General features: G+C 40.4%; 5 protein-coding genes across 5 annotated transcripts in view; 4 read left to right on the top strand and 1 right to left on the bottom strand.

Annotated features, from left to right (window-relative positions):
• ankrd50l (ankyrin repeat domain 50-like) overlaps positions 1–9,606 on the top strand; it is an 18,008-nt gene extending 8,402 nt beyond the window's left edge. Inside the window, exons 3-4 of the mRNA XM_075479108.1 lie at positions 3,817–4,034; positions 5,234–9,606. Of these exons, the coding sequence (XP_075335223.1) occupies positions 3,817–4,034; positions 5,234–8,733 (3,718 nt within the window). The 3' untranslated portion in view covers positions 8,734–9,606. The remainder of the gene's footprint in view (positions 1–3,816; positions 4,035–5,233) is intronic.
• Positions 9,607–30,804: 21,198 nt separating this feature from the next.
• Positions 30,805–58,576, bottom strand: fhip1b (FHF complex subunit HOOK interacting protein 1B). Its single transcript, XM_075479107.1, has 12 exons — positions 58,245–58,576; positions 52,259–52,731; positions 49,049–49,453; positions 47,259–47,489; positions 44,381–44,626; positions 42,963–43,130; positions 42,428–42,507; positions 42,104–42,273; positions 39,336–40,727; positions 38,436–38,614; positions 36,547–36,709; positions 30,805–34,674 (listed from the first exon to the last, which is right to left on the bottom strand). The coding sequence occupies exons 2-12, from the start codon at positions 52,385–52,387 to the stop codon at positions 34,376–34,378; spliced, it is 3,462 nt and encodes a 1,153-aa protein (XP_075335222.1). The 5' UTR covers positions 52,388–52,731; positions 58,245–58,576; the 3' UTR covers positions 30,805–34,375.
• Positions 58,577–64,851: 6,275 nt separating this feature from the next.
• On the top strand, positions 64,852–71,983 carry cnga4 (cyclic nucleotide gated channel subunit alpha 4). Its single transcript, XM_075478496.1, has 6 exons — positions 64,852–64,946; positions 65,056–65,162; positions 68,648–69,231; positions 69,338–69,583; positions 70,263–70,428; positions 71,232–71,983. The coding sequence occupies exons 1-6, from the start codon at positions 64,900–64,902 to the stop codon at positions 71,981–71,983; spliced, it is 1,902 nt and encodes a 633-aa protein (XP_075334611.1). The 5' UTR covers positions 64,852–64,899.
• A 2,448-nt stretch (positions 71,984–74,431) lies between these two features.
• On the top strand, positions 74,432–115,062 carry trappc10 (trafficking protein particle complex subunit 10). Its single transcript, XM_075479106.1, has 23 exons — positions 74,432–74,603; positions 79,732–79,813; positions 83,350–83,485; positions 91,221–91,420; positions 91,807–92,002; positions 92,462–92,573; positions 92,713–92,960; positions 93,055–93,201; positions 93,571–93,685; positions 95,285–95,361; positions 95,539–95,630; positions 96,046–96,186; positions 97,144–97,253; positions 97,868–98,400; positions 98,575–98,716; positions 99,879–100,037; positions 100,314–100,543; positions 102,364–102,464; positions 102,783–102,906; positions 103,811–103,975; positions 104,197–104,377; positions 109,391–109,585; positions 112,754–115,062. The coding sequence occupies exons 1-23, from the start codon at positions 74,543–74,545 to the stop codon at positions 112,999–113,001; spliced, it is 3,795 nt and encodes a 1,264-aa protein (XP_075335221.1). The 5' UTR covers positions 74,432–74,542; the 3' UTR covers positions 113,002–115,062.
• Positions 115,063–121,480: 6,418 nt separating this feature from the next.
• gdf3 (growth differentiation factor 3) lies at positions 121,481–124,615 on the top strand. Its single transcript, XM_075478638.1, has 2 exons — positions 121,481–121,751; positions 123,777–124,615. The coding sequence occupies exons 1-2, from the start codon at positions 121,481–121,483 to the stop codon at positions 124,613–124,615; spliced, it is 1,110 nt and encodes a 369-aa protein (XP_075334753.1).
• Positions 124,616–144,179: the final 19,564 nt, after the last annotated feature.

The following is a 144,179-nucleotide window of genomic DNA, read 5'->3' as shown; positions in this document are numbered from 1 at the left end:
GAGTTTAATCTATTTGGGTTGTTGAACAATTAGCATCCATGTGTACTGAAAGCTGATTAATTGTAGTAGTTGTATTAGTTCAAATGTTCAAATAAAACAGAACTAAGGCCACAGTACAGTACATCTGATAGAATATTTTGCAGTATGGTCCTTTGAAAACTGAAACATCAACCTAACTACAGCTTGAAGGGATAGTTTGCCTCTTTTGACGTGAAGCTGCATGACATCCCATATAAGCAATATAATTTATTAAATTATATATTGACCTTCGTCAACGCCAAAACGAGGCCGGAACTCGGCTCACAGGACGCAGCAGGGGGTAAGTCAAATTTAATAAATGATATTGCTAATATGGGATGTCATACAGCTTCATGTCAAAAGAGGCGAACTATCCCTTTAAAGGCATAGACCACATCAAAATCAAACTTTGTAAGCTGTTTTCTGACGTTGAAAATGGTCTAATGGAAAAATGATGTTAGGGGAGGAGCAGACTGGATCCAGAAGCGAACAAGAGAGTTGGTCTCGTGTCATGGGGATTTCCGTGCGAGGGCTCGTGAGGTGAGGCTCGAAGGTGGGCTGCTGGCTTGTTCAGTGGAAGACTGGGCGGAACACTGATCGCTGGCTGTGCACTAGAGCAGGCATACGTATACACTGAGAAAGACAATCATCTGGCACAGGAGCACAGGAGAGAGCAGGCTATAACCGGTGCCAGATTAATAATCAGCCACAGGTGAGGATGGTGAGAGAGCGCTCCTCCAAGCCGCTCCGCCCAGCCTTAAACAAACAAAGAACACCAGCCAGTGCCCAGGACCAATAAAATATATAAATGCATAAAACAATAATAATCACCACAAATAAATCCTTATTCTACAGGATCCATATGTTTATCACTCCTGAATTAGTTGAAAATATAAGAATCACTGAGTCTATAGATTATTGGGTCAGGTACAGGTCCACACTAGCATGTATGCTAACACATTTGCCTTCCTCTTTTGCATGTTAAGAGTGTGTTTGGTTATGGTTCAGTATTGTGTAGATCTGCATTTGAGCAATGTGTGTGTGTGTGTCTGATTTGCTGGCAGTTTGGGTCTACAATACTTTGTTGGTGACTGCTGACTGCAAAAGTTTATGTGGTACATTATGTGCCCAATTAACCATAAAATGGTGTAAAATTTGGTTTGTCATCATCTACAGACTGCAGACATTTAGTTGAACGAGCAAGATACTGTAAGGATTGTAAGACTTCTGATAACTGAAGCAAGCGCATGAGCTGCACTGGGTTCCCTTTACACCCTGGAGAAAATGTTGACGCCCCCCAATTATCACTGTATAATTCACACACTGGTGTCCAACACAGTGTAATCTAAAAGAGGCGGCAAATCACAAGTGAAAATAAAAGGTACACTGCACTTCCTCCTCTGTAAGTGTATGTGTGCACACTGAGGGAGAGTTTCTTTCATCACATGACAAAAGCACACGACAGTATAAAACGCTTTTCCCAATGCAGAAGTCACCTCGGGCAGGGTTTATAATATTTAGGTTTGTGTGCTCGAGTGGCTTTTACTTGAAACAATCTTGTCAGGAAACAGGGTAGAGTCCTTTCAGGAAAAATACAGATTTTACAACTTTTAGACACTCAATTTCTGGTTAAGCCCTAATTTTTCTCAAGAAAACCCATCCACTTTTTTTTTAGGTTTTGTTTGCTCTGGTGACTTTTACTACAAAAATCTTGTCAGGAAACAGGGTACAGAGAGAGAGAGAGGGGAGGAGATGCAGCAGAGGGCAACAGGTTGGACTCAAACCTGGACAGTTGCAATGGGGCAAAGAGCCTCTGTACAAGTGCGGCCTGCCCATCCCAGTAGGCTAAACAGCTGCCAATGAATGTACTTTTGACTTCAGGATGTGAGCAATAATAAATGTCCTAGGCTGTAATGAGTAATAAGGTAATGAGTCGCACATTATGAGTCTGTAAATATGTTAAGGAGCTTGATGTGAAATGTGTTGCTTGTTAATCGAAAGAACTTTGATTTTGACTAATCAAAATTGTTCAAATAACTTTCATTAACAATTTTGATAAGTTGTATGAGGTCAAATCAAGCAAAAATGTCAAACATTAGGCATGTTTACGTAACACATGGAACACACAAATTATTGTGTTTGTGTTGTGTAAAAAATATCTAGGTCAGCGCGAGCTTAACACTGGACTTCTATACAAACATTTACATTACAGCAATACTGGTAGCAAATACAGAGTTCCTTTAAATAATTTGTTGGAGTCAGAAAATCAGCCAAAAAAGACATTGGGGAAAGTCAAAAATCTAATGCGGTATTGTCCTTTCTGGAAAAAGACAGATTTTACAGACACATTGTACAGCTTTTATACACTCAATTTCTGGTTAACCTTGCAGCACCCACAGTTGCGGATATGCAACAAGCTTTTTATTTATTTACATTATTTATTTACATTATATTTTTATTTATGTTGTTTTACATTACATTTTATGTGCCAACAGTTGTCACGGCAATCATTTTCTTGGCTCAGTGAATTACACTCTGCTTTGCGGTGGTCTGTTCTAGTTCGTTCTGGTCTCGTTTGGTGTGGTCTGCTTTGTCCACCTTTCACAGCGATAATGGGAGGTCAGGTCTCCAAATTGTATTATTACAAAATTAACCTGGAAAGCCCACAGTTGCAAATATGCAACATTGCCTAAAATGATCAAAAATAGCCCAATCCCAAAAATTCCAAAAATATTGGTTTATTCCCACCCAAAAAGATGCAAGAAGAGCCAAAATGATTTTTTTTCAATGATTATTCATATGCTTGGGTGCTACAAGGATAAGCTCTGATTTTTCTTAAGAAAACCCTCTCTTTCAATTAAATTATACTGAATACTTCTCCCTTATTGGTTTGGCATTTGGCCAGCATCTCAAATGCCTTCTGCCAGAGGTACTGGTGTCACAGGCCTGGCCAAACCAGTTCCAACCTGTACCAGGCAGTTCTAAACTGTTCTCAATCTTATTTTTCACCATTTTTTGGCTAAATCCTACTGCATTTTTTAAAACTTTACTTCTTGTATGTTGGTATATATTTTCATAATCCACTCAGTGTAGTACATTTTCATAATACGTGTGAGTTAGTGCTTTACTTTATAATAATAAAAGGAGCAACTTACTTCAAAATGTTGTGGGGTATAGAATGTCTACTAACTTCAGACTAATATATAGCACACACTATAATGAGCTCTAATATTCTCTCTATAGTAGTCCGGCCAAAACTCGACTTTCAAATGCATCTCAAAACTGGAGTAAAACACCCAGATAATGTAGTTTGAGATCAAATCCCTCCAGCATCCACACATAAGTGTATATTAATACAGTTCAGTGCCTAATAAAGCCTATCTCATTCACATATATATTTGTTTCTTTTGTCAGACAGCTAAACATGTCAGAAAATCAGCTCATTAAGACTATGTGTAACCCCAGCATTATCTAACAAAATCATCATTCAAGTAACTTAAAGAAAACTTTTGTGCAGGGAACCAGCTACATTGACATGTTTTTCGGACGTACTTCAGTCAATAACTCAATTTTGCTTCTACTTATCCCAACAACTTGTCCCTACAAGTTGCCAAGGCCCAGTTGAATAGCCAAGTTGATGTGTAACCATATCTCAACTTAACTGTGCTGAGTCAAAACCCTCACATCGTTGCTCCTCCTTTCAAATTCCTCATTCACCCACAATTTCTGCTGTATTTACATTGTTCTTAAGTGTGATCTCTTCCTCTCTGTGTCTTCTTCTTTCCCACGTGTCCTTAGAGCAGTGTTGGAACCCCTGCTGGACATCCCTCCTCCTGCCCAGACTCTGATGGTGGTCGTAGATGCCCCAGACGTTGACTGTGGGCCAGGTGAAGGAGTTGGAAAGAGTGGCTCCATTGCCGAACTCTTGGCTGCCAATCAACACCTGCTGCCTGGCTGGTTGCTACTTGTCTGCTCCGTCCGCCGCCATAACAAAGCTGTGTGCAAGATGTTCTCAGGTATGTATATACATTTTGAAATTTGTGCCAGAAAACATTGTTATGTTGTAAATTTGTGGGCCCAGACAAACTATTGAGCAGCAGCTGGCATAACACAGTGAAATATTTCATTAAAAAAATACATGAAGATCTATGATCAAATTATTTTAATAAGCAGTGACTGATGCACAGTAAACATTCTTAAAACTCAGCTACAGAGTTTCTAAAAAATATGTTTGTTAGTTTTTTTTCTTTCATTGTCCAATGTTTAACTTTGACCTTTAGTGAGTCATCCTGACAAAACTAGTTTGGCATCTTTACTTTCACATTAGCCACATCTCCAGAGGATGACAATCACCAGAATAAAATATAATTATCTACCAAGACTTCATATCATATGATATTGAACAACATTATATTTCTTACGTGACTATGACGTGTCTATATGAACTTTATGAATGTAGTTTATTTACCCTTATAAAGGAGGTATTTTTTTGTCAAAGTTATGACCAATTTGTACAGTACTGGAGAAAAGTGTGTGTCTCCTTTTCTTAGAGATGTTTAACTAAGGAAGAAGCTGCAATTTTGATATGCAAATAACGAAAAAAAAATAGTGCGTCACACAAAACAAAAACAAAAACCCATTCAACACAGTCTTGGATGGATAAAGTCTGTTAAGATGTATGCAGAAATTGAGCATAGTCTTCCTACAGGCCACACAATTAAGATCTGCTCTGCTCAAGTGTTTATTATATTCTACACATTCAGCTGGCAAATCTCATACAAAGTGCTCTACTTACGTTGCCTTTGCCTCCCCACCTTTGCTCTATCCTTTGCAGGACATGTTGTGTCCCATTTCCACACCAGCCCTTTGTTTTCAAATTGTGTCCAAATAAATTAGCCTCATGTCTGTCATTTAAACCATTGTGTTCTGTCTTTGATGCTGCTGTTTTTCTTTCAGTAATTTCTTCTTTAGAAAGGAAATACTGGCAGGAATTTCCTAGAACAGGCCCATACCACTTAATATGAGCAAATAGGAATAGCTAAAATAAATGTAGATTGTGATAATAAAGAAAAACTTTTTTCTTCAGTTGTCTTGACAAGCCAATATATTACATTACATTACAGTCATTTTGCAGACGCTTTTATCCAAATCGACGTACAATAAGTGTGTTCCACATCGGTAGGATTGAAGCAAAACACTATACTACTTTTTTCAGGTTTTCGCAAGCTTTGTCTGGATGATCTGAGGAAGCCGCCAGCAGTCCACGACGTGCAACAGTACATCCTTTGTCGGCTGGATGAGGAAGCAGCACTGCGCCGTCAGCTCACCCCCGACACAGCTGATATGCTGAATCTGCTGCACATCAAGAGTGGCGGCTGCATTCTCGTTCTCGAGCGTGTGCTTGATGGCGTGGCGGCAGCTCTTGTGGGTCTGCGGGAGATCCGGGACATCCCTGGGACTCTCAATGGTCTCTACCTGTGGCTTTGCCAGAGACTATTCCCCCGGGAGCTATTCCTCTACATCAGGCCTCTCCTCAATGTCTTCGTGGCTGCTCCAAGGCCCCTCACACCCCAGCAGCTATACACAGCAGCCTGGACTCAAGACACCTCGCTCAACCTCCAGGACTTCCAGAATAAACTCCGAGCACTGTCCCCTCTCCTGACTGAAGGCCCTGGGGGCACCAAACTACTTTTTCATGCCAGTTTCACAGAATGGCTTACTGACATTAAATACTGCACTCAGAAGTACCTGTGTAGTAGGACTGAGGGTCACAGCATGCTTGCCATGTCTCTGACTCTACAGGGACCCCACCTAGACATTGAGGGCACTTGTCAGCTAGCCACACACTTAGTTTGCTCAGGTCACCATAAAGAAAAACCCTCATTATTGGCATTATGGATGCTGTGGGCAGACGTATCTGCTCTTACTCCCAGCTGCAGTCAAGCCCTTACCATCTACTTACGTCAACTTCCTCCGCTGGTCAGTCAGGATGTCCTTCAGCTGTTGATAAGAAGTGGACTCATCTCGGATGGTTGTCTTTCAAATGCAGAGTCAAGTGTTACAATGCATTCTGTTAGTGAAGAAAAAGATGTTTCACAACAGGTTTTTGAGAGGGAGCTGTCTTTAAAAACGTTGCTAGATAGTGGGGTATCCGTGAATCAGCCTGGTTTTACAGATGGACAGACTTTGCTTGCTAGGGCAGCTCATGATGGTTCTGCAAATGTAGCTAAACTTCTCCTGACACATGGGTCTGATCCGTTGATCAGTGATCATCAGGGTCAAACACCACTGATTTTGACTTCCAGGCATGGTTATGTCAAAGTGCTGTCCCTCCTCCTTCAGTGGGCCACAAGTCAGGACCCAGAGACTAAAGTACAGATGATGGAGCATGTGGACAACGAAGGTTGGACAGCACTGCGCTCTGCAGCTTGGGGAGGACACAGAGAGGTTGTCCGCCTACTTCTGGATGCAGGAGCAGATGTAAATGGATGTGACAGTGAAGGCCGGACTGCCCTCCGAGCTGCTGCATGGGGGGGACATGAGGAAATTGTCCTCACACTGCTGGACTACGGGGCGCAAGTTGACACAGCAGATGGCAAGGGCCGCACACCACTCATTGCTGCTGCATACATGGGACATCATGAAACTGTGGAGATATTGCTGGACCATAACGCACAAGTTGACCTAGCTGATGGAGATGGACGCACTGCTCTATCAGTCACTGCCCTTTGTGTCCCTACAGCTGCAGGAATCAAAGGTTTTGGAGAGGTAGCAAGTCTGTTACTTGACCATGGAGCAAATCCGGGACACAGAGACCACGATGGAATGACACCACTGCTTCTTGCAGCCTACGAAGGCCATGAAGATGTAGTTGAGCTTTTGTTAGAGGCTGGTGCTGATGTGGATGAAACCGCTGGCCCTGAAGGGAATGTCGCAGCTGGTGTCACTCCTCTGCTGGCAGCTGCAGCAATGGGTCGCATAAAGATAGTGTCACAGCTTCTTTTCTGGAGTGCAGCTGTGGATGTAATTGATTCTGAAGGCAGAACAGCACTCTGCTTGGCAGCAGGAAGAGGTAGCTTAGAGGTTGTTCGTACCTTGCTGGACCGAGGTCTGGATGAGAACCATAAAGACGACCTGGGCTGGACTCCACTTCATGCTGCTGCCTGTGAAGGTCACCGTGCTGTTTGTGCTGCTTTGAGAGAGCAAGGCAGTATGGCCCGAGTTGGAGAAATGGACAATGAAGGACGCACTCCTCTTATACTGGCTGCCCAAGAAGGTCATTGGAGCACTGTCAAACTACTGCTCGACAGAAGTTCTCCTATTGACCACAGGGCATACAATGGACATTCTGCACTGAGTGCAGCCTTCCTGGAGGGCCATGCTGATGTTGCAGAGCTGCTCATGAAGCGAGGTGCTGATACTGATGTCCGGGATGCAGAGGGACGGCCTCTGCTCTACCTCCTAGTGTTGGAGGCTCGTCTTGATATGGCCTCTCTCCTTATAGAGAAAGGAGGTGTACCGCTGGAGTCGCAAGACTCTGTGGGCCGCACATCCCTTCATGTAGCTGTATGGCATGGATATGTGGAGATTGTATACTTACTTTTAAAACATGGGGCAAACCCCAATGCACAAGATACGGCGGGGAGACCACCAATGCATTCAGTGGCTTGGATGGGACATACTAAAGTAGGACACTGTCTCCTTGAAACCAATGAGGTAAATGTACACCTAGCTTGCCATCAGGGGGCAACAGCTCTGAGCATCGCAGCCCAAGAGGGACATGCTAATATTGTGATTATGCTTCTAGAAAGAGGTGCAAATCCCAATCACATGGATAAATATGGCCGTAGTCCAGTCAAAGTGGCTGGGAAACATGGACATTTTCACATTGTCACGCTCTTGGAGAGCTATGGAGCCAAGCCATACCTAGGCATGTCACCTATCTCTAGTTCTGTATCCCCTGCAAAACACAACAAGATCCTCACCCCAGGCATATCAGAGAGTAATGAAGTTGAAGTAACGGCTGCTACATCTTCCTCTTCAGTATCTTCTCCTGGTTCTACCGCAGAACAATTCCACTCAATGCAGAGCTCCCAAACCTCTTCTACCTGCTCACTTGCGACAGTGCAGACAGTGCCAGCTGACAGTCTAAGCTTTGTCCAGCAGATCCAACAACATTCACTGCCCCGGAGCCGGCCCTCTATCCTCCCTCCATCAGGGAGCTCAGTCATAGGCAGCCTCCACGGAAGTAGCAAAAGGCATCCCAAAAACAGCCCCCCTTCTACTGTTCACTCAGTTAGAGCCATGGTGCACAACTGTGAACGGCCTCAGAAAGACTTGTCGTCTGGACTTGAATATCATAACAAAATGAATAAAACAAGCTTAAAATCAGACAGAAATAAGTACTGTGGAGGTAAATGGCACTCAGTCATGGCTTCTCTTGGAATAATGCCGGGTCAAGACAGCCCCCTAGGAGCTAAAATCAGAGAAAACCCTCCCTTGGACTACCCAAGGGAAACTTGGGGTTCTCTGACCCAGAAGAATATTTTGTCACCTGTTTGTTATAGTTTTACTCCTGCTCCATCTTGTAGTGCCTTGCAAGGGGATGTTACTATGACGACCATAGACCCACAACTTAATCTCAAACAGGCCATCAAACTGCAGTTTGAGGGCCCCACCAGTGCAGCCTTATACAAAAGAGAGACACCCCTGTGACTGGCACTCCAGTAAGCTTCGTCTTCATGAACATTTTTCTTTTACTTTGTATAGAGTATGTGCGTAACCTATTCATTTTGGATAATTGTAACATATACATTTTTGATTCAGGTGGATATATTTGTTGTTCAAGGAGAACATGATCTTTTTCTCCACCCTAACAGAATACCAGTGGAAAACACAACTAAATAACATTTAAACATACATTACTGCCTCTCTGTTGCCTGCTGTGTGTGTTAACCAAAGCTCTTGTGCTCTTGGCTCATTCATTCAAAGTGTAAAGTAGAACCAAGTTCAATTCTTTGACCATATTTTGCCATTGTACACAGTTTTAAAAAGGGTATTTTATAAAAATATTTTGTTTATTTTAATTTATTTGACCCTGAAGAGCTGAGTTTTGGAGCTGCAATGTCTTTGTGCTTACTAAAAATGTTTTGTTAGATTTGGACTTGTTTTTTTCAAATAAAAGTCTATCTAAAATCATTTTTGAAATAACAGTGTGGCTTTAAACCTCTAGTCATTATCTTTATTTGGATCTTTTTGTATTTGTTAGAAATTAGCCTACACCATAACTGGTAGATAGCTTGCATCAAAAAAAGTTATGCTTATACCAAAATCTTACTGCTGCTGGTTTATAATACAGAACAAACTACTGACAACTGCCCACCTTACTGAGGGAAAACTCAACTTGTTCCATTAAACTGAGAGCAGATGTGGCGGGTTTGTTAATTTTGTAAACATGTGTGCTGTCAAAAGAAATTTATACATCTATGTAATTATTCATTGCATTAATATTTATTTGCATTCATTAATTAAAATGGCAAACGGTGCTGTAAAATTGTTGACCTCAGCATGGTTATTTTTCAGTGTGTTTGTAAGTATGTACTGTTATTGCATTTGATTTAAAAAATAATTGTCATGGGCAACTTCTGAAGTGGTGCATCATACAGATATGAAGGTCTGGCAGAAGGCAGGTAGCAGCCATCTGTGATAATAAAACCAAATCCTTTGGACCGTTTTAAAGCTTGAGAGGGCTCTGCAGACGCCTCCAATGGGGATCCTTCTCTGTCTTGTTTAAAAGTTGTATCTGTGAGATTTTTTTGGAACCACATTTCTGAACTGTGTTTCCCAGTGTTCCTTTGATACATAAAAGTCTTGCACTAATATTTAATGTTTGCATTGGACTCAAGTGTCCATATGTGGCAGGTTGTCCCCTTCCTGCCCACCTGCAGCACTGTCCCAATTTGATGTACACCCTAATTAAGGGGTGGCGCAGGTGCCTGCACCTATATATATGGGAGTGACTGCACCGGTGTGTCTCTCTCTGGCTGCACTTCCGTCTCCGCCGTTGATTGTTTGCGTGTCTGTGTGTAGAGCTTTCTTCATGCAGAGGAGCATTACCAGAAGCCTTTCCTGGGTGCTCCGCCTGGATTTCCAATGAAGTAGCCTAACATGCGGCACTCAGCATTTTAATCTGCCTTGCAGAGGAGCGTTACCAGAAGCCTTTCCTGGGTGTTCCGCCCAGATTTCCAATGAAAGGAGCGTTAGCTGAAGCTTTTCCTGGGTGCTCCGCCTGGATTTCCAATGAAAGGAGCGTTACCAGAAGCCTTTCCTGGGTGCTCCGCCTGACTTTCCAAAGAAGTAACAAGTGGTGCTCAGCATTTTAATCCATCCGCAGCCTTTTAACCGGCCAGTGTCTTGTCCCCTCCAGTGCTCCGACGTACTGCTGTTTTGGTTCTTCGTTTCTTTTCCCACACACAATTTATCATTTCAGACTCGCACAGTGCGACATTGTCACGGCTCGCCATCAGAACAATATCAATGAAGTTTTGATACTCTGTCGCAACTGTTGATTTTAATCATTGTTTTATATCCATGTGTTATGTGACGTCATGTATTTCAGAATGTTTGTTTAACTTTTGTTGTTTTGGTTTGTTGAACAGGTGCTGTGGGCCTCCGGCGGCAGTCCCGTCCTGGTGGTGGTTTTATCTCGCCGTGTGAGTGTGGAAGTGTGAGTGCTGTGGCACGGGTGTTTTCTTTGAACTTTGTCGTTTGGTTTTCCCCTGCCACCTGGTAAGCTCCAGCTCTGTTTGCATTTATTTTGTCTTTCTGACTATTTTTCTTAAAGGTTTTGGTACATTAAGTTATTTTCCTTTTTCTTTGTTTTCCTTTAATAAATTGTAATTTTTATACACCAACTGTCTCTTGCCCTGCGGGATTTATTTGGAGCCTGTATGTCTGTTGTGTGTTACTTTCCACATTCATTTCCTGGAGGGTGAAACTCCCCCAGGTGGCGTTGTCGATTGATCTCCCTCCCCGTAACCGCATGGTGATTCCGCCACACATAATATTCTGTTTCTTTATTCATGACTGCTTTTGGGATTCTTGCACTGTGTTCTAAAGACAATCCACAGCTCATGGTGCCATTTTTACAGTGAATTGCACATATGACATGAGCAGATACTAATTTGGATGACATTCAGGGTAAACCTTTTCTGTTAGCCTTATGATGACTTATTTTGTGTTTTGGTATAAAATCTTAGGACTAAACATTTCATGCTGAAGATCTTATAATCTGTACCATGTGTATGATTTGTCGCAGCATGTCTCCAGATAGTCAAATCCAGATGTGGGGACTTTACAGCCAAACACAAAATAAACGTATTCTTGTTGGGATCCATCTTAAACTCAAACCATCTTAGGGGCGGCCGTGGCTCAGTGGTTAGAGTAGGTCATCCAATAACCGGAATGTTATTCCCACTCTCACCACTCAAAAAGATTTGGGAAACTGACAGCTGGAGGGGTGTCAGTCCGCCTCCATGCCACGGCCGAGGTGCCCTTGAGCAAAGGCACCGTACCCACATGCTCCCTGGGCGCTGTGATTGGCTCCAGTGTATGGCCTCTGTCTCTGAGTGTGTGACCCTGTGCATGTGTGTTCAACAGGTGCCAACCTGGATGGGTTAGAAGTGGAGGACAAATTTCGTGTATGCCTGTGCATGACAATAAATCTAATCTTAATCTTAAACAACTGTAATATAATTTCCTCTAGTCTGTTTATATTTTCCCACAAACTTTTCAGTGGTGGGAAAATGTCAACTTTAGTGAAAGTTATACTTAAAAATCACACATTGATCCACATGCAAAATTTATTTTTGTGACATCACACAGTTACCAAGATTTTTGACAATAAGATTTTAATGCTGTGTTTAAGCAAAGGCAAGTCCACACAGTTTCAATATGTGCTGACTGCTGTGTTGCTGTTCCTCCATAGATGAGCTGGAAAGGTCAGCATTATCTTTTAACAACACTGCTTCTTCACAAGTATTTAACGCAAGATCAGTACAAAAAGCAAACTTGTTTAAAAATGTGTTTGCAAAGTGGATCAAATGCACTCCTTGCAAGACAGGACTTCAAAGTAAACAGGTGCATGCAGGTGAAAAAAGACTCAAGCTTCATGAGGGTGTCCCATTGGTAGTTTAGATTTATCATTTTTTATTATTTACGTTATATATCATTGTTTATTTCATTGTTACATAAAGTTAGTACAGTGAGGAATTTTTTGGATCAAAACAGACTTAAGTTCAGATCTTTATTTGCCATTTGGACACATACACTCGGTCTGGATACATAGGAATTCTTGTGCAGAGCTTAGAGTTAATGTCAAAATCATAGGGCCAGACAAGACCACCCCAAAAGCTGTCGCTTTACAAATATAAAATAAAGTGTACACTAAGATTTAAAAAAACAAGACAATAATTCACAGGTTGTTTATTTTGTGCTACTCATGGTATAAGTGCTTAAATGACTATAATATGGCCTACACAGTAAAGTGGTGGTTAGCACCATCACCTGACACCAAGATGGTTTCTGGTTCAAATCCCAGCTGGGGCCTTTCTGTGTGGAGTTTCCAGGTTCTCCGTGTGTTTGTTTGTGTGACTTCTCTCTGGATACTCAAGCTTCCATGCATGTTAGGTTAATTGGTGATTCTAAATGGACCCTAGGAGTGAGTGTGGATGGTTGTTTGTCTCGTTTGTCTCTGTGTGTGTGGTCCTGTGATGGACTGGCGACCTGTCAGTTCAGGAGTTAATAGTTCCCACTGTGACTAAGCTGGTCTTTAGCTGTTTGGTGTAAGTGGGTTTTAGTAGGATTGCCAAGTTGTCAGATTTTCCAAAATGGGGTTTGGACTCAGCGGTGTATGTATTCCTGATGTTACTGTAGCAGTGGTCCAGTGTATTGTTTCCCCTAGTTGTAAAATGTACAAACTTATACAGTTTTGCCATGTTTTTTCAGAGACTACAATTATTAAAATCTGCTAGGATAATGAGAGCAGTCTGTATATATGCTTTCATGCTCATTGATCTTGTGTAATTCGTTCAGTGCAGGCTCCTGCAGGGGCAATGTACACAATACTTTTCTTTGGGTAAAAAACTAACTCTAAGTTAGTTAAACCCTAATGCTACTTTGGGGTAAGGTATGTAAGAGAAGAAGATGTGATAATACACTAATGTAGATGTTCCCTTGACACTATAAGAAAAGATGCAATTAGCTGTTTATACTTTACAAATGGGTAAGGTTATCTTGATGTCTTCTGAGTAGGAACCGCCTCATTTCCAGAATCACTCCCCTGCTCGAGTGAATATTAAAGGAGTTGCAAAAGTAGATACAAAAAACTCAGGGTTATGTTATTTTATAAATGTCGTTCAAGAGTTTATCAATGTGTATAGTTCAAATATTTGCTTTTACAATTATAAAGATTTTTACTCCTTTTCCATGTCTCAGGGATAAACAGCCATGCTCCTAGAACAAAAAATAGAAGAGGGTAAGGAAAAGGGTTGAGCCAAGCATGGAACTAGAAAGCTGGATGGCTGGATGACAGGATGGCCAACTGGAAAGCAATCAATGAGGCTAGCGACTGGAGAACAATGGAGAAACAAAAATAGTTTGTAGCTAGGAAACACCTGATGGGAAACAGTTGGAGCTGCAGAGGGGGAAACAGGAAGACTTATTCTACAGAAAAGAAGATGCAGCTCACAGAGAGAAATGTAGAAATAGTCTCTCTGCAAACAGCCTAAGCTTTGCTTTGAAAGTTCAGCTGGTAAGATATGTCCCTTGAGTAACATCTAGTGGCTGTGGCAGGAAAACGCGATACTGTATCTTTTCTCCTCAAAAACTCCAACAAAGTAAATCTAAACATCAAGGGTTTAACCTCTATTGTTGCTAGTGATGTATTCACACTGGGGCCCAAGGTGGTTTGGGATCCACTCAAGTGGAACTGTTTCTATCAACTAAACATTTCTTGCTACTAAATTTATGCACAGATCTGCCATAACATTGACAGGTTACTGATTGTTGCAACAGTTCCCAACATTAGGTGTCAAGAAGTTTTAACATATTGTGTTTGTATGTATGAATTCCGTCTTTCCTGCTTCAAATTACGACTTGCCCATCCACCAAACAGAAAGAGTCATTCAAGGGTGTGAGGTGCCTAGTAATCGTAGCCTATCCCAGCTGCCATTGGGCGAGAGGCAGGGTAAACTCAGTCCATCACAGGACCATAGAGACAAACAAGACACACAACCATGCACGCTCACACTCACTCCTAGTGACAATTTAGAATCACCAATTAACCTAAAATGCATATTTTTGGACAGTGGGAGGAAGCCAGAGTGCCCAGAGAACCCACGCATACACAAGGACCATTCAAGAACCATTCAAACTCCAAACCGAAGGGCCCCAGCTGGGCATTAAACATGGAACCCTCTTGCTGTGAGGCGACAGTGCTAGCCACCATACCACCATGCAGCCTAATTTTCAATTTGACATCTCGAATGTATTTTAAAATGTTTGGACCGGGACATGTTTATCACAGTGTTGCATCATGTGTTTTAACACTTTAAGAGACCAAATGCTGTAGTTGTGAAAGGAAGGTTTTTTCTGTCCAAAAACATGCGTGTTAGGTTAATTGGTTTCTCTAAAAAATTGTCCTTAGGAGTGAGTGTGTGGTTGTTTGTCTCGTTTGTCTCTGTGTGGCCCTGTGATGGACTGGCGGCCTGTCCAGGGTGTACCCGGCCTCTCGCCCGATGACCGCTCCGATCTGACCGACGGATTCAGCGGATATAGAAAATGGATGGATGGATAATATGACCTGTGGCCACTACTGTTTTAACACATGGCTTTACTTACAAACTCTACATATTTGTCAATTGCACACCAACAGAATATTTTACACTGAAATAACTTCAGCTCAACTGGTATGTAAAATAAATGTGTGCTCTGCTGTAAACATAACAGTGTGTCCTTAAAGGTAGATTTAGTAGTTGTAGTCTTCAAAAACTATCACCACAAGGGGTGACCTCTTGCTGTGAGGCGACAGTGCAAACCACCACACCAACGTGCAGCCCTACATACAATAAATAACCATAAGGGATAATGTGTATTATATTGTAAAAACAGTAAAGTGCAAGTGTATATTAATACAGACAAATTCCCAGCTAAGCTGCCCTCATTCACATATTTTTCTATTTTTTTTTTTGTTGGATGGCTATACACATCAGATATTATGAAAAATCCGCTTATTAAGACTACTTGTAAACTTATGGTCGCTTAAACCATTTCCAGTCTATCCCTCTGTTCGAATAAAATTCAGATTCATTATAGGTCATTAGACAATTGTATTAAAGGGGAACTGTGGTATTTTCAACATTAAGCCTCTTTTCTGAGTCGTCTGCAATGTTTTAGAACCCCCCTCACCGCTTTTTTGAATTTTACTGCTGTCTCCGGTATTTGCCTAATTTAGACTCTTCTTAACCTGCTTCAGAATGGCAAGTCATGTGCATGTCCTAAAAGGTCCGTAAAAGCACCATAAACGTCCGTTTTCAAAATCATCAACTCACCGGAGTGGTTACTGGTGTGCACTGGTAATCCATATCAAATTTCGTTGCGAAAAGTTGCTTCTGTCGTGTTTTATTTGGCAGCTCGTTCATGCTCGCACTATTTTCTTAGCCACTTCACAGCCGTGGATAAACTTCCGCTCAGCAGTTGAATCTGACTTGCTATACTCCACACCACTTGATGGCAGAGTAATATCAACGAACATCCAGTCTTCCATAGAACTCAGTAGGATTCACAAAATGTCAAATAAAACACGACAGAAGCAACTTTTCTTCGGCCTCTGAAGAATTAACCAGAAACAGAAAATTTTAAAAAATCACCTAATATGTTAAACCTACAGTATCTATGTATTTATATTATTGTAAAATTGTGTAAAAATAAGAACTATGTTTTTTTATACCCTAAAAGGAGCTTTACATCTTCAGACAGATTTCTGATGAGCTCTGTTGACTCTCAGGCAAACTAGTTTCTTGAGGTCTCACAGGTTAAACGAAGGGTAGGAGGCAGCTGTGGCATTCTTGGGACATTGCCATATGAAGAGTCCTTGAAGGTGGAATATAGCTGTTATCCCGATTCTTTTATTGGAAGCCCAAGAACAAGCCGGAGAAATCTTAAAAGTAAACAAAGTATTTTTTATTGGTCGCAAGTATGGCAGCTCTGGACTCTGATTGACAGAGCTCTCGCAGGAAATCTATTAGCCCAAGCCCTGATATCCAGAAATAGTTCATATTTATCTTCTTTACACTTATGTCACAGAGGTTGTACTTACATGCGACTAAGTATAATTGACCAGTTATTAGTGACATGACCAGGCCAAACACCGTCCACGTCATTTTCTTTGGATGTGATCAACGTGTACGATTTTCCGTTTCACCTCAGCCCTGGTTCCAAGCGGGCCGAAGCGTTACTAAAACGTGACGTCAGCCGACTGCCTTCCACTGATTGGGCGATGAGTGTCGTCACTGGAAGCGCCATAACGCGGATAATAAAAGCTAGCGTTAGCAACCGTTAGCTTACCTCCAAACGTTGTCTTTTTGAAGCTCGTAACAAAACTCTCCGGTACTTTTCAATACTGTTTTGTCTGGCGGCCAGGAGTCTTCTCTGGCTCTCTTCTCTTGCCTTCTGTGCGACAAAAAGCCACAGGGTGAGCAGCAACACGCGCAGCCGTGTTACGACGACCCCGCCCACGTCCAGGAGGCACAAAGTATACTCGTTTGTAATGGAAACACAACCAAACCGAGCCGTGTCGAGCTGTGCCGAGCTACTGAAAAAGCGCCATAACAGACCTATCTGGCAAGATAGAGAAGCTTCATCTGACCCAGTTATTTAGTCCAGTTAGGCTATCTTATAGTCTTGGACCATTAAAGGACATACATTGCATAGTATGAGCAGAGTGGAAAAGTACAAAATAGGAACATATATTATTTAAAAAAAATACAGAATATGAATACATAAGGCCTAAGAACAAAGCCAATTATAACATAGTCATAGAGCTCAGAGTAGGCATGTACAGTGTAATTACAAAGCTGGGTAAGATCACAAGGTGTTCCTAGAGAAGGAAGAAGAATGAGTCAAGAGAATGGAACCTTGTGGGTTTATCATGGCACAGCCCGCTACTCACATCGAGGCTTTAAAAATTCAATGTTTGCTTCAGCTTTACTGTGCATCTCTGTCATCAGTCTTTCAACGTAATGATGATGCAGTTTTCCAATTTTTTAGTGTTTTTGCATCATCACAAAAAACAGGTTCCCCTGAAAATGATTTTCACTCTGTGCAAAATGTGTTGTAGCAGAGAGTGGGTGTTGTGTCCTAATTAATATTCATGACACATTCTCAAGCAGTGAGAGGAGAGTGTTGAACTGTTGATTAACAGCTGGCAGGGAATTGGGGGGGTTGAACTGTGGATATGTTGGCGTGATTCTCTCAGATGTGCTGGAAATTTACTTAAATGCAAACAAAGCTCTTATGTTATACTCCCCTAAGCAACAGATACAAACAAGTGGGTGTTAGACCAAAAGCATTTCTCCTTCACGACCAGGAAATAGCCTGGCTGACGCGTCCACATCTCGATGAGATGGTGGTCTGGGAACTAGGTGTGCATTTTCTCGTATTTGAGGCGTGGTTTACGAATGCCTAGAGCCGTTTATTGGGCGCTACGAATGTCTATCAAATGGCGTCTGGTTCTTCCCATGCTGCTTTGCGCGCGATTCAAAGCCAATTGTATCACTTATACCAGATGACGTATGTAGAGCGACAGAAATTCGACGAGGAAGAAGAAGACGCGTTGCTCTTTTTTAGAAGTAAACTTGCGCTCTAAGCTACTTAAAACACTTTCTAAGGCTGCATCGAACGGTAACGTTGTGTCCGCTGCCATGTTGGATTAACACTCTACAAGCTTCGGTGTTGCGCATAGACGTCGTCATTGTCTTGCTGCCCCCCCCCCCTCGTTCTGTGATTGGTTCCCTAACTCAGGCAAAAAAAAGGGCGGTGGTTTCCAGGCAGCCTTTGCCGTGTGAATGAAATTGCGCGCAAAGCAGCATGGGAATTCCCAGGCTAACCAGGAAAGGGAGTTTGAGGCTTAATGAAAAATTATGTCATTTTTTGAGGAACAGGATTACAAAAACATTACTAGTCAAACAGTATACAAAAGCCAAACACTTGAGCGAACAAACTTTATTAGGAAAAAAAAATCAAACTTTCAAACAGAAAAATGGCTGAGTTCTATTTGTGACAGCATTTCGTCATTTATAGGCTACAATGTCCAATATGCCAAGCTTTTTATATTGATAGGACTAAATGACATTTACAAGACAGAGTAGCGGAGCATATATATGCAGTTTGTACAGATAGTGTTAACTATCCTATGGCCAGAAACTTCTAAGATCACTGTAACACTGATACATCTATATTACAAGCCTTTGGGATTGATCATATTCTCCTTTTCATTTGAGAAAGTAACCGGCAGAGAAAAACTCATCCAAAAGGAGACTTTCTGGGATATTTTAATCACAGGCCACAAAATATACAGACCCGAATGAGAAATACTGCTTTTTTGTGAAAACTATTATATATTTTTTGTCATTCGTCTTATTGTACATTGTGATAGTTTTCTTTTTACCACTGTAAGTGGCAACAATTTGGCCGCCTCCTGCTGTAATTGTATTCATGTAGTCACAAAAGATAATAAATAGAACTTATAAAACAAAATGATAATAATGGACTGGTGACGTGTCCAGGGTGTACCCCGCCTCTGACCGCTGGGATAGGCTCCAGTCCCCCGCAACCCGACCGATGGATTAAGCGGGTATAGAAAATGGATGGATGGATGGATGGATGGAAAATTACAATAATAATGACAATATCACTGATGTCTGATATTGAGGATTTTACACTTTCATATCAGTTTTTAAGTGGGTATAGAAAATGGGAACTCTACGGGAGTTACATTCTCCCGTAGATTTTTGAAAACAGCTTAATCAATAATAATTTTAATTTCTAACACTTTAAGAGACAATTGGATCATTGAAGTTGAAACGAGAAAAAAATTTTCAAACCAACTTCTGCTGCATAAAAACAACTTCTTTAGACAGCCAAAATCTTAAATCCCTATCTTGCCTGATCACCAATTAGCAATGGGGATTTCTTCCTGATAAAACATCTGCTCTGAATAATACATACTGGAACAGGTAGTCTAGTTCCAATGCTGGTTCCTTCATTGCAGATTCACCAGTGTATGTTAAACACAGAAGCCATCAAAAAGTGGAGTATATACATGAGAGGCCATGTTGGTGAAAGAAGGGAGTGGAAGAAGTAAAAACAGCCACTAGGATGAGCTATTGTCTTAAAGATAGACACATGATTCTGGCAGTACAGCTGGTCCATTTATTTATAAATATTCAAAAGTCTGCTGTATCAGCTGAGGAGCTTAACCTTTATGTAGTTGGATTTTAGCAGTAAATTTTGGTAACAGATTTCTTTAGACACCTTTGGATGTCAGCTAACTCTTTCTAGTCCTGGGGTGTTTTGTACTGGTATATCTTAATGCAATGGTGCATGCTATCTGAGACAGCTAATTGGCCCCCAGGTAGCAAGGTCAGACCACGTGGACTACTCAAGCCCTGATTTACTAAGGGCCACCCCACTCCTTGAACAGAGTATAGCACAATTGTGTGCTGCTCCCCCCAGTCTGCAACTAGGACATTACCATCTCCATCTATACAGATACCCCAGGGGCAGGCCAAGACTGGTCCCATACCGGCACATACACCTAGAACCTTCACCGTGTTCCAGCCTGGCTCCAGCACTTTGATGCAAGGAATGTGTCCCGTTTCATTGCCCCTTTCAGACACAGCTACCATACCTGAGCTCAAGCAAGCTGCCACTAAGTAGGGCCTGTGAAATCCCGTCACCACTGTGCGCTCAAGCCTGGAGCCCGTTTTAGGGTCAAGCTTCAAAGCAATGAGGGTACCTTTCCTGATATCAGCTACCAAGAACTCATCTAGTCTGGTTACAGTCACACCCCTTGGAGCTTCCAGTTCATCTTTTGAGCCCAACCCAGTCCTTCCAAAGGTCTGAAGAAGGCGGCCATGCCGGCTGAACACCAGCAGAGCTCTTTCTGCTGCACAGCTTAATGCAATTAGACCCTTTGCATTGACAGCAATGTCAAAGTAGTTCCGGAATCGTCTGGCAGAGCCATCAGTATTTGAAGTCACTTGCTGGATGACACTGCCCCGAGGGTCAGTTACCTGTTTAAAATTTCAAATTTAGTTTGAAACTTCAACATCATTTTATATAGTACACACTACAAAGTTCAGACATTAAAGAAAATACATACCTGGACACGTGCATTTCCACAGTCCACTATAAAGAGTTGGCCCTGTGGTGTGGCATGGATACCACTTGGCAGGGTAAGGTCAGCCCGACCTGAACCCTGCTTCCCAAATTGTGCAATGAGATGGACACTCCTGGGGCCGAATACTGAAAAGCTTGGGTCACCTTCCTTCTCTAACTCTTTTAGGGCTGTCTCTCCTCTCTCTCTTCTGCCCCTTTTTAGCTCTTGAGGGAAACCATCTATGACTGACATGGATAAAGACCTAGCCACACAGGGCTGCTTTGATCCAGCTACTGTGGCTTTTTTCTGTGGCTGTGGCAAAATACTATGACCTCTACAGGCGGCATATGAGAGGTTCCGTTCCCTGTCATAGACCACAGATCCTCTATTGAGAGCTGACAAATCAGTAGGGGAGCTCAACATAGAGTTGAAGTTGCTACACTTAACCTTCCACAATCCTTGCTCATTTGTCTCACTGCCAGTCAACGGGCATGTCTTGTGTGTCAAGTCCACAGCAGACTTCGACAAGCGGCAACTGTAGTTCAAAGAAGCTCTGTTTATGTTGTGGTCATGAGATGGGCTAACAACAAAAGTATAGCTGGAGTCAAGGCTGTCTGTTGGAGATGGTGCACGATCAGAGTCAACGAGTGTCCCTAGAGTGTGTTCATCAGAGGACTGGCTGGCATGAGAGTGAGGCCAGCTTCTTGAGGTGAGGTCTAGGCAGCTTTGGCTGGCAAGAGCCTCCCTTGGAGTCATCCTGGGAGATGTTAGGGAACTGTTGCCATATCTTACAATTCTATTATTTGAATCTTGACTCACTATTCCTTTATCCTGGCTTAAGCAGTGACTCAATTTAGCATGCTCCCATCTTTGTTCAGGTGAGAGGGGTGGCTTTCTACTAGAAGACACAGAAAGCAATTTCCTCTGATTCCTGGGGGAGCACTGTTTTCCATTACTGTTCATATTGTACACCTGATATTTACCTTCCGTATCCATATTTTTAAGTACTGTGGGAACATCCAAAAATATGTCCTCCTCTTGTGGCTGGAAGGAACCACATTCCACTTTACCATCTTGGGACGACTCCAAGTCAGATTGTTCACATTTAGGAAGCCACTGACATATCTTTGCAGAAGAGAGCTTCTGTTTATCCTCTGCTTCTAAATGACTCCAGTTTGAGAGGCTGATCTTTCTGACAACCCTGCCTGTTGGTGAGGTCCAACCCTGTCCTTGTGGGCTCTTCTCTCCTCTAGAACTTTGATGGTTTATGTCTTCCAACTTAATCTCTTGCGAATGAAGAGCACACGGCTGTCCATGCGGCCCACAGCTGCCAACATCCAAGCACAAGCTTTGCTCTTGCACACGAATGTCTCCAAAGGTGACAGCATTAGGTTGGGAGCTTGGTTTGAAGTTCACTTTCTTGAAAGAAACAGAGATTTCCCAGGGTTGTAGTAACTCTGCAATCTCCCTTAGCAGGTGGTTATGGTTTGGCCCACTCACATTCAGAACTGACAGACCCACTTCCTGAATCTGCTGCTGAAGCTGAGACAGTCTACAGAGTCTTTGTGCCAACAGGGATTGGCTGACCGATGCTGCTGCCATGTTCTCCCTCTGAACCTGCTCCAGACGCTGCTGAGTATCCCGGTGGTCCTGCTGTACCCTCTCGAGCAGGCGCTGCTCCTCTCTTCGTGCTCCCAGGATAGCTCGCTCTACACCCCGATTCACCGTTTCGGTTTCAATCGCATGACGCTCTTGTATCTGTCGCAATTCTGCCTCAGCCTTAGCAAGGTCACACTGTGCCTGTGTTGCCAAGCATGGAGGTGTCTGAGGTGGGAGAGCAGGGGAAAGACTATCTGAGTGACAGCCCGGACTTGGGCTGTTGATTGGGATAGGAGAAGTTGGATTGCTATCAAAGAGGGTTCCCATAAACATCATGAAAAGATGGGTCATTACTTGTCTAATATTCAGTCTGAGTGTCTGCAAAAAGACATAAATCAAGGGGAAAGGTGGATAAATGTAAACAGAAATTACAAAATCATGAGCATAAATACTTTTTTGAGGAATGGCATGAATCAGTGACAAGATAAATTAAATGTGCTTTGGATTTGGATTCTTGAAATCTCTGGCATGAAACACCATTCTTCAAATATACACTTAAAGTGATAGTTCGGAGTAGATTCACCCTAGGGTCATTTGAACCGTGACATCCAGCCAAGTAGCCCACCCGAAGTTTTTTCGATCTTGGCTGAACATCAGCTGAGTTACCGAGTTATCCCGAATAGCTTAGTACAAGCGCTAACGGACCCTGGCAGTATCTCCAAAATTACCACACTAAAATCACATGCCATGACACCAAACTTCTACAGTAGTACAAATATGGTCTGTACTCACAAAGCGATGCATTTGGAAGTTTGTACATAGTCCAGGAGTTTATTATTATCAACACAAGCCTAATAGCTTCTCTGCTGCTAAAGCTGCGTCGACGTCACTTCCTTGATCTGGGAGCTTCAATGTAAGATGAGGGTTAATCTACTACTGTAGACAACAAAGTATATGCTATATTCTACGTGATTTTTTATGAATTTTTATGTTGTAGAGTTGTGAATTTATTTTATCATTGGAGAAATTGAGCAGCCTTGCTTTGTTGTCTACAGTAGTAGATCAACCCTCATCTTACATTGAAGCTCCCAGATCAAGGAAGTGACGTCGACGCAGCTTTAGCAGCAGAGAAGCTATCAGGCTTGTGTTGATAATAATAAACTCCTGGACTATGTACAAACTTCCAAATGCATCGTTTTGTGAGTACAGACCGTATTTGTACTACTGTAGAAGTTTGGTGTCATGGCATGTGATTTTAGTGTGGTAATTTTGGAGATACTGCCAGGTTCCATTAGCGCTTGTACTAAGCTATTTTGGAAAACTCAGTAACTCGGCTGATGTTCAGCCAATATCGAAAAAACTTCGGGTGGGCTACTTGGCTGGATGTCACGGTTCAAATGACCCTAGGGTGAATCTACTCCGAACTATCACTTTAATGACTGACAAATTCCAGAATTGTGTACGCTTCAATTCAGCCTGGCTGAGTAACCTCTCTTAACAATTGGCTCTGGAATGGTCTTTCACATGCTGTCAAGTGAACAGTTGCTTATTGAAAAATAGTAGTCTTGACAGGATGTCATAAGAGAGAAGGCTGTGGGCTGAAAGAACAAATACAGACCACAAAGAAATTTTTTAGTTTTGCACTGAGAACTGTACTAGTGTTTCGAACAGTGATAGGCAACTAGAAGTATCTAGAACGAGGACAAGAATGGAAGGTACAGACTCAAGTGTCAGCGAAGCAATACTTCTAAACTCTCCAGTTGTGTAACTAGACCCCCTTTGATATTTTATTCATGAACTGAACAGTCATGTAGAGAAACACTGGTAACAGATCCCTCTTTCATCAGATAACAACAAAGTAGTATTTCTACTAAGCAAACACTAAACACTTCAGATATTATTTCTGATGTAGTAATGAGTAAATGTTTAGCATGAATATTATCTTTATCATCCATTACTATCTATTCATTATTTTTGAAACATTATAAATGGGAATTAAGTACAGCTTCAAGATTGATCAAATTTAAAAAAAAGAAAATATGTATTTTAAACAAGCAGATCATTATTGAACATTCAGTGCCAACTTTTTACCAAAACTACCATGATCAGAACTATATGAATGAATATTATATATGTGAACATATGAGGAAATTAATAATTGAATTTTTACATTTTACATTTATGTATTATTTTTTCCTTACTTTATATTTCTTTCCATTTATTTTTATTTTCACATTTATTTATCTATCAATTTCCATATGTATTAATTCATTTATTTTCACTTTTCCACATTATTACTTTTATCATCCAGGACAGCTAAGCGGCGTCTTCCAGTTTCCTATCAGCTGCCGTAGCTACCAGCAACCACCGACACTTTGAGCTGAAGGTCGCCATTTAACGTTGACGTATGTTAAACTGTAACATCGCCTGTCCCAAAAATATATGCAGACTTATTCAAACAATGAGCCACTTCCTTCAAATTTTGGAACAAAAAAGGGTCAACTTTTGTGTGTGCAGCTAACATAATCATTCTGTCCGAAACAATAGTCAACAGGGACCATTATTTTGAGCTAAGTCAGCAATTTGCTTTAGTTCGTCAGCAATCTCCTGGTGGGAGGCCATTATCTCTCACAAGAAAGTAGGACAGGGCCATTTGGTTTCCTGTGGATTTATTGAGAGCTGATTGGTTGACACTGTTTCTCGTTAATGACCAATCATACTTTAGATCAAAGTTACTAACGCCCACCTTATTACCATACATAAGAAAAGTATATAATGTGGAAAAGTGGTAATGTAAATGTGTGTAGATTAGGAAAAATGTGGAAAAGTGAAAATCCATTCATTTATACATGCGGAAATTAATACATATATACATTTGGAAATAAAAAAATAAACATGGAAATACAAATAAATGGAAAAATAACACATTTGTATGAGGGGTATGAATGGTTCTTAAATTTAAGTAGCCAAGTGTAAGTGTATTTGTAGCCGTGTAAGTCTCTTACCACATAGATAATTAATCATTCTGAAAGCAACAAAATGAATGAATTCTTTGTCGTTCTGATACCTCAGACAACTGCTATTGAAACAGAATAACTGTTACCCAAGTTTGACTTCAGTATCTTTGGTGTAGCTATTTGTATTCAAGGAAAAGTTTTCATAAGCTTCTTTTATCAGCAGAACAATTTAGGTTATTTATGTTAGAGTGTGACAGATGTATCTGAGGCACTGGGTCAGTCCCAGCTCTTGGTGTTCCAGTCTCTACTCGCATTACCAAACTACATTATAGATGAGGGAGGTCTAGTTGCTCATCTTGAGAGTTCAATTTGGCAAAGTAAATAGGAAACTCAGTGTTGCTAGTAGAAATGGAAGACTTTAGATGTAATCAAAAGACTTAACAAACTGTGACTAAACAATGTAAATAATGATTAAAAATTACTTGTCAAGTACATTTGAAATAAATAAATAAAATATCACTAAACGAAAGAACAATCGGATTTTGATTAGCAACACAACAACAACAACAACAAAAAAAAATTAAACAGCAGGATAACAAGCATGGACCCATCACTGTGTCTTACCTGTGTTCAGGTAACGGTGCTGCTGTGACCTCATGCTCTTCTTTACTACATCCCTCCACTTCTTCACTTTTACCACCACCCATCTCTCTGCAGTTTCCCTTGTTGTTGGCTGTTGCTAGGATACAGCCAAGGCGACTCCAGTTTCCTCCGTGTGCAAACTCAGGAGTGTTTGTCTTGTTAGTTTTTGTTTAAAAGTGTACTTTGTGCTTTACTCCGACTCATGTTGTATATTTTAGAGTCAATAATAACAATCCATAACAGCTGTTGTTTTAAGGACAGTCATGTCTTTATGTGATGCAAGCATGCTGCATTGTGAAATTTAATCAGTGTTACTTTTATGGATGATTTTAGAGATTTACTTTTCCAGCCTCCACAAAACATAGATTTCTACTGTCAGTAATGCATTCTCTTGGTTTGTGACACTTCTTTCAGCATGAACAGAAAATGCCTCGCTTTTTGTTATGCACTGGTGGCTGCAAACACTTATTTTTTGTCAGTTTATCAATCAACTGTTTGTCTGAAATGCAAAACACAAAATGTGGCAATCATAGGTTTTCAGACTGTGTGGCGTTGTTACCAAATATCTTATCCGAGACCATGGTCCTCGGCCAGAAAAGGGTGGAATGCTCTCTCCGGGTCGGGAATGAGATCCTTCCTCAAGTGGAGGAGTTCAAGTATCTCGGGGTCTTGTTCACGAGTGAGGGACGAATGGAGCAGGAGATTGACAGACGGATCGGTGCGGCGTCTGCAGTGATGCGGGCTCTGCACCGGCCCGTCGTGGTGAAGAAGGAGCTGAGCCAGAAGGCGAAGCTCTAGATTTACCGGTCAATCTATGTTCCTACCCTCACCTATGGTCACGAGCTGTGGGTAGTGACCGAAAGAACGAGATCGCCAATACAAGCGGCCGAAATGAGTTTCCTCCGCAGGGTGTCTGGGCTCTCCCTTATGGCGCTTTTCCACTAGCTCGCTTCGGCTCGGCAAGCCGTATCTGCAACCGGGACGATTTTCCGTATCACCTCAGCCCTGGTTCCAAGCAGGCCGAAGCGTTACTAAAACGTGACGTCAGCCGACTGCCTTCCACTGATTGGGCGATGAGTGTCGTCACTGGAAGCGTCATAACGCGGATAATAAAAGCTAGCGTTAGCAACCGTTAGCTTACCTCCAAACGTCGTCTTTTTGAAGCTCGTAACAAAACTCTCCGGTACTTTTCAATACTGTTTTGTCTGGCGGCCAGGAGTCTTCTCTGGCTCCCTTCTCTTGCCTTCTGTGCGACAAAAAACCACAGGGTGAGCAGCAACACGCGCAGCCGTCACGAAGTATACTCGTTTGTAATGGAAACAACCAAACACAACCGTGGCGAGCCGTGCCGAGCTAGTGGAAAAGCGCCATTAGAGATAGGGTGAGAAGCTCGGTCATCCGGGAGGGGCTCGGAGTAGAACCGCTGCTCCTCCGCATCGAGAGGAGTCAGATGAGGTGGCTCGGGCATCTGGTTAGGATGCCTCCTGGATGCCTCCTGGTGAGGTGTTCCGGGCCCGTCCCACTGGGAGGAGGCCCCGGGGAAGACCCAGGACACGTTGGACTATGTCTCTCGGTTGGCCTGGGAACGCCTCGGGGTCCCCCCAGAAGAGCTGGAGGAAGTGGCCGGGGACAGGGACGTCTGGGTCTCTCTGCTCAAGCTGCTGCCCCCGCGACCCGATCCCCGGACCAGCGGACAATGATGGATGGCATTGCACCACTTTGCGCTGCTTTTATATCCACTCGTGTAATTGCAGACACATGGGTGTGTTAATTGTTTTTCAGTACTTAATTGTTCATGTATCTCACATGTGCACATCACCGTCTGAGGACTAATTGTGTTCACATTTATTTATTATAACAGTTTCCCAACGTCACCTTAGGTGTCGCCAAAGAATCAACAGCTGCAGAAAAGTGCGTACGCCAGCCCTGAAGTTGAATTTCCACGTTTTTTTCGCTCTTGATACATCTGATCGTTGACGTTAATAAGTGCGTACGCCACTATTTTGTGCGTACGCACCCTTTGTACATGAGGCCCTTGGTGTTTACCTGCCAAAATCGAACACGAACAAGTCTTGCAAGTCTCGTGCCAAGGCGACAAGTCAAAACACCTTCCATGGATTGTAGACTTCAGCCTGTCCTTGCCTGAAGTAGTAACTTAAGTATCATGGTGTTTTTGCCCCTTTCTTTCTCGGCTTTGTCGTTTCTGGTGTTTACTCGATACTTTAAATTTAATGATTTGTAAGGGAACTCACATTCGGTCTAAGTGGTCAAAATTCAACACACTGAGGCATACACCACCTGTTGAGAGCACTCACAAGAAGACATTACATATTCCACAAAAAGCCAAAAAGTTTATTATGTCCCCAAAACTGCTTGTAGAGTGCTAAAAGCATACAAATACTTGTCTCCTGTGAAAACAGAAGCTGTTGAGGCCAACCCCCTCCTCCCCGATTTGAATCAGCTCTGCTCAAATTAAAACAATTTGGGGGCAATTACTTGGACAAAAATTTAGATAAATACTTTTTTTTGTAATTGTTGGACTAGATACTGATGTTTAGCTACAGTCTCAGACATAAAATTTGATTTAATTAGAACTCTAATACCAGTGTCTGACTCAATAAAAATGTTTTGATAAATTTTTTTCAAAATCATGTTTTTGAAAAGGTGCCGGGACTAGTTGTTTCTTCCTTACTTCTTGTCTTTGTAACAAAGTGGACAGTGCAAAGTTAACCTGTGATCGATAGAGCAACAACATGGAGCTAAATCAGTTTCAATATTCACAAGCCCCTTTCACACTGCGACCCGCTATCTTAGCGGGTCCAAATTGCACCTTCGACCCGCGTCGAGCAATGTGAACGCTTGGCGTGTTGGTGACCCGTGTCGCCTGAAGCCGAGTTCAGGGGGCGTTGCCTAGTGGCAGAGCGTCACACGAAACACATAAAATGCTGGGGGTGTACAATGACGTAGGCACAAGCCATGCGTCGGAGGTAGGGTTAAATACACCTGTCTGCATCAAATTTTTCAAACAAACGATGGCGGGACACCTTGAAAACTCATCTTTGCAATGCAGTTCATGGAGATGTTACTTTATGGTGCGTCTTGCTGCGTGGGAAACCGCGCTCTCCCATCTTTCTCGCCAGCCCTTCCAGCAGAGGTCCATCTTTCACCGTCCCCGAAATGTGGCGGTAAATAACGTCCTCTGCTCGGAGGATGAGGAGCTCGCGGACCTCCTTGTCTCCCCAGTTGGCCATATTAAAAAATATCTCCAACTTGATGTAGGCTAAAACAGAGTAAAACTTGTCCTCACCTGTCGCTGTTGTTCTGAATCAGCTGTCCATTCTGTCTTTTAAACTCCTCACGTCACGCCCACGTCCGACCCGCGTCGATTGTGTTCACATCAAACTCTGCTCGGCAAAAAGACTAGGGTCCGACGCGGGTCGAAAGGCGAGTCGAGTTGACGCGGCAGCCCGGGTCGGCAGTGTGAACACAACAGCGGACACGCTAAATTCGCGTATTAAACGCAGGTTATTCGGCAGTGTGAAAGGGGCTACAGATACGCAGGACAAGATTCACCAATGTATTTCTGATGCACACACAAATATAACTTGATTTACAAACTGCTTCTGGTCTGCGGACTTCGCTGCATTTGTGTGTGGACTTGCGTCAACCCACAAATGTCTTTTATTTTAACACGGAATGATCTGCAACCAATCAGATATCTTCCTTGTTTCAGCCAATCATAAGAACGCACCTAACGTGGGAGATGATTTACTCAGAAGCCAATCACATTAAGCCATTCAAACTGCGCTATATGATGTAGCCGGCGTGCCTTTAGCTGTACATTTTTCCTCTGTTGTGTTGTGCGGGAATGAAAAACAGGGACTCGGATCCAATTCAACAGTTTTACTGTCAACGGAAATAAAAAGAATGAGCTCCGTGTGTGGGTGTGCGGCTCAATATCAGACACTCCGGTCGGCAGAAATGGCAATGAGCGAAGCATGCATGCGCCGCCCTACAGGATTCACACATACACAGTACTACGTTATGAACAGGCAGGGAAGAACAACCCAATAAAAATAATACAAGCTGGGCGTTTTGGTGAAAGGAATATAAACGTTTATTCTTTTAGTTTTTTTTGTTGTTTTTTTTTAAACAAACTGCTACGTATGCATGTGAATTTCAGTCAGTTCAACATGGCTTCCAGCAACGACAGCGGAGCGGTAAGTGAAACATCTCATTTAAAATGTTTGGCTACTTAATCCCCTTGTTATGAGAAGTTGTTTAGTTATTAATCTTAATCGCTTTAAATGTGCAACTATCAATACAAGCCAGCCAGCCAGCTAAGCGAGTGAGCTTTGCTGGCGCTTCTGCATGCCAAGAGGTTCAGGCTAATATCTTTCCAGGAAGTTGAATTTCTTGTGAACAAAGTGACTGTTTGAAAGGGTCCGTGAGCAGTCAGAGGCTTAATCAGAACTGCTGTAACACAGACCGCTACAGGAGACCCTTCCTTCATTTGTAATAAAAACATGGATTACAAGGGACTAAAATATAGTCTACAATGGCACTGCCTTCAGCCATGACTGCTGCATACTCTCTTGGTGTGCTTGGGACACACCCGGGCCAATAACTGCACAAAAGCTGCTACAATAGATGTTTCACTTACCGCTCTGCTGCTGGAAGCCATGTTGAACTGACTGAAATTCACATGCATATAGCGCAGTTTGAATGTGATTGGCTTATGAGTAAATCGTCTCCCACGTTGGGTGCGTTCTTATGATTGGCTGAAACAAGGAAGATATCCGATTGGTTGCAGATCATTCCGTGTTAAAAAAAAAAAAAAAAAAAAAAAGTCATTTATGGGTTGACGCAAGTCAGGGGAGTCTCAAAATCTACACACAAATGCAGCGAAGTCCACAGAGCAGAAGCAGTTTGTAAATCAAGTTATATTTGTGTGTGCATCAGAAATACATTGGTGAATCTTCTCCTGCACATTTGTAAATCCTGTCCTGCGCATTTGTAAATAGTCTCGCGCATTTGTGAATATTGAGACCGATTTAGCTCCATACAACAACATGTGAAACATGGCTATTTGAATTCAACTCTAATTCAGTTCTTTTAAAAGAGAACAAAAAAAGGACACCAAGACAAATGTAATATTGCTAAGCAAAGAATTTATAAATTAATAAAAACATTCCCTTTGTAGTTTTGTGACAGCTTTTCTCGCACTGTGTTTTTGTCTGTTTCTTTTTTTCTAATGACTTGAAAATATAGAAAAATATTTTTGACAACATTCATTGTTACATCATCTGAACAGGATTTTCACTATTCTGTTGGTTATTTCCTACACCTCTGCATTCTGACCCATTGATCTTTATTATTTGTTTTACAGTATTTACACGATAAATCAATCCACATCATCCTTCAACTTCAAAGGGGGAACAATGGAGCATGTTTTGCATAGATCACAGGGGAGAAATGTCAGAGGTGAAAAGTGAAACCTTTTGAAAGAAAGGACATTACAAACACTGAACAACCCTGGATGAGTGTTGCAAATAAACACATGGAAAACCAATGTCAAAACATGGCACAATATAAACATATGTTAAAAAAAATAAACATGACGTTGCAGGTGCAATATTCAATCATCAGATTCCTTCAGAAATGAACCATCTAACCATATGCACAATGAAAAGGGAAGCCTCAGCTGCTGTGGTGTGTTTGTAGGGGTGTTTGATATACACAGAAATGAAAATGATAAAAAAAAAAAAATTCAGTCAGTTGTAGTGTTTAAGTGGGTGTGATAAACAGGCAACGAAAAACAAACAAACTACGTTACACATAATGTACTGAGGCTTAGCTTCGGGTTTACAACTAATCACCATTTTTGTCAGTTAAAAATCAACATGTGATCAAATAAGACAGCTGCTGAGATGCCCAAGACACCATTAATCAGCCAAGACATTTACGACATAAAAATTCAAACAACTTTTAAAATGTTTTAAGTCCCAATTAGAAACTGTCTGAACAGTGACCACAAAGAACTAATTAGATTAAAATCTGCTTACAATGTGGGAAGAAGTCACTGTTGGGAAAAAAAAAAATCCCTCATAAAATGCGTCTTTAGAAATCTTTTCACATCTGTCTCTTTGTATCTGTATAAATAAAATACAAGGTAGAACTTTAAAACGGCATACAGGTGGAAATGAGCTAAAAATCCCAAAACAAATAAACCAATTCAATACCAACCATTTAAGTTCTTACTGTGCACTTCCCTTTTTAAAACTTGGGCCTTAATAATAAAACTGGCGCTTTAAAATGGAGTTATAAAAAAAATACATTCTCCCAAAGACATGCAGCATGGACAGGCCTTCTTACAGTGATCCTATGATGTACCATTTACCTGCAATTGCTAGAAAAGACATTTACATGTTTCAGGAGACGGTATTTAGTGTCCATGAATATATCACAGACAAACAAGAACGCTCATGTCAACAATGAGTCTGATTCAAGTGATACTATTGAGAAGCTCAACATTTATCATCATGCTCATAATCTGATCTATCAGCAAAACGACCATTTATGAAAAGTCCATATTGAGTGTAAAAGTGTTCGAACCTGTTGAGCACTGAGAATGAGGCCCTCTGACCACAAAGACCTATAGAGGACTGGGACAGACGGTGGAGGTTAAAATACAGGAGCAATTTCTGGACTAATTTAATCAGACGAGAGCAAACACTCACTGAAACCTGGTCTTGTTGCCACCTCTTTTTCCACCTACAACGGGACAACAGTGGCTCACTAAAACCTATAGCATGAAGCTAATTCAAGCTCAGCACTACTGATAAAACTGAATATTATCCAACTGTTATTCTATTATAAACCTTATCTTAAATGGCATGCAGAGGCCTTTAATTGTCACTATTTAAAAAAAAAAAAAAAAAAAAAAAAAAAAAAATGGAGTCGTTACGAAATGCGTCAATAAAAAATAAAAACAATTCTGTAAAAAACTGACATGAAGACGTACCACATGTATAAATGGAACAACAGTGGCTATGGCTTTGACAGGCTGAAGATTTTACCGGATGTCAGGCAGTCTCACTGCTAATAAGAATCATGGGAGAATGGATAGTATGTGCAAATAAAAGAAAAGAAAAGAAAAATAAAGTTATTTGTTAAAAGCTTTGTCACAGGTAGATGGTTTTATAATGTTCTTTAGAAGTTCTCAAATTCCTGACAAATCAACAGAAAATATTAGAAATGTTTTAAAGAAATTACAACAGTAAAATTAAGAACGAACATTTCCTTTTCGTTGAAACAAATTGAAAAAGATGTCAAACTTTAACGGTGAACATTTTCTCTTGGCAAAAAGCTTTTAACACTGACAGGTTACAGCTTTATTCAACTTCAGAAGATAAAAATAAAAAAACAATAAAATCAAATGCTGATCACAACTGACATATCCTCCACATCCTTGTGTGCAAATTTATACTTGGTACCCAACAATGAAATAAAATGGGCGTTAGTGTTAAGAAAATAGCAGCATGTTAACCTCTAAAATAAAAAACCTTGTTCAGTTTGGCCAGTCTTACCCAGTGAACCAAAAAAAAAAAATGAAAGAAATAAAAATCAATTGAGATGGCTTTTTACAAGCTTCGTCTTCAGCTCAAAAACTAAATTCTGAAATAAAAAGAAGACAGTGAATGAGATTCTTTTATAACAAAGTCAAATTATTGGAAATAATTTCAATGCTTATTATTACCAATTTTTGGAGACTCTCCAGTCTTTGATAAAGACCAAAAGACGCACACACTAAAAAGGTAAGAATTATACAGTGCTGCCTTTTCAGTCCCGGCCTGTTTTATGGCCACAGGACGACTGACTTATGGCCTTCAGAATTGGCATAACCTTTAGGAAAGGAGTCATTCATTTACAGCAAACTCACGTACACAATGACACACGTGCCGACTCCCACATGCTGCTGATATGTCAAGGAAATGGTGCAAATTCAAAAAACAAACATTTAAAATGTTAAAACGGCATCAACTACCCAATATTTCTCAGTAAATCTGTGGTGATAACTCCCACACCTGTTTTCCAGTTTTTCCTTCATTCGCAGATTAAATTAACCGTTTCAATTTCAGCTTTCTGATGATGAGACACTCGGATGAAAGCTGTGATTAGCTTGTTGTACAGAGATAGCCAAGGTAATTGGAACACTTTGGATATCGTTGACTCTCCCATACTTTCAAGGTTTCCTGCTAAACGACATTTGGAGTTTGTCCTAATTTTGTTGTCACACCTTAAAGCATCCCCACCAACGAGGACAAAGAGAATCATCTAGAACCAATATGTGCACCAACTTGTTTCATGTGTGACTTTTACCGTCAAATTATACCATGACATAGTATGTGTATATACAAGCTCCCAAATCTCAAATGTTTACTGAGATTTTCTGTGTATAGAATGTAAATATAATACATGATATGCTCAATATCTTAAGTTTACAGATAAGGAAAAGTCTTCTAGTTCTATAAGTAATTTTGGTACAAAAAATGCAATCGTTTTCCTCCAATTATAATTTTCTGCATAATTGCAGACGATCAATTTCAGTGACAGAAAAGTCTCAGTGCCGTTTGTCTACTGGTGGAATCCAAAAAATGTACAGTTTGAACCAAAAGCGACGGAGGCTTAGAAATACGCTTGAAGAGTCTGTGTTTACCGTCTACTCTTCTGCCTCCTGGCTCTGAGGGAAAGGCAGAGTGACAGCGTGCTCTTGAGCGAGGGCAGCCAGCTCCTTGAGGAACTCGCAGAAGATAACGGCACAGTAGACGGCATTCTTCACCCGCAGTGCCTCCGCTTGCTTCTCGATGCCGGGCGTGCCGCTGCGGAACAGAGCACTGTGCAGTGACTGACCGCCATCCCGTACGTGTGCGAGTGCCAGCTGAGCGGCGTGTCGAGCGCGGGTCGGGCTGTTAGTGTGACGAAGGATCAGGTCTCCCAGAGATGGCTTACGACTCTTCACTGGAAGTTCAAAATATCAAAAGATACGCAACTGGAAATTAATCTAAAGAAAATAACAACTTAGTCTTTTTTTCCAGAACCTGAAACTTGATAAAAAAAAAAAAAAGGTGCTCAGTGAGTTCAGTTTTGAGAGATGAATTTCATCATCTATTATTTAAAATGAGGGATGTCCCGATCCGATCATGTGATCGGAAATCAGGGCCGATCGCGTTTCATCCCGATCAGATACATAGTCTATCTATATATGCATATTTATTTTCATTATTTATTTATTTATTTATTTTTTTAAAATCAGAACTATAATATTTCAAAACAAATGGGAAAAAATAACAGCTTAGTATTTAGTGTTATGTGGTGGTACCGTTAGACTGTCTCAACCAACCATAATATACGTAGACGCCTCAGACTGACGCCGCCTATTGGAGCTGACGTATCAGCGCGGCCGCCATCTTGGATGGGTCTCCAATGCCTCAGCATTGCATTTCGACTGAGGAAGGTGTATATCCCCAACTACAATAATCAAAACTCCCTGATTTTTTTTATATCTATGGTCTCAACGACACACAGAAACACTGCATGCGGCATGACGTCACTTTGCTGCCGTAAAGCGAAGCAGAACACGCCAGCAGCTTGAAGCTGGGGGCACGAATGTCTGCAGTGTGGAGGTATTTTAAAGTGGATGACAAAAACGTTGCGATTGCAAACTGTGAGATATGCAAACTTGGGATTTGAAGAGGTGGCGAGGACATGGCTAACATCCTTGATGAGAACAGGAACAGGCTCAAACCCGACAAGTTAGAGATGTTGGTCTTCATTAAGACAAAAAATATACATTTTCTCCTGTGAAGCCAGAGGAGGGGAGTAAGAACTAGGAGTGCAGTCCCTAAAAGCACATTACTGGCCTTACTTTAGAACACTGTGGCACTTTTATTTGCTTATTTGTTTACATGCCTGCCAGGTATTTCAAGGTGAGCTGCTGCTCCTTATGTTAGACATTATTGCACTAAACTACAATGTGAAGAATTTGTTTATTACTTGATTACTTTTTTTGTTCAAGCTACCTCACAGAAGTGCTCTGTTTATAACTGTTAAATGATAAAAATAGCCTAAGGGAATAAAATAAAATTTAAAAAAAAGGGACATCCTGGATCTGTTTTTTCGCCGTTCTTCATTTTTAGACGTATCGGAATTCGTATCGGCTGATACTCAAAATTAAATGACTCAGACTCGGGGTGGGAGGGGGGGGGGGCAAAAAAACCTGATCGGGACATCCCTATTTAAAATAGAATAAATCATAAAGAATTTTGTTGAAGTTCCCATGAGACGGCTACAGGATGGTTACTTGCTCCCAGATATCTAATTGTCTCCCATAAACAAAGATGCTAAGAATGATGTTCACTAAGACATACTGATCTCCTGACTGGTGAATTCAACTGGCCGGAATAGGCACCGCCCAATTCTGTGCCCATTTCACCCAGTATAAGTACACACCCTGTGTGGGATGGGTTAACATCTACCATTTCAGGAGAAATGATAAAAATACCAATTCCAATACCTACAAAATGACCCTTTGATCATTGTTAGATCAGCTGCTTGTGTATAAATGACAAAGTGCAATGCATAAAACTAATTATTGAAATTTTTAAATAATCTTGCCAAAGTGTCTTTGCCAAATATTTATTTAATAGCCCTACAAAGAATTTTAGAACAAGATGTTAAACCAAACATATAAAAAGCTAAAACATATTTTTAAAAGGTAGAATTGAAATAAAAACAGTATTAAACGATTGCATCATTTAGCCTTGATAACCAAAGAAACAAATGTCAACAGAAAAGTTACGTTATAACACGGCTCTCATCTTTGATACCCACCTAGTGAATCTGAGCGCCGCAGCGGAGGAACTGCGGCAGGCGAGTCCGTCCAGTCCACTTTGCCTCGAGCCACCAGGTATTGCTGGGCTTTCTTTAGCATTGCAGGGAAGTCCTCGTGAGAGGCTGCAAACGCCTCGATGCGGTTCTTCACAGAACCTAAAACCTAAATAAGAATCAGGGAAAGAGGTATTTGGATTTTGATTAATCTTCAAAGTAAAAAAGAAATAAATGATCATTTAAAAAAAAGTTGCTATGATAGTTGCTATAACAACAACACATCATCATCACATCTCCACTTAAACTGCACATTTGTAAGTACACGGGCACCAAACACAGGTTGTAGGGCTGCACGATAATGGCCAAAATGATTATCACGATTATTTTGAGCAATATTGATATCACGATTAATTATCACGATTATTTCTTGATTTTAATGAAATGCGACTTCATTCGTTATTTCACGGTGTCTTTGGGAGGTGGTTGGGTGTGGTGATGCGCTAAAGAGGCTCGCTTCGATAGATGCCTGAGTTGATGTTGTGGGATGATTAGTTTTTGCAACGCATTTCTTGGTCCTCATACATTCATCGTATTGAACTTTATGGTGTGTTTTCAAGTGGCTAAAGAGGTTCGTTGTGTTGCTTTGTGGCGCCAACACAACCGTACGGCACTCTTTGCACATCACCTTTTTTTGTGTTGTGTCACTCGCCTTGAACCCAAAATGCTTCCACACAATGGATGACGATCCGGTTCTCGGGACAAGCTCCTCGGCCTCGCCCTCTGCCACTTTAGACATTTTTTGTTTTCTCTGTTAAGATTGTTTATAGCTTATAAGACCGACTGCTACCTGTTGTGGTATGTTCGCCACGTTACTTTGTCCTCTGTAACTAGTGTCTACATCTAGAAACTAAACTGTGCGGTACAGGGAGCAACTCTGATTGGCTCGTGGAGGCATGTGATCAGACAGTGGTTTACAGAGCACGAGAGTGGCTTTTAAAAAAAAACACCAGAGAGGGTTAAAGCGGAGGATCTTTGAAAACACCTTTAATATGGAGCGTTCTATGGACGGAATGACGCATTTTAAATATCGCACGCGAATTTGACCGCGGGAAGCCAATATCGTTATCGTGATTAAAATTCGATATATTGTGCAGCCCTAATAGGGTGCTTGTCCTCATATTTCCCACGTATAGCTGTATGTAATACAGAAAAGGTCTGTGTATGACATAATCTATCAGACAGATGTACAGTGATTATAAAATCGCCTGTGTGTGCTCTGAAAAGTATGTTTCAGTTCTATCCAAAGCACATTATTGATACCATTACCAGCAACATTTCGTTTCCGGTCAATCCGCTCCAAAGAAGGGAAGGTTTTTCTGTCTTTGCTCTTATCATGTCTAAATGTCATACAGTGGATAGACACAGCGAGAGAACAGTTATTTTCTTTCCTCATTACCAGGGTGGCCATTTCTGCTCATATGATTGGAGACCTGAGCACGACGAGACCAGTGTCTTTCTGAAAAGCTCTGGGATTTCAAACTTCTTGTGCTTAGAGCAGCCGCATAAAATAGGCAAAGTTTTTAAAAAAAAGACCATAGATCCAGAGCTTTTTGTCAAGGCAGCCGCATATGCTCTCTCCTAATTGTGAACAATTAAAAACAAGTGGCTGGCACTCAGAAAATGCACAATGAGGGCATGGGCCCCCACCTTCTTGTGAATGCGTTTATTGTTTTAGCACTTAGTCAAACATAAGTCCAAGAATGGGAACCTAAAATCTGTTTCAACCACATATATAGAAACTCTTGCAGAACAGTAGTGGACTGCAGTGCAAGGAAAAGCTCCGAGGGCCTTAATGAGCCATTTTATATCAGGTTTTGTAGGATACTATGTACCTGGATGAGTGACTTGACGCTGGGCTGGAAGACCATGTTGGTGTTCAGCAGGAAGGAGCGAAGGAGGGGCTGAGGATAGCAGGCCAGCTGGGCTATGATGCCAGTGAGCAGGATGTTGACGTACAGCGAGTTTTGGAGCATGTTCTCCAGTTTGGCAAACAGAACTACCATGAATGGACCTGCACATAGAAGAACTGATGGATTACCAAAAAGAAACATGAACTGTGTAACTTTAAAAACAAGCTTAAGTCCGTTCAGCTGAATAATTAAGTTTACATGTCGGCTGTCTCACAGAGGACGAAACACTGTGCCTTGTAAGCTTGGAAATAAATGGATTTAAAAAAATGCCTTTATTTTAGTAGTTGTTGCCACAGTGTAAAATCCTCAATCAGTAAATTAAGGACTTTACAAAGAAAATGTTAAACAACAGGAGAAATACTCTCAGGTTCTGTGTCAGGTCTTTGCTTTCCTTTTTTTTCCTGTTTTTAAAGGACACTACTTTCATATAACTTTTTCATTTCTCTTCCAACCTTCCTGTTTTGTTTTTTTTTAACGGTCACAATGCTGAAATATGCCACGGCCATTTAAATATTGAAAATGCAGCCAATGTCTAAAGACAAACTCAAAGCATCTTCAGGAAGCCTGTAGAATTATTACTTAAAACCACTTTAAAGATTAGTCTGGCTGATTGGAAGCACAATATAAAGCATTTTCACAAGAGAAGAAAAAAACAAAAAAAAAAAACTCTTGTCATTACAGCCAAACAGTTCTAAAATATTCTAGGATTACCACTTCGGAAAATTCACTAAATAACAAATGAAAACACTACCCAAGTATAACCCTTAAAAACAGTGCTTATCATCAAATATAAAGTACACTTCACAAAGATGACACTCTCACCTGTGTATGGCTGGGAGACAGGCTGGTTAAGAAGCCTTGCAGGACTACAGATGCCCATGAAAGACCCATCCCCCTTGACTTCACCCGTCACTTTCACTTCCTGAGCTGTGGAGACGTGGTCTTCTTCCTGCTGCTCAGTGGACAGAGAGTCTACGGTCGTTTCCTCCTGCTGGCAGGCGGCTCGGCTGCGCTCCTTCACCCGGTCCTCCAGCTCCCTCAGCTCCTGAGTGAAGGCCTCAATGCTGATGCCCTGACCATTGGTGTCTCCAGGCAGCTGCGGGTCCCCTGGTGCCTGCTCCAGAAGCTCTTCAATGAGACTCTCCACAGATTGCTGCATTTGGTTCGTTTCAGGAAGATCTGAGGCTGTGCTGTGTGGCTTTGAGGTGTCACTGGTCAGCGGTTTGGTATCGTGTGCTGGCTTGGTAACGGAGCTCTGAGAGGGAATCTGGTTCGAGCAAAGAGATCTCGCATCACCGATGTCACTGCTACTGAAAACAGATTGCGGGAGAGTGGCACAGCTTTGGGAGGGGCAGGAGACAAGAGATCCATTTTGATTTGCATTCTCATCCAAATACTGCTGCTCTCCCAAGTCTCTCTTAACTTTTTTAACCTCTAGTCCTCTGTCTCGACTGTCTGAGCACCCGTCCCCCTGCCCGACTGTGCCATTATACATGGCCTGGTAGCTCACAGTGATGGCAGAGGTGGGAACGTGTGGACCTGGGGATGAGGTGGAGTGGGAAGTTGATAAAGAGGTGGCTGACAAAGAGGAGGGGATGAGAGGAGGCACAGGTTTGGGGAGGAGCTCCTCTCTTTGCAGGCTGCGTTTCTTGGAGCGCGGCGTGAGGCTGATGCAGTTATTTTTGCCGATCGTAACATCCCACTCTCCGCTGTCCCGCTCAGAACTGCTCCATTCAGACCGTGCTGCCGTCACGATGGCCGCCCTCTGCGTTCCTTGAGGGGTGTTACTGCTACCTCCCTGCTGGAAAGAGAAGTGCTCAGGGAACATAGCCATGGAGACATTTGACGTAGGGGGAGGTGGTGGTGCAGGGGATGTGTTTGGGGAGGGGTTTTCTCCATCATAGGGCGCCGACCAATCACGGCACGCCCAGGAACAAAGCTCAATGCCCCAACGGGCATCCTTGAGGTACTCCAGGTAACCTGTATCCCAGTCGAGACAATCTGAGTGGGTCTGCTGCTGGTGCATTGGGCTGTCAGGGGTCAGAGGGTGGGAGCTGGATGGACCTGAATGAAGCTGCTCCATGCTGGTGGGGGTAGAGGCCCCACCTCCGCCTGATCCACCTCCACTGCTCTGTTGACGGATGAAGAAAGACAAGCGGGACGGAGTGCTGGGTCGGGGCGGAGCTGGAGACTCTGTGCTAGGACTGTTCAGTACTTTTAGATGACCATATAAAGACACAAATGGTAAAACCACCAGTTAGTTAACAATAGACAAACTCTAATATGAACAGTAAAGGACACAGAACACAATTAACTTTAACCCTAATCCCTGATAGGGGACATTTTTGTCCACTTGGGGTGTACTTTCTCTTCTAATTTCACACTGTAGATAGTGATACTCATCATATTTGGTCCAGTTGTGCATTTTTGACTATTTTTTCGAATTTCAAACACACATCATATACAATGCAATTTGTCATTGTGTAGAAAAAAAACTCCTTAATTTCTGAAAAGGGACATTTTTGTCCAAAAAAAAAAAAAGGGGGGACAAAAATGGCCCTTTTCAGAAATTAAGGAGTTTTTTTTTTTTTATAAATCAGGCTTAACAAAAAAATTTAAAATCCCTAAAAATCAATGTTGTTGCAGATCATTGACATATCCCAGACCATAATTATCCCAGCTCAACAATTCCACTTTGCATTCTGAACATTGAAAACATAGCAGTCTTTGTGTTGTTTTTTTTTTTTTTTTTTACAGAAATTGGCGTTTACATCATATAAACCAGTATTTAAAGGGTTAATTTTTTGAAAATAATTGAAAACTTGGTAGTTATGATCAGAACTGAGGTGGAATAAAAGATCTACAGAAAAAAAAAGCGGAAAAAAATATTAACATATGATGTTTTTAGGTCATTTTAAAAGGGGACAAAAACGTCCCTTTTCAGAAATTAAGTTGTGTTTTAAATCAGGTATGGGGGTTAAAGGCCTTGTATGGTAAAAATGTGTTTGTATAGTGTCTTATTGTTTTGATACCAATGTAAAACACAAGCTATAAAACTGGAATTTTTTTTTTAGGCTATTCTGCTTGTTCTCCATCAACTTCTTTGCAAACCAACAGGAATTGTTTCAACTGTGTAACCAACAGGGAAATGACTAAAGAATTCACAATCCCTGCCCCTCAGTGACAATAAATGAGACAATAGAAAATTCTCATCGGCGGTTCACTTAAGCAAGACTAAAATGAGAGGATAATGTTCTGTCAGGTCTTTGTTCAACATTTTATATCCAAACAAAAATAATAAGGCCTCTTACTTTGGTCAAAAGTAGCTCATACAAGCATTTTTTTCTCTACATTAGCCCCTAAACTTACACAAAACCCAGAGGACTTATACTAAGTATTATTGACAACATCTTTTTCCTCAAAGATTTCTTTAAACTGTTCAGGCAATTATTATTATTCTTTTTCAAATAAATTTGCATCCATATAGCCAATACAGATGAAACAATGCAAAATGTATTACTGTTCATGTTCAATTCTTTTCTTACAACCACAATATGAGGTTCCCCTTTTCTATAGCCATCTGTGCTCACCTTTTCCCCAGAACGGATTGTCATCATCCCGCTCAGCAGAGGCCGCCATGCTCAGCCGGCAACACTCCGGGATCAGCGACAGGAACTTGTCTGCCGACTTTCCGTACAGGTCAGTCTCCCTGATAGCACGACGCTGACTCAGCATTACATGAGTACAGGGCAGCAGATACCTGGCAACCAAATCACAAGCAAGCTCATTTATATACACACATGGAATCATGGAAATCTTAGCCTGTAAGTTTTGTTGAAGTCAATATAACTTCAGACATTTCCATATTTTTTTGCACACTTAATGAGCCAATTACAAATGTGAAAAAAGCATACCTGAGAATGAGCTGCAGCATGACATCTTCACAGTTCAGGGACAGGAGAGTCCTGAACAAACTCAGTGACACCATGCACAGCTGCAGCACACAAAGAGAAGGACGTTAGTCATGCCGATTTGCACAAAATATCACCAAGGCCCTCATTTTTCCAACAAGCCACATATAATCTAAATCTATACATTTAATGTGTTCTGCTTTTTCAGGTGTCTTCCAGTAAAGGAATGAACTTTTCCAGCGAACCAAAACCCTGTAATTAGTTATACACCTGTGTTTAATTATTTTGAGATACCACAGTTAAAACAAAAACACAGCAGTCAATAATTTCCACAAAAATTTTTTAAAAGATATCGTCACTTTTTTACTGAGAATTTATTACTGGCTGTACGCAAGTTTCCAAGTTGTTTTCCAATAACCCAAAGACTTCTGTATTCTGCTTCGAGCTTTTGCTCTTAGCCCACTCACTTCCCACACAGCTGAGTTAACGGGGCCCTCAAGGCGCTTTCACAAACCCAAACATATACATATAAGCAGACCCTTGAGTTGCTGCTGATGCGTGTGAGCAGGGTGTCCAGGATGGTGTCATTGTCATGGCGATGCAGCAGGATGAAGCGTAGGAAGGTTTTGAGGAGGGAGGTTTCCGTTACACAGCGCAAGAAAAGATCTAGGTAGGCAGTGCTGGCGATCATCTCGTCCACCGACGACTACAAATATACACACACATGCAAACAAAGAAATAAGTAGAAAATCTGCCAAAATAAACAACCTGAAAAACCTTAGTTAAAAATCAAGATAAAGAGCAACATTGGGAAATCATTTTGATTATGAGAAATCTATAAATGAACAAAGCAAATTAAATCCTCAATGTTCCATGTCTTAGCTTGAACACAAGAAAGAATGGCATCGCATAACCAAAGGTGAGCTCGAACTAACTGGCCGGATTCTGGACCACTTCTTCACAGTTTAAAGGTAGGGTAGGAGATCCTGGATTTTGAGTCCAGCGAAGCTGCATTTTGAAAATACACAGGTCAAAAGTCCCAACCCTTTTCTTCAGATTCCCTCCGAAGCCACGCCTCTAGAGTACATGAACGCGCAATGCTTGTTCACGAGCACGAAGGTGCACGAGCGCTGTTCTGACAGCAAGCATCGATCGTTGCCGTATTTAGTATTTAGTTTATGCTAACTATACGTTTAACAATGCTAGGTGCTAGCCAAGCTGGCTCTAGTTTAGCTTCCTGCCAAGCTTCTGGACGCGTAATTTGTTCACGGAGCAGGGTACGCGCACAGGGGGAAGGAGGGGGAGGGAGGAGCAGATTGCAGTTTGATAGACGCATCAGAATCCAATCATTGTGAACGGTCCGTTCAGTATGATTGGATACCGTTTTTCCTGGATTGTTCGTTCTAGAGGCCACTAAAACTTTTCATTTTTGTGTCAAAACTTTTAATTAATTGGTTGCAATGGGGGTGTGAAGAGTATTTCAAGCAATATGTAAAAAAACGTTCCAGAAAAAGATCCCCTACCCCACCTTTAAGTGTGACAATCCCACATACTGTTAACGTTATGCTCCTTTGTCAACAATTTAGTTTAGTTTATTCCAAGCAAAAATAATATACAGAACAAGCGGCTAAGTACATTACAATTTTTGTACAATACACAAACTGAACTTATTCGTAGTATTTTAGAAGTACATTTATACAACTTAGATTCAAATAAGCTTGGAAAGGAGTGGGACGAATACAAGCTTATAGATTCCCACCCCCATTCAGTTCTTAATAAATAATAAGGCCGCCGGTTCTCCATCAAATGTGTGTACATAGTACAGTTGCAATAAAGTAAAAAAAAAAAAAAAAAAAAAAAAATTTGTGGTCATTCTATTACAGAACCCTGAGCCATTTCCAACAAAAGACGGTTTCAGGTTAAAACTTGTCCGTCTGCGACTCATCCTGTTCCTACCTTGTGCAGGGCGGGACCCATGACTGGTACGAGGAAGCCATTGTGAAGGTAGTCCAACAGCTGAGAGCGGACCATAGGATGCGCGACCTGAACCACAGCGTTGCAGAACTCGAGGGAGTTCATGAAGAGCACAAGTGAAGACACGCCCATCCAGTCCTCACGCCGCAGGGCATGCCAGTCGTCCCCTCGAACTTCGATCTTCCTGGGCAGAGAGGAGTAGAGGGCGCTGAGGCCCGTTGCCAACACCTGAGGAGAGACACAGAGGCTTCAGAGACCGAACATTTCTAACAGGTCAGCAGCTGATTCACATGTGACAGCTCTCGTGGACAACCGCATAAATCGAAGAATTTTTAATTATTTTCAACAGATACAAAAATGTTTGATATATTTGATATTTGAGTTTTTTCATCAATAATTTTAGATAGAAAATATATTCATTCATCCAACCAAGGATGAATATCATATCTTGGAAGAATATCATCCAAGATATATATATATTCCCTTACATATTCACACACACACACACACAGATAATATACACATTTAAAGTTATTTTTTTTCTTTTGTTTGGTCTTTTTATACATAAAATTCAGCAATTTTTATGTTGCCATACCAACGAAAATCCTGACCCTTTCACCCTAATTGTTAAATAATACAATGTCGGACAATCCAACAATTCCAAAATACATGTAATACAATACAATATACCTTCCTTCAAACAGCTCCCTTATCTATTGCTATCTTAAGAAGAGGTTTGTACAAGCAAAATGACTTTTCAACCAGTGAAAATGTCAAATGGAGAAACAATGATCCGTTAAACCAAAAGAAGAAATATGAAGGATTCAAAGTTGATCAGAAATTGAGAGACAGGATTAAAGAGATGTGAAAGATATACACTGCTTACACACAGAGACTACAATCTACAGCAGAATCCAAAAAACGTCAGGCAAAACTGACAAATGTATGAGAATGCACAGAAAATAGCCCAGCCAGGCAGAGAAGAGTATTTGGTCTGCGATGCCACCTCCACTGCACTTCTTTCAGCGGTAAATAGGTCAGACTGAAGCGACTGGAAGGAAGATGAGCAGAAAATAGCTGAGCCATAAGCCAACACCAGAGTGTACAGAGAAGGTAAAAGGCCGCTTCATTAAACTGACACTGACACACACACACACACACACAAAGCATGCAATGCCGTTTCCTTTATTAGTGCAGTATGAAACCTAAAATATTTCTTAGTAACTATAATTCAAAACAACTGACTAGACTTTCAAAAGTATGAACACACATGCAGGAAGTCATTATCCACATGAAATAGTGATACTTACCATCTCAATTTATTTTTAAATTAAGCTCTTTATTTACATCTAGTGGCAGCTGTGGGGAACTACAACAACGCAAGCTGCTGGCTTGCGCGTCTCTTTTCACAAAGTTACTTTTCCTTTCGTCCGAAGTCGTGACAGTCTCTCATTTAAAACATCATTGCAACCTGATAAAAGAGCCTTTTACCCTTTATCTACGGTGCTACTTTTAGGTCTCCTGCCACATGAAAACATGTTGCTTGGTTTCAGTTGAATTTTTTTTCATGAGCCAGTTTAACAGTTTGAGCATTACTGCTGCAGCCAACTCTCCTGTTGAGGTTCTGTACTAACATAGGTAGGTTTCTGAAATGAGGAAGATACATCAAAACCCCTGGCACAGACAAGCATGTATTGTAAATGCACCCACAGGTTGATACCAAATAGGATACTTCTTTTCTTAACTTTTACAGCATGTCTGGCGATGACCATTTAAAGGAGACTCCTTGAACCCACTTTATTCTTTCTTAAACATGTCAACGTTTTCTTGGGTGACGTGGTTCTTTTTTTGAGATGTTCTTAAGAAGCCTTGAGTTGTGACAGATCTGACAGGATGTACATAAGGATGAATAGCATGTCAGAGTGCGCAATTTCCTTCCCCTGTTGTTATCACACAGCAACACTAATGAAGAATTAGACAGAATGCACGTACACATCCCCTCTTTCTTAAGAGAAGGCTCCACTTTCACAATAAATATACAGTGAGGTGTGAAAGTTTGGGCAGCCTTGTTAATTTTGATGTTTTGTAAAGAAGAATGGTCTAAAATACCTTCAGCCACAATCGGGACTCTCATTAGAAGCTATAGGAAGCGTTTAGAGGCTGTTATTTCTGCAAAAGGAGGATCTACTAAATATTGAGTTAAGGTTTTTTTTTTTGGTGCCCCAATTTATGCACCTGGCTAATTTTGTTTAGACAATTATTGCACACTTTCTGGAATTCATATAAACTTCATTTCACTTCTCAAATATCACTGTTTTTGTCCCCTATATGATATATTTAACGAAATGTTTTTATCCAAACAATCAATGCTTTATAAAAGGTAAATCAGGAAAATTAAAAAGGCTGCCCAAACTTTCGCACCCCACTTTATATCACATTGATTTAAGACCCAAAACTGGCTATAAGATGGAGTAGGGGAACTATTCATCTTAAAAGGAAGCTCAGTAGTATTTACCCTTAAGATGGAAACATGAAAAAAAAAAAAATGATGTGAAACAGTGAAACTCAAATGACTACATTTTCAGTTTACCATCCGTGTGGCTTTTTCTTTAGGACTGGTTAAAATCATGACTTTTTGATGATGAAGTTAGAAATTCAGCCTTAGTTTTCTCAGTAGTTTTGAACAGAATCAGGTTTTGATTGGTTATGATTGAAATTACACCCCCCCCCCCCCCCAAAAAAAAAAACCCCACAACAAATAAATCATAACATAACAACTGGCTTGAAAGTAAAACGTTTTTGTTTTGCTTAATATATTCATTAATTCAAGTCTATCATCTTCCTTAGCTGCACCACTCACTGGGCAGAAGTAAGAGTTCTCCGCGATGTATCGTGCCACAGCCTCATGGCTGGCTGATGCTGCCATTACAAGCAGCAGCGCGTCCCTGGCCTGCTGTCCGATGGCGCCGTCCCGGTGGATGAATGGCACGAGGAGGGAGAAGATCAGCAGGTTGGTAGAGCCCTGTTGGGCTGGTGCAGCCCGGAACAACATCTCCAAAACCACAGGCTGCCGAGCCATGGACACACACACCTGATGGGAATTTAAAGGGTCTCAATAAAAGATAAAATACAACTATAGACCAACATACTGTAGACACAGGGAAAATCATCCATCATTTATACAAGGTACTATTTCAACTTGAAAATCTAAAAATAATAGGGCTGGGCGAGTTAACTCAGTCATTATAGCGTTAACGAGTTAATTATTTAACACCGATAATTATTTTATAGCGCATTAACGCAGGTTTTATTATTTATTTTATTATTGTAAAAGTCTGTTGCTCAGAGGCTTTTATTTTGTAAAGGTCTGTTGCCGTCTGCTGCGGAAGCGGAAAAGAAAGTAATTGGCGGATCCACCAAACCTGGAGAAGGTTTTACTCGGCCATTTTCATTTTAAAGTTCTTCCAGACGGCGCGGAGTCGACAGAACCAAAGTCATCTGTAAACTCTGCCAAGTTGAATTGTCTTCTCACCGTAGTAGTTCCAGTCTAAAATATCACTTAAAGGCAAAACACACAACTGATAGCAGCAAGTCATTCAAGGAAACAGACAGTGGAGCGAGGCTTCTACATAAAAATGCTAATGTTAAAAGTGTGTTTGCACAACAAATGTTATGGCACTTTCATTCATATGGCAGCACATTTAAAATAAAGCTATATGCTAAAGGCGTACAAATGCGATTAATCAGGGAAATCATGTGATTAATTAGATTAGAGATTTTAATCGTTGCCCAGCCCTAAAAAAAAAATAATGGTAAACTGTCAAAGACTAAACTCCAAATGACAAAAAACATTACATCAAATTCAAACAACAAATTAAAAATAAATAAGGATCCAAAGTGGCCCACATTTCAGAGGTCAAGAGATCATTTTTCTACAAAGACCATAATGTTTTTTTTATTTGATTGTGATTGTAGAGGTAAAAAGCATGAGATATAGGAAGTTGAAATGAGTGACCCCGAACATTTTCTAAGTGGAAATGCTACTATTCGGTCTGTCTGAACCACTCAGCCACTAAATGTGCTGGCATTTCACAAGCACTTACCCAATGCTTTCAACAGCTATACTGCTAATGATATTCACATTTTATCCCCGACTAAATCAGATTTCTGTGGATAACACTGTTGGCACTTTGAGGGAAAGCCATTCACTGAGCAAACGCAACATTATGAGCTTCATCATAAAAAGAATGAAAGCTTCACGTCAAAATTCACTTTGAGTCAGTCGATTTCTTTGTTTGGGAGTTTCTTTGTTTGGGAGTTTCTTTGTTTATTGTTAAACCTTCTCATTTGCTTGTTGCGGGGAATTCTCATACAATGATATCAATACAAGGTTTCTAGGACAGGAAATGGAACTGTTAATATCTCCTTGTGGAAGAAACTGCCTGAAGACAACATGCAAGCAGCAAAATCACGGTGTGCCGTAAATTAAAACGGATATAATTTACTTTGGCAGATTTCAGTAGAGAGCAGCAGCTCACCCTTCACTCCATCATTAATACTCTGCGCTTTCATTCAAGATTATTTATTCCTTTTCAACCATCGAAAAAAATCAAATTAAAAATGTGCAGAGAGCTGTTGGATTTTGTGTACCTGGTTAAGCAGCAGCACTAGGCTGTTCTCCAGGGCCGGGGGACAGCCAAGTTCTGGGCTGGCGCATGCTCCCAGTAGCCTCATAAGGGGATGGAGGATGGCTGTGTGCTGCAGCAAAGGCTGCTGGGATTGGCCAATGAGCATCTCAAACAGCTTGAGCAGAGCCCCCTGGCTGTCTTGGTCCAGGCCACGATGGAGGTGCCACTGAACCAGCCGCTCCAGAATGTTCTCCGTCACCACCAGCTCCAGAATAGGGCCCATGGGTGCCACGCCAGGGTCCCCCTCTGGGCATTCTGCAGGGCGCTCTTCAGCCAGTAGGCATAACATTTGGTCAGTGTTGTTTCTCACTGCCGTCAGGTCATCACTGGACGATGAAGTCTCATGCTGCTCCAACACCCAAGAGACCTGAGTGAAGAAGCACAAGGGAGGGGAGGATTTAGTGCGATGCTCCTTATGAGACACAAAAAGAGCACAGATGTGACCGAGATTTATCATCCCCCAACACAGGTCTCTGATTTTAATATAGTTCTGAGCAAGTTTTGAATTCAATGCACAACAGTGGTGTTATCAGTCAGACAGAGGGTTTATTTTTTTGTTTACCTGTCATAATATCTGACCACAATCCATTATCCAAAATAAAATAAAACTTTGTTCAACTATAATTTAAACCCGCAGACACAATTTGTTACTTTTACTGTTTAGCAAAACATTTTCAAATGACAGTTAAACAATAAATATAAGCTTCAAGTGCAGACTCTTCTTTAATTTCACAGACTTCCAATCCAGACCACAGAAAGGCTTTTGTAGATGTAGAAACTATCTTTTCAAGGACCAAATGTAAGTGATGTAAAGATGTGGGCTTCTTTCTTTTTTTTTCTTCAAACAGTCAATCAGTTTACACATTTCTAAAAGCTGAGAAAGAGATTATAAATATAATGGGCACTTCAACACAATTATTCTTAATGATACATATTAATACAGAAAAAAAAGCTGTATGAAAAGAATAAAATCTATCATAAGAGAAAAAGTTTGACATCTTTTAAGAAGTCCGCAAGTCAGCATCACTATATCAATGATGAGTTTGCAGTTGTGGCAGCAGCTTGTAAAGAAAATAGATGTTTTGGTGACTAAAAATGAGAAGTCAATGTGTGAGCTGGCTTACACCCAATAACAACAACACCGCAGGAAGCAATTTGGTTAACGTCTTAGAATACAAAAACGTTTTTGTTGCACAAACATGTTCTCTTTCACAAAACCATTAGTTTTATTTTCACTCTTTACATTTAATTATTCTACCTGCATGAAATTGGATCATTTATAATAAATCATAAAATAAATTATCTAATAAATACATTTTCAAATCAACTTTATGTGGCACCAGGAGTCTATCCCAGCTATGATTGTCGTTAGGCAGGGTTGCTAGTCTATCACAGGGCCACACAGATACAAACAATCATGCAAAATCAGCATCACTCCTAGGGTCAATTTAGAATCAACAATTAACATGTTTTAGAGTGGTGGGAGGAAGCCAGAGTACCTTAAGAGAACAAATGTACACATGGGGAGAACATGCAAATTTCCCTCGTGAGGCAACGGTGCTAATTACCGTGCCAGCCTGCAGCCCTATGCAGCCAGTCTGAATGGGTTTAGCTGAGCTGTCAGCAGCCTGAGATATTATATTTGCTGTAAAAACAGTCCCGGTTAACATCTAAGATGAAGGAAATGAGAGAATATCGTTTTCATTTAAGTCTTCTTAGTCATAAATTATGTGCCAAGCACGGTGCTGATGTTATTATGACTCAGGATATTCACAGTCAGTTATGGATGGTCAGTTCGGTTGATAAACAGAAGCAGTAGCTATTTAGTTTGAAATACACAGAGCATACACACACAACACTTCTGGAAGTGAAAGTGTAAAAAGGTGTTTCAACATGGTGCCAATAAAATAATACTTGATCAAAATAAAGCCACACTTTAGACCACTTCTTCCTCTGCCATGATCTTTTACAAGTCATGGGAAATTATTTTCAGCTAGTTATTAGTGCATTAATATCACCACAAGACGCCAGTATACATTGAGCTGTTTGCCAACCCCCACAAAAAAAAAAAAAAAAAAAAAAACAAGAGCACATCACCACTCCCAGGCTTTGGTACTAATCAGGCACTATGAGCCTGATTAGTACCGCTATTTTTGCCTCCCTTCATATCAATGCGTCCAGCCACCTAGCGATAGCCGCACCTGTTACGGTGTTTACTGCTCGGTCTGCTCTTAGGTCTGCACAGTTTACACAGCTCGTAGTGATACAAAGGGAGAGAGAAATAGCGCCAACCGATGTGAGGTCTGACTTTTTCTAGAGGGACGATTTTGTGATGCAAATGTATTACTCTTTTGAACGCATATTGTTTTGAGAAGCAAGACGCTTAATTTTTAACAGCCCAGCCAACTAGCCGGACTACCTTCGTCAACGCCAAAACTCGGCTGGAACTCGGCTCACAGGACGCAGCAGGGGGTAAGAAGATGTTTATAAATGATATTGCTAATATGGGATGTCATACAGCTTCATGTCAAAAGAGGCGAACTATCCCTTTAACAATATGTGCAGTAACTCATCTTCAAAAATGACACCAAGCAATAATCTTTTCTTTATTTTCATAAATGTTGTTGCTTATATCAAATTAGTTTTGGGTGTCACAGCCGCAGCTTTGACTGCTGACCCTCCATGCCAAGCAGCTGAGCCTTCACCTTACACAGCAACTCTGCCTCACTTCAAACCTCCAACAGTGCGCTTTACTGTCACTCACTTTATCTATAGGTCTAAGAGACTTCATTTGACATAATATTTCACATAAATATAGAAATGAGTGCCATCTTGGAATGTATAACTATAGAATTACAACAAAACAGGTCTGTAATACAAATAGGTTAGTTATAGATAGGTAAGTTACTCAAAACTCATTTCAATTATATAACAACAATATGTATTGAAGTCAAACACAAGTGATCATTCCATGTTTCATACACACATTCTAATTTCAAACAAGTAATTTCTTAACTGTTCAAGAAATGTCCACCTGTGTGGCTATCCTGCACACTTAACATTCTCCAGCAAAGCTTACTTTCAGGTTGTTAAAAAAGAAGAAAGAAAAAAAAAAAAAAAAAAGGGTACACTGAGCATCAAACCTCAGTGAGCAGGTTTGTCTCCACCTCACCTGTCTCCAGTGGTTCTCAAACACCATGAGGCAGGTCTCTGGGTCAGCAGTGCACGGACTGGAGGGGGCGGCACTCCGGCTAGACCGACTCCCTGGACCCCGCGGGTTCAGCCTGCTCAGCCAACTCATACTGAACCCGGTGGGAGGCAGGTGACAGGGCTCACAAAGTCAAAGACCAAAGGAGAAAGTAAGTCTGAGTAGAGAGGTTAACAGACAAAGAGGGAAATTAAGAAGGAAAAAGTAGAAGACGTGGAATGGAAGAGGACAGGATTGGGAGAACGGGGGAGGGAAAGTGTAGAAGGAAAAGAAGGTTGGATGGAGAGGGTGTCAAAGCCAGTCAGAATAAGTTGGGGAGAAGCGCCCGGCTGATTGAGAAACTGTGTGACCCCGTCCTCCCTATGGACCCTGTCATCCAGTCTGAAGCCAACACCACTCCATAGCCAGCGTGGACTCAGTGTGACAGGCACTCTGCTCTGTGAAGACAAACAAACAGGACATAAACATTAAACCTGAAAACAAAATTAGAAATGATTTGTGCCGAATAGCTCTAATGTTTCTCCGCTCAACAAATATAAATAAGGCTCCACAGTACCAGGGAAACCCTTTAGTCCTGTGGAAAACTACACATAGTCCACTTTCCTTTAACAATGTAAGCTAATGCCTTTTATAAATGTAAATAAAGAGCTGTTTAAGAGCTGCTTTAAATGGCTAAGTTTATTAGAAATTTTTAAATCCTTTATAATTGCTCGCTTTTCAAAAATAATCATCAGTTAAATGTATTCTTACATTGACAGTCAATTATTGAATCAAAATAGTGTTCCTGACACTGGCTGCTTCTGTGCATTTAAAAAAATAAAACATAAAATTCTAATGAGTGCATCTTACTAGCTTCGATACATCTCAATTGCCAAAAAATTTTTTTATAAGTTTTGCTAATATGGTTATTAAACCATTTTCTTTAAGGTTACTGTTACTTCAATTCTGCAGCTTTAAAACATGCACACAAATGACAAATATCTAGGCCATATACAATATTAAAAAATGTTTTGTTTTTTTTTGGTGTTCCAGCTTTTCTATGACGCACATAGTGCCAGCTCCGTCACAAAAGAACACAGCAAATACCATTAAAATGTCACATGGAAAAAAGAAAAAAAAAAAAAGAAAAAACACAAATAAAAGAAAAAAGATCCATAAAAATAAATAAATAAAAAAAAAAAAAAAATCAAGTCTTCTAAAATGAACACAATTCTTGTTCATAAAATTACTTTTTTTGTATTATCAATCTGTAAATAATAATCTAAATTATTACAATTGCAAAAATATACAATAATTTAGATATTATGTAGAGTTTTTATGCATTAAGCCCTCTGGATTGCTTTCATTTTGTTTACAGAAATTGTTTTGTTGTCATGGCAGGGTCTTTCCAAGTCTTTCTGAATAATTAACCTTTAATTATCAGTGTCTTAAAGTGTTCTATCCCTCTCCTCGTTGATCTAATAGAAACACCACAATATGAATGTCCATGCAGCCAAGTAATCAGGTTACTTTTGACTTGTGCTGTAACTCGATTTTTTTTTTTTTTTTTATAATTTCTTCAACTGGGAAAAAAATGAATAAAAACAAATGAGCTGCTGCTCCAAAGTATCAAAGCCTATTCAGTTTAACATTCAATGCATTTTCACAACATGCACAGTTATGTTCTTCCTTAACATTTTAGCTCCAAAATAGCAGGATTAGAATATTTAGTTAATTAGTGTGACGAGTAAGAAATAATTGTAGATTTTCTTAAAAAACTATTTGAATATAAACCAATGTAAATGACAACTGCATAAGGGAACGGGCAATTTTTCAGAGCCATATTTTAAGCCAAAAGACATTTTTGATGAAAAGGGTGGCATAGCATGCTCCTTTAATATGTTAGGTACAACCTAGTTTCTCTAAAATGCATAAGGCTCAAAGTTAATGTAAATTAAACTGTTTATTGAGCTTGAAATCTACAGTATGATCTCACTTCCAAGTGCTTGAATAGAAGATCATTCATCGGATTGTCTCCAGTGAGTCCAGCGGGGTTGGGTAAGTTAAGAGATGTGAGATAAGTAAATAGTTAAGTATGTTGACCAACATTGCAAGATTTACATTTAGGTCAGATGCAATAAACGGGGCTCAACTTTCTTCAATCAATTAATCCCCAATGTCTTTATTCTCAATCTGAAACTGTACATAATGAAAACGACAGGCTAACGCTGTACACTTCAACCTTAATTGACATGATTGCTGCTCACAGAAAATTCTTCATCTGTAACTTTGAAAGAAGCTCCACTTGTAAAGAGTTCATAAAGAAATATAAAGCTAAATTAAAATAGAATCACTGAAAATGCAGTTTTCTTAAGAGTCACAGTTAATGCAATTACTGCAGGTCAGCCAGCTGTGAGCTTCAATACATACGGAAATTCAGAGTCTGTTTGACTTTCAGGTCACACACACAGCATCATAAAAACCCATAAAGGGATTTCAAAGTTCAACTACAGATTCCATAAAAGGGGGCTGACTGTGTAAAGACGTGGTAATCAGTCACACCACACCTCAGTCTTGACTGTTACAATCTAAGGCAACAGTCTAAAGGTCAAACACTGAAGACGGACTGAACGTAGGAGAAAGCTCATTTCCAAAGTTCCAGTGATTCTCTATGACAGGTAAAATGACATCTGTCACACCAGCTTTAACTTGAGTATCAGAGCTCATCATTAACATTACTTAAATCTCCACTTGCATCTCACTCTGCTTTTAGATCTTGAATATTAAATATGTCAAAATGTTTGTGGAGACGCCTTTACTTCCTTTATGTAACCGCTAACTTCTTTATGAAACAGCTACTTCCCAATGAGAACCACCTTCTCAAACCACCTTCAGTGCTCGTTTCCATTTCGTAAAAAAGGCATTAAAGGCGTAAAACAATGGACAATGTTGCCCCTCAAGAAGAAGTTAAAGGATAACTGCGGTATTTTCAACATTAAGCCTCTTTTATGAGTCGTCTGCAATGTTTTAGAACCCCCCTCACCGCTTTTTTGAATTTTACTGCTGTCTCCGGTATTTGCCTAATTTTGATTCTTCTCAACCTGCTTCAGAATGGCAAGTCATGTGCATGTCCAAAAAAGGTCCGTAAAAGCACCATTAACGTCCGTTTTCAAAATCATCAACTCACCGTAGTGGTTACTGGTGTGCACTGGTAATCCGTATCAAATTTCGTGGCGAAAAGTTGCTTCTGTCGTGTTTTATTTGGCAGCTCGTTCATGCTCGCACTATTTTCTTAGCGGTGGCGGAGTAATATCAACGAACATCCAGTACAAAATGTCAAATAAAACACGACAGAAGCAACTTTTCGCAACGAAATTTGATACGGATTACCAGTGCACACCAGTAACCACTCCGGTGAGTTGATGATTTTGAAAACGGACGTTTATGGTGCTTTTACATGACTTGCCATTCTGAAGCAGGTTGAGATTAATCAAAATTAGGCAAATACCAGAGACAGCAGTAAAATTAAAAAAAGCGGTGAGGGGGGTTCTAAAACATTGCAGACGACTCATAAAAGAGGCTTAATGTGGAAAATACCGCAGTTCCCCTTTAATTGGTCAGAAGAGGTTGGCTCCTTTATTTAATTCACAGCTGGTGTGCTTAAAAGCAGACTGCAAAAAACGTTGGAAAGAAAATGTTGTTCCACTAATTTAAGAATAATCTGAACTAGTCTGGAAAGATAGTTTAATAACATATAAGAAAGCTCTTTGCAAAGCTAGAGCTGCTTACTATTAATCATTTATAGAGAATAAGAACAATCCCAGGTTTCTTTTCACTGTAACCAGGCTGACTAAGAGTCCGGGCTTTTTTGAGCCATTTATTCCTTTAACCCTCAGTAGTGATGGCTTCTTCACCAATAAAATTGTCTCTTTCAGGGAGAAAATTCATGGAATCCTTCCTAATATTGTGATTGATTATCGAGTATAGCACCTTTAAAAGTATCCAAAGAACCTGATTTGTATTTAGACTGTTTCTGTCCAGTTGAGCTCTCCAAGCTAACAACAATCATTTCTTCTAAACCCTTAACTTGGTTCCAGAAATAAACCTCTACTTAAAAAAAACCTACTCTTGATCCAGGACTGTTAGCTAATTATAAAGATATATCCAATCTCTTCCGTCCAATCCCTTCTATTTTTAAAATTCTTGGGGGAAAAAAAAAAAAAAAAAAAAAAAAGAGGTTCTGTTAGGATTCAGAGTGCATCATAGCACAGAAACAGCACTTTTGTTTCATCACCCTGCTCTCTTTTACTCTCCACGTACATGACATTTATTGTGACATCAGCCTATATTTCTCTTTCTCAGCAAGTATCCCTGGCTTGGTGTGATGATGCTTGGTGTCCTCTCAACCCCCAAGTGGTGGAGCCAGATGGCCGCCCCTTTTTGAGTTTGCTTCTGCCAGAGGTTTCTTCCTTTTAAAAAGGAGTTTTTCCCTTCCACCATCGCCTCGTGCATGCTCAGAACGGGACATTGGATCGAAGACTTTCCATGAAATCTGTTGATTTACTTTAGGGCAACTTTTTTGTTTTGTATGAATTGGACTCATTTTAAATTGAATTGGAATTGATTGTATTATGACTGTATCGCAATGAATTGGATTGTAATTGGCTTGAATTTACCTGCATCTTTGAAATGCCTTGAGGTGACATTTGCTGTGATTTGGCTCTATAATCAATAAAACTCAATTGAACTACTAGAGCAAATGGGAACTGGTGAGGCAGTTGAACACTGCAACAAATACCTTTTTAGGATTATTAAGAGCAAAAGCTTAATCAGTTTGTCTTAACGCAAAGCATTTACATCAGGACTAAAAAAAAAAAAAAAAAAGCTGAAAAGCTGGTTGAAAAGCTCTACAGCTAATTAATGCAATTTGACGTTGGTCCCTTTTGATCAATATGTAATAATTTGGTCTGAAAAGCACTGAAAAACAATAACCATATTTTCCTACATTTAACTGCTGATTTTACTTTAGTCCGAAAGCAGCCCATTACCGACACAAATATGGGTCAAAAATGAACATCTAACATCTTTGAGTCTGTCATTTTTGAATGGGATTTCACCAACAATTAACTAACCAACAGATTATAAAATTTGTTGCAAATTCACTATGCAAAAAAACAGAATTCAATGAATAACATATTTTACCTTAAAGACAAAGCTGATGAAAGGCTGTGTCGATTTAAAACGTAATCAGAGGTAGACAGAGTTAGGTTCGTGAAAAGGGAAACTAGAAGTCTGTTTGAGCATTTGTTGCACTCCATACATGAGCTTTCAAATCTTAAAAATATTTCAGTGGACATTCAAAAAGCATTAATATCTAAGGCAAATCACTTCTCACTACACAAATCACTGTGTAAATTCTTGTCTGCCACAATATAATACAGCAAAGCACAAAGTCTACCTTTGATGAAGGGGATTTATCCACTTTCTTCTGTATGAAGATTGCAGATATTTGAGTAAGTAAATACTTTGGCCAAAAAGTTTAGAGATAACAGCTAGAGGGATGTCTGTATTTTTGGATCAACAATGAAACTGGACGCTAAAGTTTCCAGCTTGCATGCCCATTGCGGTCTTAGGGTCACGTGTCAGATAGTTTGCACACCTGAGTGCCTCCGTCCAACCGTGCGATCTCACCATATAATAGTGCATCTTACTAGTAGCTACATTTCGCCTACGTTATCCCTGGTCTTTCAGTCATCGTTGAGCATAACATCTCACTATGGCAAGGCGAGGCGGCTTGCTGGGATTCGTCGGAAAACAACAATCAATGCATTTCAATGACGAAATGATGTAGATAGCTAGTTGGTACAGCAAAAATAATTAGCTAGTTTAGAAATGTCAGCCAGGAATACAGTTAGCTTATTTAGCTTGTAAACTGTGCATTTTAATATGATACAATGCCGATGTTACATACCTTAAATATTTACAGGAATCTCAACAGTTGTTGGGTAGGTGCAGGTTTCCTCAAATAGCTCCTGCTAGCTAGCAGGTAGCTAATAAGTTAGCGACAGTATATTGCTAACGACTAGCTACTGATTAACTCCACAATGTCAGAGCAGCAAACGGTTGGGAGGCACAAATATAACGTAGAGACAATTGGTGAGCCACACCACACCGACCCAGACCAGCTAACACATTAACCACTCCTTCGTCGGGGCATATATTCATCCTGTTAGCGACAGATAAACATCCTATTTGATAATTTCTCGGACCCTCTTCCCTGTTCCGCAGCCATCTTACTTTAACTCCTCCCACACGACTTCTGTGACTCACAGCGACGCTGCGCCTGCGCACCGCTGCATAAAGCCTTTAAAGGGGAAGTGTAAAAGTAAAGATTTTTTTTTTTTTAACCTGGACTTTACTTCTGGCATAAAATACGTTCATCTACTCACCGATAACAGTTTAGATATTTAGATAATGCTGTCCAATTTAATCCAATCCAAATCCACTTCAATACAGTCCAGTTCACCCCAGCTCTAGTTCTCTTCAATGCAAATTATTGCACTTTCATTATTTAAATCCAATTATAACCCAAAAATAATCATATTAAATTATTTTGGGCTTTCTGTTTCCAACAATCATGCATGCCTCTTTGGAGGTATTGGATTCAGTTATAGATGGATCCTCTTAGATAATCATCTGCTCTCTTTGCTGATTACAACTCTAGTAAACTGTCATAATTGAATTACGCTAATGATAATGGCTTATTGTTAAAACATATTTGTCTTGTCTACAACAAATGAGATGACTCTAAATCATCTCATTTGACTCTATATGTTTTTTTCATTAATATGATTGTGCACCTGAGTACAAGTACTAGTCAGAGTTGCAAAACTGCCCTGTAAATATGTACCATCAGGACAACACCTTCATGACAGATTTTAATGTACAAGGTAGACCTTTAGTGGGGTTTTTTTATTCAGAAATATTTCTGTAAACATCTCTCAGTAGATGTCCTCACCCAGAAAGGGGCAGATGTGAACCAGTATTGTGCATGTAAAAAGTATATATAAATGTTAAAGGACTTCCTGACACCCACAGGTTTCTAACCAATCATCAGCTAACCTGGGGTTAGGGGACTCGAATGGTATTTACTCAATGCAGACTCAGACTCAATAAAACTTTAAACTTAGTCTTGGGTTTTCTGCATTTTGCTAATTTTACCTGTTGATGTTTTGTCTTTAATGATGTTTTGTGTTAAACCATTACAATCTACTTCATCTGGTCCCATCTTGGTATGGTTACATAGCTGATGTTGCTCCTCCTGTAACTACTTTCAGAAGCTGCAAAAAATAACCTAAAAATGATTTCCAAGAACTGCGATCATTCTCAGCTCCTGCGATACAAAAGGGGGTACTGCCTTGAAAATGTCATGTTTCTATCAGCGTTAGTCAGAGCTGGAGCTGATCAATGCTTGTTCATTCTGCAGGGTCATTTTAAATTAATGCATTTTACCCTGTACTTTGAGAATATAGGCTTGATTAATAGGTGTTGGCTTTTTGTCGTGTATAAGAGGAGCTCCACGTAGCTCATTGCACACCATCTTGAGAAAGCATATGTAATTTCACAAAACACATGCAAGCAAATCAAGAAAATATCTTTACTGCCATGACAACACAGGTGTGTACGGAGCCCCTAAAGGGATATGGAGGGATTCTTTTTTGCGAGACCTCGCAAAAAGTATTGCGGGATCTCGCAAAAAGTTTTTTTCCCACGTCAGTGAACCGGAAGTAAAACAGACACAGCGATGGAGGAGCCTACCCATCATCCGTGGGAGAAGTTTATTGATTTCTATTTTAGTATTGGCCTAACGTAGACATGGCTACGTGCAAGAACGTAGCCATGTTCGCCCCGAGTATTCTTTTCAGATGTCTCTAACTTATGTCAAAGCCATGTCTACGTGCAAGAATGGATTTGATGTCTTTAAATGTTAGGCCAATACTAAAATAGAAATCAATAAACCAATGAGATCCTTCCCCAAGTGGAGGAGTTCAAGTATCTTCTTGTTCACGAGTGAGGGACGAATGGAGCAGGAGATTGACAGACGGATCGGTGCGGCGTCTGCAGTGATGCGGGCTCTGCACCGGCCCGTCGTGGTGAAGAAGGAGCTGAGCCAGAAGGCGAAGCTCTCGATTTACCGGTCAATCTATGTTCCTACCCTCACCTACGGTCACGAGCTGTGGGTAGTGACCGAAAGAACGAGATCGCGAATACAAGCGGCCGAAATGAGTTTCCTCTGCAGGGTGTCTGGGCTCTCCCTTAGAGATAGGGTGAGAAGCTTGGTCATCCGGGAGGGGCTCGGAGTAGAACTGCTGCTCCTCCGCATCCAGAGGAGTCAGATGAGGTGGCTCGGGCATCTGGTGAGAATGCCTCCTGGACGCCTCCCCGGTGAGGTGTTCCGGGCCCGTCCCACTGGGAGGAGGCCCCGGGGAAGACCCAGGACACGTTGGAGAGACTATGTCTCTCGGCTGGCCTGGGAACGCCTCGGGGTCCCCCCAGAAGAGCTGGAGGAAGTGGCCGGGGACAGGGACGTCTGGGTCTCTTTGCTCAAGCTCCTGCCCCCGCGACCCGATCCCCGGACCAGCAGAAGATAATGGATGGATGGATGGAAATCAATAAACTTCTCCTACGGATGATGGGTAGGCTCCTCCATCTCTGTGTCTGTTTTACTTCCGGTTCACTGATGTGGGAAAAAAACTTTTGCGAGATCTTGCAAAAAAAAAAAAAAAAATCCCTCCATGTCCCTTTAGGGGCTCCGTAGGGTGCCAATAAAGAGAACACAAACAGAAATTATGCTATTAGCATACATAGCTATGAAGATATTTTCACTGAGCACTTTAAGGGGCACTGTTTTCATCAGTTTCCTCTGTGATTGTGAGGATGCACATGTAAACCTGACCTCAGTAGATGCTAAGATACGACTTCAAGCCTGGTTCAAGGCACTGAAATAGGAAAAAGCTACACTTACAGTAACATGAAAAGACATGAATGCTGGTCAAACCGAATTTGTGAAGACACACAAATTGTGATCCAAAAGTAAATATATACATCATGAGAAAATTGTCCAAAATATTTTCTACACACATGTAAGTCATTGCCATGTGAATCTGACACAAAAATATCAGAATATGTATTCCACATTATTCCTGTAGCAACCCTTGGATTCCAAAAGAGAGTCTCGACAGATGCTCAAGGTGTCTTTTATTTTTGTTGCAGCAGAATCATCAGGTTCACCTTAGCACCGTGAAAACTGTGTGTTGGGGTATACAAACAAAACATCAAATCACCATACAGTCTTCACAGTACAATTGTCATATTTTGTTCATCAATATTAAAAACATCAAAGGCATTAATTTACTCTAAAGTCATTTAGGCCTAGTCAAATACATACACACCGATACAAAGTTACATACAGATACAATGTTTCAATGAAAGCAAACAAACATACCTCACTGCGCTCACCAAGGATGCTTAATAATCTTTTCTTCCGTTGTTTAAAACAGGCGTCAAAAGTCCCTTTTTGTGTGTGCAAATGAAGAAAGTTAAGCTGGAGCCTGGAGATCAAACTTTGTGGCTCAGGCTCAAACAAAGCAAAGGAGCTCCCTCGTTACCTACACCTGTTTGGCTACCTTTACAGATCTCCCTCTTGTGGATCTACGGTGTCAGGCAAACGACAAAATTCAATCTCCAAAATACATTCAAGATTCACTCATAACTTCACACACCAGTCATTTTAAAGCACATACAAAAATAGAAATATTTTGATTAAGCGTTATATTTGTAGAAAAATATGGAATGTAAACAAACACATTTAGGTAGTTTTACTCAGACAAACAAACACATACAAGGACTAGTGTGGTCCTTTACAATTCCATTTTACTATTTTTCCCATTTCCAACTCCCCATTTCCATCCACCAGTTTGTAATGCAGGTGTGATACAATCCCAACCTGAGATTTCCTGGTTAGTACTCTGGATGATGAGCATCAGCTAATTCAGCTTCATGTCATGTGATGGAGGGTTCGTTTTTTTTTTTTTTTATGGCGTCAAGGTTTTTCTCCGGTCAGGGAGTAAATCATAACAGCAAATTTGTCAACTGATATGAAAAGTGATGTGCTGGTAAGTTCTGGTAAACAGCAAGCTATGTTGGGAAATTACTGTAAATACTGAAAATACTAGTTAAAATACTGTAAAATGTTTCTTACCAATCCATAAAGCTCCATTCTATCCAATCAGTAAGACTGATCTGGTTTTAAATTTAATTAGAAGTGCATTTTGTCATGATTATACCTGGCTGAGGTTTTCTGATGGTTTCTGAGTCATAGGTTGGGCTGAGCAGGCTGCAGAGCTTCCTCCTCGGCGGGATCTGGCTGGTCCAGCTACCACACCTTTGTTCCATCTAGCCTCATCAGTAGCCCCTCATAAGGATCTGCAGGAGCAGCCACTCTTTTCAAGATTGTCTATCTCCTCTGTAAGGTAATCAGGTCAACTTATGAAAGATTCTGATTTATGTTTAAGAGTATTCTTACCGGCGTCTCCTTCTCCTGCTTCTTAGTTTTCTCTGGGTTTCTTGGAAGCAAGTATCTGTATTGTGTTCCTGCTCAATTTCCCTCGTGGTAGTTCCTGTGGACAATCTCCTGTGGATAATTCATCTCAGCTACCTAGCTGCCTGCTCACCCTCCTATGGCTCCAGTGTCAGCTGTAATGAGAAACACTTTTAACCCCTTAACGCCTATTGTCGCATATATGCTACAAAGCTTTTGACTCAATCAACCAGCTGAGATAGCATCTTTATTCCCCCAATACCAAAAATTCTATGTATTTTTTTTGTGCAAAAGTGAAATTAAAAATCTCAGCATTATTTGCCATCTACTTGAAGGCTAAAACACACACAAAACATTTTTTTATATACAGCTAAATAAATTCAGGCGTTAAGGGGTAAATATCTTGCCACATTGGATAATTCTCTGGATTCCCCTATAAACACCAAACAGGAAATAACTCACCTCTCCTCTCTCTTTCCTCTTGCCCTCCCTGATCCTCAGCCTCACCTTAAACCATAATTTGAAATAAACAAATTTTTACACAAATATGCTTCCTTGGTGTTCTGCTTCAGTCTTCTTGTGGCTTTACAAGCCCGTGAGATCGGGGCAGCTGTATCTCAAGGGTAGGAGCAGTTATATACCAATCGGACAGCTGCATTTCGGAGTGTCCTTGGACAAGACACTGAACCCCATGTTGCCTACCAAGTGCATCGAATAAAAGATCTGGCTGAGTCGTGCTGTGTGGGTGAATGTGGCATGTAGAGTTAAAGCGCCATACAAGTCGTTACAATTGCCTAAATTAAGACTAAAGGAAACAATGAGCAATGTGGAAAAAAAAAAGTTTTATCAACCTTTTAACCTGAATTTCAACATTCATTTGAGTTTTTTTTTTTTTTTTATTCATCCAGAGACAAATGGAAAACTAATTGTAATTCATTTAACTTAAATATACTTTGCAGACCGTAACACACCTACTGTTGTTGATACCTCAATACTCCAGTCAAGGTTTGCTGTGTCTCAGCATCTCGAAAGGACAGAGACAGACCTCTCTGGTTTTCTAGGGGAGGCAAGAATTCCCAGAGCACTCATGACAGCTGTTATTTCTTTCCATAGAGACCAAGATCACTAGGCAGTGCTCAGGTAGACCTGGTTTGTTATGAGGCAGACTATACATTTGCACGTAGTGAAAAGTGCACCTTTCAGCCACAGAGAAACACTTGACCATGCTTGCTTCGACATCACTTTAGCCTAAGACTTTCAGGAATGGATAAACAGGGTAATGGTTTTGTCAGAAGTAACCAGTGGCTTAGATTCCTCAGATGTTATGAGCAGAAAATGAATGAGGAAGGAGAAGATAATGTCACGGAGGGAGGGAAGCATAACTACCTGGACCTGAAGTTGAACATCAAGTAAGTAATGATTGGACTCGAAATTTTTGCAAGTGGAAAAGTGCATTTGTGATGACTGTGGAGGCTCCATCAGATGTCTGATAGTGGTACCATAAGGAGTGTAAAAATATCTATACATATATAAAAGAAATGTATCAAAAACTCTACAATGAAAGAATGTCTAAATTACAGACAGTATACTGTGTTCAAAAGGTTTTTTTTGCATAATGAGAATTTTTACAGTTATTATTTACACGTACACTTCTGTTTTAAATTATGTCTGCATTATCACAGTACATTTCAATACTGACAAACAATCAACAGCGGGTAACAGCATGAATACTATTACCTGATCTGGCAATGAAATTACCTTATTGGTGTATTATGTGAGTTCTTTGAGTAAAGACAGATTTTACATATGTATATAAAATCTGTCTTTACTGAAATAGTATAGATATATGATGTTATACTGTAACAGAATTTGGTACAGTATCATGAAGAATATCAGCAATTTAGATGTGGAAACCATGTCTGCATGACTCTATTCATCTTTAATGTTCTCTTTTCTTCATTTCTCTCAAAGCTGGAGAGAGTGGGTAGTTGATCCAGCAGAGCAGTTCTATTACATCTGGCTACAGATGATGATAGTTCCCATTGTTTACAACTGGGTGATAATCATTTTGAGGTAAATGATTGCAGTATGACGAATATCAAATAGTAATTATATCTAACCTTAAAACGTGTGATGATGGAACATCCTCTTAAACCCAATCTTACTGGTTATATTTTGCCAGGACATGCTTCACTGCAATTGGACAGAGCTACCTCCCTGTGTGGCTTACACTGGACTATCTGTCAGACCTAATGTATGCTGTTGACATGATAATCACTCTTCATTCTGGTAAATACCTTTTATTTGTCTTGATTATGACTGTATCTCCAATAGGGATGGGAATTGATAAGATTTTTACGATTCCAATTCCATTTTCGATTCTGCTTTACGATTCGGTTCTTTGTCGGTTCCCTTATCGATTCTCATTTGGGGGAAAAAACGGTCGATTAGCATCAACTTTGTTTAGTTTAGAAGTAACACGAGTCATGACCTTACAAACCCAACAATGGTGAGGTCTACATTGGTCTATCATGGCCTGGGTAATTTAACTCTTCCCTGCTCTGGTGAAAGGAGAAGCTGGAGGTAGACGTGAACTGGGGGTAGTACCACCAGCCTCTGGCACTGAGCTAGTCAGGCTCTGTCTCTCATGAGTTCATCTAAATGTAATGCCTGAGAAGGCGTTCATTTAACCTTAACCGTTACTAATAGCAGGTTTTACAATGAGGCAAATGGCGCTAACATGATAGGCAGTGTTTGTTAGTTAGTTAGTGACCTGCAGTGTTAGCCGAGGACATGCTAACGTTGCTAACGATGCTGGGTTCAGATTCACTAACGTTAGTCCGGAGCAGATTGAAAACGCGACATTCATTCATAGTTATTGCATTTTGGTAGTATTTCCTCCCTTTGGTGAAATATTTCCTTTGCAAGTTGCCCTGTTGTCGTCTTTTTTAGGGAAGTGTAATCAAACTTTCGAGCGTTTGTACCCCTTGGGCGCCATGTTTACTGTTGACTGCTGGCTGCACTGGACTTGCCACGCAACGTTGCGTGGTGACGTCATTCGCGCCCACTGGAATCGATAAGGGAATCGTTTGCAAAATCGCCAAACGATTCCAAGGAATTGAAAAACAGGGAACCGGTTCTCAACAAGAACCGGTTCCCATCCCTAGTCTCCAAATTCAAATACTACAAAAGAGAATAATGAGGAAGCACTGGAACACAATGTAATATACTTCTAGCATTGTGGTCAAACTTCACAGATCAAATTCTTATACCGTTTTACAACATTATGTTTTATAAGAACAGAATAGCAAACAAAGCCTTTTTAACATTAGGACATCGAGTGCTGTTTTTTTGACAGAGCCTTTTTGATGGCGGTAGAAAGTGGCTTTCCCCTGAAGAGTCCAAAATGCTCTGTGGGGGGTTCGCTGGCAGGGCCCTGCTGGCCGAGCTTTGGCCCCTTGAATTTGGTCGGGCTGAGCCCGAAGAAGAATTGGAATGCCACCTCCATGTGGGCCAACCACTTGCGTGGGAGGATTAAAGTTTAAAACGTTGATTGTACTATATTGTTGTAGTTGACTCAACTTTTTTTTTTGAAGTTGTCAAAGTTGATTTAACTTTTTATCACTTGTCTGTCTCAACTTGAAACTTTGAGTTCAAACAAAAATCATTACATATTATCAGTGTAGGGCTCAGCCTTAGAGATAGGGTGAGGAGCTAGGCTATCCGGAGGGAACTCAGAGTCACTCTCCTCTGCATGAAAAGGAGCCTGAGGTGGTTCGATCATCTGGTTAGGGTGCCTCCTGGTCGCCCAGGGCAGACCCAAGTTTCGCTGGAGGGATTATTTTCTGGTCTGGGAACGCCTCGGAATCCCCCGGGAGGAGCTGGGGAGAGGGATATCTGGGTTTCTCTCCTGGACCTGTTGCCTCTGCGATCTGGCCTCGGATAAGTGGATGAAAATGGATGGATGGATGGATGATCTTTTCTAGCATGAACAGACGGTAGTTTTAGAATACTTGCACTGATGTCAGTATCTAATTGTAAATCCTCCCATGCATCTGGACTTGAATTTAAAAAAAAGGTATCGGAGAAGCTGTTTCAACATTTTCCAACTGAACAAGTCACACAGTTCAACTTCAAATCAGCAACATAGCTGTTACGCTGCAAACAAGTGGAACAAACTGCCGGTGGAGATTAAACTTTCACCAAATGTAGACATTTTTAAATCCATGTTAAAAACATTTATTTTCTCATGTGTCTATGCATGAAATCTGCACGCTATCTTTTAACTTAACTAGAATGTTGCTTGTTTTGTTAATCATTCTAATTCATTTTAATTATTTTATTTGTTTCTCTTTATGTTCTTTTATGTATTTGTAATGCTTCTTACACTCCCGCTGCAATGCTTTTATTTTATGTAAAGCACTTTGAATTGTTTTGTACATGAAATGTCTGTGCTATACAGATAAATTTGACTTGACTTGACATTTATATAACCAACATCACCTCTAAGTGTCGCCTGAAGAATCTACAGCTATAGAAATGTGCGTACGCCAGCCCTGAAGTTGGCGTGAAGCACCACACATTTCCACGATCATTTCGCTCTTGATACATCTGATCGTTGACGTGAAAAAGTGTGAATGCCACTTTTTTGTCACTTAGATCTACAGTGTTTAAAACAATTACTCATTGAAGGAGGGGATAAATGGAGGAGATGCAAAAAAACTGACCCCTAGAGTGATAAGCAGGGATCCTCTGACCAGTCCTTAACATGCACAGTCTGTATATTGCCCCTCCTAAGGACAGTGCAATATGTGGGAATTAGATACACACAATTGTGATCAGATTAGATTAGAGAGGAATGGATTCGTATGTGTCTTTAACTGAGCAATAGTGCAGGTCCTAAGTTTTACTGTGCTTGGCGGAGCATGTGACGTACTGATTATGTATTTATGTCACCAAGAATGATGATCGAGGAGTCGGGAGATCATGTTTGAAGCTTTTGAGTTCCTTGACAAAATGACTTCACAGCCATTGTTGCTATTCACAATGTGAACACAGAGCTCAGACTGTGACAAGAAAACAGTTAAGGAAGTGCAATTAAAACAATAATCTTTGATTGTTTCACAACAATTATGCTCTAAGGAGCCTAATACCCTGGAGAAATCTGAAAAATTGACAGATTTTAAGTGAATATACTGCTAGCTTAAGAGGACTTCCTGGTTTTACTGTAGGCTCAGTGTTGCAGTGCTGGGACTCTGGCAAGCACTGGTAGAGTTAAAGATGTTTTCTGGTGCATTTTTTATCATATTGTCTGAAAACCTCCTCACAACCCCATTGCACCCACTAAAATAGAATGTTTGGAAAAAAAAAATCTTTTAGTCCATTGTAGAGGGTGTAGCAAGAGGAAATGTCTGACCAATAGAAGTCAGCCCCCCTCCCCCCTGCGCATTCACAGACTCGTGACTCGTTCATGTGTTTTGAAGGCGTGGTTTCGAGGGGTGGGCTGAAGGGAGAGTCAAGGTTGTGTATTTTCAAAAATATAGCTTGCAGGAACCGTTTTTCCAAGATCTCATACCCCACCTTTAAGTGACACAATTTAGTTGTCTTAATTAGCCTCATCTACCCTGAACCTCAGACTTTAGTGGAAATGCAACAGACCTATGATAATCTTTCAGCTCTGGTTCATTTAAGTTCTGGGTGCCGTCAACATGCATATTTAGACAGCTGTGTCTGAAATCCTTGGGCTTTATTCATCCTTTTTTATCCTCCCTCAGGTTCCATGGATCAAGGCATCCTGATTACAGACCTGACTCGTTTGAGGAAGCGCTACCTGGGCTCTAAACATTTCCTATGGGACCTAGCTTCCCTGTTGCCAACGGACTTTCTCTACTTTGCCTTTAGCATTGAAACTCCTCTGGTGAGGATAAACCGCCTTCTACGCATCCCACGACTGAACGAGGCCTTGGATCGTATGGAGACGAGAACTTCCTACCCAAACACTTTCCGCATCACAAAGCTCATGATCTACATCTTTGTGCTGATCCATTGGAATGCCTGTCTTTACTTTGCATTGTCCAGTTACATTGGCTTTGGGAGTGATTATTGGGTCTATCCCAACATCACTAACTCAGAGTTTGCCTCCATGCGGCGTCAGTACTTTTACTGCTTCTGGTTCTCTGCCCAGATTTTCACCACGGTTGGAGACACCCCCCTGCCTAGTAGGGAAGAGGAGTACTTATTTATGATTGCAGACTTGCTCATTGCTGTGCTGGTGTTTGCATCAATTGTTGGCAATGTTGGCAACGTCATCACCAGCCTGAGGGACCGTGACAACGTCTTCTTCCCGAACCATGAGCTGGTAAGTTGTAAGATTGTAAGGAAGAACAAAATGGAATGCAGGATCTTTTGTCGAACAACATTATTTGGCCTTATCTGATTGAAAATAAAGCTCTTTTTTCTTTCAGGTTAAAGCATACCTGCGTAGCCACCACATTAGCAAAGAGCTTCGGCAGCGCATTGACAACTGGTATCAGCATCTTCACATCAACAAGAAGATGATGCGAGAGAGCGAAATCCTAGAGCAGCTTCCTATACACATGAGGACGGAGATTGCTGTCAGTGTTCACCTTCCCACGCTCTCCAAAGTCACCATCTTCCAGAACTGTGACAAAAGTCTGCTGGAGGAACTGGTTCTTAAGCTAACGCCTCAGGTCAGGAAGAAAAAGATGGCAGTCAGGAGCAACAGTACTTTCGTTGAGCCATGTTGTTAGTACTATGTTAAAAAATGCAGAGGACAGGGGTGGTCGGTGGCGTAGTGGGTTAAGCAGCCGCCCCATGTACAGAGGCTACAGTCCTCGCTACAGCTGGCCCCAGTTCGAGTCCCGCACCGGACGGCCCTTTGCTGCATGTCTTCCCCCTCTCTCTGCCCCCTACTTCCTGTCTCTCCCAACTGTCCTATCCATTAAAGGCATAAAAAAGCCCCAAAAAATATTTAAAAAAAATAAAAATGCAGAGGACTGCATTAGCGGACTGTAGTCATATAGCAACAAGTATTTCATAGAAAATTAGGTGCGATTTACAAAGTGATGAACTCATCTGCAGATCAGTAAAACATAAAGCTTTTCAACTATAAATTCCATAGTCTTGTGTCCTCTTGTAGAGGGGAACTGAGCATACTAGGACCTATGTAAAGTAAAACAGATGTGTTTATATTTTTGTTCTTAATTTTTAGAGCAAAATAGCAACAATGCACCCGCTACTTTTGGGTGCAACACAGTGGTTGATGGCTCAGTGGAATATTTTTATCTTCTAGATTTATAATAATGATGATATAATGATAATAAGGATGTTGCTTTGTGGAGTAGGTTTCAAATGCCTCTTATCTTGCAGGTGTTCAGCCCAGGAGAGTATGTATGCAGGAAAGGAGACGTGGGTCATGAAATGTACATCATCAGAGAGGGAAAACTTGCAGTTGTTGCAGATGATGGGGTAACAGAATTTGCTGTGCTGAGTTCAGGGAATTTCTTTGGAGAAATAAGTATCCTCAACATCAAAGGTAAGGCATGTTCTTATAACAATTTATTAAAACAGCCAAGTGACAAAGAGGCTCATGGTAATGATATAGTCCAATTGCTGCTTAAATAGTTCAAACAGTTGTACGTCACTTTGTTTTCCTTATAAAAACAGATCTGGCAAAGAGAGTATGATTGAATGAAACAAAAATATAAAAAGTAGTATTACTGTAGAATTGCAGCAAGCAGATACAACAAAAATATTTTTGTATAAATGGAAGAGACTTCTTTCTGTGGGATTTTTACATTTGATTGTAAATATCAAGTGAAATGTTAAACACTATAACCAGTAAACTGTGTTAAGTTTTCAAGAGTGGAAAAACTTTGTAGTGTGCCCTTTTAGGAAAGCCAAAGTTAAGATATGTGAGAATATCCTGTATATCTTCTTCTTCTGTTTTCGGCCTCTTCCTTTATTTGGGGTCACCACAGCGAGTCGATCTCTCATTATCGATTTTGGCACGTTTTATGCCGGATGCCCTTCCTGATTCAACCCTCACCATTTGAGAATATACTGTATATGAAGTTCATGAAAGCTAATTGCTAGTTTGCTGAGATGGATCAGTAAAGCACAAAAGTCAGAATGGGGAGGGACTGTAGATTTCTTTTTTTTTTAGATGTAATACTTGAATATTGATGCCTAAAATATAATTACTCTACATATTGATTTATGAATTGCTTATTTCAGACAGCAACAAGGATATTTACTTTTTTCTAAAATGGGCTTGTGCTGAATATAAAGATTAGTTGGTAATATCATATCCTCAATATTCATATCGTTTCCCTTAAGGTAACAAGTCAGGCAATCGGCGCACTGCCAACATCCGAAGCATCGGCTACTCTGACCTCTTCAGCTTGTCTAAAGAGGACCTGACAGATGTGCTGTCTGAGTTTCCTGCAGCCAAACGTCACTTGGAGGAAAAAGGCCGACAGATCCTCACAAAGATGGGCATGCTGGAGGAGAATGTGGATGCAAAGGAGGGAAAAGCAGAGAAGGTTGAAACCAAGATAAAAAGGCTGGAGAGCAACTTGGAAGTCCTGCAAACAAAACTAGCACGACTCATGGTGGAATTAGAGTCGAGTAACTGCAAGATGCAGGTCAGGATGGAGCGGCTGGAGCTGGAGATAGCAGCCCAGGAGTCTAAGCTGCTCCGTGATGGACGAGTGGGAGAAGGGGCACTGGGGAGAGGGGAGGGCGTGGGCGGGGAGGTTGGATGGGAGCGAGAAGAGGCAGAGGGAGAGGAAGAGGACCTTTCAGATATGAAGGTGAAAAAACCGGGACAGAGAGAAGATGGTGATGTGACTAAAGAGGGGGATGGTGAGAGCACTAAAAGTACAAAGGAAGAGATGGAAAGGATGGTGGAGGGAGATAAATCTGTTCTGAAGGAGTCAGATAATCAGGGAGAGAATAAAAAAGGCAATGGTGGGGAGAAGAGTGGACAGAAAGGAGATGAAAGACCTGGGAAAGGTGATGGAGCTGAGATTGAGCCTGGAAACAGAAAAGAAGGTAAAAGTGGGGATAGGAAATCTGAGGAGGGGTGAGGGAGACTTGTGGGATAAACGGCAGAAAAGTTTATGAAAAATCTAAACAGCTGGATGGAGAAGAGAGTGAACCTGAACAAAATATGTATTTTTGTATGTACTTATTTGTTTCTTGCATGATAAATAAATTAAAAACATTTTTTTTAAAACAATGTTTAAGTTTTTTTTTAAACTTAAACATTGTATAGACTCCAATACAATGCTGACATACTTTCTGCAATACAACTAAATGTCCCTTGATGGCAGCATTGAGTCCCTGACCTTAGATAAATTCATCACCCAAAGCAGAACTGGGTGTTGAGAATATTAGTGTATAGTGTATAGTGTATTTGTTTGTACTTAGTTTTTTTTCGGCAATCAATAAAATTTTTATCAGAAATTTAGTAGGTTGAAGGCTTATGAACTGTTGCCTTTTAAATGCTTTTAATTTACTGTTACATTAAAGGCATGGTTGGTAATCCTGTTCAGAAACACATTTTGTAATACTGGGTGAAATGGTCCGTCTGTCCTGAGAGAAATCTATACAAGATGTATTTAGAAAAAGGGACGAAAATAATCAGACCTCTGTGGCAGCTGCAGGACTGAGAAAAAGCTGACCAATCCGAGATCAGCGGGACGCTGATCTCGGATTGGAGCGCCTACAAAAACCAATCAGATGCCTCTGCTTTCTGCCTACGCCCCCCTCTGTCGGCTCCCTGCTCCGTGTGCGCATGCGGTTCTACCGGCTTTGGATGAAGCACTGACGGAATGGGGAGGGGGGGGTGGAGCTTAGAGGAGGGGACACTTTCGAATCTTGCTAGCTCTCTTGCTAGCTCTCTAGGATTACCTACCATAGCTTTAAAGGTGGGGTAGGGGATCTTTTTCTGGAACATTTTTTTACATATTGCTTGAAATACTCTTCACACCCCCATTGCAACCAATTAAATAAAAGTTTTGACACAAATATGAAAAGTTTTAGTGGCCTCTAGAACGTACAATCTAGGAAAAACACTATCTGATACTGATGCCGTCTATCAAACTGCAATCTGCTCCTCCCTCCCCCCCTTCCCCCTGTGCGCGTACCCGTGAACGTTCAGAAGCTTGGCAGGAAGCTAAACTAGAGCTAGCTTGGCTAGCACCTAGCATTATTAAACGTATAGTTATCATATACTAAATACTAAATACGGCAACGATCGTGCACCTTCGTGCTCGTGCGCGTTCATGTACTCTAGAGGCGTGCCTTCGGGGGAAAGTGAAGAAAAGGGTTGGGACTTTTTACCGGTGTATTTTCAAAATGCAGCTTAGCTGGACTCAAAATCCAGGATCTCCTACCCTACCTTTTAAAGCAATACTTTGTAACATTTCTACCTTAAAATAACAACTTGAAAAAAATTGTGCGGCTAGAATGAATTTTAATATTACGATTGGCCTGTCTCCTATGCCCTTCGGGGGTCTGAGTTGGAAAAACTGCGCTATGTAACTTTGCTGGACCGGCCCGGGAGCTGAGCGGAAGTACTTCGACTTGCTTTCTGGCACACCTACCGCAAATACAAATAGACCCCTCTCACGCTCCCAGGTACATTTGATTACTCCTACCTTCTCGGTCGACATAGCTTGCACCTTCTGACTCCTCGCCGGTTCGTCAACAAACGTGAAACGTGAAAGGGAAAGGGTGTTGTATTTACGACAGTGTAACTGTTTAGTACCTCCAAGCCTGTAGGGGGAGCTCCATAGTGGGCTTTTTGAGAAGTTACATTGTATTTCTTTAACATATATAGATTGCGTTCATTATTTTAGTTTGTTGCTTTAGGGGCTGATCAAAATTTAACATAAAACAAGATCTTGACAGCAGATCATAATATTTTGAATAAATAAGTATAAATGAAAATAAATAATAATAAACAATTAATAAGCAACGATGTGTATGGATAATTGAATTGCAAGAATACCAGACAATAACAAAAAGTGTTTTCCTTTGCATTTCTCAAAAAAGATATTTGTGGCTATTGCAGCCACAAAATTATATCATATTATTTCTTGTTATGTTTATTTTTTTTTCTGTCTCTCTCTTGGTTTACAGTGAATTTCAATTTCTTTTATCTTAAAAAAGTATGTTTCAAGGAAAATCTACAAAAGGTCATATCTGAAAATAAAGGTAGACGTTAGAATTCTTCACCGCATCCATGAACTGTACTTCTACACTTTTAGTCAAATAATCTCCTATTCATTTTAGAACTGAATCATTTATTTTTCAGTTCTGTTCAATTTAATCAATTGAAATTCAATTCTATAATATTCTATTAATCTTCGAACGGAAACGATATAGTTGCAAATAAGTTATTGATATAGATAGCAATCTTAAAAGTGCTATTGCTTAATTTACTTAGAAGTGCTTTAGTGGAATTCTCGCCTCTCATAAAAATCACAGGTTAGCCCTTTAATGACGCACTATACGCATTTCCCGGAAGTGCAGTGGGGGACACAGGCCCCATCGATTTAACACAACTGCATACATAAGCACTTACTAATAATAAAGCCCTGTTTGTATGTAAGTTTCATGGAGTACCACTGTTAACGCATATGGAGTGTCAAGAGGAAAGACCAATCATCTATACCATGGAAAACAAGCCGATTGTAACATGTAAGTGTTTAAAAGAGACGTTCTGTCTGATTTTTTTTTCTGGTCTTGACAGTTAGCCTGCTAGCTGTGTTCATTAGCTCATTTTTAGCTAAGCAGCTGTCATCCTCATATTAGGCAGCTTGGAGACACTGCTTGTGTGTTTAGTGAATTGTAATCTCATTGTACTTGTTCAGTTGTAACGTTTTTATTGGCCCGTGCTAACTACGTTGCTATCTGTGCTAAACTGTTATTGAAAACGGCATCTTGCTCAACTAGCTAGAAGCTTCACTGATTAACAGGCCGAGCTAACGATATAACGTCACTGGTAGTTACTGCATTTTTCGGACGGTTATCATATTGTTTCCTGCCGAACTGCCACTGTTTTCTCTGCTAGCAGCTAAAGACTTCAGGTTGGCTCAGGTCACCATTCACAAATCCCTTTGAATCTAATTGAAGCTTGTTAAAACGAGATATTTTTGGAGTGGGTGCCAGCTTCGTTTTACACTGCAGACTGCTCCATTTTTAGTACCTGGCGTCTGTGCAAGAACATCAAGAGACACAGTGAAGTCAGAAAATCGTCGTGACAGTTTACCATAGGTACTTTGTGGCAAATTAAAAAGCTAAAGCCCAGTGGAAATTTCTGAAGGGTTGTCAGGTGTCCTACCTCAGGTGTACACTGTTGACATTACAGTTTGTTCATTTGTTTGTTTTACGTTGGTGTTTGTGTTCTGTAATTAATCATTTTGTCAGAATCACAGTGAAATCCTGCAGGTTTTTAACAAGTCTTGACAGGTTTTAGAGCAAATTCCTGTAATATTCATGATTAAACAGTCACCTGAAAAGCCAGTTATTTTGCCAAAGTTTCAAACAAAACAACCAAATAAATGAATGGAGGCACATCTACAGGGCCTGCACTCTTTTTTTAATACTTGATACTTTTTCTAATTTTAAAAAATGTGCCGCAATCGCAGTACAGAATAGATCTACTTTAACTGAGCCAATGCACACACTATGGGGTAAAGTCAGTGTGTAACTTGAAGTAATTTTGTTACTGAACCCTAACCCTCTTATTGTTTGTTTTTATTGTATGCCAAAAAGGGATTTTAAAACTGTCAAATTCCAACAGTGAAATCCATTACAAATAAAAGCTGAGACTGACATAGAAAAGGCACAGGCTACTAGTTTTTTTTTTTTTTTTGTGTGTGTGTGTGTGTGTGTGTAAATGATCTCATGCACAAATTTGTATTTAGAAAACAGTACTCTGTGTGTGAGCGGGGGCTATGGGGTGAAGTGGGGGTCACAGTTGTCAGATGCCCCTCTAGTCTATTAATGACTTCATTTTTACATTCAGTGCTAAGAGTATGTATGTTTGTGAAGCTTTTGTTTTGTCACCACTGATTCCAATCTAAATCGTCTCCAAACTGTTGAATGAATGTCACAGAGATAATGAGTGTTTTTTTTTTTTTTTGTCTTCAAATGTGTAGCATGTGCTGACAAAGTTCTCCTTTTGTTAACACTTATGAAGCGAAGATTTGCATCATAGTTGGGGGTGTGCGACAAGCTGCTTCTTCTGCATGAGCCATGTCGCTCTTTTTCTTGACCCATCAGTGTAGCATTGACTCACGTGGTCACATAGATCATTTTGATGTTTGCCTGGCAGGGGTTGTTGTTTGATGAAAATTCAAAGTTCAGTTTTGTTTGGAGCATACCAGAGCCGAATTTCACTGGTTCATGCCAAACTGACAATGTGAAAAGACCACCAAACCACAGTGCATGCAGACAGTTAAAAACTGAAAGAATGACGTATTCATAATTATTGGCTGTAACGATGCAAGGAAAACATGAAGCTACCTCAGCCACCGGAGGGCTAGATTTACAGCAACTGAGCTTCTGCTCCTTTTGCCTCTATCTTCCTCTCCTTTTTCCACAAACTTATTTGCCCATAGAATTTAATGCAACAGTGAGGTCATACTCTTTGCCACGTAGTAAACATTGTATCCAATGATGTTACCTAATCGTCAGCACAATCATAGTGGCCTAACCCTAAGATACTGGATTCAACACAACTCTCTTAAAGGGAACACTATGTAATTTCTTCCCCCATGTAGTGGTGCAATTTTATTTTGCAAAGTCGAATGAATTTGCTCTCTAGCGCCTCGCGTTTTCAAATGTGCGTTCCATCTTCTTGAACTACGGCAGGCGGTATGTGTCAAGTTATTTTTGACTTATGCCTTGAAGCGCTGTCTGCGCTATGTTAATCCCACGCCACAACGCAAGAGGGACAATCGCGAACAAGCTAGGATTGTGGGTGTTACGGTTACGGAGGTCATTTAACAACAATGGTAACTGGACGAATGCGCACTTTGATTGAGATGCAGCTGATCAATCTAGAAATAGAAGAAATATTGCTACTACTGGAGCTGGCAGAGAGGGAAAGAATCGTCACGGTTAGCGTCAGCCGGTTAGCAAACCGGAAATACGCATATTGTAGAGCGGATGTAGAGTTGACCAATCAGAGGCCTCCTTTCTCTCCTCCCTGCGGCGATGTCTGCGGTGAGTTACAATTTTGAGGAGGTGCACCAGAGTGTCTTCGTAGTGTTTGCGGGGGGGCATGTCTGCGTTAACTGCGACACACAAGCAGACGACCTGGTTTCCGAGTATAAATCAGGCTTTACCGGAAGTGACGTCGACGCAGCGGTAGCGTTAGTAGCAGTGTGTAGTTGCTATCTGGAAAGTGTTCTTTTAAATAAACTCCCGGTAAACTTACAAACTTTCTAATGCCTCGTTTTGTGAGTTAAGAGCCTATGTGTACTATGGCAGAAGTTTGGTAACAATCAATGCATTATTAGTGGGATAATTTACGAGATAAAATCTATTTACCATTAGCGCCAGTAATAAGCCATTCGGCGGACGTGACGTCAAAATGAGGTCATTTCCACTTGCAGGCCTGGCGTTGGGGAAAACGTGATTCGAAGTGCTTTATGTCCCTCTCGGCACTTCGTCGTTTTTCATAGACCGGAAGGACATGGCAGCCTCCATAGAGTTTGCCCGCTCTATGTAGATACAGACAAGTGATTCTTCACTCAGAAGGATAAGTGAGATTTTTGACAGAGATAATTTTACACCAATGAGGACTAATTTATGAATGAATATGTTGATTTGAGCTAATAAATGACTTAATTTATTACATAGTGTCCCTTTAAAGGTTAAGTGCTGATACTCTTTCTGTACAGTATTTGCGTCCATGCAGGGTAAAGAGTGTTGCAATAGTTTTCCTTTTTGCATTTCTATGGCATTTGCCAGGCATCCTTTAGTTCATGAAGGGGTGAAGCTCTTTGTATGCTTACTGAAGTGTTTTGTAGCCACTTGGGTGCATTGTCATTAATATTTGGAACAGTCGGAACTTTGGGATCCTCTTAGTTGTTTTGGTACTGTTGTTGTTCCATTAGCTTTACTATGTTGTGGAAAAGACAGAAATCAAAGTGGACAAAGATCTGCTTTGTGATGTCTTGAAGGACCGCATTTGTCTGCGAGGGCTTCCCATAGGCGCTGCAATGTTTACCTCTGTGAGGGTATAAAATGGCCCTTAATGTTTTCCTCCCTAACTGAAATTCAAACAAGTACCTTAATCAGTGTTGACACACACACATTTGTAAATTTGAAATGCACTTTCTGTGCGTGACAGATACATTTTTTTAAATTATTATTCTGGACTGGGGTTTGTATTGGTTTGCATATCGGTTCGGAGCCCTGTGGGAATTAGGCTACTACACTAACACCGATGCAATATTTGGGGATCATGCTTCATATTCAGCAGTGAGAGGGGATCCTAGATAGGGATCTTTAAGCACCAGTAAGGTGTGAACAGCAAGCCAACCTATAAAAAGAGGAGCATCTTATCGCTATGAAACGAAGGGATAGAGAAAGGAAAAGGAATTGGGATTGGGCCCAAATGTTTTTCTTTCTGTTTCAAAAAGCTTATGCAGTTAGTGACTCACAGGGTTTATGGTAGGGCTGATGGTTTTGGTGATAACAGATGCTGTATACATGCATGTTACAATGCTTGAGGGTTTTTGTAACTGCATTAACACTCATATACTTTGTAGAATGACAAAGACAAGGATAATAGAGAATATTTATATGAAAGGCCTTCCTGCTAGGCCTCTTTGTTTGTTGAGGCAAGATAATTTCTTCACTGCAGACATTTGACACCAATTTTTTGCACTCTGTGGTAGTTGAGTCTTTTTTAGCTGTTGGTTAATGAGTGGGCTGAAATGACTCAGACTATGAATTTAAGTACTACTTCTGGACAGATGTTGTTTTAAGTTAAGGCCATCTAGGGAAATTTAAACGTTGGCTCTATTAATAAGATGACTTGTTGAGCTGTGAACAAACTTCTGAAGGAAAGGTTTATAGACGTCTATCATAACGCGTATGAAGAAATTTTAGTAATTTTGAAACACTGTTGATAATGTTTACTGGAGTTGTCAGTTTGACCACTTATTCCCAGTGTAAAGCACAGTAACAATAGAAGGCATGAAATACGGAGGCATATAAAGAAGTTTTTTTTTTTTTTTTTTTTTTTTTTTTTTTTTTTTTTTGGAAGCAGGCGTTTATTTGTCAATGAGCAGAGAACAGAAAAATAAGCACATAAAAGAATGAGAAATTCCAACAAAGTTTGAGAAGAAAAGCATCTTTTTGTTTTAGAAATAGATGGATCTTTAATGCTGAAAATGGTATTTATAGAAGTAAATTAGCAGAAGTGGACTTTACTTGTCAAATGAAGCACATCATCTAGATCCACAAAGCTTTTAGGAGAGATCAGATACAGTGGCAGTGAGCACTTTAATGACTGTCCGGCCAAAATATCAGCATTCTCTCTTGGTTTTAGTCACAACGGAAAATTGTGGCTCTGGGTTTTCTTTGGACTCTTAAGGATTTTCTTGTGTTGTATGGACAAATGTATTTCAATGTGAAGTAATACACTTCAGATTTTTGTTGTGTTGTTCAACATGTTTGCATGAAACCTCCCTTTGCATTTTGTTCTCAATTAGTCTAAGTCCTGCAGTGTTCACATTTTCAGTTTTTCATCAAATCCTTTTATTTATCATGATTTTTGTGGTTCTTTATCTTCCCCTTTTTGTTGCAGGTGCAGGAGATCAGGGCTTGTTTACATCTCTGTATACCTCATTGGCTCAACAACTTCCCAGGGAGCCAATGGAATGGAGAAGGTGAGTTCTGCGCTAAGAAATTCACAATATAAAAATATTGTAGAAAATGTCAGCATATGGAGGCATAATACTAAGCTTTTAAAATGGAACAATTATTAATAGAGAAAAGTTGTAAAGAACTAATGTAAAGAAAAGTTTACATCAGTACAGTTTGTGCAGGTAAGCAATACATGAAATGACTTTGCAGCATATTTAGTAGTAAGAATAAGGAGTATTATGTAAGGATGTACATATTCATTCATTCTGACATAAATAAAACCTATTTATAGAAAATAGAACTAGGGAAGAAACTGGTTGTTTTGGCCAAGCCATGATATGAAGCTCCCGAGATACAGCAACAGAAAAGACACGATGTTATTCAGGCCAAAGACTATTTCTTTTACCATGTTACTTTATGACACAGGTTTTTATTTAATGTTATGGTAGATAGAACTGGCAGTATATCCACTGGTCGGGGGTATGTTTTCAGTGTAAAAGCAAAAGCTTTCAGCCTGAAATTCACGAATTCATGTTGTGGAGAGGTGGACAGTATTCAAAGAACGATCCCATTAAGATTGTTTGGAGATCCAGAGCAAATTCCTCATAAATACATCATTAATCTTTGACCTTGGTGAAGGATTGGGCTTTCCGAGCACCCTTCTACTTGATGTCTACATGATGAATGGGGTTTTCATTTGTTTGTTGTGTGGAAATACTGTAGCAGACAGTGTTTCACCTTGAAATTTATGAGTAAAGTCCATCCTGGGCTTTTTCTGACATTTTTTTTGTCTTCTAGTGCCAAAAAATGGCTGGAGTTCTCAGAGGGTATGAGAAAATTCTGGTGACACATCTATTTAAATGTGTTCAGGATGAGAATATTGACTATTACCTTTAATTAGAGTTGTAGTGATGAATCAGAGTGAATAAACACAGCCCCAGAAATGGAAATTTGGGTATGTTGTTAAGTGAAGTTTATATATTTTACTTTCCGTCTTACTGTCAGCGTTTTGTAGTCAAAAAATTGTAAACATACTGTACATGTAAATTCTCTCAGATAAAGACATTGATCCTTTTAAAGGAAAAGTTCTTTTTTTTTAAAAAAAAAACCTGGACCTTGTTTCTAGATGTCTATACCTTCATTTACTCATTGATAGCATTTTGGTGTCACTCGGAGTCGTTCGGATGCTATTTAGATCATTCGAGAGCCGCGTATATATCCGCGTATATTATAATGGGAGTGAACGGGGCAAGGCCAATGCAGCCTCTAAACAAGGCACGAAACTCCTTCATTTCACCAATACTTTAATACAAATTGTCAGTACTATTGCCCTGTGAGTTCAGAGTTGCCTGTTGTTGTTATCGGGGTTTTCTACACTGGGATGACGTTATCGACGCGCCACCGCAGCAGCATCGGCTATCTTTAAGGCTCTAGCATGGTTGCCGCGTCTGCTCGCGCGAGCGGTGTTGATGACGTCACGAGTTCGTGCCCGCCACAGGACCCTATATAGTGGCGCAAGTCGTTGCGCGCCAGTAGTTGCAATTTTCTCCGTCACAGAGGTGGCGCTGCTACGTTAAGGTTACCTCTACTCTACAACCACGAAAGTGGAGAAGAAAACAATGCCGCTGTCAAGAGCAGGAATACTGTAATTAATGATACTGCTGCAGTTTTCGGATCATTTTAATTTTTTAATTCAGTTAAAAGAAGTAAAGGTCTGAAGCCCCCGGCATCAACAGAGTCTCTGCCCTCTTCTTTGCCTTCACGTATCTGTCCCGTAGCTTCTTCTACACATTCTTACAGAACTCTCCCTCTTTCCCCAAAGTTCTGCCCATCTCTGTCCATCAGTTTGGGGAGTTAACGTGGTCCCTGTGCTGTTTCACTGCAGTTTCGTACAGCTGCCTGTACAAACGCACCTCCTCACTGAGCCTGGTCTCACATCGGTCCATCCGGTTCGTTATGCTCGGCGCCGCCAAGTTACAAAAATCGACTGGTGCACGACAACGTGCTGCGCCGTCTTTTCAAGGCAAGCGCCATGCCTGAAACGTCATTTTGACGTCACGGTGCGACACCGCCGTGACAGACGCGGCAACCATGCTACCGCCTTTACACGATATTTGCTACTGCTGCTGGTAACATGGTTCTTATTGCGCATTTCCCCTGCAGGCGTTGGCTGGGTCTTCCAATTTACTTTAGGGACACAGAAAAAGACTACCACAGCCTGGTTTATCAATGCAGCAAAATCCTCTGCCGTAGGGAGACAGTCAGTTCTGGAGACATCCAGACGTGTATATCCTGGCATTCCTCCTCTGTTGGCATAGGTAAACATCGTCCACAGTTAGCATCGATTCGCAGACCATGCAGCAGTCTGTTGTTATCTGGCCAGCTGTTCCTCTCTCTGCGTCTACATCCTCCTTTCTAGGAGCTCCTCATCTGTGTACTAGGGCTCAAAACGGTAAGGACGTCCATCGTATTTAAAGTCGTCCACATCCTCAAAATCCGATAAATATTCTGCCATGTTGCACAAAACTAGCAGTACCAAACTCCGTGTAAAGATAGCTGACCGCCACAGAGCACGGAGTGAATGAACTGTGCTGCAGTTGCGCGTGTCGATGACATCATCTCAGGACATCCCCAATAACCACAACCGGCAACTCTGAACTCACAGGGCAATAGTACTGGCGATGGTGAAATGAAGGAGTTTCGTTCCTGATTTAGATGCTGCATTGGCCTTGCCCTGTTCACTTGCGTTCTAATATACGCGGCTCTCGATTGATCTAAATAGGCTCCGAACGACTCCGAGTGACACCAAAATGTTATCAATGAGTAAATTAACGTATATACAGCTAGAAATAAGGTGCAGGTTTAAAAAAAAAAACTGAACTTTCCCTTTTAATAAGAGAAACAACTATGGTAACAATAAACTCAATTTTCTTTCAACCCTATGACAGATGGTCCATCAGCTTTCCGCACAACCTTGCTGTCAAGCTGAGATCCTTATGATCTAACTGATGGAAATAATTGTACATTATGGTGTCGTTGTGCTGTTATAAAATTTAAATTAAAAGTGCTCTGATTTTGTCTTCCATTTAATTGCTCGCAACTATAATCCTCTACGGGTATCTGTTAATAGGCAATTCAGATATCATTTTACTTTGACAATGCCATGGATAGGCATTTTAGGTATATTTAACTTGAATGGAAAGAGGTTAAAAACTCTAACGCCAATCCTCAGAAATAACTCTTGGTCCAGTAAAATACTCATGTTTATTGTGGAATTTATGGGGCTGATTGTTGTGTTTTAAATTACGCTTAAAATGATAGAAAGCAGGCATACCTTGTCATTAAGTAATATAAAATTACTTAAAGGAGAAGTTCGGTTTCTCCAATAATCTAAATATCCTCTGAAGGATGCCGACTTTCACCAAACTGTTATCGGTGAGTAGATGAACGTATTTTATACCAGAAATAAAGTCCAGGTTAAAAAAAAAAAAAAAAACTAACTTTCCCTTTAATTTCACAGAGAAGAATGTTGTAACCCTCTACCTTGTCTTCTGTGCAGGACTTATGGCCGTGCACCAAAAATGATCCACTTAGAAGCTAATTTTGTCCAGTTTAAAGAGGAGCTCCTCCCCAAGGACGGCAACAAGGCTCTTCTCACCTTCCCCTTCCTCCACATCTATTGGACGGACTGCTGTGTGAGTAGATTAAAAACACGCAGGCACACACACACACACACACACACACAGTAACACTCAGATAACCCAAATCACGGATGTGTATTATCCTAAAGTTTCTTTGAGGGTATTCTTGTCTGATTGACGATCTTTAAATCCACAGAAATGCATGAAATTAATACTCCCTCTTTCACCTGACAAATAACACAATTATATATTGCAGTTACTTTGTTAAGAGTTGGATGATATATCATTAGTGTAAGCAAATTAGACATGGGTTTAATCACCTGCTCCTCTGTGAACACTTATTACAACTTGTCATACAGCTATTACAGCTAATATTGAAGGGTATTTGTGCAACTAGGGGGCCGAAAGCAGTATTGTCCCCAGTTTGTTTGGCAGAGCAAAGCCCCTAAGCAGAGATGACAAGGTTGTTAACTGCCAACCGCTATAAAATTTGCATGTAAATTGTTCGGTATTCCAAGGGCATCGCAGCCTTTTTGCCAACAGCTGATTGTGGATCCAGGACAATTAAAGGGTAGACAAGGGTCCTGCAGATCCAAAAGTGAGCAAAGTCTCTAGTATTCATTTTGTGTCTGAAAATACAAAACTCTGATCCCATGTAAGACTTTATCTTTTGTAACGACAGAAAGGGTACAATCTAAAGATTTGTATGCATTACAGATTTTCTTTAGTAGGAACACTATGCTTCTCATTGGTATGTCAAGCTATGCAGTTTCACTTAGAAATGTCTAATGTTCATTGTGAAAAATATAGGGATCTGGTAATATCTCAGCATGTAGCACATATAAATGTTATGACATAACTGTTAGACTAAGCTTGGATGGCAGTACGTTTTCAGTAGTTTTTTTTTCTGTTAAATGTGGCAGGTTATAAAGTATAACTGGTCATGAACTCTACTACATATAAAGCCCAGTGAAACTAATGTAATGACTTATCTGCTGATATTATCAAATAGGCAGAGTATCTCTTAACTATAGTTTTGCCTCCTAAATGTGCATGTATGTGTGCAAAAGTTGACAAAGTGTTCCAAATTGTAAAACATTTTAAAAGATGTTTTTATGGAACAGGAAAGATCATTTTTACATCGATGATGTGGAAAAAAGTTAAGTTCTCATCTGTTTGTGTTTTTCACTTGGCTTTTCCTCTTTTGGGAACCTGCAGTCACCAGCCTTAACCAAACTTGACATCTAGGATTTTAAGGAATGTACAGAGAAAGCAGGCTGTAGAAAAATGATAAAGGAAGCAGGAAACTACTGCTGCTGAATAAGCAGCTTAGTTTGAGGAAGTGCTGTCATCATCTTGTGGCTCATGACATTTCCCAACAACTTGGGAGTAATGAGCCTGTGTGTATATGATATGGACACACCAGCGCCTGTGCAGTACTGCAGTAATACAGTGCACATGAAGGATGTCTGCTTTTATTAAACTGAGAGGTTGTCATATGTGTAGTTGTAGTAGTACTGTTATGGTTGAAAAGAGAGAATGGAATCATAGTTTCAGTATGCCAGGCTTTTTAACCACATTTAGACTTAATGGTGCTGAGGGTTGAAATGCACCTTTCTGGGTTGCCCATGTCACTGGGCTGGTTAAAAATAGGCTCAAGTTTGTTTCAACCATACAGGTTGGTTTGAAAACACCATTAAACTGTTAAATCTTTGATGAGACTGAAGAGTGGGAATCAATGCCTCCCACTCAAAATACAAGCTTGTTTTGTTCAAAGCTACATAACTTTTTGCAAATGTAATCAACTGAAATAATTTGTCTGCACTTGGGACTGATAAAACTTTTATATGCAGTTTATTTGAATGGATAAATTTGTGCACAAACATGCACACTGATGAGCAAAAAATGTTTCAGCCAAAGTACTGTACTTATAGGTTGTATTACATTTATAGGTTTCTGTAACAAGTTCAGTGTCGCCAACGGTTAACTACACAGTCCATGATGTGACAGCTGCAGCAACAGAAGGCACATCTTTTTTAAGGTGGTTGCAAATGGTGAATGCCATGAAATTTACATGGATTCATCACCATTGTCCCAATAAACAGATCTATATGATTAAAAGCTTTCAACGCTATAAACCCACCCACTGAACAGGAAGTGATCTATTTTATTATTTGACTTTGACTCAAGATACTACTTTACTAAATGTATGTATATTCACCATATACATTCATGGCTAATTTTGATGCTTTGCTATTTAACAGGAAGTCATTATAACTGCCACATAAAACATCTATTCTTCACTAAAATGTTTAACTAAATATTCTCATATCACTAAAGTTTCACCCACTTGTACCAGGAAATCGCCATGAGACAGGAAGTTGCTTTAACTCTGTAGTGCATTGTCCAACAATACTCATATTTTGCATGATTGGCAACAGTCCCAGACTGAACACATTTGCACATCCATATCTACTTATGATCACAGCTCCACCTGATGACTACTCAGAGGAAGCCATTTATACTTATTTCAAGTGTTGTTTGAATGAAGTGGGGGGTGAACGCCTCATTGCAGCGTTAGCCAGGGCACCTCCGTTGCGACGTAGGCTGGAGCGCAGCCAAGGTGCTAAGACCGTTCATCGCTGCTTGTAATTTCAACTTTAGGTTGATGCTCTAGTGGTAGTTTCGTACAATTGTGTTGTTGTTCTCTAAGAACTCTTAAGTCGTCCCCTCTATGGTTTCACTTACGCCTACTTATATCGCTAATGCTGTAATTCAGTGAAATTGACAAACTGCTGTGATTGGATTGGTGTGCTGCCAAGCAGTGATTGGCTGCCTTTGGCATAGGCTGGACAAATGACATTTTGGAAGTGGCATGATGGTAGCCTTAGCACCGTCGCCTCAGAGCGAGAGGATTCCTGGTTCAAATCCCAGCTAAGGCCTCTCTGTGTGGAGTTTGCATGTTCTCCCCGTGTAATCGTGGGGTACTCACAGGTACTCTGTCCTCCTACCACTGCATGCATGTCAGATAACTGGTAACTCTAAATTGACCCTAGGAGTGAGCGTGGCAAGTTGTTTGTCTGAATGTGGGCCTGTGTGGACTGGCGACCTGTCCAGGGCGTACCCTGCCTCTCACCCAATGACAGCTAGGATAGGCTCCAGCCTCCCGCTACCCTGAGTTGAATTGATTGATTTAGTAGCAGTTCAATGAAGTGTCTTTCTTTTGTCAGATAATGGCGAAGCTTATGTGTTGAACCGCTGGTAGTTTATATAGCCCCCATAGCATTCGGCCAACATTGCCTACCTATAGGTACTCACCGATCCGCATTCACCTAGTCACGTCACCAAACAAAGCTATACTATGAGCCGATATGCTTTACTCTACTTACATCCTTGACACTCTTGAATGAAATATTTTAGAAAAATGACAACCATGGTCTGACAAAAAAATAATAATCGAAGAAATAAATAGAGAAATAGTCTGTCCTGCTCCACTGTACACTTGGTATCAGACCAGGTGGATCTTGGCTGCATGACATGTCAGCAGTCTAAGCAAGCAATTTTTATGTGGGGTGACAAAGCTTTAATACTATTGTTTCTACTAGGTACTCGTTTAACGTTCATGAGCCCCACATTCACACTGAATCACAAATAAAGAATAAAAACAAACTTTGTGGAGGGAGGAGCAAGCAGGCAACGGAGTAGGCAGCACAAGCAACATGCTCTGCTGAATTTCGGGTTAAAAGTTCTTTTTTGGCACCTTATACCAATAGAACAATGCGACACATCGCCTGAGTTATTATTTTCTTTCATTAGAAGTCACTTTTATTGTGATACCGTAGCGCAAATGACCTAAAATTTGCGAAAATTCGAGTTCACCGAAAGAGCCTCCGCAACTAGGCCTAAAGCTTCAAGGTCAAGTGATTCACCACCCAGGTGTAGCACACCCCAACCCGATGACCAAATGGACGTCGCGGACCTAAAGGCAGAAATCCTCACGGCGTTGAAAACAGAAATCGCTATGCTGCTCAGGTCGAACTTAAAACCGCTCTGGCTGAAGATTTTTAAAAATAACCAATCCGAGCTGCAGGCAGTAAAGACGGAGCTAGCAAACAATACAGCTGCGATTGGCTCCAATGTGGAGACGATGAAAACAACAGTGTCGCAAATGGAGCAACATCCGGATATTAAACGTCCCAAAGATCCCAGACTCAAGCACACCGACAGCTGTCTCCAAACTACTAAGAGAGGTGCTGAAAATGGATAAAGACGTTCTGATCGACCGATCTCACCGAGGTCTACAGCCGAGAAGCCAAGACGACAAACCCCGGGTCATCGTGGCGAAGGTCCACTACTAACAAGATTGTGCTGACATCCTCCGTCGTGCCAGGGAGTCCGGACCGCTCCAGTTCAGAGGGACCGACATCTCCATCATCCCGGACTATCCCCCGAGCGTCAGATCCAGGCCAGATCCACCTTCAACGAGGTGAGACGACTACTTCGCGGACGAGACGGTGTTAAATACGTTCTTCTCTACCCAGCACGGCTCCGGATAACATATAACGGAACTGAGAAACGGTTTCAAAACCCAGGAGAAGCCATGGCCTACATGAAAACCAGAATCCTACCAGACTCTTCAAAAGACTGACGATGATTCAAAATGAATGAGAACAGCTGAATTCTACATTTGAATAAGGTTGGTGCTCCCCACTCTGTCACCTAAAAACACATCACCTGGACTAATACACTCTACAGAGCCATAAGGCTCCAGACTGTTCTAGATGAAGAAATACAGCGCACCTATGGAATCAAAACTGCTGTTTTTCATTTTATTATTTTTTTTACAACAGATATAATAAACTGACTGGTCAGAATACTGCAGTGTGTCTATTATCATCATTATTCCCCTTTATATCTATGCTCAATGCTTAGACAATAGAAGAAATAAATAATGAATGAAAATTCAAGGGTACCTGGGTTTACAATCAATTCAGTTAAATTTACACGATTCCTCTTCAATCTGTTTACAACATACAGTTATCCAGTTCAAGGTTATGCATCACCCTCATTGCTTTAAAGTGAGACTAGCAAAGTTCACACCTAGCGTTCATCCCATTTGTGATCGATACAGGCAAATGCCAGCCACCCTCTCACATATTTTCTGGTTTTGTTCAAAACTAGACAATTTGTGGTAGTCAATATTTAAAACTTTTTCAGATGTTTTACAAGCACCTATGGAACCTTCTGCCATTACTGCAATAATTGGAATAACTCCTGATGACCTGATGATATTGCTTAAGTGGAAGGAGAAACTTCCCCCAACCTTTAAGATGTGGATCAATGACCTTCTACATCATTTGGTATTAGAGAAGATACGTTATTCTACAAGAGGAAGTATTAAAAAACTTTTATTCTACATGGAAACCCTTTAAGTTTTATAGAGAAATTAGATGCTGCGAATATTAATATTCCATATGAATGACCCTGTATTGTGTATAATTGGGAACCCATAAGGACCAGTTACTTATTGTTTTTTTTGTTTGATTGTTTTAATTATTATTATTTACTTGTGTACCATGCTGTCTTGTTTTAATTTTTTTTTTAATTACGATTATTTATTACATATATATTTTTGAATATGTATTTTTGATATGTACGTGATGCATGTAATACAAGTGTTTGCATACGGGCCCAATAAATGTCAGGTTGTCAAATGGTACAGTAATATTGTTGCAGGGATTGGGCTCTGTTGGAGCGAGGGGGAGAGGAGTCATGTGGATGTTTATATTTGTATTATTTCTGACCATCTATGCTTCTGAATTTATGTACTATGTACACTGTTTTTGTATAAACATCAATAAAAAGATTAAGTGCAACAAAAAAAATAAAGAACTTTGTGGTTTTAATGATAGCTTGGCCGGCCCTACAGGTGGCCTTTCAATATGGCGGACTTACAAATTTGCAGTTACTGCAACAACCCTCTCGGCAACAGGACATTTTTATTTTTAGCTAAATTATCATGTGAATAAAGTAAATGGGCCATACTGGTTAATTTAGAATACCTCAATTTTCACCCTGTTTTAAATCGGTGATTAGAGTTAAGCTATAGCACTTCCCTAACCTGTTGATTCCCCATACATTTTGACTAACTAACTGTCAAAGCAGCCCGTGGCCAACAGAACGTGTCTTGGGGTTGCGTGATTTTTCTTTTTGTTTGTTTGTTTTTGGTAGTAATACATTTTAACACATGGAATACCGGCGGTTTTTACAGAATTATGTCGTAGAATCCCAGCGTGCTAAACCATTTTTTTTGACGTTTTTTGTACAGTCACAGCATATTATGTGATAGGGCCACTGAAACATGTTATGGCTCGTTTGAAAGCTGAGACTTTAAACTCTTTGTGGGTCAAAACTGCGTGTTTCTAGGTGCCGCCATTAGCGAGATATCCTTAGCTAAACCAAGGCGGGTATCCACCAAAATCAACGACAAACTGAGATATCGGGGCTTTTGTGAAATGTGCGCTCTTTCAGCCTGTCGCACTTTAGATACTTACATATCCGGGTCAGAGGATTTGCGTCGTGTCGCATGTTGCAAAGCTAACCTGTTCATAAGACCGCCTCCTTAGACTTGTCGCGTGTCTTCTTCTCCTTCTTGTTGTTTGTTTATGTTACTTTACCGCCACCCTCTGGAAACCGACACGTGCGATTGGACAAAATGCGGAAATGCACAACAATCAATGCAGCGTTATCAAAATTGTTCTTGAGTTGACGCAAAGCCATTGCCGTAATGATCAAAATGTCCAGATGATGACACCAGTTTTTGACTGCCATCTATGTCAGTTCTGTTCATCACATAATTACAAAAACCACACGAGAATGTGCATTAGAATGTATAGATTCAGAATCCATAAAAAAAAACGTATTTTTACCATGTGGGAGCCAACGCATGGGCAGTAAAAACGTAGTTTTACGTGACTTGGGAGTCAATGTGTTAATAAACTAGGATATTTAAATTCAATGAGATATCATGATTTTTGGGGACTTTACTGTTTAATTATAATTTTAGTTTTCAAACACCAGTATACAAAATAATGGGGGTGCGGTTGCTCCACTTGCTCCATTGCTCAAGCACTTTTGGTCATAACTTTATGACCATTTGGCTTTTACTGAGTAGGTCTTCATCATGCTGACAAAAGAGCTCTGACCAGTCAGGATGAGGCCAAAGAACACATGAGGGTGTCCTGGAGTGTCCGGTACCAAGAATATCAAAATATATTTTTTATAGCTATCGCTTTTTGTCAGGTGGAGTCAGTGGATTTCCACAGTGCTTCCCACAGATGCCATCATATACCAAAAGACTGGTGTCTGAATGAACACCTCAGACTCTTGTAATGTTATGATTACAATTAATTGAACTCCAATTGGCTTGAATTGGACTGCATTATTGAAGTGCCTTGAGATTACATGTGTTGTAATTTAGCACTGTATAAATAAAACTGAACTGAATTTAATTTAATCCCACACTCCATAATGTTGAGATCAGAGCTATGTGGCGTTCATGCCATCTGTTGCAGGACTCCTTGTCCTTGATGTGGCTGAAAATAGTTCTGTATGTCTGATTTGTCCATTTCGGGGTTGTCGTCATGCTGTAGAATAAATTTCGAACAGCTTTGACACCTCCTTGGGGCTTTTGTGCGATCCATTAATCTAAACAACTCAAGTGTTTTGCACAATACTTTAAATATGAATATAATTGGAAAGCTGAATGATCATTTTTGTTTTATTTTAGGACACAGAGGTATATAAGGGCTCGGTGAAGGAGGACATGATGCGTTGGCAAAACAATCTGCGGACCCATGGCTCAGCAGACTGGGTTATCATCGTTGTGGAGACCAATGACACAAAGAAGAAGAACAAGACGAACATCCTGCCTCGGTCTTCCATCGTGGACAAAATCCGTAGTGACTTTTGCAACAAGCAGAATGACAGGTTAAGAGACTTCTCCCTTTTGAACAAGTTTAATAAAAAAGAATTGATAGAATTGGCATTGGATGATAAGAAATGGTAACGGACTAACTTCGTTCACAAGCCATTGTTAGTCCTCAGTTCCTTCTTTTGCTGAACCAACAGTAAAAAGAGATTGTTTTGCCTCTGTACAGGATGATGTGGAATGTAGTGCTGAAATAACTGTTTGAATCCCAAGTTAGTTTCCCAAGGAATTTTTAGAAAGATGAAATTTACTCAAATTGCTTTTAAAAAATATCTGAATTTGTAATTGGAAATGAAAATGAAAATGCTTTCCTTTTCATGTATTCTCGCATCAGGCAGGTATTTAACTTCACTGCGTAAATGAAGGTTATTGTCCTGTGATCTAGGTGTGTGGTTCTGTCAGATCCTTTGAAGGACTCGTCTCGGTCGCTGGAATCCTGGAATTCCTTGCTGCTGAAGCTGAGAACTCTCCTCCTCATGTCGTTCACCAAGAACCTGGGCCGCTTCGAAGATGACATGCGTACGCTCCGAGAGAAACGTACCCAGCCTGGCTGGAGTTTCTGTGAATATTTCATGGTTCAGGTACTTAGAAACGAAAAAGAAAGCACAGACTCGTTCACAAGCCATTGTTAGTCCTCAGTTCCTTCTTTTGCTGAACCAACAGTAAAAAGAGATTGTTTTGCCTCTGTACAGGATGATGTGGAATGAGATAATATTTAGTGCTACTGACATTTCATGGTTCAGGTACTTAGAAACAAAAAAGAAAGCACAGACAGGTGGGTGCTGATTTGGGGAATTGGATTGTGTGCAGAAAGTGACGTAGACAGTAGGCTAAAACGATACCTTTCATCTGACTATATATTTTATTTCCACTGTGTCTTTGAGGATGGTTTCATTAAACTTGATTTGGATGGGGAAAAAAAATTCAACACTTTGATAAAGAACTTTTTGTTGTTCTATTTCCTCTCTGCGTCTGTTTTCAGTCTTGCTTACATTCAGTTACAGTTCAATTTTGTCTTTTGTATGTCTGTGATTGTACAGGAGGAGCTGGCCTTTGTTTTTGAGATGCTGCAGCAGTTTGAGGATGCCTTAGTCCAGTATGATGAACTAGATGCTCTTTTTACTCAATACGTCCTTAACTTTGGAGCTGGAGGTATGTAATCTCCACTCTATGGCTAGTTTCAGTATACCTGTCTTCTTCATTAACATAAGCATATGTACACGTGTTTTTCTCTTTCAAGATCACAACTATGCTCTAGTTTTAGTATTGACGAGTTTGCTTCTGTTCTCAGATACGGCCAACTGGCTCGGCTCATTCTGCGCCCCTGTGCGTAACTGGAGCGGCTTGCTGCTACGGCGACCAATTGACATGGAAAAGAGGGATAGCATTCAGCGTGGAGAGGCCAGCTTGTTAGACCTGAGGAGCTACCTGTTCTCTCGCCAGTGCACTTTACTCATCTTCCTGCAGAGACCCTGGGAAGTCACTCAGAGAGCCTTAGAGCTGCTCCACAACTGTGTCCAGGAGCTATGTCTGCTGGAGGTGCACAGGACTCACAGATTGCTTTTTTCATATACTTTAGAAAATATGTCCTGTGCCACTAATTCGAATATCTTTTGTGCTTTTTGTTGTTGAGGTTTCGGTCGTTCATGGAGCGCTGGACTGTTGGGTTTTTCTCAGCTGCTTAGAAGTTCTGCACAGGATCGAAGGCTGCTGTGATCAGGCCCAGTTAGCTGCAAATTGCTCCCATACTGTTGGCCTCTGGGCCTACGCTACTGACAAGGTTAGTCCTTTTTGGCTTTGATCACTTGTACACCTTCAATACACCATAGGAATAAGAAACCTTGTAATTGGCCTTGATTTCACATATTTTTCATCTTAATGTTGTAAAGGGATTTTTAGGAAGTGCCTGATCATCTGTGTCCACCAACTTGTTTGTATTACTCTTCACTTTGTTCATACAAGAAATACAAGTCAACTATTGATATTTATAGTCGGAGCTGTTTCCATCGTAAACGTTTGTGTACATTTCTAATGATACAAGGATGAAGGATAACTAAGGGTAATTTTCTTTTCGTTTCACTCGATTATTAAAACAGCAGAGAGATAATAGATATTTGTTGTTCTTACCTTTGTCTTCTGCCTTCTCTAGCTTAAGTCTCTTGGGGAACTCTGTGGTCTAGTGTCAGAGAACGGGCCCACATCTGAGGACCTGAACAGGACGGTGGATCTGCTGGCGGGACTGGGTGATGAGAGGCCTGAGACTGGTGAGCATATATATATAGAATAGAATAGAATAGAATAGAATAGAATAGAAAAATACTTTATTCATCGCCCAATGGGGGAAATTCAAATTAGTCAAGTAGCTCAAAAAAAAAAAAAAATATATATATATATATATATATATATATATTATAAATATTTACAATGATTGTCTATTAACAACAACAATAATAATACAAATTCTAGTAAAAAATACTACTACTAACTAATAATAATAATAAATGACTAAATAAACAAATAAATTTAATTTGAGAAGAACTCAGCAGTCACTGTTATAAAGCCTTATGGCTGTGGGAACAAAGGACCTTCTGAACCTCTCAGTCCTGCAGCGCAGAGAGATGAGCCTCTCACTGCAGCTGCTCCTCTGTCCTGTCAGGATGCTGTGGAGAGGATGTTTATTTTTCTTCAAATCAGAATACAATTTCCTCCTCATCTGTTGCTCCACCACAGCACTGAGAGGGTCCAGCCTTCTGCCTACAACAGAACCAGCCTTTTACACCAGTTTGTCCAGGCGCCTACAGTTTCTGTCTGTAGTGCAACTCCCCCAGCAGACAACAGTGCACTCTCAATGATAGTGTGATAAAACATGCACATCATGTCACTGCAGACATTGAAGGACCTGAGCCGTCTCAGGAAAGAGAGACGGCTCTGGCCCTTCCTGTACACTGCTTCTATGTTGGCAGACCACTCCAGTTTATTATCCAGCACCACCCCCAGGTATCTGCAGGTCTGAACAGTCTCTATCTCCCCTCCATTAATGCAGACTGACTGGTATGGGGTTTTGGATCTCCTGAGGTCCACCACCAGCTCTTTGGTTTTGGTGGTGTTCAGGAGCAAACAGTTATTTTTGCTCCAGTCAGTAAAGGCCTCCACAAGGTCCCTGTACTCCTTCTCCTGTCCACCGCGCACACTTGCCACAACAGCCGTATCATCAGAATACTTCTGTATAGATCTTTAATTTTCAAAATAAACTGGATGTCTGTCTGGTTCTTCTACAACAGTAATGTGTTTTTTGCACTTCCTATCTTTTAAATTTTTTTTTCCCCCATATTTCCCATTTTCTGCCTCAAATATACCTTATATATATGGTTTGTTCAGTTTATTTATATAGCCAATTAATAATAATAATAATAATAATAATAGGAATAACAATAAGAATGTACAGTTTGTACAGCACTTTTTTTTAACAATATTACAAAAAGGGATAAGGTGTGTTAGGTCACCAAAACGCAATAATGAAAGGTCTGATAAATGTATCAAAAATTGCTAAAGGCTTACACAAACAGAAAAGTTTTAAAGAGGGATTTGAAGGTGGCTACAGACCACAGTTAACTTGGATTATAAGTATTGGCACATGCAGAATGTAAATACCTTTACAGCTAACATGAAGCAGGGCCTCTGTTGGTTTGTGCAGTTCTTTTAAGTCACTGTGTGCAGCGACCCTTAGCGTTGGAATTTCCATGTCAGTGACTGATTTGACAATTTTTTATGTTTGATATAAAGATAACTTAGGAAAAAAGTAACCAATAGCTTAACAAATCTACCTAAGTGGTTTTTAAATCTCTTCTTGTTTTCCTCCACAGTCAACAGTCTGCAGAGCCCTTACAAAAAGCTGAAAGAAGCTTTGTCGTCTGTTGAAGCTTTTGAAAGGCACTATCTTGTAAGTCTCTATCTTGCACTTACGGAAACAGCATGGTGTTGTATTTTAGTTGTTGGTAAAGTAGGAACTATTGCCCCACTTTTAATCAATATATTTTTTATGTAATGTCGTGGAAACAGTTGATATGATTTTCTTTTTCTGCTCATTTTCACTTTCTTTCCCATCACCAAATTTCAGGAACTCTCTCACGCTGCTATGGAAATGTACCAGGCCATTGGCCGGCTGAGGTCTGCCAGGCTGGTGGGGAAAAGTCTGGCGGAATTCTACATGTAAGGAAAAGTGAAACTGATGGGCCAGTTAGGATGCAGTCTCACATTTGTCTGAAAGATACAACAGATTAAAGTAGATTTAAGCGTAACCAGCCTAAAAGATTGGTGTTATTGAGTTTAAGGCAAAAACCACTGAAATGAAGTAAGGCAACATAAGATTTGTGGTTTCTAAATACATCTGCTGCAAAGATATCCACTCAGTGTCTGAAATTAAATTTCTCCTTATGCACAGGTAGGATTTTCTTTTCAACAACATCGCAACACAAATTTGTGCAGCATATTGCATTTCTAAGTCCATGATAACATATTTGAACAAGAATGCAAGATGATAGGATAGCAGTAATCTTTGGGCCTTTCTACAGGGGGAAGAAAAAAGGGTAATACTTTTATGTATATGTTTGTGTGTCTTTAAAAGGAGGAAGGGAGACCCTGAGCGGGCAGAAACCTTCTTACAAGAAGCTCTGAAGTCTTATGTATCCGAAGGGTGGCACCTCCCTGTGACCCACACCAGGAGACAGATTGCTGAGTGTCAGAAACTGCTGGGCAGAACCGAAGAGTATCCTTCCAATCACTGATGACAGCCATGTAACAAATATATACGTAACATTCACAATAACACTAACAGGAAACTGTAGTGTAACGTTTCCTCCTTGAGGCAGAATTGCTCCGTTTCCTTTTTTGATTCCAGCACCTTATATGCTGCACCGTAACTTAGAAGGGTTTTGAAGCATTCCCAAGAGAGTCAGTAGAGCAGATTTTACATCCGCCGAATACACACCAGGTGTATCTTTTTAACGTAATTGTACTTGAACTAGAAGTCACAAACAAGAGCAGTACAGAGAATATGGTATAACCAGTGGCATCAAGCAAGAAGTCAATTAAAACGGTATGTTAACCAATACAACTGTGTGTTGTGAATGTGGATTACGTAAATAGTTTAAAAACGCAAGGATTCAGTCTATGTAACGTGTTTACTATGACATGTTTTTTTTTGTCAAAGGACAAGGAAAGAATGAACTTGTAGTGGAAATTATCTGCAGTTTTTGGAGGAGAATTTGTGATTTTAGCCCAACTGCATGCAGCTTGTAAAAGCGGGCAGACGATACACTCCGTTTCTGATTACTCTGTGACATGGAAAATAAAAAAAACGCATCAGTGTAAACACAACACAGCAGCGTTCTGAGGAATCCTGGGGTAAGATGTTGTTTGAATTGCAAGTTTATTAACAAAATAAGTTTTATTGATAGAATCATTGCATAAACATAGTTATTAAGTTACATAAGTTGATAAATATTAAGTTATATACTAGTCGAAGCTTTTACAAATTAGAAAAGTCATCAGAAATATGTCTAAACTTTTGGTAAGTGATGTGGTCTTTTTAGTCGAGGTTAAAGCAAGCAGGGTCATCAACAATACAAAGAGAGTAAATAAGTGGTCTCTTTATTGGCTTCCAAATGTTGTGTCCACGTAGTAGCACACTCGAGTACTCAGTTTCCTTGACAGCCCACTACAGCTACTTGCAAACCAGTGCCTTGTTGGCAGGTGACGTGAATCTGCCCACAGAAGAGAGAAAACACTTTTGTCAGGAAATTCTCACCTTTGCTGGCAAATCTGGAGACCAATGTAAGAAACAATGTTTATTTCTGGTATGGGAAAGATTTAATGGGAAAAAAAAAACACCTTGCATACATTTTTCTGTATCTTGTCAGTCAGTGCTATCCAGGTGTCATTTAAATATTTTTTGGTTTGTTTCGTGCCCGTTTTGTCCTGTTTCTGCCTAAATTATGGATGTGGAAGATTTCCCACATGTAGAAGACACCACAGCTTGATGCTTTCATTCAAAATTGATCATAGGCAAGGCAAGTTTATTTGTATAGCACAATTCAACTACAAGGCAATTCAAAGTGCTTTACAGAGACATTAAAACAGTAGAAATAAAAAGCACGATTTAAATTTGAAACAAAAAAGAAAGAAATAAGAACAATAGATAAAATCAGTAGTAAAAATGTGATTAAGTTTTGAGCTTTATTCAAATGCAGCTGAAAATAGGTGTGTCTTCAACCTGGACTTAAATACACTGAGTGTTCCAGCTGATCTGAGGCTTTCTGGGAGTGTTTTCTGGGAGTTTCTATATAAAGGGCTATATAGCATCCATTTATCTGTGCTCAATCTGTGTGTGTTGTCAAGTTGTTCTTGTTGTCAAAAATGGTGAAAAACAAATGTTTCTGTTTCTCCAGCTCACAAAGTGACTCTCGGAATGAGTGTTTTCGCTCAGCTTACGAGGCTGCAGTTCCACCCAGCGACGGCCTCGGTGCACTCTGGAGCCGTCCTGCAGGTTGAGCTCACACTCAGATGTCTGATGCCCGTTTCCGTGCACATACAGCAACTAGCTGCTAGCATTCACTTTGACATGGATCATGGGGGGACTCGTATAAGGTCCAAAGGAGCTCAGAGACAAACAAACCCAGGGACAGTGGAGTTTAGCCAGGGTAACTCATCAGCGGGTCTTCACTCCTCGGCACCTGCTGCCCCTTCATTAGAGCTGGATGAAATTCAGGACAGGAGTCCTTCGGACAGTTCTCTCAATTCTACAGGAGTTGTGTGTAAAAACACTCACCTGCTAATGCGTCGCCTTGACAGCAGTTCACCACCGGACACCCCCAACTGTGTGAGCCCTCCCACTGTTGCCATGACGGAAGGAGCACAGATGCTGAAGGTGCAGGATGTAACACTGGAGCCTGGAAATAACAGCATCATCTTCACGGCACCAGTAAGACTCACAGCTGTTAAATTACATTTACTTTTTGAAATCATTTGAAAAGGTTTTAATTTACGCTTTCAAGCTCCAATTTTGCAATCTTTGACTTATAAAACATCCGTCTATTAGTCATACCTTTCAACTTTTGCTTCATCATTCTTGACCTTGTTCGGATTTTCTCTGTAGAGTGGGCAACCAGGTACTTACACATTGCGGCAGCTGTGCGCCACAGTTGGTGAAGTGCAGTTTGTCCAGTCTCATATCTACCCATCAGTCCGATATGAAGTGTATTCTCAGGAGCCCCAACTCACCGTGGAGCCATTCTCAGGTCTGAATTTACTTTTGAGTGGTAAAATATTAACCCAAAGGGCTGCTTTCATTTTTTTTTTTTTAAGCTGGGCAGGTGAAGTTAATTTCATGAAAACCTAAACTTGTATAAATATTTTTTATTTCTTTTGTCATTTAAAAATCCTGAGGATGAAAGCATTGGTAACAAAACCAAGGTTTCACTCCCGACTTTTCATAGGTTTTTCGTTTTTGGGGAAACTGGAAATGCAGCTGACACAAATTACGACAGTTTCTGAGGTTTCTTTAGCTAACAATGTTATGGACATTTTTTTTGTTTATTTTTAAGAAGGGGAAAATAACCCTGCACTCATGTTAGCAGCTCTTGAGTAGGAACTGTAACCATATTTAACTGTTAATGTACAAGTTTGAGTAACTTGTATTCTGAATGAACCTTCCTACATAAATTTTTACCTGTTTACTTCCAAAAATGCTTAATGAAAACATTTTAAATGTGGTTTAATTTTTCTTTAAAAAGGTACTTTAAGTTGTGATTAGAACACGCAACTTAAAATTCTAAATTTTAGACTTTTGTCAGTTGTTAACTCATTGGCTGCCAGCCATTTTCAGTTCATAGCCACCCATACTGCCAAGTGTTTTTCAGTATTTTGACTGATTTTCCAAGACCCACAGAAAAGTGTGTCTTATGACTATGTACACACCGAAATTACCAAAAGAAAGAGTAGACTCTCTTCTTTGATCAGGAAAAAAAAATTTGTTTCTACCATTTTCCGTCTTTTAGTAATAGACAGTAGAACATAGGTTGGTTTCACCAAAAACAGCTGTTTGATCCAAAAAATTGAGAAAACGAGCTCTTTTTTTTTTTTTTGTGCATAGTGGCACTGCTGCCACCTAGCGGGTAATTTTGCCAGTATATTCTCTGTTTAGTGTTTACAAGCCTAAGATTTAGCGATGAACTCCGCTAGATTGTCCCCCAGCCCGCTCCGTTAAAAACGCAGTTGACGTCTATAGACGTCAATGGCACCGAAAGAGTTGATGACAAGTTATTTCTTCTGCTTATGTAAATGAATGATTGATAATGGCATTTAACAGAAAATAAATGAAGGTTCACCAGCTTGCATCATCTGTGTTTATCCTACAGCTTGTGTACGTTTTGTTTAATGCATTTGTCTTTATGTCCTCAGAGCCTCTGTTAGCTGGTCTTCCTCAGATGGTGAAGTTCACTCTTCTAACGGGTTACTATGCTGTGAAGAAAGGAGATGCACTGCAGCTCAGCAACACAGACACCATGCCCATCCTGCCCTCCACCAGCTGCACTGCCCGCATCAGCAGCCCCACTGCTGGTCAGGAACTATATTTAATAAAAGAAATGATCAGTAACGCTTTAAGACAGAACTTGATCGAATTACTCTGACGTAATGATCCCCCATAAGTTAATGTCTAATGTGTGTTTGAAATGTGAATATGCATCTTCATGGCTGAGAAATCTGCCATTCCATCATAAAATGTATCTTTTGTAAACTGATTTTCTCCCAGTCACCCCCCTACAGAAAGCTGACCACAACACCTATAAACACGCTGGCTTATTGTTGTCTTTTCTGTCTTCATCATGTCATCAGAGTTGGTGGGTGAAAGCATCCTGTCCATCCAGTCCTCCGAAAAGGTGACCAGCATCAGCTTACCTGCCACCCCTCCCTACCACATGCTGGAGTTCCAGCTGGAGGTTTTGTGCATTATACCATCCGGGTTGGATCGGCCGGCCAATGAACGGTTAACAAATGGGGAGGTCCGCCATCGACCACGCAGTTACAGTCATCCTGATATACCAATGACCGCCATCGACCAAAGGGTAAAACAAACAAACTTTAATGCTTTTACAGCACATATGTCAAAGTCAAGGATCCGGCTCGCGAATTCATTATCTATGGCCCCCTGGATGATATTTAATTACTATTAGAACCGGCCCGCAGGCCACAGCTGCCCGCTGGTGTTTTGCACGCACCAACACTACATTCCCCACAATGCAACGGTACCCCGCGAAGTCACTGCAGTGCGCACAAGCGGCTTCATTATTCGTCAGCAGTCAGAGCAGAGATCAACTCTCAGCTACCCCCCTCCTCAAAAATGGCTAAACGTAAGGTGGACGCTGAGAACAGGGGGTTTCAAGCCAGGTGGGAGGCAGAGTACATGTTCACTGAGGTAATCAGGCTCAGCCTTATGCTGCGTGTACACCAAGAGCGACCTACGCTACCTGGTAGCGGAGGTAGCTGGAGAAGGTTCGCTTGAGAATTTGCTTTGGTAGCTTTGGTAGCTCGTGACGTCACATTTAGAATGTTCAGTTTTTAAAGGCCCCGCGGCTGTGCAGCACCCCCGCGGAAAAAAACATGAGGAAAGAGAGGGCAGGGACACGAATAAACGTGTTGTTATTTACAATTTGTTATACAAGATATACATCACGTTACAAATGATGTAAAACTACATTAGGTACACCTGAGAAGAGCAGGAATAGCAGAGGCAGCTGTGAAAAATAAACTAAATTCGACATTAAATCCGAAATAAAACTTAATTGCAGTGAGAAAGGTATGCGTGGGGTTACTACACTATTGTATTGAAGCACTCGACACGGCAATTGCAACAGTCTCAGGATTAAACGACTATTGTTTGGATAGGAAACAAAGTTTACACGTCTGTTTCTGCGAACCCTGCGGATTGTCGGACCCCTACAATCTGTGGATTGTCATTGGTTTTCGCCGAACCGCGTCATAGCTCATTACCATAAAGTTAGCTTGAGTTTAATCGCTGGAATCCGCTCAGGTAGCTCAGTTCTCTTCGCCACTGGCGAATCCGCTCTGGTCGCCCAGGTAGCTCACCCTCCATAGAGAAATAATGATTTCCGGCGCTCAGGTAGCGTAGGTCGCTCTTGGTGTACACGCAGCATTAGACAAGTGAGCATCACAGAGCAGTAACGTATTTTCAGTTTTTAATTCAGTTAAATTCTTACATTTGTTTCTACAAGACGTGATTTTTCTTTGAAGGAAGTATTGTTTTGTCTCTGTGCCATAGATTTTTGTATTTTATTTTATTTATTTATATTTAGTTTTCAGTTGAATGGACTCAGGGAAAACTGCAGATAAGAGTCATGAGAAAGACTACAACTGATTTGATTTATTTTTTTATTTTCTTATTTTACTATTTGAAAGCAGTGATCAGTAGGATCATAGAGCAGCACAGTAATGCATTTTCAGTTTATAATGCATGCACTTTTATTTATGCATTTATCTTGATATTAAGAAACATATTTTGTTTTTTTTGTCCTGCCCTTGGCTTGTAACAAATTAGTTTTTTTGGCCCTCTGTGTATTTGACTTTGACATCCCTGTTTAGAGGATGAGATGAGTTACAACTTATATGGACCGCGTTATGCAGCGATGGGGACATTTTACATATCATTCTGTGCAGCTGTGAGCCTTAGCTATATTCATTACTCGTCTATTTACATTTTTTTCTTTTTAGGGTTTACTTTCTTGAATATTTATGTTAGGTTTAGGACCGTTGGTCAAAACAACTGTTGAGGAAGTCATTTTTGATTCTTGGATATTGCAGTTTGGTGTTTTTTCTATTAAACTATCTGAGATTTTACGGAAAAGACTTTTCACGCATCTGTCCACAGATGTCCATTGACTGTCCGTGGTCGATCTACTCCACTCTGCTTGCCCTCACCTTCTACATACCCTTCAAGACCAAACACTCATTGCTTTCTGCTGGTAACAGGTGAGTCTCCCTCATCATAGAAATGTCTGTGTGCTTCACAAAAACTTCCACAGACACAGTCCTATTTTGTTTTCAACATTTCAAATAATTCCTATCAGAAATTCTGACGAATAGAAGTGAACATGGTTTTAATTACTGTACAAGATGTAATGTATGTATAACCTAACATTTGGAAACATCAGGATATACTGGAGAAAGATGGTCTTAAATGTGAAAACTTCATTGCTGTTGTATTCTAAATTAAGATTGCTTTCTTAAGCGCTGTCCCTCTCTTTCTCACTTTGACACGTCTGACCTGTGACTATTGACACTCCACAGAAAGTACATCCAAGTGTGTGTCGAGAATATGTCAGATGTCAGCTTTACACTGGCAGAGGTGAAGCTTAAAGAAAAGCAGCACGCATCATTGGAGCTACAGTCTCTCAACACTAAAACACATCAGGTAAGAAAGGGAAAAAATACAAAGAATGTAAAAAGTATTTTAAATCAGGATGTTGCACTCAAAGAAAATATACACACTTACAGTGTAAAATTGCTTGTGTTCAGACTATTTAATAAAGGGTTGAGCCTAACAGTAAAGCTCTTGATATACCGACTGATCTCTGTTCCATTTCTCATTTACATAGTGCGGTAGGGTAGTTACAAGAATCAATTGTTTACAGTCAACATTAGAGGCATTGAAATAGAAAATAAATTAAGTCTGCATCAGACAGTAATGTAGATAGTACACGGTAATTATAAACTTTCGTCAATCCGGCATTTGTAGTTTGTACTACCCGCTGCAGTGGCTAGAAGACTCAGTTTCACAATGTTAGCAGCAATAAAGTAAAATTCTTTTATTTGCCAATGAAAAGTATAAAGTTGTCATTTGCATCCATTTCTGTGTGGTGTTAAAAACGTCTTAAAAAGCATTTAATTTGATTTGGTGAATCCTGCAGGAGCCCTGGCTCCAAAGCTAGAAGATTGGTAGATGGACTGCATTTATACAGAGCTTTTTTTTTTTTTTAGTGTTGTTCAGTGTTTTGACTATTTAAAGTGCTTAATAAAGTGCACTTGCCACACTCACCCATTCTAACAAAGACATCGCAAATCTGTGAAATTACAAAAGACCTTTCTGTGGAAGCATTTTAAAAGAAATTTCAGAAATAAAGATACCAGAAAAGGGATCTGGGCATGCCTGTTTAAATGATCTTTCAGCAAATCAGTATTCTGTAATTGATATCAGTTTAACTTTTGGTGATGAGTAATTTGAAAACTTGTGTGTAACTTACAGACGTTTATTTTCTTTTAAAGAACATCAGAGCTACATCATCCATGACTTCTCTATGATGTACTTTTCTGTGTAGCTCCTTTGCAGTAAGCACAGTGTGTTCTGCTTGTGGGAGGTGAGGTGGAAGGATGACCTGCCCTCCTGTCTACAGTGTGTTTTCTCTGCCAACTTTTCTCCTCTTAACAAAGACCTCTCCGCCTTCAAACCCTTCCACTACCAGTTCCAGCTCGACAGAGTCACTGTAAGTCACTCAAATCTCCTCCCTCTTCTTTTCTTTTGGCTTTCTTCTGTATTCCCTCTCAGGATAGATTATGATAGGTCTTTAGGTGACATTTTATGTGTGGATTTTCGTTTGTTATACATTATATATAAAAATAAAAGCTTGTTTTTGAGATGTGTTTTTCATGTGACAATTCCTGCCACTATCTGAGACCATAGTAAACCTCTCTTTAATGCTGTCAGACATTGTACAGTGTGAGAGCCGAGATCTTGCCTCCTGTTGGTGAGCAGCACTGTCGCTCTGGTTTCCTCTGTGGACTAGAAGTGTCTATAACACGACTGACTGAACCTGCTGAGGGAGAAATAGCAGAGGACAGCAAGACTGAAACAGATGGCCTGAAAACCAACAAACTCATGTATGAAGGTATGTCATCGGCTGCATTTTCTTAAAGGAAGATGAGATGAGGTTTGGTATGAATGGGAATAGAATGCATGAGGATGATAGTAGATTTGTGTTAAACATCACTCAAAACCTTTTAAAATGTGATACAGATTATATGATTGCATAAGTGGAAATAAGTACTTAGTATAGTGTTCAAATGATTAAAATAAAAATCTTAGAAATTAATGGCCATAAATATGCAAAGAACAGCATAATTTAGAGGCCTTGAAATGCATCAGGGAAGAAAGAGAAGTGTGGTAAAAGAAGGGCAGTGTGGCAGCATCGATCAGTACTTTTTAAGAAGTCAATCGAGGAAGTCGGATGAAGTCCAGCGGCAGGTAGAAAACCGCAGTCTGAAGAATATCGATAACACAGCTACGGAGGAGGAGATTCTAAGAAGGGATGCAGCTGATACTGAGGTGAACAGGCCACTTTGAGAGAGAAATAAGGAGCAGAGAGCTAGAGTTAAGTGGCCTAGGGCATTACATTACGGTCATTTTGCAGACGCTTATATCCAAAGCGACTTACAATAAGTGTGTTCCACATCGGTAGGCAAAAGAACTTCAGGTCACAAGAAATCATAAGTGCATTTCCTTCCAAAACCAAACAGCTAAGAGAAAGGGCAAATAGCAACAAAGAATGGGAGGCAGTCAATAAAGATTTGTTGATAATATTAGATGGGTTAGGAGGAAATGCAAGCGATAGGCTAGAGAAGATGGGAGATATAATTTACTCCTATGGTGTAGAAAGATTTGAGGTGCAAGATAGAAAGAGGGTTGAAAGAGTACATTTAGTTAAGTCCAGACAACAAAAAGAGATGGAGATATTGGTTAAGGTAAGAAGAAATTTAAGAAAGCAGTGGAAAAGAGCTACAGTGGAAGACGGGGAGGAAATTAATGTTTTGTAGGAAGAATTGAGAGGCAGGCTAGCAATACTCAGAAGGGCTGAATATCTTAGGAAAAAGAGAAAGAAGAAAGAATATGTAAGGACTGTGTTTTACAGGGACCTGTTCAAGTTTGTTAAAGGATTGTTGAACCAGGAAAAGGGAGGGCAGCTTAAGGCAACAAAGTCAGAGGTGGAAGAATATCTAAGAAATACATTCAGATCTTGAGCAGTGTAGAGTAGTAGGCCTTCCACCTTACATGCCACCATTAGGAGAGATGGCTCATAAGATAGATGTTAGACCACCTAGGTGGAAAGAGGTTGAGGAGGAAGTCAAGCGTGCAAAGGCTTCGTCGGCCCCAGGGCCGAATGGAGTCCCCTACCGGGTTTATAAAAGTGCACCTGATATCCTAAAGTTTTTGTGGAGGCAATTAAGAATAGTTTGGGAGAAAATGTTTTTTCCCAGAGCATGGCGTAGGGCAGGAGGCGTTCTTATTCCAAAGGAGAAAGAGTCCTCAGACCTGAGTCGGTTCCGGATGATCTCTCTCCTAAATGTAGAGGGGAAGATTTTCTTTTGTATAGTTATACAGATTAGCTAGTTATTTCGAAAAGAATAGCTTTGTAGATACAACTGTGCAGAAGGCAGGAATTCCAGGTTTCGCAGGGTGTTTAGAGCACACTAGCATGATTTGGCATCAGATTCAGACGGCTAAGATTGAGAAAAAAAGACTAGCATGTTATATTTCTGGATGTAGCAAATGCATTTGGTTCAGTGCCCCGTAGCCTTATTTGGAAAGTGTTTGATTATTTTAGAGTGCCTGTAGTAGTTGTTAACAGTAGGAGCATATTTCCTGGATATTTAGACTGTTCCTAAGTACAGCAGGTTTCACAACAGGTTGGCAGAGGCTAGAAATAGGCATTATGGCAGGGTGTACGATTTCCCTATTAGCATTTACAATGGCCATGGAGATAATTATTAGAGCTTCCAAGTGGGTTGTAGGTGGAGAGAGACGTCGGGATGGCCTGCGCCTTACACCAATTAGGGCCTACATGGGTGAAATGACTTTGGTGACTACAACAGTGCCATGTATGAAGAGAATACTTGAGTGACTTAATAAAAATCTAAAGTGGGCTGGGATGAAAATCAATTCTACTAAGTCTAGTATCTCAATAAGTAGAGGGAAATTAAGTGATAGAAAGTTTGTAAAACTTTCCTCAGTTGATGTGGTCACTGTCTGTGTACGAGATTCCATTTGCTTTTGCAGAAAAAATGGAAAGATTAGTTAGCTTTTACATTAGGAAGTGGCTAGGTGTTCCTAGATGTTTAAGTACTGTGGCACTGTATGGGAAGGGCATACTCCAGCTCCTAGCATCTAGTCTAGTAGAGGAGTTTAAATGTACTAAAGTTGGGACAGAGCTTCTGTTAGCTGGGAGTAAAGATGTGGTAGTTAGTAAGGCGGTTCCAAACCCAACCAAGGGGAGGAAATGGAATCCAAAAATGGCAGCTCAGGAGGCAGAAGCAACTCTTAGACATACAGAGATTGTGGGTAATGTGCAAATAGGCCGTGGATGCTTGGGGCTTGGCCCAGGCAAACTGGTGTGGAGTAGGGCAGGTCCCAAGGAGAAGAGAAAGCTAGTTGTTGAACAGGTTCAATGGGAGGAAATTTTAAGGGGTACAAAGGCAGTGGCTCAGGCTAAGCCGGGATGGTGGTTAAAGACATGGTAGGTAATCCTGTTCAGAAACACATTTTGTAATACTGGGTGAAATGGTCCGTCTATCCTGAGAGAAATCTATACAAGATGTATTTAGAAAAAGGGACGAAAATAATCAGACCTCTGTGGCAGCTGCAGGACTGAGAAAAAGCTGACCAATCCGAGATCAGCGTCCCGCTGATCTCGGATTGGTCGCCTACAAAAAACCAATCAGATGCCTCTGCTTTCTGCCTACGCCCCCCTCTGCCGGCTCCCTGCTCCATGTGCGCATGCGGTTCCACCGGCTTTGGATGAAGCACTGACGGAATGGGGAGGGGGGGGTGGAGCTTAGAGGAGTGGACACTTTCGAATCTTGCTAGCTCTCTTGCTAGCTCTCTAGGATTACCTACCATAGCTTTAAATTGGAAAGGTGTAGAGAAGAAAAAGCTTAGTTGGAAAGAACTGTGGAGTATGGAGGAAAGGAGTATTAGATTTCTGATAGGGCCAACCTATGATGTATTGCCAACTTCCCAGAACCTAAAACTCTGGGTAAATGTTTGTTATGTTCAGGTACTGCAACTCTAAGGCATATTTTGTCAGGTTGTAAGGTTAGTCTGTCACAAGGCCAGTATATGTGGCAACATAACCAAGTATTAAGAAGCTTAGCTGCAGGTATTGAAGATAAACAAAGGCAGATAAATTTAGGAGGGTCTAAGCTGAAGAGAGTGGCAATTCAGTTTGTTCAAGAGGGGGAGAAAGTTAATATAACAATAAGGAGGTACGGCAGCTTAGTGGATACTTGTGATTGGGAGATTGTTCCCCAGGAAATAGCATCTACAAATCTAAGGCCTGATATAGTCTTGTGGTCTAGGAGTAGAATGAGAGTCTATTTCATAGACAGGGTGGCCGCGGGTCCTTAAAAAGTCTTAAAAAGTCTTAAAAAGTCGTAAATCAATTTTCCTGAAAATAAGACCTTAAAAAGTATTAAATTGGCTTAAATTCAGATTGCATGAGTCTTAAATATTTGTGAATAATTATTTTTGCTCTAAAGGAACAGTATTTTTTTAAAATATATTTACTTGATTTTATAAGCATTTGTTCATGGGACTTAAATGTTCTGAAAATATTGTAATAAATTTAATTTAGGACAGTGATGACACTTTTGTGATCTTTTCGCATGACACACATTTAGCCGATGTTCTTAAACTCAATTGTCATTTGTCATTTTACCATACTGTCAGTGTGTTTACTTGGAAATACTTTGTATTTCCATCGTACGTTTGGGCTTAAATTTCATTTAGAAGTGGTATTAAAAGGTCTTAAAAAGTCTTAATTTTAACTTGTTTATACCTGTATACACCCTTATAGAACTGACTGTTCCTTGGGAGGAATTAGTGGCAGAAGCATATGAAAGGAAAAAGCTTAGGTATGTGGAGTTGGGGGCAGAAGCAGAGCAGTGATGATGGAAAGTTAGGATATGTCCAGTGGAAGTAGGATGTAGAGGATTTGTTGCAAAGTCTGTTGTCTCATTGTTGAGGGAGCTGGGTATAAGTGGACAGAGTGTGAGGAAAATAGTGAAGGAAGTGTCAGATGAGGCAGTAAGGGCCAGTCAGTGGATTTGGATTAGAAGAAGCAATAGCAGCCGGGGTCCCAGCAGGGAGAGCACTTTGGGTAAACAGAGGCATTAGGGGAGTGACTCTGGGATGCCAGTGATCCCTCCTGGAGGTGCCGTGGCCCAACTAGACGAAACACTGATGAAAGGAGGTCCCCACCTGATGACCCCAATGACATGTTGGTCAGCACTGCTCACTGGTCTATATAGGGATTATAGGGAATTATTCACTGAGGCTGGTCCAATTTTTTTTTTTAGCACAAGTTTCTTGTGTTTACTTCAAATATCAGTGTTAAATGTAAAAAAAGGAAAAAAAAATAGTGCTGAGATGGTTTTGCTTAATTGACATGAATGAATTAGCAGCCATTTTAGTAATCAGTTGCCGAATTAAACGGATTCCCATCTAAAGTTTCTTCATCCTTTTTTCATTATAAGGCTTTGTTTATTCTCTTAACTCATAATTATTCAATCAATTCTGACTTTAATTATCATTTAGTTGAATAATGAACTGAAAATCATTTTAAAATAGAAATAAATTGAGGATGCAATGCCGCAGTGTTAAAGTCATCACCTTGCCATAAATGCAGACTTACTGAGACTTTCCATCAATTTTCCCAGACACTGAAATAATATTTAATTATAACAATGTATGAGTAGTGATCATTTTGTACATAGACTTGTTTGTGTCATAGAATGTGTCTACGTAAGAACTATGTTTTCAGCGTTCCTTGTAAATTCACTCAAAAAAACAAACAAATCCTCACTTATTTATGGCTTTAATTCCTGTATGCATGTTTGTGTGTCCACAGTGGCTGACAGCAGCAGTAACTGGGCGGTTTGTGGGAAGAGTTCAGGAATGGTGTCGATGCCTACGAAGGCCAACGCCACGCACAAGGTTCAGATTGAGGTGATGCCTCTGTTCGCAGGACACCTGCCCTTCCCCAAGATCAAAGTGCTCAAGTACCTGCCTCACACCGCCGCAGTGGCCATTCAGCCAGACCCTGGTAAATACACCTGAATGTAAAGGCACACACACATTCACATATTTGTATGTGTTTAGTAAAGAGATGGGGACTTAAGGCCAGAGCACTCTGGTGCTGAACTAAACGTGTCAATCGTTGCCACCTCTGGAAAAAATACATTTTTCAGTTAAACCCGCTCCATGCAAGTAGATCTTGGCTCCTGTCCTGTAGCTCTCCTTCTATAATGCTGTATTTCTTTTTTTTTTTTTTTTTTGAGGTGATGCTTATGGTAATATTGAAAAATAACCAGAACTATACAACCCAAAGTCCTACAGGAACATACATTTGCTGTTCAGATAAATCAAATATATTTATCCACCTATTTTTTATAATTAATGTCTGGATGGGGCTGAAAACATGTCTATAGTCAACATGTTGTTGTTTGATACAAATTATTTAGTAATGTAAATGTAATGTTAAATCACTGTTGATTTTACACTTATGCTAGCTGCTGACATAAAGTGGTACTTTAATTGTTCTTTGGCTAATAAGATCTAAAGTGTAGGAACATTAAGAATAAGAATTCCTTTATTCGTCCCACAGTGGGGGAATTTTAACGTTACAGCAGCAGTACCAAGAGATAAACATAAAAATATCAAAATAGTAAAAAGAATTAAATAACAATATAGAACATATATACATACGTATATATACAGTTTTAATTTACACCCTTGCACATTGGAAATATTTCTGGTGGTATATTATTGCACATGGATGTAATAACTACCTAGTGACTGTGTGGTCTACTGGGAGCACTGCTGGTTGTGAAGTCTTGACAGTTGCAGGAAGGAAGGACTGGCTCCTTCCTTCCTTCACACACTTCGGGTGAAACAGTCTGTCGCTGAAGGAGCTCTCCAGAGCTGTTACAGTCCGCTGCATGGGATGGGAGTCATTCTCCCTCATGGATTACAGCTTAGCCATCATCGTCCTCTCTCCTTCCACCTTCACTGAGTCGAGGGGGCATCCCAGGACAGAGCTGGCCTTCTTGATCAGTTTATCAAGTCTCTTCCTTTCAGCCGTCGAGATGCTGCTCCCCCAGCAGACCACTCCATACAAGATGGTTTATGCCACCACAGTGTCATAGAAGGTCTTTAGGAATGTCCCCTGCACTCCAAAAGACATCAGTCTCCTGAGCAGGTAGAGTCTGCTCTGGTCTTTCTTATAGCACCAGTTCTTTAGTTTTCCTCCCGTTGACCTGGAGGCGTTTCTGCTGGCACCAGTCCACAAAGTCCTGCCTGAGTTTCCTGCACTCCTTGTTGTCCTCATTAGCGAGGCCGACGATTGCAGAGTCACCGGAGAACTTCTGCAGGTGACAAGTGGTCATGTTGTAGGAAAAGTATACAGTATAAAGGATGAAGAGGAACGGAGCCTGGACCGTTCCCTGCGAGGCCCCTGAACTGCAGACAGATACATCAGACACACAGTCCCGGGTCATCACGTACTGCGGACATTCGGTGAGGTAATCCAAAATCCAGTACGTGAGGTGATGGTCCACCCCGGTGTTCTCCAGCTTGTCCCTCAGGAAGTGCAGGTTGTATGGTGTTGAAAGCACTGGAGGAATCAAAGAACATGATCTTCACAGTACTTCCACTACTTCCAGTACTTTTCTCCAGGATACAAATATTTGGTATTTGAATAGCTCTCCAACATCGAGAGAGTTTGATGTTGGAGGAAGATAACAGCGTCGTCCAATCCGATGCCAGGCTGGTAGGCAAACTGCAGTGGAATCCGACGATGGGCGAAGATTGTCAAGGACCAGCCACTCCAGTATTCACATTCCATTTATACTAATATTATATTCTGGCTCTGTGTCATCAGAAAACAACTGACAGTGTTCTGCTGCTTTGAAGACATGACATCACTGATTTAAATAAAAAAAATTCAAATTATGTGGAACTTGTAATTTAAGTCACCCCAACCAATGATTGGTGTGGTCAGATGCGGCAACAACGTTTCTTCCTGTTGGTGATAGTGGTGGCACTTGATGCACGTCGTATGATGCACCACAGCAGTGAGCCACGAGTGTGTTTTTGGCTTTAAACCAACTGTTAAACAAAAGGGGAAGCTACACAAAATGACATGTGTAAACATCAGGTGCGAGCCTTTAAATCTGTCTGGAATTCTCGGAAAAGATATTGTAAAGTAAAGAATAACACAATTTATAATCAATGTAAACATAGTGAAAACTGTAAGGGTCCATTACAAACCTGCGCAGTGTTTTCAGCAACACTGAAAAAGAGAAGACCTCTGACTGAACCATTTCTGTACAAACTATGCAACAAAACACAGCTTTAACTTTATCTTGTTAATAGATGTGTCAGAGATGGGCTTTTTGATCACGATGTGACACCTTTTATTCATAGACCTATTGGACTGTTTGTCAGTGCATGTTCAGATATCAACAATACTGCTGCAGTAGCTTGGTGGTTATGATCAGAACTGAAGTGGAAGAAAAGATTTCTGAAAAAAAAAAGTGGAAAAAAATATTAACATATGGTATTTTGGGGATCATTTTAGAAGGGGACAAAAATGGCCCTTTTCAGAAATTAAGGAGTTTTTTTTTTTTTTTTTTAAATCGGGCATAACAAAAAAATAAAAAATCAATGTTGTTGCTAATCATTGACATATCCCAGACCATAATTATCCCTACTCAATAATTCCACTTTGCATTCCATATTTTGAAAATACTGGCATAAAGGCTTAAAATTTGGGCTGAAAAGTTCAAATTGGCATCTAAAGGGTTAATTTTTATGAAAATAATTGAAAACTTGGTAGTTATGATCAGAACTGAAGTGGAATAAAAGATTTATGAAAACAAAAGTGGAAAAAAATATTAATATATGATGTTTTTAGGTCGTTTTAAAAGGGGACAAAATTGTCCCTTTTCAGAAATTAAGGAGTTTTTTTTCTACACAATGAAAAATTGCATTGTATATGATGTGTGTTTGAAATTTGAAAAAATGCACAACTGGACCAAATATGATGAGTATCACTATCTACAGTGTGAAATTAGAGGAGAAAGTACACCCCAAGTGGACAAAAATGTCCCCTATCAGGGATTAGGGTTAAGGAGACGGGCTAGGGTTAAGCAGGGGGCCTGTAGTTTTAGTGTATAAGAGTCTTAAGTTGTTTATTTCGTGCCACCCACAGACAGCTGCGTGGAGAACGACAGTCTGTCGCTGCTGGACAAGACACTGGACGACCAGGGAGACACGGCAAGCATCCGCAGCCGGGGCAGTGTCCACTCGGTGGGGAGCGTTGACCAGCAGCAGAAGGGCATAGCCATGCCGCGTCTGGAGCCCTTCAGCCCCGGACAGGTGTTCAACCACAGCCACGGCCAGCAGATCCTGGTTCTGCCCGCAACTGACGACCACATCATGGAGGTCAACGCTACATGACCCTGGTGTTTAGATTGTCTGCACTCTTCTTGTAGGACTTAGCCCAGTCTCTGGATGGACTCTGCTGAGCTCTGAGGCTGATCAGGTCAAACATTAGTCCATGTTTAAGACTGCTGCAGGTTGCCCGTATGGACTCATCCCTAAGCATGAAACTTTCACATCACTGAAGATATTAGTGAAGAGCCAACAACAACTGCAGATACATTTTATGAAAAATAATAATAATAATTTGCCATACTTTGTATATAGTTATTGAATGGATTTATAGATATAAATATATGAAAATATATATGGACTGATCAATCAGATCTGCGCCTATTGTGCAATTTTGAACTGAAGAAAAAAAACAAAACAAAACAAAAAAAAACACTCCTGATTGTCCCACAATGCACCAAAGCCCTAGATGTGAGTACGCCTGCCTCAATCGGCTACTGAAGTACTGTAAGTTTGAATGAGTGCGATGAGCTGTAAATGCTGTTCTGAGCCTCTTGAGTGGTTTATATATTTGAGACTTTTGCCATGATGATAATAAGTTACAGAATCAACTGTTTTTTGGGGTTTTTTCAATTAAAGTAGGCAGTCAAGAATATCTAATTACTTCTGCCCAGCCAGTCCCATATATAATCCCTCCAAGTGTATATTAAAGCAGGATGGAATCAGACTACATGACATCAGCATGATAATGCTAAACCTGACAGGAGTTAGGCGCCTGGAATGACACTCTTCTATTTTAAAATTGTGAAAGAAAACCCTGGTGTAATCTGGGATATCCACCGAGTTTCAAACTATAGTGTGTTGCCTAAAGATGTCTCGGTGGACCTGGATGCACCTTTCTCTGCACAGCTGCTGGCGAATGAGTAAAGAGGTGAGTCGTTAGGAGTTTCTTAACCAACCGTTTGCCAGTTATGGCATGTAAGGTGGCACGTTTAATTTTTCACAGTCCTACTTGCAGTCTATGCCATGAGTATTGACGATTATAATCACCTGATCTGACAGCAGTGAACATCCTGAAAAACCAAACTATTGTGTAGTCTAATCCTGATCATCACTTTTTTTCCAACAGCTTTGGTGTTGTCATGTGAGGTGGAGTTCAGTCTCTCCTTGTTTTAAGCAGCATAGAAGAAGAACAGATAGAAGGGAGATGTGCTACATTTTGAACGAGTAAAGGTAGTGTTAAACAAATTTTGGTGCTTGCTGGTTATTATTCAAGTGCTAGATCCTGTTTGTCTTGCGTGTTGAAGACTATAACCTTTGCCAGTACTTTTTTTTTGTGTGTTTTTCTTTTTATATATATTTTTTGGCTTAAATTGTGGAAATCTTTGAATAAGATGGTGACGATTAGAAAGAAAAACTTTTTTTTTTTTTTTTTTTTTTAATGCATCTCCACCTTCTCTAAAGTGGACTAAATATCCATTTTAGTCTTAAGATTTTTTTTTACCTGCAGGATTGAAAAGTCTTTCATTCTGGATATGTCTTCCGTTAAGCAGAACGATTTATTAAGGAACTCTTTTGTTTTAACAAAAAACACTCATCGCGGCAAACATTGGCACAAAACTCTCATATAGAAACCCAGTAACGACATAAGAGGCTTAGACCGAGTGTATGTGTTTGTTCCGTTTCTCTTCTGCTGTGGTCCTGCGTGCGGACGAGGGGCTGTGTTTCTGTACGAGTGTGCACGATCAGATGTGACTTACATCAGAATCTGCCAGTGCACATTATTGTCATATCTGTTGTCAGTGGATTGTTGATATACAGTGCTGTGTGTGCATATTTATTCTGAGTGTGTGTGTGTGTGTGTGTGTGTGTGTGTGTGTGTGTGCGCGTGAGTTGCCAAATCTGTATTCGAGCTATGCACACATACTGCTGATGTTGAAAGATTGAGAATTTTGAACTGATTCATTCATGTATTTGATAGGATGAATGCTGGCCACCCCACCTCATGTGTTACTACTACAGCGTCCTGCTCTTCTTTCACCACTGTATATATTGATCTGTAAATAATGATTCAAATCAAAATCATCTTTGATTGCCAACTATATTAAAAAAAATCAATGGAACTGACTAGATGCGAGTTGAATATTAATTATATATATATATGTACACCAGCAACATTGTTGGTTATTTTCTGAGAGGACTCTCCTGACCTCAGTAGTTATGTAATTATTATCAGCAAATAATTGTTATTGCTCCATATAAAAAAATGCATTTCTAACACCGTCATTTGTCACACTGTTTCAAGTGAAGTGAAGAAAACCTTTTTTTTTGTCTTAAGTAAATAGTAATATTTAAATAGAACATCAGCACTTTTATTTCTTTTGAAATCACAAATACATTCAGTGACCTCAATTATATTATTATTCAGACGTGTTACAGATTCGCCTGAGCTGTATTGATCGCAGAATTGTAAGCAAACATTTTCAAAAAGTTTCCTGTAAGAAGGAGCATCCTGACAGCGTTCATATTTGGGATCTGATCACCCAGGACACACCACGCTACCATCAGGTCGACAGAGATAGAAAATGCGTAGCTCTAAACTCTACAGGAGGGCTCATAGATATTTCTGAGGTGTCACAAGATGCTAAAGAAAAAGATGAATAAATACGTTAATAATACCACTGTGATGTGACCTCACTTTTTAACCTGTATACTGATTTCAGCAGCAGTGGAGGCGACTTATTGAACGACAGAACCAACTTCCCTCCTGATCAGATCTGTGTCCTGTTGAACCTTTGCCTCTTTCTACTGACGGAAGCAATGCTGTGCCATTGGATCTCCACTGTCCCCCATTGTGGCTAACCTTTATATGGAGGAAGTGGAAAACAAAGCACTGAGCTCCTACAAAGGGACAACACCAAGCCACTGGTGATCGAGATAAAATAACTCAAGAAGTTGAAGCTTTCACAGAGCACTTAAACTTGGTGGACAGCAAGTATACGAGGGTGGATGCAAAAGACTGGTGATGACGAGATGAAGCCTCATGAAGCACTGAAGCTTTCCATCCGATTAGTTCAAAAATGGGCCGAAGCTTCATGGCACTTAATGTGCTCGACTGCGCCACCAAGTGGACAATAAATGTGAAGCAGGTGGTGATTGATATGACAACGTGGCTTCACGTCGTCCACCATAATAGTAATAGTAATTTATGTAATTTTAATTATTATATTTAATATATATGATGTTTATTCTGTGTCCTTGTAGCTATGCTACAATAACTTCCCTATGGGATTAATTAAGTATTTTCTATTCTGTTTCACACAATTATTATTGTGTTAAACAGGTTAAGAGATCAGCTGAAAATGCTTCCTGACAAAGGAACATTGGCACTCCAAAAAGCTCTTCAACAGGGCCGTTTATACTAATATAATCCAAACTTTTATGAATAAGCATGTACATTGCATAGTTTTTGTGAAATAACCTGTGGTCCATTGCCTCTAGAAACAGAGATGTAGGAAAAACACTGCAACTCACTTGACAGTGAAATTATACATCTCTCTAATGCACTTTGCCCGTGACAAAAGAAACATATAGAAACAAAAAGAAGCCATACATGCAGGCATGCATATACTTATATATATACTTTTTATAGATCTACTTTTTCCCCTCAGCACGCTGTGTGTGGTTAATTAGCGGCTATGACTTATGAGAGGTGTGTGCAGAGTCAGACGCAGACACACAGGATGCTGCTCACTTCTCTAACTTTGTCAGTCATCTTGAAAGAACACACCGTGGCGTGCACAAACAAATACTGCTGCAAAACCTACTCACCAGACCGTCCGTTGTGCTCTTTCCGTCTCCAGCAGCTTAGCAGCGCTTAGCTGCTGGGAACGTCGTCTGGGCACGTCTATGTGGATCATGTGACTGACCGAGGGTAGATCTAAATGATCTACCCTCTGTTTTATTTATTATTTTGGACCCCACAGACAGACTTTCAAACACACTTACAAAAAAACAAAAACCTTTTGACAAAAGGGCACTTTGGACAAAAAGGCCCAAATGCTCCCCCCCTCTGCACGTGCCTGCTCTTCAAACCTGTGGCTATCCGGCTATCCAAACTGGGCCTTTCTCAAATCAGCAAAGACTATTGGACCGAACCACAATGTTCAAGAAGCTTAGAAGAACAACTGCAAACATTTTGCAATTCCATATGTGGCAGGAGTCTCACAGAAACTTAAAAAGATCCTGTCCAAAGATGACATTCCAGTGCACTTCAAACCCAAGAACACTCTCAGACAGAGACTGGTTCCCCCAAAGGACAAAAAAGCCTAACATAAACTGAGTGGCATTGTGCATGCAGTGCAGTGAAGCGAAGAGCGTGCGGACCTTTATAAAGGAGGGACCAAATAACAGCTCCACAAGCGCATGGCACAACATAAGAAAGCCAGTTCTTCAGGTCAAGACTCAGCAGTGCACCTACATCTCAAGGAAAAGGGGAGACTCTTTTGAGGACAATAATGTACACATTCTAGACAGAGAAGACAGGTGGTTTGAGAGAGAAGTTAAGGAAGCCATTTATATTAAACTGGAAAAAACATCTTTGAACAGAGGAGGTGGTCTCGGGTATCACCTTCCCAGCACCTACAACGCAGCATTGTCTCTCTTCCCCAAGCAGTTTCACAACCATCTTGGATCCTGTGACCAAAACTCGTCCTTTCAGGCAGATGGACAATTCATAGGTGATAATGACTCTAACGACATGCACATCAGGGGGTTGAGTCACACGTGACTGTAACAACCCTCTCTGCTTGTAAGCCACCAACTTATAAGCCTCCCCACGATTTTTAGAAGTGAAGAAGCCTTTTGGATGAGAGGTGAAACGTTTTCAAGATCCAAGAAGAAGTCCAGTAGCCCATATTCAAGCTCTTAGGATTACTATGACTGAGAATCTTTATCAACAAAATACCACTTCATGACTAATAATTGTGAAAAAAAAAAAATCAGTTTGAGAAAAATCCCCTGCTGATTGAGCACTGATATGAACTGACAACACTGGTGTATAATCACAAATTGTGCTTTATGCCAATGGGTCACAGGCTAAGGATTTTGAGAACTGATGTTTTAGGAAACGTGACAGAAGACAATCGTCAAACTAACTGGACTGCTATACACCTTCTGTGCACTAGGTGGTGTAATAAACTCACTGCTGGAAGAACAAAGTGCATGTGGATACTTCTCAACACACTGCAGACCAAAGTGCTTCAGCCCTGCATGATGGCGTGTAGGTCGAGTTCCAATCTGAGAGACGATTATCCTGTGTACATATTTTCACCGAAAATTGTCCATATTGTATTTTGTATGCTGACAAACCTCCGTTTTACATGACAGTGTCATTATTTTCCAAGACACTCAGATTAACAAGCATTCTTAAGCATTCTATAGGTTGACATTACCAGTTGATCTATCAAGTTATTTTTTCAAGACTGACATTGGTGTGACATATGTGTCAAAAATAAAGTAACTTTTGGTTTGGAGATTTTTGCTCTGATTTTATATTAAAGTCTATGGGGCAGTTTGGTGGTTTCCTGTCATTTCAAAAGCTTCCAGTACAGAAATTTCAACTCTGTTGGTTTAGAGATGACAAAGTTGAGAGAAAAACCTTCATTACAATGAAGCATAGTAACAGTACTGTTAGTACTTTTCAGCTCCGCCTACTCCCACAGTCCATCCATTTGTTTTTATGTTGATTTTTTTTTTTTTTCCAATCAACTGTTCATTATTTCAGAAACAATTAATAAATATCTGAGAAACGTTACAGTGGTCTTCATGCAAAAACAAGCCAGTTGTTTTAGTGTTTCTACCATGTTTCTAAGTTGAACGGTGCAAGATTGTGAACAAAAAGATAATCGGGATGAACAGCAACACATTTCACATTATTCCTATCACGAATAGTGTGACTGCACTTGTACAGCAATGTTATGTCCAAAGTTATGCTGAGGACACCAAGCTCTATTTATCAATGAAGCTTGAGGAAACGAATGATTACTGATGTTATAGGCATGTCTTCAGGCCTGGAGAACTGGTAGTTTTCTACTTTTAAAAATTCAGGCAAAACTGAGGGCATTGTTTTCTTCCTTAAAAATGTCAAAAATCAATGTCTATAGTAACCATATGACTACTCTGGATGGCATTGCGTTGACTTCCAGAGCAACGTTGAGGAACAGTTGAATCATATTTAACCTAGATTTATACCTTTAATTCACACATTGAACTGGAGTGTAGGCTTCATCTGATTAACAGTAACGAAATCAGGAGCATCCTTTCAAAAACTGGCATGTCCCACATCTTAGCTAGATGACAGCAATGCCATTTTAATTGGGTGTCCATATAACCCCCTGAAAATCCGTCAACTGATCCAAAACACTGCAGCAAGGCAGAGTACTGACTGACAGATGAGATCACATTTCTCCGGTTTAAGCCCTACTAGAACGGCTTCCTGTAAAACTTTGTGAATCCTAATCACATGCAAAGCTGTGCCTTCCTGTTAGAGATGTCACTGTTTCCTAGCCTGGCGACGCCATCCTACGTACTTCCGCCCAAAGATTTTGGCTCCGCACATAGTCTGGCCAAATCCCCCTACCTCGGTTCGCTCAGTATTTTGCCAATCAGCAAACAGTTGCGAGTGGTGACGCAGAACTCACGCGCGGAGTCCATTGTAGTCCATATAATTGTAGTTCAACCGCAGCGGAAATAAACATGGCGACGGAAGAACGCTAGAAGCTATCCATGAAGTTGTCTCAACTCTGGAGATCATTACACAATTAAAACGAGAGCAAGAGGAATGCCTCGTCAATTTTGTTAGTGGCAAGGATGTCGAAGCTCTCCTTCCAACTGGCTTTGGGAAAAGTTTGATTTATCAAATGGTACCGGTATAATGAAAGCGGATGTGGGAAGCGTGATTCGCGAGCTAGAGCCTCGCGAGAGTAAGCATGAACCTCGGCGCATAACCAACGTCATTTCTAAACATTATGATTGGTTAAGGGAACTCCGTTACCCCAATGAATTTAAGTTGCTGGGTAAGGTCCCGCCCTCCATGGAAACGGATTCCTCTTGGGTTTTCCCAGACTGTTTGACAGAGTCAACAGTCGGCTTTCGCCCAGGCTAACTGTTTCCTACCACCCCACAAGAACTCTTGCAATTCCCAGATTTTCCAGGGTTGAAATGAAAGGCAGAGCCTTCAGTTCTCATACTCACATGGAACCGGCTTTCTTGCTTTTAATACTAAGTATAAAACTACACTGAAGCGATTTAATGTATTTAACAGACACTGTTTTCACCGTGTGTATTAACTGTTTCAATATGATCTGTGTTTTTCTGTACTATTATCTATATTATTACCACTTAGAATATTACGTTTAAGTATTATACATTCTTGTGGATTTCCCACAGTGGTGTCTCTTTAGCTCTGTTAAACACTGTGGGTTGTACCTATAACTGAAAAGTACCATATAAGTCAGGGCTATTCAAATGGCGGCCCGCGGGCCACATGCGGCCCAGAAGCAATACCCGAGCGGCCCAACTTGTGGTTCAGCCAAAAAAAGCAGAGAAAAACCATGAAAAACACAGTTCGCAACACTCCACGTAGCCTAGCAAAACACAACCAACCCACAAGGCAGCGCGTTGTTTTGAAAGTTACTGATCGAACCATGTTAGCAGCTCAACTCCAACTGGAAAAGTTTGTCTCTCTCAACGCTCAAAGGGAAAACTGACGATGAAAACCGCCGTTTTAACGGACAGATACTGTTTTATTTTACCGCCAACTCCACACGGTTCGTTTTTATTCAGTTGAACACACCTTGTGATGTGCTACAGTCAGAAATATGACCAGAATGTTGCTTTGATTTCATTTCAGAAGGGAGACAAACATTTTGTGACCAAAATATTCTTTTTTTTAGTATTTTAAAGTGGAAAAATAGCAGGTTCTGTTTATTTAGAGAAGTTTTTAATGCACTTTTTGATGTTCTTATGTCAGATGTGTTTATTTCATTTCAAAAGGGAAAACTATTTCATCACCATGGATGTGCACTTTTTGTTTGGGTTATTTCAGGAGTATTGTGACTACCTCAGTTCATTTAAAAGTTTTGAAATGTGTTTTACAAAAATACGAAGAGGGGAAATGATGAATAAACATCATGTTATTTCATTATATTTGTGTTGGTTTGAAATCTGTCATTACGTCCTCCTTACTGACCGCTGAAAATGTCCGGCCCAGCTTAAGGTCTCGGTTTTAAAATCTGGCCCAACTGAATTTGTAATTTGAGTAGCCCTGATATAAGTAAAGCTTTCTCTATTGAGCTGGGGTTATTTTAAGGGGGGAAACCCCCCCGCCCCCAAAATCCTCAAAGGCTTATCTTCTTCCCGCGTGCCCGCTTCTCATTAACATGATTATACAGCTGCACGCGGGGAGGTTCCTCGGGTGAACACAAACGTTACAGGTGACGAACGAGCAGAGCCACAGAGTCCACGGATAGTCTCGAAGCAAAACATGACTTCCTTAGTGTTGTTAGCATTGTATTGTGTCGGTGCACGTGCGCTCTCGCTCGTGGAGGAAATGAAAACTCAGGAGCTCTTCCTCAGCTCCCTGGGGCTCCCCGAGCGGGCGCCCTCGGGGAGCCGCCAGACTCGGCGTCCCGTGCCCTCGGCGCTCTGGAGGATGTTCCGCAGGTCAGAAAACCCTCAGGCCCGAGAGAGCGAGCCCTGCACGGTGTCCGAGTACGGAGTCCGCGGCAACATCATCCGATACGTTCAAGATCAAGGTAGATCAAACGTAGAGCTCCAAAATGCACAGAAGCCAGCAGACAGACCAGCTGCCATGAGTTTAGTTAGTCAAAAGTTTGTCGACCTGAAACTAATCAGACGTGTGTGTGAATTCATTTTAGAATCTGAAAAGGCACATTATTCCATATAGGCCTATTGGACGCGTTTCCCAGCCTAAAAAAAAACCGAAGACGACAAATAGCTTTTTTTGTAGTGGTATATTAACCTGCTTTTAAGATTCTCTAAAAATGTGCGCAACTTCATTTACAGTATAGTCATTTCCTTTTAATGTATGACATTAAACTTTTGATGGAAAAACTAAATATTTTTGCTGTAGAGCCTAAACTTGGGGGTAAATAAGAGTTGTACAAGCTAATGTGAAAAGAGTACTATCTGCAATGAACCAACCCTTCGGACTCAACTTTGATTAAGGTTTCATGGTGAAACTACACTAATATGCACAGCTGTACACCGAAATATTGACATTTTTGCAGTTTTCCAGCATTCAAGTTCTTTTAAGTCTGCAGCGCAAATAGCCCATTTTGTAATGGTTGTTGTAATGATTATCATTTTACAAAGCTCTACTAGTCCCCCAGTGGTCAAAAGAAATTGCCAGTACCACATATCTGTAAAGCTTGGTGTGTCTCTGTTCATAAAAGATCACGTTCAGCCACAAAAAAGAAAAATGACTGGGATTTGCACACAGTACTGAATGAAAGACGATATACTCAATTATTTATTGATCAAAGTGTTATTCTGTAACAAGGCAGAGCATACCAAACACATGTCTGCATGATTTAAGAGAAGCTGCTGTTGAAGGCATTTGCTCTAAATCACATTGGAAATGTACCTCAGCAAATCTTACCTGTGCTGCTAAAAATGCAGTGAGTACATGCACAGCGTGTGCTTCAGGGAGAGGTCATTAGTTGTGAGAATCAATCTTCTTCATGATTAATGTTATCATACACCCAGTCTCAACTCAGGAAAATAATAAATATTTCAGAGTCCATGTTAAAGGGATAGTTTGCCTCTTTTGACATTCATTCCAAAGCCAGCTCAAAACCCACCTGTTCAAAATCACCTACAACACCTGATAAAATGTTCCTCTCCCCCGCCATCTTACCACCCCCCCCTATGTGCCTAATGTCTCTAACAGTGTATTTTATTGTATTTTATTTTGTTCTGTTGTCTTTTTGTTTTAATATCTCGTTTTTGTTTGTTCCTTTTGTAAAGCGTCTTTGAGCATTCGGAAAAGCGCTTTATAAAACTTATATATTATTATTATTATTATTATTTGACATGAAGCTGTATGACAACCCATATTAGCAACATCATTTATGAACATTGACTTACCCCCCGCTGCGTCCTGTGAGCCGAGTTCCAGCTGAGTTTTGGAGTTGACGAAGCTAGTCCGGCTAGTTGGCTGGGGATAAAAAAAAAATAAAGCGTCTTGCTTCTCAAAGCAATATGCGTTCAAAAGAGTAATACATTTGCATCACAAAATTGTTCTCCAGGAAAAAGTCAGACCTCACATCGCTTGGTGCTATTTTCTCTCTCTTGATATCAATGCGTCCAATGTAAACCGTGCAGACCGAAGAGCAGACCGAGCACTCCCCTGCTTCCGAGCAGCAAACTCTGTAACAGGTGCAGCTATCGCTAGGTGGCTGGACGCATTGATATCAAGGTAGAGAGAAAATGGCGCCAAGCGATGTGAGGTCTGACTTTTTCCTGGAGAACGATTTTGTGATGCAAATGTATTACTCTTTTGAACGCATATTGTTTTGAGAAGCAAAACGCTTTATTTTTTTTAGCCCCAGCCAACTAGCCGGACTAGCTTCGTCAACGCCAAAACTCGTCTGGAACTCGGCTCACAGGACGCAGCGGGGGGTAAGTCAATGTTCATAAATGATATTGCTAATATGGGATGTCATACAGCTTCATGTCAAAAGAGGCGAACTATCCCTGTAAAGTGCTCCTCTGCGGATTATTATTATTATTTTTTTAATTTAATTTTTTTTTTGCAGGCAGGCTGGTGTCTGGCTGGAGCAGCAGCTGTCAGCTTTGTCTAGAGAAGCAACTTTTCTTCAACATGTCTGTCCTGCAGCCCGTGGAGCTGCTGTCTCTGGCTCAGCTCGAAATTAAGTTCCACTGGAAGCAGGTCCTGCAGGGCCACCGAGCCATCAGCGTGTCGCTGTATAAAGTGGTCCGAGCCACGCTGAGGGGAACCGACCCTCACGCCAATCGTAGGCTCCTGCTGGTGCAGTCGGTGCAGCTGCAGCTGGAGTCCTCCACCATCGCCATGGATCTCACATCTCTGGCAGAGAGCTGGCGAAAACCAGGACACAACTACGGTTTGGTTTTGGAGCTTCTTCCTCTCGGTGCAAAACTAGAGGAGCTTGTTCCTTTTTATCCTGGTAACCTTCTCCCTTTGGAGCCGACCCTCAGTCTTCCGACGATTCAGGCCTCACTGGTGGCGGTGTCCCTGAACCCCCACCAGTGTCGCTCCAGACAGAGGAGGAGTGCCGTCCACCTCCCTGTGACGCCGAGCAACGTGTGCAAAGCTCGCCGCCTCTACATCGACTTCAAAGATGTGGGATGGCAGGACTGGATCATTGCCCCGCAGGGCTACATGGCCAACTACTGCCACGGTGAGTGCCCGTTCCCGCTCAGCGAGAGTCTTAATGGCACCAACCATGCCATCCTACAGACCCTGGTGCACTCTCTGGACCCGCAGGGCACACCTCAGCCCAGTTGCGTCCCCATCCATCTCTCCCCGATCTCCATGCTCTACTACGACAACAACGACAACGTGGTGCTTCGACATTACCAGGACATGGTGGTGAATGAGTGTGGCTGTCGATGAGCTCGCTTTTGATTGGCTCAGTTACAGGATGTAAGGTTATCTCTTTATGAATATGGACTTTTTTTTATATCAGAAACTTTGGTGGGGCTTTCTTTAATATTTTAGAGTCTAGTTTAAAGGGTCATTGTTATATTGCCTGTTGGAAAATGGGGTTTAATAAAGTTATGTTTTAATTAACTGGAACAGTATTCTTGCTCTAGTTTCATAAGGTTCACATCATTTAAACAAAAGACCACCGTAACATTTCATGTTACTTAAAGACCACCTTGAAATCTTTACCTAGTGTTCAGTAGTTCTTTTGTTTTCAGCTCATTTTAGAAGCCTGACTGAATTGTCTAGGTTCCAACATGTAACTGTCCAAATCCATGACTACTTCTACAACTGTTCAACTGAGCTCCTCCTCTTTTGAATGAAGTACCGCTGCTGCTTAATTGATTATTTTGTAGTGGTTTAAATTATAGACTGTATTTTAAGACCACTGGATGACGAGATAAAAAAATAAAAATTGTCTGTTTTGACACTGCTACATTGGCATCTAACCCAACAAAGAGAAAGTCGTTTTTTGAAAGTAGTATCAGTTTTGTTTGTTTTCTTTTTGTCATTTGCTAGGAAGCTATTTTAAAACCTACAACATAGATTCATTCTTTAATCAGAGTTGTATACTAGTTTTGCATCTGATTAAATACCTGCTTTGGATGTTCAAATTTAAAGGGGATGTTTTTTTTTGTTTATTTGTTTTTTTTTTTTTTTTTTTTAACCTGGACCTTATTTCTGGCTTAAAATACGTTCATCTACTCACCGATAACAGTTTGGTGAAAGGCGGCGTCCTTTGAAAGATATTTACATTACTCGAGCTCTGCGTATATCCATATAACAGAGAGAACAGGGCATGGACAATACAGCCTCTAAATAAGGCATTATCTGTCTTTATTTCACCAATACTTTAAGCCGAATGAATGACTGAACGCGTACTATTGCGCTGTTAGCTCATAGCTACCATGTTGTTGTTATCCGGGGCTATAGGGGGGCTTAAGGGAGCTTTCTACACATGCGTCTAGTGGGATGACTTCTTTGACACGTGTCGCTGCAGCACAGCTTATTCACTCCGGTAAGGACGTCCATCGTACTCAAAGTCGTCGTCCATATCGTCAAAATGTGATAAATATCTCGCATGTTGCACAAAACTAGCAGTAGCAAACTCCGTGTGAAGTTAGCCGACTGTCAAAGAGCACGGAGTAAATAAGCGGTGCTGCAGCGGCGCGAGGCGATGAAGTCATCCCACTACAGGTATGTGTAGAAAGATTCCTATAAGACCCCCGATAGCCCCGGATAACAGCAACATGGTAGCTATGAGCTAAGAGTGCAATGGTATGCTTTCATTCATTCATTCGGCTTATAGTATAAACTGTAAAACCTTTTTTTTTTTTTTTTTTTTTTTTTTTGCTCAAAGACGAGCATAAAGATCCTAGCACCAACAGAAATTCATATGACCATATTTATGTTGGATATCAGACTTTAAGCATCTGCAGAGTTTCCCTGTGGTTTAAATATCTTACCGACCGAGATCAGGAGCTCTTTTATCCATGTACTGCCAAATGAACTCTCTTATCTTGCCCTCTTGCCTGATAACACCCACCCCCTCATTCACTCAGCAAGACAAACCACTAAGAATCGCTGGGGGTTGCCATGATAACAGCTGACCGCTACAGCAATTGAGAGGCTGAGTGGGTTTGGGGTGTGATCTGGCGAGCAGAATGTTCCTGTAATGTTCCAAACAGGTTATGATAATGTTACACTACTTTAAAAAATCTAAATCAATCTAAAGTTATGAAAAACACAATGTGTCTTCCTGTTGCTGAAAACTCCAGAAACGTTACAAATTATTGTCATCACACTTTTTAAACTTTCTTTGTCTGAACGTACCCTTCATTTCAACATTTGAAAGAAACGGTTTCTCTTTTTAACTTCTTATACAGATTTAGAGGAGGAGGGGAAGCCCACAGTCTGTGTGGCGTCAGTTGAGCTCCAAAAACGCCTACATTTTTTGCATTCTAAATTACGGTTACCAAACACATGCCAAAAACCACCGACAAGACTGCTTTTCTTCTAAAATGTGAAAAAGTGTGAAAGTCAATGGTTTATCTGTCATATTTTATTTTATTAGACTCAGATTTCAGCAGCACTCGAACACCTTTGGTCATTTAGGTCTTTAAGGCCTAATTTACTTTTTTTTTGTTATACTTTGGTGTGATTAAAAACACTATTTGCATTTAATTGTTTTATACTTAATCGGTGGAAAATCGTCTCTTTTTTTTTTATTTTTCTTCAATCATATTGCCATGATGCCGTTTCTTTGTCCTCTGTTGTGCAACGTTGCTGAACTATCGCAAGCCAAAGCTGCCATATCCACACGTCGAGAGCACGCGCTATATATCTTAACGATCGCGTTCTGTTTTCTTATATCACGCGTGGTATAAGGACACCCGTAAAAAGCGCCCCTTTTCTTCCTTACGGGACGCGCTGTATAATGCTTAAGCACGCGTGCCGAAAGACACCACGCGTCCTCTAGATGGCCAGTGCCACACTGAACTTACCTTTACACAGGGGATGTTCCACCTTGATTATTATGTTTTATTATATATAATATACAAAGACATAGGCGCAGTGTGCAGTTGCAACACTGACAGCAATGTCCAACACATGTTAAAATGATGTAGCATAAAATAATAAGACACATACAAGGCAATTTAGGCACACCAAGATGTTAAAAGCAGTGGCTTAAGACAAGAAGCTAAAAACTTGGGGAAGAAAAACACCCTACAGTCACGAGGTCAGCATCTAGAGGACGCGTGGTGTATTTCGGCACGCGTGCTCAAGCATTATACAGCGCGTCCCGTAAGGAAGAAAAGGGGCGCTTTTTACGGGTGTCCTTATACCACGCGTGATATAAGAAAACAGAACGCGATCGTTAAGATATATAGCGCGTGCTCTCGACGTGTGGATATGGCAGCTTTGGCTTGCGATACTGAACAGACACAGTGGATGAATGGAAGTGAGAGTGAGCAGAGCAGCAGAGGGAGGCAGATAAAGGAAGGAGCTTCGGGCACTTCAACAGCTCTTTTCTGTCAAAGACCAAATCACTTCCACTTAACCTTCTGGGAGAAGCAGTACACACTGTGTCTCTAAAAAAGCGCCCCTTACGGGACGCGCTGTATAATGCTTGAGCACGCGTGCCGAAATACACCACGCGTCCTCTAGATGGCCAGTGCCACACTGAACTTACCTTTACACAGGGGATGTTCCAGCTTGATTATTATGTTTTATTATATATAATATACAAAGACATAGGCGCAGTGTGCAGTTGCAACACTGACAGCAATGTCCAACACATGTTAAAATGATGTAACATAAAATAATAAGACACATACAAGGCAATTTAGGCACACAAAGATGTTAAAAGCAGTGGCTTAAGACAAGAAGCTAAAAACTTGGGGAAGAAAAACACCCTATAGTCACGAGGTGAGCATCTAGAGGACGCGTGGTGTATTTCGGCACGCGTGCTCAAGCATTATACAGCGCGTCCCGTAAGGGGCGCTTTTTACGGGTGTCCTTATACCACGCGTGACATAAGAAAACAGAACGCGATCGTTAAGATATATAGCGCGTGCTCTCGACGTGTGGATATGGCAGCTTTGGCTTGCGATAGTCAGATTCACAGCACTGTGTTGCTTCCTGTCTCTAAAACTGAAACACTCACTCCTTCTCCTAAATACATCTCCATTCATTGGTACATGAATTTATCTTTGTTCCACTCAACATCAGTGGGTCTCTCACAGAGGTCCAACAACAGTGAAAACAGTCCAAGATTAAACTTTTTTTTTTTCTTCAACAGTTATATGGAATGCCATGAAATGTCTTATTGATAACAGAATTGATCTTTTGTTGATCATGTTGACTGGTGCCTTCATGAAGTTTGTGGTTGTGGAGGTAAATATTTCATAATCAGTAGAAGGTCTGGCCTCAAGATAAACTCTAAAACTAATTGTATTTGCTGTCGGTTGTTGGCCTTAATTACATCCATTAGACTACCGTGTTATATTCTTGGTGCTATCATATTAGTTTTAATTCAATTCAATTCAATTAATTTTTATTTATATAGCGCCAAATACAACAAAGGTCATCTCAAGGCACTTGGATAATAAAGTCCAATTCAAGCCAATTGGAATTCAATTAATTGTAATCATAATTATTTAAAAATAATCCAATTCGTTCATATAGAGCCAATTCAAAAACAATTTCCTAGCTAAGGAAACCAACAGATTACACAGAAACTTGTCTTCAGTCCAATCTCCCGACCTGAGCCTTTGAACAGGAAGAAACCTCTGGCAGAACCAGACTCAGGAAGGGGGGGCCATCCGCCTCCACCAGCTGGGGTTCACCTACAGGTTTACATATCACATTTCATTTACCTTTTTCAATTACGGGGATGAATTGACCGAAAGCAGACACAAAACCAGAATTGATTCCCTTTTGGTTTATTTTAGGATTTGAATCCAAGCACTTAGGGACCAAATGAAAGAACTGTTCTGCAGTTAAATGGAGCGGCTCACCTCTTCAAATAATTAATAATAATAATAATATATGTTTTATATAGCGCTTTTCCAAATGCTCAAAGACGCTTTACATAAGGAACAAACAGAAAGCAGAGACAAAAACAAGACATTATAAACAAAAAGACAAGAGAAAAACACTGTTACAGACTTTAGGCACATAGGGTGGGGGTGAGGAACATTTTGTCAGGTGTTGTAGGTGATTTTGAACAGGTGGGTTTTGAATGATGGGAGTGTATCGGAGTTCCGGATGGCGGGGGGCAGGGAGTTCCAAAGGGTAGGGGCGGCGATGGAGAAGGCTCTGCCCCCAAGGGTGCGGTACTTGGTCTTGGTGATGGGAGTGAGGAGGTTTGCATCAGAGGAGCGGAGATATCGAGTGGGGGAGAAGGGGTGGAGGATTTTTTTTAAATAAAAAAAATAATAATAATAATTACATTTATCATACAAAGCTACATTTTATTTTCAAAAAGCAAGTTAATGACTTAGCCAACAACACTAACAACTGGTTTAGCCTGAAAATTAAGTCAAGACAAGTCAAAGCATTTCTGGTTTGTTCTGTTCATAACTGTGGAAAATAAATAATACAAATGCTGGCAAACTCAGACTTTTGCTAAATGACTCAGGAGATAACACTGCAGCTATAGTTTCATTCTGTCTCCTCCTGTAGTTTGCCATTCCTACATGTACACAGTCAAAGATAAATGAAGAATCAATACCAGCCAAGATGGAGCCTGTGGAGCGTGTATGACTCAGCTAACATGACTGCATAAAGCCACTTCCTGTCTGTATTTCTGTTTCCAGTCCCTCTATCTTTACCAGTTTAATGCTGCTGGATGCTGTTGTATTTTAGACTGCAGGATGCTTGTAATGCTGATTTTAACTGGGTTGCACTGAGCCCAGAGCTTGGCTTTGTTCCACACCTTAAGATGAAACTGGAAAACTAACCTGAGGCTGATGACAAACGATGCTGGGAGTAAAGTCTTGCATTCAGACTCCAGGACCTGGTGGGAAAAGTTTTGCTTTTTGAAATTCGTCCTGAGCAGTAGAAATTTATATGCAGTTTATCTTTGAATGTTTACATAGATAAAGACCCTCTGAGTCGGAGTGGGAGACGATATTCTGTGATTATCAAGGTGAGCTTGAGTTTTTTTTTTGTCTTGTAGAAAAGTTTTTGATCAAAACAGAGCTATCTAATGTTAAAATCTGAATTGCACAAGGAAAACAGAAGATATGTAGTGTTTACTCCCGCACTGCCTGACAGAGACCGTTTCCCGCAACAACACCAGATCAGCTAGCGCTGGTGATTCATGCCACAAAAACAGGATGTGAAGATCAGTTTAATTAACAGGTGGAACTTCTAGATCCTGCTGTTCTAATTCACAGAAGAGGCATAACTCTGCCATCAGAACTGTTTGATAAGAGGCTGTGAGGGCAACGGATATCTGAGGCGTATTATTTAATTGAAAAAAAAGTTAAATCATGGCTGAAATTTTTTTTTCTTATTTTCAGCGGATTCATTTTTGATGATGATGTGTAGCTGAACTTGACAAGCAAAATGGAGACCAGTTAAACTTAGGCCTGTTATGAATTTATTAGACATATCAAAATAATTGAAAGTAGCACTTAGATTCAGCTCCTTTCAAGTCTAAGTTTTAAAAAAGAGTCCCCATTAAAATATAATAATGTTATTAGAAAATTTGTCCCCTCTAAAGGATCTGTGCCTTTAAAAAGTTTGAGTGCCCCTTGATTCCTGTTCTGCTGTCGTGTCAGCCAGCAGAGGGCAGTGTGGCTTCAGATGACAGTCCAGTGCTGCAGTCTGTCTTACTACTTGTGTGTATGGAAACTCAGCATGGGCTCGCTGGTTTGTGGTTGCGTGCTGAGCTGACCACTGCAGAGCCCACCAGCAGTAGAATACAGAGAGGGGTGGGTGTGAGAGTATTTGTGGGTATCGTTTTTAACTATTGATTACTTTTGTCTCAGCTTGAGTTTGCCAATAAAACGTAAAAAATCCATCTCCAAACTTACATTAGTTCTTATGACCGATGAGGTAGTATGATTATTTGATTATTTGAGCACAAATCAATGCAAGAGACTTTGAAAATGTGTCTTAAATGAGAGATTCACATTTTATGTATGCTGGACTGGAGAAAACAAAACAGAATATAAGCACACAAATGCCTGTTTTCAACATAAGGCCCAAACTCTTCAGTTGTGCCAATGAGTAGAGGAAAATATTATCAGGAACTGGCCATTTAATGAAAAATGACAGTGTTTGAGACACCAAAACGATCAGAGAAAAATTTGATATATGTCAGACAAAAACATGCTTGTATGCCCCACTGTTTGAGGATGTTTTCAACTGATGTTTTCCCTCAGAATAGTACAATAGAACTTGGAACAGACAGTCTGTCCCTGCTTGATGATATCTTGGTGCACAATTCCACAAATGTCAAATGATATCTGTCGTTGAGACTGCAGGTTCCTCCAAAGAAGCTTTTTTGTAAAGGCTGTAGGTTGTAGCCATTGACCCGAGTTATCAGTGATGTCCCTTAAAGCAATACTATGTAACATTTCTACCTTAAAATAACAGCTTGAAAAGTTGAGTTTTAATATTACGATTGGCCTGTCTCCTATGCCCTTCGGGGGTCTGAGTTGGAAAAACTGCGCTATGTAACTTTGCTGGACCGGCCCGGGAGCTGAGCGGAAGTACTTCGACTTGCTTTCTGGCACACCTACCGCAAAAACAAATAGACCCCTCTCACGCTCCCAGGTATAAGGCTAAGCTAGCGCAACATTGTCAGTACGATCATCATGGCAGAGGCACCAAAGAAATAGAAGAAGACGTTGACTGATGAAGCAAGGAAGAGAAAGAGATTTACGACAGTGTCTTAACCGTACATTACCTCCAAGCCTGTAGGGGGAGCTCCATAATGGGCTTTTTGAGAAGTTACATTGTATTGCTTTAACATGAACGTTGGATAAGTTTGAAACAGAATTTCATGGACACAGTGTTAAATAAATATCTAAAAGTTGCCAGAGCAGGACGTTTCAAACGTGATAGGATAGGAGCGGTGTGAATAAAACTTTAAATAGCGATTACTTTAAAGTATTGTAGTACTTTAGTTATTACAGTCTCAAAGCTTTTTGACAGGACCTAGCTCCTGATACAATACAATACTTTCTGTCTCAAAACTCTTTGTTTTGTGATCTATACACCACCGGCTGACACAAGCAGCATCTTTCAACAACATTTAGGATCTGGCATGTAACTGTCTTTTTGGTTACTGCTCACCAGTCACTGGTCTGAGAAACCCTTTTTACACAGTCCTCTTCAAGTTGACTTATACACCATTGTTTCCTCAGTTTAGGTACAGCGGCAGAATGGGCATTGACAGATATTCCATGTTCATCTCAAAGAAATTTCAATTGCAAATATTGAGGGGGGGGACAGTATTTCTCTTAGTACACACCTAAGGTGTGTTCCATACTCCATTATTCAGCGTAATACTAAGACCATCGTCTTTAGATTTAAACAGTTCTAAATGTGAAAGTGCTCCATATTTATAACCCTGATAAAAGCTTAATAAACTGTCCATTTTGTTCTCTGTGTTGCTCTGTCCAGATTACACCATCATAAAAAAAATCATAAGAACTTCATTCCTTTGTTATGAAGACTCTATATAACTACCTTTAATATCACTTTTTTACATAGATACTTTTGGTGTGCTGAAAAATGACCAGATGTCTATTTTTGTTTTCTGCATAACAAATGGATACAAACATTATTTATAGTGGCAAGAGAAGCAACACTGCTAAAATGATCTAAAACCAATAAATTAAGTTTAGGTTTAGCAGATCTTTTTTTTGTTTGTAAAAATCCAAAATGTCATAATCTAATATCTTAATATAGTTTGTTATGATTATGTCGCTGTCATGGATCAAATCTTTATTTTGAGATGAATAAACAAAATTGCAGTCACTACATTTACGAAAAGAAAAAAGGAACGTGCTAACATTCTGGCTATTTAGGGAATATTAAACATTATCATAGAGAAATAATACCAAAGATTCATTCTGGTTAGGAAAACACACAAGTTTAACTGAACCAAGTTACAGTATCATGTAAAACAAATCCAGCAAACTGCTTGAAAGTTGAAAATCAGTTAGGATTTTTGTATATTTAGCAATCTTTTAAAACTCAACGCAGTTTTTTGCATCAGAATCAGAATCAGAAAAGATTTTATTGCCAAGTAATTTTTACATCACAAGGAATTTGGCCTGGTCTGTTTGGTGCAATAAAAACAAAAAATATATAATAACAATAAAATAAAGTAATAAAATGTAAAATAATTATTATGACAGAACACACTATTAACAAACAAAATAACACAAAACAACGCGCACCAAACGACCGTGGCTGCCATCCGCGGCGCCATCTACAGTGATTGGCATGGACACTAGATATCAATTTTATTCGTCCATGTAAAATAACAGTTATGTTTACAATGTTATATTGGTGAGCAATTCACTGTATATCCCAGAATGAGGGCAACATGTCCGCCCTATCCTTCCAGCAATTTCCACTTATGAGACTGGAGGCGGAAGTAGTTATAGGTCCAAAATAGTCTGTGTTTGTAAGGGTAAGCTAACATTTTGAAAATGCCACTCAAGCACACGGTGATGTACTGATTGGTCAGTGAATTTATGAAAAAATTACAAAAAAGTATCAGCAGTAGCTCAATGGGGACATCTTTTTTTCCGCCAATAAGGCGTAACTGTTGTGAAAAGGGTTTCAGTGGCCACAGTCGTTGCAATAAAATAATAATGCTCAATTCATGTTCATCAGCATTCTCCTATCATGATATTCTCAGGTTTCGACATAAATAAATAAAAAAAAGTTTGGTCCGCCACTGTTTTCCTTATAGTTTTCACTGGCTGTAACTGAGGAGAGACATTTTCTTGCTCATGTCTCTATGATATTTGTGAGCGTGGGACATCTCCCTCGCAAACACACTGCTTGTTCCATTGACCACCATAATGAATACACTCAGATAACACCAGCGCACAGACTAATCATATTCAAACACACTTCTTGGCTCCCATATGTCTAATCCTTTTATAGAGTGCATGTCACACTGACACACATTTGGCACACTCACTCTATCACCTAATCAATGAAAATGGAATCATCGTGTATCCTGCCCGGTAACACCAGCTCCTGCATCATTAACGTGCTTGCTTACACTTTCAATCACAGACAAGCACATTTTTATGTCAGGATATGTACTGTTAACAACACACCAAAGCAGATGTCATACTGAAGATGATGTTGTCACTGTGCTGCAACGATCCCCAAAGGGTTGGGAAATCATGAATTATATTTAAGCTTAACAAGTGACTGTGTGATGTGAGGGTGTTGTTTGTAGGGATGAAATCGCACAGAATTATCACCAGCTCCACAAGTACTGAGCGTTTGAGCTCCCTTTGGCTCTAAGTTCTGGTTTTATGCCATAATCATAGTTTTGTCCAATCAGAATTTGTTACTTTGCATAAAAAACTGGTGTCACATTTGCCCAAACTGTCACCACAGTAAGACATAAGACAGAATGTCAGGTTGCTTAGAAAAGTTAGATGCAGTTGTCATCCCCCAAGTAGCGCAAATCTTCAAATTTCCCTTTAAGCTTGTGTAAAAATTCAAATCAACAAAGTACTCATCTTTAATTACTAACTGCTAGCATAGTCCATAATACGAGCAAAAATTAAGGCACAAAAAGGACGTTGGGCAGTGACTAACATCAGTTAATATTCAAGTAACTAAGGTTAAAGGGATAGTTCGCCTCTTTTGACATAAAGCTGTATGACATCCCATATTAGTAATATAATTTATGAACATTGACTTACCCCCCGCTGCGTTCTGTGAGCCGAGTTCCAGCCTCGTTTTGGCGTTGACGAAGGTAGTCCGGCTAGTTGGCTGGGGCCACAAAAATAAAGCGTCTTGCTTCTCAAAACAATATGCGTTCAAAAGAGTAATACATTTGGATCACAAAATCGTTGTCCAGGAAAAAGTCAGACCTCACATCGCTTGGCACTATTTTCTCTCCCTTGATATCAATGCGTCCAATGTAAACCATGCAGACCGAAGAGCAGACCGAGCACTCCCCTGCTTCCGAGCAGTAAACACAGTAACAGGTGCAGCTATCGCTAGGTGGTTGGACGCATTGATATGAAGGGAGAGAAAAATAGCGCCAAGCGATGTGAGGTCTGACTTTTTCCTGCACAACGATTTTGTGATGCAAATGTATTACTCTTTTGAACGCATAATGTTTTGAGAAGCAAGACGCTTTATTTTTTAAGCCCCAGCCAACTAGCCGGACTACCTTCGTCAACGCCAAAACTCAGCTGGAACTCGGCTCACAGGACACAGCAGGGGGTAAGAAAATGTTCATAAATGATATTGCTAATATGGGATGTCATCCAGCTTCATGTCAAAAGAGGCAAACTATCCCTTTAAGTATACATGTACAAGGGTATTCCCTCCATTCGTCCACACAGCACCGTCTGATACGCACCGTTTGCACTTTCGCTACTTTGTAGGGGGTGCTACTGATGTTGTTTCAGCACACTGTATTATCCCTCCCTCTTAGACTTTTAATTATGTCTTTTATGTTTTATGTCCTTTTTACTTGCTGCAACACTAATTGCCCTACTACAGGGACACAAATAAAACTGAATCTGAATCTGAATCCATCCACATTAAAACCCAAAGTCTTTTTATTTTAACAGGACTGACAGGTCATTCAATATTTGTTTTCCTGCCCTTCAATGTATGACAAAGACACATATATGTACAAACATGTAAAAAGCCCTCTTGGCAAGGTTGGCATCAATTCTTTATTGACTATGTCCACAGTTGCATTGTAAACAAAGGAGAGGTAAGCGTATAGAAATAGTGTTGCACAATCTCACATCCCAAGCCATCAATCTTCAGTTTTCCAGCCCATAAATCAAGAATATAGCCGGAGTTAGTGAATATCTTCATCCTGGAAGGCATTGTCCAAAAATCATGATCACACAGCTCCGTATACAAAATGTTCAGTTTCAGTTTTCAGTTATCAAAATACCCGTGTTCCAATGTACAAGGCCTACATTTTCTCTATGTATGCAGGCTCTGGGTGGGAGAGGATTCGTTGTTATGGTACCTCTGTGCATCTCATTTTGAGCGTGATCATGTTGTGAACTTACAATTGGAGGATGCTGGATCACGTTTAGCACACATTTGTTTAGCCCTGCATACATTTATTTGTGAATAGTAACTTGCAGTGCAATATCTAAAAATGTAGAGGTATAATTGTGTAAAGTAACAAAAGGAAATTGCTTTGGTAATTGTTCAGTTCTTTGGATAAATATAACATCCCATCTCTGCCTGAGTGTAGGATGAGTGTAATTTACAGTTTAAAGATAGCAGAGAACCACAGGTATTCTCATTACACTGTCCTCACATTTCTCGGTAAAAGTTGCCCCTAGCAGCTTTGTGAGTGGCTACACTTTACTCGTAACTTTTGGGAAAGCAAACTACTCTAAATAGAGCCCCTGGATGACAGTGAGAGTTGTGGTTGGCAGTGTCCAGTAATGAGGTGACAGCAGGCTCCCCCAACACACACCTTAAGCGGAAACACACTGCAGACAACGGTGACACTTCCTTGACCCTTCAGCCCATATTTGCTGTGTCCAGGTGCGTGTGTGTGTGTATGCATATGGAAGTTTGAATGTTTTATTATAAATTATATGGCTGGGCTCCTTTTTCGTGCTGATACGCTTCATTGCATTCACAATAAGTCTTACAGAAATAGTATTTTATGGTTGGTAATCCTGTTCAGAAACACATTTTGTAATACTGGGTGAAATGGTCCGTCTATCCTGAGAGTAATCTATACATCTATATACATCTATACATGAACCTTTCAGGGGCCAAATGGGGGAAACTGGAGCCTGCCGTCGGCTACGCGGATATGAGCAGAGGTTTCATCCCAGGACGGCGGCGAGGTGACGACGACAAAGTCTTAACACAACGACCTGTGTTCAAGTGGTCAAGGAAAGTACTTTCTCCTTCTCATGATCGTTGAATGTGTTTGTCCTCTTGCTTATCGTTACTGGAAAGCTTAGTGCTCTCCTTATGCTTTCGAGGTGCAGTGGCGGGCCGTGATCACGCCGTGCGAGGATATCAGCTGAGTACACAGAGCCAAGAGAACTCCACGGACCCGGCCACTTGGCAAATGACAGCGTACTGGACCTTGAAGACCATTTAAAGACCCTTTGACTGCTACATTTGATCTTTTGCCTTTTTTATTTGGTTTTAGTCCATTGCCTTTTAATTCGATCTCCAATAAATTTAAATGTGAATCCTAACTTTTTGGATCCTGCCATTTCTCAACAGTGGAATCATTGCTGGTGCTACTGGTCAATAATTTAACATTGGAACCCAGTTTTATCATATAACGAGCACACAATGCCCTTTCCCAGGAGGACAGAGAAAAACAGGTTGGTATCTTGCAGGAGTTCATTACAGGTTATACACGGTAACACTCAATAAAATGCATATAATAATTAATTTTCCAATACAGCGGCAAGCAGAATTGGATGTTTTTAAAAAATAAAAATAAATGTTTTAGAAAGGCTAACACCAACAAATGTGGACTGAAGTAGATAAATATAGGTAAAACTAGGACTGGGCAACGATTAAAATTTTTTGTCTAATTAATCACATGATTTCCCTGATTAATCACGATTAATCGCATTTGTACGCAAAATCCAAAAATGAATTCAAAAGTAGTGTATAGCTTTTAGCATTTAGTTTTATTTTAAATGTGCTGCCATATGAATGAAAGTGCCATAGCATTTGTTGTGCAAACACACTTTTAACATCAGCATCTTTCTGTAGTTTTTATGTAGAAGCCTCGCTCCACTGTCTGTTTCCTTGAATGACTTGCTGCTATCAGTTGTGTGTTTTGACTTTAAGTGATATTTTAGACTGGAACTACTACGCTGAGAAGACAATTCAACTTGGCAGTGTTTACAGATGACTTTGGTTCTGTCGACTCCGCCGTCTGGAAGAACTTTGAAATGAAAATGGCCGAGTAAAAGTTCCGTACCCTTCTCCATGTTTGGTGGATCCGCCGATTACTTTCTTTTCCGCAACAGACTTTAACAAAATAAAAGCCTGTGAGCAACAGACTTTTACAATAATTAAATAAATAATAAAACCTGCGCTAATGCGTGATAAAATATTTATCAGCGTTAAATAATTAACGAGTTAACTCGAGAATGAGTTAACTCGCCCAGCCCTAGTAAAAACATATTCTGAATTTTAGAAATGATTACATCTATGTTTATTCAATAAATATTAACTTTGGAACTTTATAATAATACAGAGCTTAGGACAAATTGTGTCCCCTCTCACTCAAAACTTTCTTCTTAAAACGAATAGGATAGATTACATACTTTATAAATCCCGCAAACGGGGAAAGTTATGTTCATTTATGTTCAGATATTTGGGTTCAAATGTAGAGAGTAAAAGGAAATTGCCCAAAAATAGCCTACTCAAGAAAAGTTGCCTACAGACAGGCATACGTGAAAATTCTACTTAAGTAGCTACAGTACAAATAGCCTATTCTTTTGAATATAAGGCGTCATTTTAAAATATGAGTTAAATAAGCATGCGCATTTTTTATTTTTTTGGAGTGAGCGGGCTCAGTGGAGCGTGAAGTGATTTCCCCGGAGCGGGATGCAAGATGAGTGGAGCGGAGCGAACCAATGCACTAAACAATATTTGACTGCTCAGTCTTTATTATTCCAGTATTTTGTGTGTGTGTGTTATTAATGCTTCAGGGACAACAATACATAGACAGTAACTTACTTTTATGGACAGTAAAACAAAGGCAGAGTAAGCTTTAACTGCAAGGCGGCACAGTAAAATCTCTTTGAGTGGCTTAAGGCAGAGTAGGCCTACCCGTCCAGGATAAAAGGCAAAGAGTTACCTTTTCATAAAATTACAGGCCTGCCTCTTATTCAGAAAACGACTCATCTTTAGCCTTCTAATAATCTTACTTTGGACTCATGTATAAGTTAGCTTGTGTGGGAAACGCTGACAATCTTAGAAATCCCCGCGTGGACCACTTGAGGTCGCTCAAGAACCATCATTGGGCTAAATATACTCCTGAGATTGTTATCGTAAGAAAGCAAATATTTTGTTTGTTTACTGGTCATTTTTGAACATGTAAAGTACAAATGAGTCGTTATAAAAACATTTTATGAAGATGGTGTACTAATTATTATTTTTTTTTCCCCAGGGTGCTCATAATTTAAATCCAACTCCCTACCATGCTGAATATATGGGTGATAAACTTAATTTAGACCAAAATGAGAGTGAAACTCCTTGTATGTGTGGCACACACATACTTAGAATATTAAGATTATTCTGATTTTAAGAAAGAAAAATCAATAATGTATTGTTTCATTTTCTGCTTTTGTATTTCCCTTTCACCTAAAAACATCACAGACTTTGATCAACAGAACCTTCGAGTGGAGAGGTTGTGGTCGGAGGTAAACAATTGTGTGAACTATCCACTTAAACGGGCTCTGGTGCACCTGCTGGACCAAGAGGTTGTGAACATGGAGGACAACCTCACTGGTCAAGTAAGCCAAATTGGACTTGACAGAGTGGTGCGTTCATGGAATGCACACAAGATCCCAGGTATGCTTAACTGATTATTTAGACTTCATAAATATTGATTCGTTTTTTCCACTCCCAATCCATCCAATCTAACCAGTATTGCTTTGATTCCATGGCTGTGTTCGAAACCGCCTACTTCTCCTACTACTCCCACTACTCCTACTAACTTTAACTTTTTTTAAGTTCCCGGATGCATACTAGATTCGCTGAAATGTTGGGTATGCATCATGAGGTTACTACTCATACTCAAACTACCCAAGATCCAACGTAACGTGACGTCGTCGATCGTCACTTCCTGTCAAAACGGCAGTTTCAAGCTAGCTACAACAAGGGTAGGTTCCTTTCCTGTTTTCAAAACAAAACCACCAATTGTATCGTAATGGCTTTCCCTATGATAAAAGGCAACGGGTATTTTATTTTGTGAAAATAACCGGAAGTGCGTTACTCACTGCGGCTAGCTTTAGTCAGAGAGTCTCTATTATGAGGAGAGGGAAAACTGGCGGCTATTTCCGGGTGGTACTGCACTCTAGGGGCGCCAACGAAGCAGTGCAATGCACGCCGAACTCTATGGTGGTACTATGAAATCCACCTTAGATCCAGCCATTGCTTTGGATATAATTTTTCATATTTTTTCATTTCAATTTTCCTAAAGGCAGGATAAATTATCCTTTCAAACGGCACTTGGTTTGATTTTTTTAGACTCACTAGATTTGTTTAAAATACACATTTATTGTCAGTATTGCATTCCGAGTGACGTCACGCATGTGGCATCACTTTACGGCATGGTCAGTCCTAGCGCTGAGCTAGCAGAGAGGTGTTAGCTCAAATAGTTACAGATTTCAGCACAGCCCTTTTACATACTCTCTGACTAGCCTCTGGTTTAGCTTTGGTTGTTGTTAGCGGCACCAGGTTAGCACTCTGGCACAGTGGACGTGTGCCGTAAAGCAGCCGGTCGTAATCAGCCGTGCGTTCTTCAGATTTCGTTAGCTAGATGCTAGTAGATACTGACTCGCAAATGCCAGACCTGTAAGAAAACAGAAAGCTATAACTCCCAGGTTATTGTACTTTCGATATAAATCCACATCCCTCTGTCAGAAATCACAGTATTATTTTCAGGTTTCAGCCGCTAGCGGGGACATTTTTTGAGTTATTAGCGCCAGCCCTATGGAAAATGGTCATTCTGCACTCGTTCGCCAGCGCCCCCAGAGAAAATCAACTGAACTGCGGCCAAATTTTTTATAATGGGGCGAATAGGAAGTGGAACGGCTGTCTGTAAAAGGGCTGTGCTTTAGTAGCGCTGAATTCGTGGGAACAAAATTGTAAATAGCCGGTATTTTGTCAGATTTTCAACACGTTGGGGATCTAAACGACTACTTTCTCGCCTGAAAATGTTTCAAATGTTGCTAAAGTTATATATTTACAGAGTTTATAGCTTAAGTTTATAGATTCCCGCTCGGGCAGGAGTTAAGCGCACTGTGTGTAAACGCTCTGCATACTGTCTGATCGATGAGTATGCCGTTTGCAAGTATGTAGTATGTAGTAGGCGGTTTCGAACACAGCCCATGTCTTAGGTCATGGAATACCCAATGAACTTGCAACAGGTGTCTGCCTAGCTAAAGTCTCCGAGGAGCTGCTGCCATGTGCTTCTGTTGTGGCAAACCTGTATGAGCAAGACTTGGGATCCTCACTGACTTGGGACTCTGCGTTTGGAGTTGATTCCGTTTTCATCTGAAGAGGGCAGATGCCATGCAGAGCAGAGCTTTGCAGAGAACTACCCTGACATCTCTCTTCTTTTTAATCATGTGGTAAACAACAACGATACTCCTTTCCAAGATGCTTTAATCTGCCTAATTAATGTGACTGCAAGATATGTCTGAAAAAATAAACTGTTTTAGTTCTGTTCTCACAGCCTGTGGTGTTCTTGAGTAACTGGATAAGCAGACCCTTTTGTCTGTTTTTTACTTATTGAAAAAACTTGGATGTAGTTCATATGTTACAAAGCTGCCATGCCATTAAGTTTTCAGTTGAATAATTTGGCAAAATTGTATTTGTTTGAACTGTTTTATTTTACCTTTCTAGGCTAACAAAGGCATAGAAAAATATTACAAAAGCTTTATACATTTTATGTTGACTTTGAATTAGTTCGAAGTTGAGCTTGAAACTCGACAGCATAGAAACAGTCCTTACTGTATGAAATGCCCAATGTTTCTGGAAAACAGTAAGACAATATACAACTCATAAAATTCACATATGAGGTAATTTGGCTCTTACAACACTGAAATATGATTTTGCCAAAATAATACACTATGAAGATACACAAGTTTTAACAGTCAAAAAACAGTGCTTTGAGTGCGTCATTAAAACATTCAAGAGGAAAAAACTAAACAATGAAGAACAGCATGAGCACAACTAAATACTGTACAGTTTTACTGGCACAGTGTGTTTTTCAGTGCAGCCAATGCATCAGACAGTCCAGTGACTTTTTGTGTATTGTTGTCAAAATCATCCGCTCGGCATTTTGGGCAAAATGCAGAATTTTGCTGCCATTGTTGGCTGCAGGAACAATAAGGAGCTTATTTATAATTATTATTATTTTCTACTATACAATCATTGTAAAAAAACATTTATTATAAAAAGAACTAATTTTGAGCTACTTGACTAATTTTGAATTTCCCCCACTGAGGGTTGAATAAAATATTTTTTCCATTCTATTCTAATTGTGTCTGTACATTGTCATGTAGACAGAGATAATTGCTGTAAACAATTCTGTTTTGATGGGTTTTTTACTTTTTTTTTTGACAAATAAGTCATGTTTCCGTAGGTAGCCCCTAAACAAACCCAGTCAAGTAAACAAACTAACTTAAAGTGTAACTTACTGGTAGGCTACAACTACAGCCAGTGGCTACAGAAGCCGTTCGTGGCAGTTCAAGTCGAACACATTATAAATTAATTTGTCGAGAAAACGATCTTTGTTATATCGAGATAATGAAGTAATAAGTCGTTATCACGAGATAACAGTAAAGATGGTGGCAAGTTGAGCCGATCTATAACATATTTTGCATTCAATTATCCCTCTGTCTCCTCCTAATATATATCTGTTTATTTAGAATTATTCTTTTTTAGCTTTAAATGTTTTCAAACATTTTATATAGACATTCAGTATTGTTGATGTAATGGCTGACAGAACATGACTTCAATATGTGACAAACCGTGAAAGACAGCTTTCACTTTAACGTTTACTACTCAATGCCTCCTTCTCTTGATTCTACAAAACACTAATTCAATTTACATTTTTATCAAAGGCAAAACGTGTCTCTCATTACCTTGTTTATGTTGCTTCGGTCTTGATTACTTTCCTTGTCTTGCTTGAATTTCCCCAAGGCTACATGAAAGTTCAAGCACTCTGCTCTGCAATGAATGATCCCTTCCCATCTGCTACACTTGGCAGCTTTAGAGCAAACTATCAAACTCGTTGTTAAACCTGGGAACCATGTGCCACAGAGGGTCAGAACAGAACACCAGAGCTGCAAACAGAGGGCATTATTAATCAGTTTTCTCACCTTGACTGGAACTCAAGCGGTTCTGTGTTTCTCCTGGAGCTTAGCAACTAAAATCACCTTTCTTAGTTTCGCAAAGTCTCTTCACCTTCTCACAAACCAGGGAGTGAAACAGCTCCCAGTCAGTACGGTAGTAAGGCTTGTTTCAGATATACACACAGGAGTGTTTTAAGACAGGGGTAACTTGAAAAATTTGGATCCACATGAAACTGTTTAACCTTGTAGCACCCACAGTTGCAGATACGCAACAAGCTTTTTATTTATTTACATTATATTTTTATTTACATTACATTATTTGATTTTTTAAATTTACATACATTATTTACATTAATGTGTAATATTTTTTTACATTACATTTTATGTGCCGACAGTTGTCACAGCAATCATTTTCTTGGGTCAGTGAATTACACTCTGCTTTGCGGTGGTCTGTTCTAGTTCGTTCTGGTCTCGTTTGGTGTGGTCTGCTTTGTCCACCTTTCACAGCGGTAATGGGAGGTCAGGTCTCCAAATTGTATTATTACAAAATTAATCAGGAAAGCCCACAGTTGCAAATATGCAACATTGCCTAAAATGATCAAAAATAGCCCAATCCCAAAAATTCCAAAAATATTGGTTTATTCCCACCCAAAAAGATGCAAGAAGAGCCAAAATGATTTTTTTCAATGATT

The sequence above is a fragment of the Odontesthes bonariensis genome, chromosome 12 (assembly GCF_027942865.1).
Source record: "Odontesthes bonariensis isolate fOdoBon6 chromosome 12, fOdoBon6.hap1, whole genome shotgun sequence".
NCBI lineage: Eukaryota > Metazoa > Chordata > Actinopteri > Atheriniformes > Atherinopsidae > Odontesthes > Odontesthes bonariensis.
Note: the sequence above shows the minus strand (reverse complement) of the source record. Positions and strands in the feature narration are given on the sequence as shown.

What these genes read in the sequence shown, in the direction of transcription:
- fhip1b (XM_075479107.1), bottom strand. Translation starts at nt 52,387, where the DNA reads ATGAGTTGGCTGAGCAGGCTGAACCCGCGGGGTCCAGGGAGTCGGTCT. An exon ending in TTGAGAACCACTGGAGACAG is followed by an intron (nt 49,454 to 52,258) that starts GTGAGGTGGAGA and finishes TTCTTCACTCAG; the next exon opens with GTCTCTTGGGTGTTGGAGCA. An exon ending in AGAACTCTTACTTCTGCCCA is followed by an intron (nt 44,627 to 47,258) that starts GTGAGTGGTGCA and finishes GTCTCTCCTCAG; the next exon opens with GTGTTGGCAACGGGCCTCAG.
- cnga4 (XM_075478496.1), top strand. Translation starts at nt 64,900, where the DNA reads ATGATGATAGTTCCCATTGTTTACAACTGGGTGATAATCATTTTGAG. An exon ending in GATAATCACTCTTCATTCTG is followed by an intron (nt 65,163 to 68,647) that starts GTAAATACCTTT and finishes ATCCTCCCTCAG; the next exon opens with GTTCCATGGATCAAGGCATC. An exon ending in AAGTATCCTCAACATCAAAG is followed by an intron (nt 70,429 to 71,231) that starts GTAAGGCATGTT and finishes GTTTCCCTTAAG; the next exon opens with GTAACAAGTCAGGCAATCGG.
- trappc10 (XM_075479106.1), top strand. Translation starts at nt 74,543, where the DNA reads ATGGAGTGTCAAGAGGAAAGACCAATCATCTATACCATGGAAAACAAG. An exon ending in CTGCTGGGCAGAACCGAAGA is followed by an intron (nt 96,187 to 97,143) that starts GTATCCTTCCAA and finishes AGCCCACTACAG; the next exon opens with CTACTTGCAAACCAGTGCCT. An exon ending in CACCGTGGAGCCATTCTCAG is followed by an intron (nt 98,717 to 99,878) that starts GTCTGAATTTAC and finishes TTATGTCCTCAG; the next exon opens with AGCCTCTGTTAGCTGGTCTT.
- gdf3 (XM_075478638.1), top strand. Translation starts at nt 121,481, where the DNA reads ATGACTTCCTTAGTGTTGTTAGCATTGTATTGTGTCGGTGCACGTGCG. An exon ending in CCGATACGTTCAAGATCAAG is followed by an intron (nt 121,752 to 123,776) that starts GTAGATCAAACG and finishes TTTTTTTTGCAG; the next exon opens with GCAGGCTGGTGTCTGGCTGG.